The 105,519-nt window shown below is 40.5% G+C and overlaps 3 protein-coding genes across 3 annotated transcripts; 2 read left to right on the top strand and 1 right to left on the bottom strand.

The window, feature by feature from the left end:
- The first annotated feature begins 20,497 nt into the window (after positions 1–20,497).
- LOC137279255 (uncharacterized) lies at positions 20,498–62,766 on the top strand. Its single transcript, XM_067811762.1, has 7 exons — positions 20,498–20,925; positions 54,850–54,945; positions 55,302–55,638; positions 56,208–56,399; positions 57,059–57,348; positions 58,035–58,789; positions 59,541–62,766. The coding sequence occupies exons 1-7, from the start codon at positions 20,912–20,914 to the stop codon at positions 59,879–59,881; spliced, it is 2,025 nt and encodes a 674-aa protein (XP_067667863.1). The 5' UTR covers positions 20,498–20,911; the 3' UTR covers positions 59,882–62,766.
- Positions 62,767–63,812: 1,046 nt separating this feature from the next.
- On the bottom strand, positions 63,813–88,863 carry LOC137291905 (beta-secretase 1-like). Its single transcript, XM_067823468.1, has 11 exons — positions 88,762–88,863; positions 84,787–85,105; positions 82,733–82,821; positions 77,303–77,519; positions 75,917–76,063; positions 74,068–74,202; positions 73,142–73,243; positions 72,377–72,529; positions 72,032–72,116; positions 70,848–71,000; positions 63,813–69,488 (listed from the first exon to the last, which is right to left on the bottom strand). The coding sequence occupies exons 2-11, from the start codon at positions 85,033–85,035 to the stop codon at positions 69,286–69,288; spliced, it is 1,533 nt and encodes a 510-aa protein (XP_067679569.1). The 5' UTR covers positions 85,036–85,105; positions 88,762–88,863; the 3' UTR covers positions 63,813–69,285.
- Positions 88,864–91,437: 2,574 nt separating this feature from the next.
- LOC137272902 (serine/threonine-protein phosphatase 6 regulatory ankyrin repeat subunit B-like) lies at positions 91,438–104,086 on the top strand. The gene is made up of 6 exons (XM_067805325.1): positions 91,438–91,491; positions 94,047–94,884; positions 97,760–97,783; positions 97,974–99,326; positions 100,662–100,804; positions 101,231–104,086. The coding sequence occupies exons 2-6, from the start codon at positions 94,056–94,058 to the stop codon at positions 104,084–104,086; spliced, it is 5,205 nt and encodes a 1,734-aa protein (XP_067661426.1). The 5' UTR covers positions 91,438–91,491; positions 94,047–94,055.
- The last annotated feature ends 1,433 nt before the right edge of the window (positions 104,087–105,519 follow it).

Here is a 105,519-nt window from a genome sequence, read left to right as displayed (position 1 = left end):
CCAACAACCGGTGTAATAGGAGATTTATTCACCCAAATATAACAAGATCAAATTTTCGAGATCGTGATTTAGCATTAATCTTAGAGTTTCTGGTGAATGTTATGATGACATGATCCCCATTACGTGCGTGCGTGCATGCGTGCGTGCGTTTCATCACACTTACACAATTTGTCCATTCCGTTGACAAAAGCCACGGGGTAACTAGCAGCTGTGAGTTTGTACACCGCTGCGCCTTTAACGGCGTCCTCTTCAGTATAGTGAACTATAGAATGGGACCAATAATGTCAGGTCGTTACAGATGTAAGTCGTACATTCCATCTCAGTTTATATAGCACGACCAAAGACTTCGTTTAACCCGTCAGTTCTTTATAAGCATTTTTGTAAGAAATTTAGCTTACTGAACGAACAAATTGACCACGTGCATTCGGTACAGAATAGGAACATTCGACAGAATATGAACATGCTGTACCTTGTCAACATGTATGAGAATAATTATTGGTACGTAAATATTATAAATCAAAATTAGATAACCTAATTTGAAATGACCTTTGTGTTCATTAAAATATGGTGTTTAATTCAAAGTTTTAGTTCAGCTCTGTGTGTGAAGGAGATATGTTAGTTTTGCTTTGCACCACACAGAAGGTACACGGACGATTTTGTCAGGCCAAGCACTTTGTCTGCCACGGTGAAACGAGTGTCTACGGCATCAGGTGTCGGAGATGAAAGACCAAGTACTCACAAAGAAAGAGGCTCTATCAAATTCAAACTAATGAACAAAATATGATGATTCCTGAAGAAGCACATATCACACGTTGCACAAATGGAATTATGGTATATGCTTAGAATACCTGTTGGCAAAATACATCATGTCAACAAATTACAGTTTACATAATGGCAGTACAACTTTAAACAACACCCATACAACCAGCATGTTATCTACTGTTAGCTACTGCTGTTTCATCCTGCTGGACAAGTACGAGGTTGTACAAACACATACACACACACACACACAGAGAGAGAGAGAGAGAGAGAGAGAGAGAGAGAGAGAGAGAGAGAGAGAGAGAGAGAGAGAGAGGGAGAGAGAGATATGACACAAACACACAAGATTATACAGATACACGCACACACAGTGGCACTAAAACATGTACACAGACATACTGACACACACACAGAGGCGGTCGTTCACAGACATGCAGCGACTCAAACATATACAGACACACGAAATGCACACGTTAAACAGACACACAATGACATACAACACAATCATAACGATACAAGACACAAACATATACATAGACACACACGCACGCGCACACACGCACAACACATACACAGATATAGACAGACACGTACTCACGTATACATAAAAACACTGCACTACACTACACTACACTACACTACACTACACTACACTACACTACACTACACTACACTACACTACACTACACTACACTACACTACACTACACTACACTACTACACTACTACACTACACTACACTTCTACACTACTACACTACACTACACTACACTGCACTACACTACACTACACTACACTACACTACACTACACAGCACTACACTACAGCACTACACTACACTACACTACACTACACTACACTGCACTGCACTACACTACACTACACTACACTACACTACACTACACTACACACGCACACACACACTCAACCCCCCACCCCACCCCCCAACCCCACCCAACCCCCTACCCCCACACATTGGACAGCATGTCTCGTGCGCTTCTGACACATGCACCTCCTGAATATTGAATACATTTATGCATACATGCATTGAGTACACGGGAAAGTATTACATGAAACCAAATGGACAATACAATAACAATAAACCCACGCCAGAGTTGAAACGAGGTAGTGACAAAAATGTTGTCACAAATCGATAAACGTCAGTAACAAAGCGCGTTATATATGCCAACAACGAGCCTGTTTACTTTTGAAGTATTATGTTTACTCAAGGCTTCTGTTCATCCAAACACGAGCATTTCAGGTTCAAATGATTGTAAGGAAAATTCCATTCATCCCATATGATCCCATACGTGCAGTTATTACAACAGAATGGCTACCGTAGTGACACTATGAATCAACCGAATATATTACAGTCTGATAACTCGCCAAAGTTTAATGTGTACATCGAAAAGGGGGGTTTGGGGTTTTACATTTACATCCGCTGTATACATACATTCTGCTTTCAGTTTTACACGTGCTTTACACATACAGCTGCTTTACACCTACACCCGTTTTATACCTACATCCTGTCTACAGTTTTACGCCTGTCTTGTATCCACAACTGTTATTACCTACGCCCGTTTGCAACCATACCCAGTTTTAGACCTACACCTGCTTTAGACCGATATCCACATGTGTTTTAAATCAACAGTTCTCTCTGTACAACTAGTACTGCACCCCGCTTTACACTAGACCTGTTGTATCCCAACACCATTGTACAAATAGATCATGTCCCATAATAACATCTTGTTTATCACCCACACACTGATTTACACCTAGCCCTGTTGTATCCCAGCACCATTGTACAAATAGATCATGTCCCATAATAACATCTTGTTCAACACCCACACACTGATTTACACCTCCACACTTTGATACACCTACAACTGTTGTCACTTGCGTTGATATGAAAGAGAATTTTTAATCTATCTCAACGCACTAACTCTACAGGGAATCAGCCCCGTAGCCTATGGTTTCTTTGTTTTTTTTATAGTTTTAGGGCGAGGTGTGCCTATTTGCGTCCAATGTGACTTGATTTAATAAGCAATTATATGTAATTTCATTACAATTTCGAAAGGAATCGTTTAGTTAAGATAAAAGAGGCGACAACAGTATTAATATCGATTTGGATAGCCTATTCAGACCACATGGGTTTACCTCCCCTACTGAATACCTTCAGACAGAGGGAAGCACTTGGCAGATAAGTTCGTCCTTCCTTAACCGCGACTAAATGTGCATACGATTTTATTACTTTATGGGGTGTTGTTGAAAATATAGTCGACAGACTAACATAATGGTCATGTGTAAAACGAAAACAAATTGCTGGTCACGCAGAGTTTGCCTCTGTTACATCGTGACAATACATCCTATCATAGTGAGTGAGTGAGTGAGTTTGGTTTTAAGCCGCTCTTAGCAATAATCCAACAATTTCACGGCGGAGTAAAGAAATGGGCTTCACAAATGTGACATGATGTGGGGAATCGAACCCGGTCTTCTGGCGTGACGAGGGAACGCTTTTGCCGCTAGGTTACCCCACCGCCCCCACTGCCATTACAAATTACCAATGTTCCAAAAAGATGTCATCCATCAAGAACCACGAATAGGTATTCGTTGCCGGGTGTGGGTTCGAATCCCGGGAGAGCTGTGAAGGTCCCGGGGTAGAATAGACCTTCAGCAACACATGCTTGCCATAATAGGCGACTATGCTTGTCGTAAGAGGCGACTAACGGGATCGGGTGGTCAGACTGCCTGACTTGGATGACACAGTGTCATGTCAAGGGTTCCCTATTGCGCAGATCGATGCTCATGCTGTTGATTACTGGATTGTCTGGTCCAGACTGGAATATTTACAGACCGTCGCCATATAGCTGGAATATTGCTGAGTGCGGCACAAAACTAAACTCATTCACTCGAATCCCGGGATCGGGAGCTGGACACTGTGTCGAGGTAGAAGGGACCTAAGCACACATCACGAGGTATCCTAAAATTCGATACAAACAGAATCGACGACAGAATAAGGAATACACAGAGACCAAGCTTTAAGTTTACATTCGAGACTACTGTTAGCTCGACAATCAAATGTCGACAGAATTTCGTTAGTGGGACAGAAGTGGATAAAAAGCGCTCGCTCATCACGCAGAAGACCCGCGTTCGAATCGCCACATGGGTACAATGTGTGAAGGCACGTCAACCCAGATATGAAACGGACGTAAAATATACGTTTGCTGGCATCCATTTCATTTGTGATCTGATTTGAATCACGACAGAAGTCTTGGAACGGAACCCACCGTGGTGTTGTTGGAATAATGATAAAGGCGGGGTAACACTAAACTCACTCACTCATCGTACGGGTGAAACAAATGCGATGTAGTGTTTAATTATCATTCACAAGACTGATAGATACTGAATGTTCAAACCCTTTGAAATATACATAGGAAGGGTCGTTTTTAGGCGCGTTTCTTTGGTTGCACAGAGTGATGACTGTGTGTTTTATTCAATATGTTCAAATAAAATGAACAGGTCACTGAACACGTCCGTCTAGCTGAACATACAACATGTCCGTCTAGCTGAACGTCACTGCGAAATAGTGAGTGAGTTTAGTTTTACACCAGAATGGCAAAAAGTGCAGCTATATGGCGTCGGTCTGTAAATTCTCGAGTCTGGACCAAACAACCCAAAAGACCAACAGCATATGCATGAGCATCGATCTACGCAAATGGAACATGATGACACGCGTCAAACAAGCCACCAAGTCTGACATTCTTTCAGTTTTTTTCCAAACAGAACAGACCCGTGAAGATCAGGGTTAGAATTGATCTTTAGCAACCCATGCTTATCGTAAGAGGCGACTAACGGGATCGGGTGGTCAGGCTCCCTGACTTGATTGACACATGTCATCGGTTCCCAATTGCGCAGATCGATACTCATGTTGTTGATCACTGGATTGTCTGGTCCAAACACGAGTATTTACAGACCGCCACCATATAGCAAGAATGTTGCAGAGTTCGGAGTAAAACTAAAAGTCGCTACTACTAGTACTACTGTTGTTGTTGTTGTTACTTCTGCTGCTGCTGCTGCTGATGATGATCATGATGTCGATACTGTTATTACATATAAAAAGCGTTACATTGTAATTTAGATTTCTTGTCAGGAATGAGAGAGTTACATGCCCCGAAATCGCTCTCTGAGCGTACCCCAATTCGAACTGGCTGGCTGACGAGACACCTCGATCTTAATTTATCCATACTGAAGTTTCACTATCAGTTCATAATATAGTGCAACCACAAAGTATGGGAACACAGTAAAACTTGATAGTCATGCATACTTAAAGGTGGTGGGGTCATTTATACTCTAAAGTAAATGCAACATTTTAGAGAGTGTACTTAATGAACACTTTAAACGATATGTTAGAACATACGGTGAACTCCTTTGTGTCGTTAATAGAAACATTCAACAATTATGTCAATAGTATATTTTAATTACACTCCAATAAGGATAATTAAGTGTAAGAGCGTCATACAAGAATACCCACTCCACTTGCCACGACCACAATTAATCCCAACTTTATGTCGATGATGTATACAGGCAACATTAATTACTTGAAACCTATGCTTGAGATATGTGACCGAAATCTAGGGATTCAGTTCCTTACAACCGACACCCACATTCGTAGGTTTATTGTAGGTTACTTCCCTTTTCAGTTTGTCACAGATAAAAAGGGCGGTGTGGTAGGGTAGTGGCGGAAGCGTTCGCTCGTCCGATTTTCCGTAAAGGTACAGTGTCTGAGGTCCATTCGTGGTTTTCAGTGATTTTATGTTGAAGGCAATATTGATGGAAAACCATAAACTCACTCACTCACTCAGAATCGAAATACTAACGGGATCGAATGGTCAGGCTCTCTGATTGGTTGACCATGTCTGCGTAGATAGATGCTCATTATGTTGATCACTGGATTGTATGGTCCAAACTTGTTCTCAAATACTCGATAATTCACAAACCGCCGCCATATAGCTGGAATATTGCTGATTATGGCGCTAAACAACAAGCAACCAAAACTAAAGAAAGAAAATATTGTTGGAAGCGGAGTTAAAATAATACATCGCTCACGCTGTTCTGAAACTATCATGGAGAGGGTGAACAGTTCTTTATACCAAGCTCAACAAGACTCTCATCATATTGTGTCTACATAGTGAAGGGTGCACGTAATTTGTGTTTCGTATTTGACTCACACATGGCATCGTGTAATCATAATTTCACAACTCACGAAATTATGTTTTGTGTTTTATTTGTTTCAGGCAGCACCGAACACCTTTCTGGACCACAGAATCATGCATGAGCATCGATCTGCAAAATTGGGATCAGCGAAATTCAGCGAACCAGACAACGAGATCTGTTCAGTTGCCCCTCACGACAAGAATGGGTTGCTGAAGACATTCGTTCTCCTCTAACACACACACACGCACACCACCACCACCACCACCTCTTTCTTAAGACTGCTGCTGCTGCTGCTGCTGCTGATGATGATGGTGATGATGATGATGATTCAACCACACTACCTTGCGGGGTGTGGAGGCTTGGTTTTACACCACGTTTCTAATCATTCCGTATGTGTATATGTGTATATTTGTATACGTGTGTATCTGTATATGTGTATATTTGTATATGTGTATATTTGGTCTCGTCGCTATTTGGCTGAAATATTGCCAATGCTACGTAAAATGTTAACTCACTCACTCAACGCTGAAGACCAGTTGAAACTCGGTTACGGATACCGAAGTATAGTGTTCATTCAATTCTGAGATTAATTAAACCTAGTTTGAGAAAACTACCATCGAGGATGGCGTCTATTTCTAAACAACATGATAGTGTCAAATAAGATCTTTCACCTGCATGCCGTTGAAAAACAATGTTGCTCAATATGACATAAACTCAAAACTATTGTACAAAGCGACCTATCATAACCAAAATTTATGCTTTAAGATTTTCTATTTTGAATACAGTAAGCATTTGACAATTATTTCCTGATATAGATTCCCAAATAGATACAATGCATGAAGACTATTCCTTGTGGCCCCCACCGGGATATTACTGTAACATTGCTAAAAGCGGCTTAAAACTAAACTCACTCACTCTGATAAATACACTGGAAGTCAAGTCATCCAGCCGCATCATTCGTCAATCCGGTTTCCATAAACCCGATTCAGTTCGCGTCACCATTCACACGTCGCTATGGGTACTGTCAAGCATATCAACCGCCATGTGGCGCGCAATAACGGTGTTTCTGCTATACCGTGAATATGGTATATCTTGAGCACTGTTTGGGGATTTCTTCGAGGGATATACCCCAAGTGTGAAGAGTCAAGGGTTAAATTGGTTTGAGAGTGACGGAGTCATCACGGAATCTAACTTGTTGAGGGTTGCCGTCTAGGTTTTAAGCAACTTCGACCGTCAGAGAGTACACGCGAACTAAAGACTGTGAAGGTAAGATTAAAATCTTCATTTCTTTTAAGTCTTGTGAACAATAATTTCGTTCATGGTATGTATGGTTTGTGTGTTTCATTGACAAGTGTATACGGTATGTTTATAACGCAAAACCTAGCAAGATGGGTAATGGGAGGGGAGCTCGGGTCCAGGTATCTGTCAGCGTCTTAATCGCACAGGGGAAGACTGATTATAGTATACACCTCCATACAATTTTCTGAATTTCGAGAGGTGGCTATTATGTACAATATACACGTTTATTATAGTGTTTCTTTCAAACATTCGTGAAATATTCTTAAACTTTGTTTTCGCCCACGCGATACAGATTATATGGGGTCCTGCAAGGCTGCATGCTTATCCACCTTTCGTTAATGATAATAAACTTTTACGCATTTGGTGAATTATTAGGGGCTCGAGTGAAATATTGCCTGTGCCTTGATTCGAATTTTTTTCAGAATATAACTAGTACGGATACCGTACATAAATTATGTAATAGAGGTTAACATTCACATGGCGTCCGTGGACAGCCCTTCTTCAAGAACAATATAAAAAAAGCCCTTGATTCTTCAATTTTGTCATGAGGTATTTATCGAGACACCTGGAGGCGAGATGCACACCGTGTTCAGGAATCCGAAATTACGCTGATTAAGCGAGCAAATATCGAAAATAATCGTCACGTAAAACTGAACTCTCGTGACGATTTATAAATACTATCTTGCTGTACAGGCACTGCACAGTTATACAGATTATTGATTTCTTATTATGCGGGGAATGATTCAGCCAAAGTGCATAATGCCTCGCAATCTGTCCTGGTTTGTTTTGGGATCTTTCTTAATGTTGTTGTTGTTCTTCTTCTTGTTGTATAGAGTTAGGTTATGTTTTTACGCCACATTTACAAATATTCCTGCAATATCGCGGAGGGATTCGCACGTTCTACCCATATGAGGAACTGGACCCAGATATTCGGTGTGATTACCAAACGCTTTAAACTCTAGGCAACTCCGCCGTCATGTGTTTATTTTTTCTTAATTTGTTAACAGTTTGTCATCAAATAGCGACACATACAATTTATTTAGGAACCCAATAGTATGAAAAAATAAAACCTATTGCCATACATTATCATAATATTGTTGGCAAAGAAAGCAAGTATCCAATATTCAAGACATATCATTTAATGAAGGACTTTATCTGAAAAATGTAAACATAAAATCCGTCATATATTAATTTGCCAGATTAGTTTTACAAGAATAATACCCCAGGTCCTGGTCGAAACTGGTGAAAGGTATTCAGTACCTGCTTTAATTGCAGAATATTTCTGAGTAATAATTCTGATGCAGTGCATAGAAAGTTAAACGCTGAAGCATTAAATGATAAGCCGCTCAACGCGCATGGCACCAGAGCGACAATGAAATGTTCCGTCGAAAGACTATATTTATTTTGATCTCTGTCGCCCTTGCGACATGTCAGTTTGGGCTCGGATAAATAATCTTGATCTGTCAACACTTGAAATAAAGTCAGTCTATGATAAATAGACTCGCTTTCCTTATCCAACAATGCAGTGTCGTAAACTCGACCTCACTTTCAATACTAATGTATTTCACGTGGTCGAGCGGTTTCACTCGGAGATTTACCATAGGCCGTCAATCAATGGAACACGATAAAATCGCAGGCATTGCCAGTCGCACCTGGCTTGAACACGTGTGCACGCGATGTGTTGTAGATGTCAGACAGCGTTGTTGGTTCTAACACGGGTTTCACGTGCATATATGTAGTGCATTGACCCGGGTGGTCCGATACACGGGATTGACGATAGATATTTTGTGCTAACAGGAAAGAAGAGCAAAGACCCTAGTTGATAAGAGGCATGTTAACTTAAATTTGAATATTTAAACCACACCTATAAATTGTGACCAGTTGTGTGTATCAAGGTATTTTTAGATTAAAACTTTTTCGCTCCTCTCGGCCGTTGCCTGTGTTGATCCGGGGTGAAACTGATTTTCAGAAGCCCAAGAGGCGACTAACGGGATCGTGCGTTCAGGCTCGCTGATTTGATTGACGTATGTCACCATATCTGTTAATCGTGTTGATCACTGGATTGTCTGGTCACGACGCGATTATTTACTTACCGCCGACATTTAAATGGAATTAAACGACAAACCAAATCATTAAGCCATTTGCCGTTTTATTTAGATCGGAATGTAAGTTAGTGACAGTATACAACCAGGCCTAATGGGTCATTGGATCCCGACTTCACTGGCCGGTGCTCTTACTATCAACCCTCAGTTTTCGTGTTTCGTATTTCTGCCACTACAATAAAGAATCTTGCTTCACTTAGGTTTTCGCTCAACACCGAAATGACATTCGTTGCTGTTGTATAACACCATTATTAAACCGAGGATGTTCTTTGAGGAAAAACTGAATAAATATTATTCGTCAAGACACAAGTAGATACATATGAAACTGTGATGCCATACGGAATACATGTACATTGTTGTTGCGAATATTTATGCTGTTGACTCATGATGACCCGGCTGATTTGATCTTTAGCAACGCAATGCTTGATGTAAGATGTGACAAATGGAATCAGACGAGCTGACTTGGTTGACATTAGGGTTGTAACGATCCATCGAACTATCGATAGAGTGCAATTGTTGAGTCTCCGATAACGAATTATCATTGGCAGAAACGAAAAAGAATCGATGCATGGATAGTATGTGTGACTATCGATAATTTAGTAACTGACTTCCGTTGATAAATGTGTAGCACAAAATTCAGGAACTACCAGATTTGTTCACTTTAGGATATTTATGTTGTTTCGTATTTGTTTAGTGTTTTGGTGCAGTCTTCACTGAGTTTATGTTTTAAGCGTTTATTGGATCTGGGTGTCAAGTTTCTTGTACGTTATCAAAAGGGATTGAAACTATGTTAACTTATTTTTATTTTATATAAACTATACTCAATGAACTATTTTCATTTGGAAAATGGCTCCAAGTGAGACGATTCAAGGGGAGAAAAATATATTGCAATTGTATTGCAATAATTGGTCGCAACTGTGTGTCGCTATTGCTACAGTATGTTGCATTAGATTATCGCTATCGCATTAGTTGTTTTCTCAATATTCACCCCTAGTCGATACACGTCATCGTATCCCAGGATGAAACGGTATTAGTAGAACTACGACATTCTGCCTACTGTTCGATATATCGTCATGCACTAAAAACAATTTGAAATTTTAGGTTTTAGTGCCTTCATTTTATTAAAAAGTTCATACCTTTCCTAAATGTCCAGAGACCGAATCGTTTTGTCAAAATCTTTGCAAGACGGTCGTTTTTTTCTAAGAACTAAATTCTCATATGACAAACCGAAAGGAGCTGAACTGAATGCTTCCTAACGCAATATGTACCGTACCGTGGTGAGATCGTCCCGTTTCACCTCTAATCCTATCCCAAATGTGTAGATCGATGCTCATGACGTCAATCACTGGATTGTGTGACCCAGACTCGATTAATTACAAACTGACGTTAGACATCTAGAATATTACGGAGTGAGGCGTTAAATAGCAAACAAAAAATATTTTCTGTTTGTTGGCAGGTGCAATAACGTTGGACGTGTAACTCGAGCGCTAGCTGAAAGCGGTACAACTTTACGAGCTCATGGAACTCGATTTCCGATTTCCCCACACAAAACATCCATTGAACATACTGTAATATACACGCTTTCATGGCAGACGCCTCACCTTTCATTCATACATATTCGCCCAGTTTTGTCTAATTTCCAGTCATTCAATTTCCACGCTGTCTTGCGTATACAGTGACGTAGTTAACCGCGATCAATAACGGGTTTACTAAAGTACCGTTATGTGGCAAAGGGGTGCTTGTAAACGCTTTGGGTCTGTGCTAAGATGGGTGGTTTGTTGAACACGCTCACTTCAATTGCGGATTCCGCTGTAGAGTAGAGACAGGTGTGTGCCTGACGATAGGAGATAGGTTTCTTTACTTTGTGAATCACTGTAAATACTAATTGATCTGGTATCGATTAGAGGAGTTTTTGAGCCTCTGCTGGTGATGATTTGTAATGGGGTATTATAAGCTAGCCAAGTAACGGGTAAACATTGTGACTTCGCTGACTTTGAATGTTATGAATGTTTGTAGCAGTGACATTATTTGGAATACCTAAAGCGTTGAAAGTTTGATCTTGAAAGATGTTTCACAATCTCTATGGTGCTTAAATTGTGAATTCGTCTGCTTTGTCTTCTCTCAAACTTATCAATCCGAACTTTCTGTCTGTCAGTAAGTAGTGCATTGTCTCAATATGAAGGTTATTTCCATGTCCACACCTCATTTCGTCCACCCAACAACCATTTGTCAGTTACTCTAACTGCTCCTTATCATGTCTCTATATCTACCAGCCCTCCGTTATTTCACTCGTTTTCTCTCCGCACATCGGACATTTGATTCATCGGTTGTGTTCATCTGTCCCTCTTTTCACTCATTTGCCCATCCTCAAATCGCCATGCCATTCTACAGTGACTATAATTCTCAAACCGTTATGCTAATCGTCCGTCCCTCCACAAATGGTCATTTCGTTCCTTGTTCCATCCCCAAACCGTTATTTTATTCACATGTCCGTATTTTATTCACGTCACATATCGTTCCTCTGTCCTGTGTCCATCCTAAAAACGTTATTCTATTCATCTGCCCATCCACAAATCGTCATTTCGTTCTTCTGTCCATCCTGAAGCCGGCATGTTATCCATCTGTCCATCCGTCATCAGCCAGTTCACTTATCTGTCCACCCAAGCCGTTACTTTACTTACCTGTAAATACCCAATCCGTCCACCCAACAATCATGTATCTGAAGTGCGGCGTTTAACAACACACCTACAAACCAACTAGCTTACACCGACATTGAATAGTTTCTTTTGTATCTCAGTATAGATACTAGATCAACCATGAGAGGCCCTCAGAGGCATTTGATGGAACCGAGCTCTCAGCTCGGTCGTTAGGTTGGTTGTATGTAATCAGTCATAGTATCAACCACTAGTTCACGATCCATCCTCAATCCGTCCTCAAACGTAGCTCTATGTACGATGGTAAACAAATGGCTCACTCGACCCTACATATCTCGCTCCGGGATGCCGCGGTGGCCCAAGGGTTAAAGCGTTCGCTCACAACGCCTAAGACCCGGGTTCGATTCCCCTCATGGGTACAATGTGTCAAGTCCATTTTTGTGTCCCCCTCGTGATAGTGCTGGAATATTACTACAAACGTGGCATAAAACCAAACTACCTCACTAGTTTTTTTATATAATTATGTGTCCTTAAAGCGGTTGTTATTATATAGCGAGGCACCATATGATTCAGGCGTAGAATATCAAAGAAACTTTCCTTGTGAAAAAATAGCTGATGGTGGTATTTATTAACACTGGAATCGCTCAAGGGTTTTTGTCGATGTCATTAACAGGACTAGGAATCGATTTCTTTCAATTTGTGTTTGCAGGTTTTGCCTATTTCCGAGTGCAAGCGTATTAAATCAATCGAATTTCGATTTCAGTCAGGCTAGGAAAGTTAGCCGTTGAGGCATGTCAGTCAGTCAGAGATGATTTATAGATGTGGAGAAACATAATACTTGGTTCTTTGCCCAATGTGCTTTTGTACTAAGCGATCATAGCGCTAAGACGCTATAGTCTGTTAACTGATGGTAGTTGCAATAACGTCAGCGCTAAGGTCGCTTAGTCAAACGGCAGGCAAAGCAAGAAACTCCTTAGGTACGGACCCATTAAATGCTCGTCCCAATCTGTTTGAAATGAGTAAATATTTTACATAATACCAGTGTTTGATATTTGGACCCTTTCTTTAACTGGTTCGAATTGCCCCTTACTCGCTTTGGGCAATGTTGCTCATATAGTTTACGTGTTATGTCGTTGCCAATATGGTTTTTCTTGTAATACGTAATTGATACAAGCTCGTGGTTAGAGAAATGAGTGAAACATACCAGCAATTTCAAGGTAGCCTGTAAGTATATTGATGCTGTTATCGGGTCTTTACCCAGAAACCTATAGGGCCCCGAAATCTTCCGGTACTTACTGCTTGACAAGTATTAGATAAGTCATGACCTGACAAATTACCCAATTTTGAATATATGGGAACGCCCTCCAGAACATTCCATTTGAAACAAGAGGGGAACTGGCTGTCGTCTAAGTATTGAAAAGTTCAATTTCCTCGTGGGAATCGTGTCGTGATGATGTTTTGCTGAACTAAATCGCTGTACGAGACACGTCTTAAACACTTGCGGTGTTGATTTCACGCCACGCTCGGCATGTCTTGCACGTGCTTAATCGCCAATCTACCTTTAGCAACCAAGTGTATTCGTCCAGATTACTTGTCCCGCCTGCTTGTCACAAACGCCTTCACTGCTCTGGCTCATATAATAATTGTGAACCAGTAGATAAAACCAAGTAAGTGTGCAGTCACTGCTGACAGTCGTAATAGTTGTATGACTTGGGGAAGGTTAGATCAGAAATTTGATATTCCTGCAAGGAGTATCGGTTACTTACTGTCAGCCATGAGACCATCTGAAAAGGTATGAAACTTTGATTGTCACGGAAGTACTAAGGTCTCGCGCAGTGCCATAACGGCCCCATATACTTCATGTTAAGAAAAGGTGGATCCAGAGAAGGGTGTGCAGGGTTGCACATCCCCACCCCCACTACCACCCCACCACTCCAAAATGTGTCCTGACAGTTTATCATATGATCAGTGGAAACGGGTGAAAACGACTTGTGCATGCCCCCTTTCTCAAGAGTGTGCAACCCCACCCCTAACACCCTTTTCTCGGAAAGTTGTATCCAACTATTGTTAAGCGTGTGATCCTATTGCTTTTCTGGAGCTATATGGCTTAGTTCATTGTTCAACTCTCAGCTTTATTCCACAAATGAAGGACCGGGTTAGAATGTTGGCTATCGGTAACCCATGCTTGTCGTAAGACTCGACTAACGGGATTGGTTGGTCAGGCCCGATGACTTGGTCGACACATGTCATCGGTTCCCAACTGAGCAGGTCGATGCTCATTATGATGATCATAACTTTAGCGATCGGGAACACCCGGTAGTTTACGTGTTGCCGTGATATTGCTCGAAAATTGTTTTCTGCAGCATGAAAGACTAACGCAACAAACACAATCGACAACAAACTTACTAAACGAATTAATAAAACGTTTAAAGCTAGCACTGCCCCAAAAGGTGCAGCCATCTAATTTCGCAGATCCCGAGGCTCTGTTTTTCACCAAACATGACACCATTGATTAACGCTGAAGTCAATTAGCTTAACAACTGTGAGAGTCAGTCGGCATTTGTCAGCATTTCCTACAATCAGTGTGTACTCGTCTCACCTCACTGCGCAAATACTCGCGCGTAGGCGCCCCTGGCTTAAGGGAGGTAATTACCCAGAGGCCGCGGCAGGATACGTCGCGATTAGGAAGATCACACGGGGCGTTGTGTGAACGAAACGTTTGCAAATCGATGAGAGTTTTGTTTATGGTGGTAATTACTGGGGATCACGCGAGATTTTAGTTACGTGTCAGAGTAACCGTTTAGCTTAAAGGAGAATACTAACGTAAAACTATTATATATATATGGAAGAGATCACTTTCCGTATCAAAATGTCTAAAATTTGTTTGTAAAATCGCAATAAAAAAGTGAAAAACGACATCGGATTTCCGCTTGTTACAGAAACACCCGACAGTTAATGAGCAGAGGCGCTGTCACGTGACATGACATGAAATGTGACCATAGCCGGTGGCATCCTCTTTAGTTGTATACGACATCACCCGACATTGCCAAGTGGACAATTGACTTGTTCTACAGTTTATAATAACAACAGACGGAGTTAGTGAGTTTAGTTTTACGCGGCTCTTATCAATAGGTCAGCAATATCACGTCGACGGAACCACCAGAAATGGGATTCACACATTGTGCCCATGCTGGGAATCGAACCAGAGGTCTTCGGCGTAATGGGAGAACGCTTTAACGTTACACTAGGCTACCACACCTTACATAAACACGTTCACCGTAGCCGTTGAGGGACAAGCCGAGCGTGTGAGTCGTGTGTGTAGACGACGGCGTTCCACTAATATCAGGATGTCTGACGTCAGACTATACTCCACACCTTGTAACCATGTGAAGATCTGAACACGTTTCTTCAGTAGTGAGCAAATGCTCAACCACTCTGCCCGCTGGGGTGCGCCTTCACCACACAGGTAATTATCACTATGTTTTTGATATGATTATGGTGAGTACGAGTATGGTGCTGTTGGTGATAATGATGATGAGGGGGACGATTGTTATGACGACGACTATGACGACGACGACGATGACGGCGGTGATGATGATGATGATGATGACGACGACGGCGATGGTGATGCCCGACGACCTCAAAACACAAATATGTCGTTGTGGACGCGCGGTTGATTATGCCCAGTTGCTGTACATGTCCGATCCATTACTTATGGTGAAATATGCTTAACATGTAGGGTGACGTATTGCTACAAAAGTCAAATCTCATTTGAAAACCTGAAGTCCTAAAGTAATTTAATAAAGGGTTAATATAAATTTATTTATTGACAACGTGCCAGTTAACTCCTAGTTTAAAACCAGTCCACATCACGATTGCAGAATATTTCATTTTATCAATCAATTTATATTTTTCAGTGTCCATGTGTTTCTGAATGTAGCTAGCTACAACTATAGGGACACCCGAATGCAGGTGGAGAGGTTTCTTTGGTCCCAATGAGCTATAAACGTGATCGCTTGTGAGCACTTTCACATGTCCTTGTAGTACTGGCACGGTCGACAACGAAGGAGTCAGCTAAAGTTGTTTATGGGTTTTATAGCACGCTTAATTAAAATGTGAAAATTTATAAACTGAATTAGTGGTTGAGTTATGTAAACTTGGCTGACACTGGCGACGACAGTAACGCTTTCTGTGTGTCGAAGGCTTTGAATGAGACGGACATGACGTTCATTTGACGTTTAATTTGTGATTTATAATTCTAATCGTTATGAGGTTACGCTGAATTTCTCAATTAAAAACTGTGGCTTTGATGTTATTGAAACTGGTTGTGTGTGCGTGGTTAAATGACATTATAGCTTGATGGTTTGTCAGACATCTTCAAGAGCCCGAGTCAAAAGGTCGGGGACGCTGTTATCTTTTAAGGCGCCCACGTCGCTGTGAGCGGTTACGTCTGATAGCGCCGGAAGTCCCATGATCATGAGTTCAAATGTTTCTGACTTGTTAGCGCCATAAAAATGATGAACCACTTGCCCCATTCACATCCGGGTTACAAATGGTCTTCAGAAACCCATGCTTGTCGTATGAGGCAACTAAAGGGATCATGCTGTTGGTCATTAGATTGTTTTGGTCAGACTTGATCATTTCAGACAGTTGACATATAGCTGGACATTTGGCATGAATGTAAAAATACATACCATGAAATACATGATCCAAAGGGCTATGTTTAAATTACCGACACAGACGTCGAAATGCTTTAGTCTTTCATTCTTCAACCCACCCACCATCATTAGATTGACATAGTGTCGCAAATACGTAGATCGATGCTAATGCTGATGATCAGTGGATTGTCCAGACTCGACTATTTATAGACGTGGTGAACAAAGATATGTCTACACACTTATGTTCAGGAATTCGGGAACCAGTGAAGATCCAGAGTGGAATTGATCTTCAGTAACCCATGCTTGTCGTAGGAAGCGACTAATGAGTGTGATGGTCAGGCTCACTGACATGGTTAAAATGTATCCCAAATGTGTAGATCGATGCTCATGCTGTTAATCACTTGAGTTTCGTGTCCAGACTCGATTATCTACAGAGCACCGCCCTATAAGTCTAGTACTGCTGCGTTCAGCGACACTTAGTCACAAACCCGATTGTGTGCTATCTTCAGATGGATGATGGGACTTTAGGGACTCAAAATCTTCTACCTCCAGGGTCTTCAAATGGACGGACCCTTATCAGCATCGGACTAAATGCACCCATGGGCCATCTCCTTGCAGCTGTGATTAATAAATACTTCTCTAATATCTTTCACACTGGTTTTACCCACTTAACCCATCATAAATCTTATCATTAATTTCAGTAATGAACCTGTCTCGTTCCTTAAAAATGTAAAACCTAATTCATTGCAGCCATTAATCATGAATCCATTTCTGAATGTAATATTGAGACTTTATATCTTTAAGCGGTATCGTCGTCACGAGAGTCCGACTGATAAAGCAGACAGTTGATATTACGAGATGACCTTTAGACACCAGCTTCAAGGCATTTGAAACCACGTCCAAAAAATGTGCTCGACATTTAAAGATACACATGTTCCTTATTGAATTTGATTTGGTGCAACTAATCTTGAATGCCCTTACAGTTTTGACATAAAATTCGATACGAGTTGGCCAAACTGGGAATCTGTCAGCAGAAACGAACGTTAGGTATTGCAGCTGTTCCGGTTTTTGTAAGGGTGTAAATCCATTTAGATCGCTTGTTAATCTAATAAAACTGCGGTTTTGACAGTTGACTCAACAATGGGTATTGGTTGGATTACAGGCGTGATTGAATGATTGGGTTTCAGACAGGTTGGGATTTTGTGGTTTTGAAGAAAAATCCGATATGTGACAACCAGCAATAAATAATGGATCACTTGTTTGTGGCACCAGCTGTTACATAAACCGGCATGACGCAGTCAAGTTAAGACATTGATTATAGAACAGCCTCTCTTCCCGCTTACTGGTGTGCGTCCTATTGCACAAGTCATTTCGATAACCAGTCCAGAATTATTAGCCTAACTCATTTAACTGGACACATAAATATTAGTCAATATGATCTGATAAATCTAAGCATTTGTATATCACAACACGCTCCGTCTGCCCCTCGCACACACGTGGTACAGCGTGCTCTGTCGTACAGCGAGCTCTGACAGACGGAAAACCTGGAAATCGTGGAAATCTCAAAACGAGACTATGCAGCTAGAAATGTTTGATGGTCTATTACGGAACTGATATTATATCAATCTCATTGTGCGTTACAGGATTACTCCGAATAAGCGTGAAAACACAAAACAGGTAAAACCAGTGACCTCATCAAGGTCATCATTTACGACCTCATCAAGCAGGGGCAGTCTGTGGTTTCTTAGTTAAGGTGTGCTGCTTAAACCTCGACATAACATTTAGAAATACGGTGTTACTCAAGTTTAAAATTAAAATTCATTTGTAAATACCATTTTCGTATGAAAAACGGAATTGGAATTCAGTGTTGTTGGTGGTGTTTATGTTCACTTCCACAAGAGAAATTTCGGATCGGCTGAAAAGTAGGTCATTGTCTGAAAAAGGTTAATAAGATTCATGTTTCGGTATGCAAAGCATGTCCAGTCCGAGCATGGACAACTCGCGGTAGCCGCATCGTTAAACCATTCGCCTCGCACGAAGAAGACCAAGATCGATTCCAATGCAGGTACAATATGTCAAACTCATTTCTCGTGCATCCTGCTGTGATATAGCCGGGATTGGGAGGTCAGGCTCGCTGACTTTGTTGACACATCTCATCGTATCCCAACTGCATCATACTATGGTCGTGTTGTCAATCACCGGATCGTCTGGTCCAGCCTTGATTATTTACAAACCACCGCTTTATTGTTGGAATATTGCCGCGTGCAGCGTTAAACAACAGTCAATCAAATGAACTGTTGACATCATCAGCTGAGGCAATGATTAGCTCAGGTAACATATTTAATCACTCACATAATTTGTTTATCATCACCCTCAGCATCGCAGGCCCTAAGGACCCAGAACCATATAAAGTTGCGGATCCTGATCATAAAGTGCAAGCTCCATATGTTGATATGGAAATAACACTCTTAGTTATTGGGGATAATAAGGCCATAACGACCCACAAAAAACAAAAGCTGTGGGTCCGAATGGTTTTTCAGTCGCCTTCGAGCCCAAGGACCGACATTACTCTCGAACTCTGTTCATAGTTACCTCTTTTGAGATAGCTGGTTCCGATTTCTCGAAACAAACTCAGTTTTGACTTACGCTAAAGTTTTTACTCAAATCTGAGAAAAAGCAGGAAAATGCATTTCACAGAATACACTGACCTCCACCATAGAAAACACTTTGATTTTGGTGGAAAGATTACTTAAGTTGTTTGATCTTTTGTTGTTTAAAAATGCAGTTGAGTAAGAAAAATAAGGTGTTTTTGCAACTGTCAAACTCAGTTTGAAATTTGAGGAAAAATGTTTCGAGAAATCGGAGTCAAAGGGATGTACATGAATATTTCGAATTATCCGTGGTTCGACACACCCACAAAATGATATGAAGACATAAGAAAGTATCCAGCTCATGTTTCAAGATAAATAAATACCGTAAAAATCGATACAACAGGGTTTAACCGTGGGCAGGTAGGGCTCATCTTAAGAGTTGACACCGATGGGGATCGATTGGTTAGCCTCAGTGTCGTGGATTTCCACCACCAGCATGGGTAACGGCTCTGACATTGACCCTCTGGTTTGTCTGCGGCATTGCAAAACATTCACTCTTCATGAATATGTGGAGAAACGTATTGTGATCGAGATGTAAGCGTTTACGGTTCTATTTCAACTAACGCCAATACTGCACATAATCAAAAGTAGTTGTGTTGTCAGTATCAAACAATCAACAGAGCATTCAGCCAAACATTGCTGAGAACATATCATTGTTGCCAGTCAGCCCACCATTGGCGTCGAGACATCTTTACCTCGTGCTCCGTCGCCTGGTTACGTGACAACTTAACCTCTCAGCTGCCATAGCCATGTCATCGATTATAGCAAGTTATCGATCGATTATGGCCAATCAAAAATACCATAAATCACTAAGCGTGGCCATTACTTCAAAAGAGCGAAACATTCGCTTTCAAAGAAGATGCCACTTGATGGGGTTTGATTTTTAAAATGCCAGCGCTTTCATTTCGATACACTCTGTTAATGAGCTTCCATGTCAGATAAAGCGAGAAAATCCTGCCTCTTTAGATTAGAGAGTATCGGAAACATTTGACATTAGTCGATGTGCAGTTGGGTTTCATCAGTGAAACTAGCCTGACCTGCCTTAAGTGCGTTCAGCTCAAGAAACTATTAATTTCCGCGTGTCATTCTGGGTAGTTGCTATCTGACGGCGCGCTGTGTTGCGCTGCGCCTTTAAAGGACGTCTCACGGGGCTAATGTCCCACATGACATTGCGACGAGGAAGCGTTAAACTGACACATGGACTACCCCTACAGCGGTCTTGCTCTCAACCAGAGATGCAGTCATCGGTAAATGACTTTACGTTATGATGTAGGAGTGTGTCATGAAGAAACGGCGATTAGATAACAGCCCCGATCCCGGACACCGTGTGCACATGAAAAACTGTTCTTAATGTCCAGAAATGAGGGGAGTACTTCGTTCTGCAAGCTGCTTTATCGGAGCTTCTAATGTATGAGAGACAATCGGGGATTGTGCTTTTGAGTTTCAAAGTGGTACCACCTCGAAGGTATTTACATAAACGTTGGCGATGACATTCTGTGAGCTATAGTCAAGATCTTTCAACACGAAGTTATAAAGGCTGATATTTAAACAACAGGGAGATCTGAGACAGGCGAGATGGCAACAGAAGGGTAAGACGTGTTAGCATCATAATGTACTACTCCGGCGTTTGGGGGCTTATACAAGAACGGTTCGGGAAGGGACCTGAGAATTACCAACATCAACAAGGATACACCTACGAATCTCACCATGTCTCACCATTTTTAACATTAAGAACCTCACCATGTCTTACCGTTTATAACATTATCAATTTCATGATGTCTTACCGTATATACCATTTAGAATCTCACGATGTCTTACCTGTCGGAACGTTATGGATCTCACCCTGTCTCACCTTTGGAATCGTTTTTAATATCACCATGTCCTACAGTGTGTAACATTACGAATCTCACCATGTCCTACCTTTTGGTTTTTACTTTTGGCACAAACCAAATCTCACAATGTCTTATGTTTTGGAGTGTTAAGAATTTCACCTGCCTAACCCGTTGGTACGTTGATGATCTCAGCATGTCTAACCTTCTTTTAGTAGACATAAATCGGTCCGTGTCAAATTCTCACATCCAAAACTGGAAGTTCTGCGCATACATTCCTTTTGTTCTCATTTATTCAGTTTAATGTCTTATCACTCCTTCTTGATTTATTAGTCCCGCACGTTTACCGTTGTTCGATAACCTTTTACTATTATCAATATCTGTATTACGATGATAGTGCAAGCTGGGTTGATGACGCTTTCAAATTTACGTTTCAAAATATTACAGAGGAGTAAACTCCGGATACAACGAACCCAAAGAGTCTCGTAACTTTACTTAGTTTTAATCGTAGTTGGTTGTTGCCTTAGTTCGTTCAACATTTACTTTGTGCAACAACATTCCAGCCGAAAAGCCGAAATGATGCAGGTCGCAGGCAGTCTTGGAGCGGCGGGGTAGTCCAGTGGGTAAAGCGTTCGCTCGTCACGCCAGAGACCGGGGTTCAATCCTCCACATTGGGTTCTCTTACCAAAGAACCTAAAGCAAATATGATCGAATGGAGCACAGGGTCATTTCAGTTTTATAGCACCGTTAATCCTCGCAAAGACACGAGGGTCTGACGTTCGCCTCCACACATGGGCCCATTTCTGGTGTCTCCCGTTGTCATATTTCTGGAATATTGCGCGCCTCCCCCAGCCCCTCCCCCCTCCCCCCGCACACATACACACACACACACACACACACACACACACAGCCACACCCCTCTCCCCACCCCCTCCCCCCGCACACACACACACAGCCACACCCCTCTCCCCACCCCCTCCCCCCGCGCGCGCACGCACGCACGCACGCACACACACACACACACACACACACACACAGCCACACCCCTCTCCCCACCCCCTCCGCCTTTAGTCCTGAAATGTTGTTAACTCGTTGAAACACGGGTTAAAATGAAGTGTGCACCCCTATTTCCCAACAGTCTGCATCTCCCACCACCCCACGCACCACCCACGCACCACCCCACGCACCACCCCACGCACCACCCACAACCTTCTCAATTTCTCAGAAAGGGTCTTCAATTCAGCTGAATACAAAGCTATTATCAAAGCTTGCCGCTTAACGGTGACATTTCCCTTCTGTGGGTAGCTTTAAGAGATAATCACTCAAGTAATGTTATTCAATGCAAAAATGTGGTTGGTCGAGTCTCTATGTACACTGATTGATAGACACGAGTCTGATGCATTGCGCTTATCTTTGTAGAGTGACTTTATGTAGTGTGTACTTTAATATTCACTTCGGGTATTAACCGACATACAGCTAACGTCTAAAATAGTAATCTCGTCACGATATGCCGTGGTTGAGGGTTGTTTTAGTGTTTTGCTGTTTTTCGGTTTGTGTGTGTTCTGTGTCTGTGTGCGTGTGTTTTCATAAAGTCACATGTTTATTCGTTGTTTGAAGGTTCCCTGTGACTGATAATGTTTTTGTTTTTTGTTTTTTGACATGTTTCCAGGTCGCATGCCTTAGAGTGAGTGAGTTTAATTCAAGTCACGTAGACAATATCGTGTTTTAGAGTGGACTTTAATTCCTTTCCAAAGGGAGGGATAAAAACCTGCCGTTAACTTTCTCGCTCTCTTTAAAGGATTCCTGTGCGTTTGACCCGAAACGTACAACCGTTATTCAGAATGATTCTTGGCTTAAGGCCGTCGCCGAAGCACAGCAAATTGTGTACGCGCGCTCTCGCTCATGCCAAAACGTTTTATTTCTGCAAGTACAAAATCCAGCGCCTTCCTCCCCTACTAAACATCTCAACTGCCACCCCAACCCAGTGCTTACACTTATTATTGCCCCAAAGTTACAATAAGCTCCGTGCGCCTAGAAGCAGTAAGAGTTGTATACTCCTCGGGGAGTTGAGATTAATAATACGGTGTGCCGTTGAGATTGACATCCAGTGGTTGACATCCAATAATACAGAGATAAAAATACCAACGCCTTGAGCAAGCACAAGTTGTGTGGATATGTGCGCTATATAAATAACCAATAAAAATAAAAACAAAAAAATAACAACCACCCCCAGCCCAGTTGTTCACAATACGCACCCTCCTATGTCCTCTGCGTTTGGGGGGCATTATTGTGACACGGTGATTCGTGAAGGGTTGAAAGAAAGTCCTAACGACGTGTAGTCGCGTCAAAGTTAGTCACTCTGTGCACGATTTGTTCTACAACCAGCGACTAGACTCGTGACGACAACAATGCCCGAGTCTGGTTCACGACGGTAGACATTTGTGGGAACAGGCAGCTACAAATGTATATGTTCTCCAGTCGTGTTTGTAAACAACGTCTCAATAGGATTTCCACTCGCTGCTTCAAGGTCAAACTGTTGGGTTCTTGCACAAAACACATCTTCTTGATTGCATGTACGTTTTAGGAGGCTTGCGGTTTCGACACCTGCAGGTAAGGATTTTGTTTCACTACATGAACACGAAGTCCTGATATTCGAATAACGGCAACAAAAACGAACGTGGTCCGGGGTTCGTAGGCGTAGTGTGATACGTTCGCAAAATGAGAAACGTCACAATTTAATGATATTGCGCATAATACACATTGTTCGTTAACAATACTCTTGTGCAAGAAAAAGACATTAAGCGGGTAGTATACGTCCAACCAAGCATATTACTCAGGGAGCGATCATTGCAAGGAAATACCAAACAGCATGCATGATAAATATTGTGCTCGAGGAGAGACAAAATCCGCGTGTATTTCTTTCTTACGTTAGGTTGGAAAACGAATAATGCAAAAAGAATCTACCCAAGTGCTGATTCGAAAAATATTCATGCCATATGTGTCCGTTCTAACATTAACATGCACCAAACAAGGACAAGATTTCATCACGCCAGAGACCATATAATAGATGGTCTCTGATCACGCCAATGTTCCAATGACGTTATATTCTGTGCCCTTCGTCGACCTTTGTTGAAGGAGCGTATACCGGAGACAGAGCGATAATGTACCATAGTGGTAAAGGCATCCTTTCGTCACGCCGAAGGCCATGGTTCGATTCTCCACTTGCGTACAATGCTTGACGCCTGCTTCTTGGTACCCCGTAGTGATAGTACTTTACTCACTCCGCAGTGTGTAGGGGCTGAGGCCCGAATCACACCACAAGTCATTAAAGAAAAGTTGACCTGCATGGCACTAGGCCGTTCGGAAATAAAACTACAATTCGGTTTTGGCATGTTATCTGAAGTAGGTTTTCACGTTAAATGTATAATAATTTCAGTGGACAAGAACGGCACCAAAAGGAATATGTCATGCACAATCGCAAAAGTCCCCTGCAGATTGATTTAATTGATTTAATTATAATTACTTAATTCATAATTATTAGGCCCTTATTAATCTCTAATTTGGGGTAAATGCACACCATCATCATGCCCATAGCGAGAATAGTTCACTATTGCCTCGGATAATCCAAGCTGTTTATGGGGTACTAGAAAGTTAGTCATGACCTATTCCACCGGGTAGCCGTTCATTGTAAGGTGACCGGAGGCAAGTTGATACAAATTCACTTGTCTAAAGTAAGACCACTTGTATCACGTGTGCTAGTTTGTGGGACATGACTGGTCCTTGAAACCGCTAGGAGTCAAGCTGCCACCAGTCTAAAACTCTCCGTGCTCAACGTTGCTTAACTTAGCTGATTTTTTACCTGAGCTCTATGCGAGTGAGTGAGTCTAGTTTTACGCTGTTTTAGCAATATTCAATATCAAGGCGGGGGAGACCAGAAAACATATTGTACCCATGTGGGGAACCGAACCCGGTTATTCGGCGTGACGAGTGAACGATTTAACCATTTGACTACCCCACCGCCCCGAGCTCTATGCATAGAACAACAAACCAGCACTGGTCTCCAGTAACCCATGCTTGTCCCAAGACTCGACTAACGGGATTGGATGGTCAGGCTCGCTGTACGTTTCCATATTTATGTCATCCTATCCTCAACGCGCAAATCTATGGCCGTAATGTTAACCACTGCAATGCTGACCCGTACTTGATTATCTGCTGACCGTTGTCAGATACCTATCATAACGTTTAGTGCGGCGTCAAACAACAAACAAACAGACATACTGAATGTACAACGTTCTTGTTAGGTTTAATCCTAATTTTCGATCCGTATTCTGCAAGATGTAGAGTCATTACTGAACAAGGTTGAAACATCCCTCACTTCCATCCCCGCTCCAATGATATCCGCATGAAAGCATCATACAGCGAATTCAGACAACAAATCAGTTCTTTCCTTTCACCAACATGAATACTCAAACCAATCCAACTTGTCAAAGATTATTCTATCCACCAATAATCAGGCCTTTACGAAAGGAAACACTTTGGACGTGTATAGTTAAGCTACCCTTAGTTAACCGGACTAAATATTCCAAGGATTGAACACGAAATCCATTTCTCAAAAAACCTACTTTACTAATCCACAGCTCCGAAACACTGTTGCCCATGGAACGTAAAGGTGTTATTCACGGGACCACGGACAATACGTTTACAACAACTCATTAATTGTTGCAATTCAAAAACAAAATATTATTTTGATACTTGAAACTACAATGCAGTTGGAACATGGAAATTAAGACCACCAAATATATTTACGTTAAAAGCTCTGCGCACAAAGCATTAAAATATTCTTTCAACCTGACACGTCTTCAAGTGTAAGAAACCAATGGAAAACGGATTGTTTTCATCATTGTTTTAACCAAGTAAAGCTGATAAAATAATCATGCATTGAGAATCATTTCCGTATCAAAGTATCCATGGAGAGCCAAAAGAGAATACACTGTGATGATCAAGGATTGTGTTCCATATGAGTCCACTATAGAGCCAAAGATAGACTGGCTCCCAAGAGACAGGATGATACAGACGCCCGTTCACGTGTGTCGCCCACAGCATCAATAACGGTACTTGCTGATTCAAACGCAGTCATTGTGTTAGAACACTACGTTCATCAGACTCCTGGAGCTATTACTGAGTTCAAAGACAGCTTTATGAATAATTCTACCGTTGCTGTAGTCGTATATATATCAAAACTTGTTTACGATCTGTTGTCTGTTTCTTGTTGTCAAAACGTCGTGATGATTTTCGATTCGATGACGTCACGCTCTGTGCACGTGCAGGATATTGATATTGACATGCTGCATGTCCCGTGAAACTTTAAATTTTGTCTCTGGAACTCTTTCTGGCTACGATTCTTTGTTACCTTGGTGAATCTTCTAAATGAAAACATAAACTTTCAAGATTCATTAACTTGAACTTAAGAAGTACTCAAGCAGCTTAAAATTTCAACATATGTTTTAATGTTGTGGTTCTAATAGACTCACATCACTATGTGTCCAAAAAGTATATCATATAACATCCGTTAAGCTGTATATACCCTTTAAACGTACCCTAACACTGCCGAGACGCTCACCTTAACGCTAACACTACCGAAAGTCTATGTTAAGGTATGGGAGTTAAGCTCAACTAATATCGCTTTGTACAAGAGCACCCTGATCTGTTTAGCAAATGTGTATCTCCCGTGTGGAGCTTGGTATGGGGAGCGTCTCAAAATGACATATAGAGTAAGTCTAGACTAACAACTAATTTCAAATGAGGAAAGACTGAATAAGATTGCTTGTCATTTAGTGCAAAGCAGTACACAAGCAGAATTATGTCATACCATATGTTATATAGCATTGTTTTCTCTACGGCAATCACAGGCCTGGGTTCCGTTTCACAAAGTCATCGCAGCGAGTGTCGTAACTCTATGTTACAGTACAGGAGGTACGATAGTCGTAGTGCTGCGGTGGCTTAGGAAACCAGGGCCGTGATGTCTCATGTCCTGACAAGTGCACACATTCACACTCACATACACACATGTCGATGTATAAGTACAATGGTCTTGAAACCGACATTAAACCTGTTTTCACCTCAGCTCGCCCCGCATTAGGAGCAGATCAAGCGAAAGGCTGTTGATTCACCACTCTTGACAATCATAAAATCAGAGTGGTATTTGGTGTGGGTAAACAGAGGTACGTCCTAAAGGGTCAACTGGTTAGATTGACCATCACAGAGCTACACGGTGCACACACCATGAGATCCTGTTAGAGTTTTGTTGGTGAGATGGTGGATAATGTGTTTCGTTCAAACCTGAAAAACGTTTGATGAAACTCTCTGGCACTGTCATCGAGATTTTGACGAGAGTCAAGGTAAGACGCTGCGATAAATATAATCTTTTGCAAGTTTACTTAGATAACTGGTCTAAAGTCGGGTGCATAAATAAAAGGCAGGACAATACTGAATAAACGAACAAGAGAACACATGGAAGTACAAAGCGCTTCGTGTTGCTTCATTTGTTTCAAGAATTTCACTCCCCATGCAATGCATACCTTGTAAAGAAACCTGAAAAGAATAAAGGAAACCTTGTACCTCCGTTTGTTCCCATATTCGTTTCCATGAGCACATTATTCTTAACACAAGCAGGTAGTCAGTCGATATATAGTATTTCCAAAACACTTCAATTTTCCAATGCATTTATAACATCAACATTTGCTTTTATTTCGAGCGCAGACCATCGTGGTCAGGTTTCAGTGTTCTCTGAACCGAGTTGTGCATTTCAAGGATCACCTTCTGCACGTGCAAATCACTCCTTATCGGAGAAAGGACCACGCGTGGAAATCTTTGACCAGTTTATATTGTATGTCGGATCAGACCAGGTCACAGCTGCGAACACGAAAGGCAAATAGTTAGTGAGTTTGGTTTTATGCATAACAATATGCATTCAAGTCGCTTAATACACTTGGTTGAAATTCTGTTCCTAATCATCGTTTCTCGATTAGGATTTTCGGTCGTACTGACCTCCACTGCGGCATATAAATAACAATCAGGTTGTTGCAGTTTGTGACCTTGCTGATATCGCACCCAGTCAGTGCTGGTCGTTGGAGTTGTAGTATGACTCGGGACTTTTCGGTCCAGACGCCATAACTTTCACACCGACGCGGAGCGTACATGTTAATGTACCAACAGTCACTCACTCATTCACTGCCCGGACCCCTGAAGATCCGGGCTGGAATTGGTCTTCAGCAGCCATGCTTATCGAAAGATGCGACTAACGGGAACAGCTGTCAGGCTCGCCGACACGATTGACACTCGTCATCGTATCCCAGCTGCGCACATCGATGCTCACGCTGTTGGCCACTGGATTGTCTGGACAAGACTCGATTATTTTATAGACCACCGCTATATAGCTTTCATATTTCGGAGTGGAGAGATAAACAACAAAGACTACAGACAAACATTTACTGCCGGATATATATTACTCAGCTAGGTATTGTTTATAACTAGGTTATGTAAGAGCATTATATAGATATTCCTTGCCTAAACAAGGGAAATGACAATGAACCTGTCAAATCACACCCCATTGTTAGGGGCACAATGATTTATGATCTGAACCACCATAATTGTAAACATCCGGTTACGCTTTGGAACTACACTACATTCTTCCAACGACACTTACCTTAAAGCATACTTACGTAAAGTATTTACGACCCCGACGTAATTTACGATGTCGAGTATTCCGCCCTCAATCAAGGCCGTAATGCCACTTGAGCCGTTCTCTAAGCTCTTACACCCGTCAGCGTTAATATATAACGCGCACTTGACAGATAAAGCCAGTATAAACAATTACGCCTCGTCTTATGACTGGGTATGAAAACAGATTGTTTTGGGTGTTCGAAATAATCAGCTAAGATTTATGACCATACGGAACATCCAACAGAAATTCCATTCCGGTTGGACCCACCCTGTATTATAAATTTGAAAGAGTTGACGTATGCGGTTAAGATGTTCTTGAGCAGGTCGAAAACTATTTACGTCAATGGTACTTATTCGCAAGTACAGAAAGTGCTGTACCTTCCTACAGGTGCTGATATGTTCGCTTTGAAGCACTTTCTGTAGGTCAGATTCACCCTTATCGTGAGATCCGTGAAGATCCGGGTTAGAAAATTGGCCTTCAGTAACCCATGCCTTGTCTTACAAGTAAGTAAGTAAGTAAGTAAGTAAGTAAGTAAGTAAGTAAGTAAGTAAGTAAGTAAGTAAGTAAGTAAGTAAGTAAGTAAGTAAGTAAGTAAGTAAGTAAGTAAGTAAGTAAGTAAGTAAGTAAGTAAGTAAGTAAGTAAGTAAGATACTGTGAAATGTGTTATACGTCACATCATGGGAAACCACCTTATCTTTGTCCCAGTCGCAGAGGGTCGGTGGGGTAGTCTAGTGGTTAAAGTGTTCGCTCGTCACGCCGAAGACCCAGGTTCGTTACCCAACATGGATGCAATGTGAGAAGCCCATTTCTGGTGTCCCACGCCGTGGTAGAACTAAAATGTAGTCAAAAGCGGCTCACTTACTCACTCAATCACACACCCACTCAGCCACCTACTCCCAGAAGATGGCTTTTTCAAAGCATACATACGACGACTGTTAACTAGACATTGACAACCAAACAGCACAGTTTCTCCAATGACAGGGATCAGCCTGCTTGTGGTTGTCCCGTCCTGCATTCCTTGATCGGAAGACATTTAAGAGGCACGGTCCTTCTTGTTCAAACAGTGTCCCTTTCACTTGTAAATGTCCCAGTTGTAGAGTGAATATATTATACAGTTTCGGTAGGTAGGGATAGAACAGGCCTTCAGCAACCCATGCTTGCTATAAAAGATTGCTGTCCTTGTCGTAAGAGGCGACTAACGGCATCGGATGGTCAAGCTCGCTGACTTGGTTGACACATGTCATCGTGTTGTTGATCACTGGATTTTGTGGTCCAGACTCCATCATTTAGAGACCGCCTCCATATACCTGGAATATTGCAGAGTCCGGCGTAAAGCTAAACTCACTCACTCACTCACTCATTCTGCAGTCATGTTATCCAACGGGTACCCGTTTGTCACAGGTAACGATACGAGGGGCAATGGTTTCAATCGTTGATGGTCATTAGCTTAGTGCAGTGGTTAAAGCGTCAGCTATTCACGCCGAAGTCCAGGGTTCGGTTTAAAAATGATGCAAATATTTGTAGCCTGACGCCGTTTCAGTTCCTTTGTTTTACGCCGTAAGGAAGGAAATATTACTAAATGCGGCGTAAAGGAAATGACCCCATCACAGTCGAACTCAAAACCTCCACAGTGATACCTCATTTCAGACAGGGAGGCCATACAGCACGCACTGTAGCTTTTCTCTTAAAAACAGCCGTAGTAATCTACACCAGATCTATAATTCGTTATGATCGACCCGTCATTATCGACCCCTGTTAATACCCGCCCCAGAGCTCCACTGAAGTCACTAATAACTCGTCTCTGTGTCAGGGAGGTCGATATCACGTGTTGAACACTATAGTTTGTCAGAACCCTTTCATTCAACATTGATTTCTTACAAAGGTTCATTGATACTATAATCCTAACACACGACGTTAATCCCCTCCTACATGGGGATTTCATCGTCTACAACGAGAATCTGATGCCATTGATGTGCTCGGTCTAGAAGTAGATGCACAGTAATACTGGAATTATAGCGAAAACTTTACTGTTAATAAAAATAATTTGACTTAGAATTCGTTTAATTTGTCACTCTTCATTTAGTATCCAAGATTCACCTAGACGAATCACGTGGATTAATTTGTTTAAGAGGTAGTAGTTGAGTTTCCATCCTAAGGAATCCAAAATGGTTTTCCATAATGCTCGTCACATGCAGAGCTGGTTTCAATTCCCGTCATGGTACAAAGCGTGATGCCCATTCCTCCATCATGATGGAGCTTGACTGTTGCTAAAAGCGGCGTAAAACCTTACTCGCTCACTCTCATTCCAACACCGGCACTAAAGGTGGCTACCTGAACAAATAGCACACGTAACTGGTAGGTTACAAATCTAGGGTTGCGAATGGCTCCATTTAGCATGATAGCAGAATTCCCTAGATACACAACATAACAATTGGCACATTAACTGCTAAATGAACTCATTAAACTACTGATTTCAACATCATCAAATTTCCCCAGTCTCGACAACGTCCGTTGTCAACACCTGCCCTGTAGCAAGTTTACGTGATTAATTATTCTCTTTTGTACTTCAGCCTCTGATTTAAAAAATCCCGTCTATATATACCACTACCTGGATATTTAAGTCCGTGTGATAAGTTATCTTTTCTTTTCAGCGTTATGCATTACTATCTGGACAAGCTGACCTACATGACCTGACGTCACGTCATGACCCGACCTTCACATTTCATTAAGTTTGAATAATGAGTTGTTTATGTCGGAAACAAAGTGCCTGAGTGAGTGATTGTGTCTAGTTCAACGTCTCATTTAGCAACATTCCAGCAATATCACGCCGGAGGAAACCAGAAATGAGCTTTACACATTGCGCCTACTGAGGGCAGTCGAACCCGGGTCTTCGACGAGACGAGCAAACGTTTTAGCCACTCAGGTATCCCACCACCTCTCGAAAACAAAGACGTTTTACAGATATTTCAAGTGTCACGGTATTTCATCGTCTTATTAGCACCGTGACATAATCGACATAATTCTTAAACACACGAGGCGGTGTTATGGCGTGTTTTAAATGACTCTGAAAGTTCGATTGGGTAAATGAAATGAATGAATGGCATTTGGGTCGAGGAACTAAAATCTATTTTCCGTGACTTTGTGGACAGATTTCTTAGCATTTGTGAAATGTTAGCCAGTTGAAACGTTACTGCCAAATATCGCGATAATTGATTATAATGAACATTGATGAATCTGATCGAATCTTTACGGAGTGAAAACAAACCATGATTGACAAAAAAAAATAACGTAATGTGCGGTTTTCAGGAAGTATCAATTTCGCTGAATAATGCCACGGGGTTTAGAAAGGAACGGCGATCTGTTTACCACGAGCGGCTATATTTGAAGTTAAAGTGATCACAATCGTTTTAAATTCTACATCTGCACTAATTTTGTTCAAGTTTGTCTTGGCGATGTCAACTTCTCTTCTATGTAACATAACATAGTGATTGCCATCGCACACACAAACTGGTCGGTGTAATATAATAGTAACTGCTATCAAGGATCATGCTCGTGTGCAAGGTGCTATCACATTATGACCCGGATAATCCAAGCTGAGTCACTAGAATATTAACAGTTATATGACCTATCCGACCGGGTACCCGTCCACTGCTGGGTGGCCAGGGGCAATTTATGAACAAACTCACTTGCTTACGGAGAGACTACATGTATATGTGTCATGCGTACTTCGTTGTGGGGCAGCACAAGAGTCCTGAAAACCATCAGAACTCAAGCCACCAAACACCCTCACCCATCCAATAACTCTCCACGCCCAGCGCTGCTTAGCCTCGCGTGACTGGTGACCCGAGTTCTCCACCGGACTACACACCATGTTGTTTTCCAAGTATTACCATCAAAGGCTCAGCCCACTTAAATGTTTGCAAAGTATATATATAGCTCCATATACCCCATGAAAGTGGTCAACATCCACGAATGTGACCTCACCAGTACTCGTAGTTTTCATTGACGTTGAGAACAACTGTGAAAGGATACGTGTTCTTTGATCGGATACGTGTTCCGTGATCGAATACAGCTTCTGTGATTGGATACGGCTTCTGTGATTGGATACGTGTTCCGTGATCAGATGCGGCCTCTGTGATCGGATACATGTTCTGTGAGCAGATACGACTTCTGTGATCTGAAAAGCCGATTAAAATAGACATCGTAAACTTATTCTGTGTGCGAACCAGCCTTGGGTGAGAACGTACGTTGGTGGCCAGCTCGAGAACATAACGAATGTCATGGTATCTGTATCCACCTTGGACAATGGTCAGCGTCCAGCTGGTGGTGTTTATAATTATCACATGAATTGTTAAGTGATAAATAATTAGATTTTCGTCCGAGGTGAAACACACCGAATAAGATCTGCATCTGTGATTTCCTCTCTTAAAATATGACCCAGCCTTTTGCTTTAGCTCGGTGGTGTAGTATAATATGACAAAACATTCAATTGTGACGCCCATTTCTGATATCCCCCGCTGTGATACTCCTGGAATAATTCTGTAAGCGGCGAATACCATTCATACTGAGCTCAACTCACCCGATAGTACAGATGATAGTTTCATGCTGTATCACGTCCAAAGGATATTCAAATACTTCACAAGATCACCCACCTTTTGCTTGTAATTTGGTGGCCAGATCTAACTTTAGGTTCTGAGAATATGCTCGTTTGATCAGATGTGCATGGTGTCCTTTCAAATCCTTCCTTAATGTGTCAGCATCTTGGGAATGTAGAAAGTTTGTAGTGAGTTTATTGCAAGTTCTGAAGCGGTAGTCATCGTTCAACGTCCGCGCGACACTGTCCGTTTTCTTTTTTGTTGTTGTTTTATGCCGCAGCGTCAAATAAAACGCTGTCAGTGCTCATCAGATTATTTTTACAGTTATCCACCCTGTCTAGGTTTTGAACAGACTGTGATTAGCCTGGCTAGCACGGCACACAAACTTTTGTCCGCGTTTAACTGGTCAGTTGAATTCCTTCGTCTGGCCAGTTACTGGTCAGAAGGTGGTGTCTCAACTGCCTTAGTGTGAGACGTGAAAATATCTGATTATGGGGAAAATGTCATTGTTGGCTGTCGGTGAATTACTGCCTGGTCTTTTGTACTCATCGATCTGCCCTGCTAGTATTAGCTGAGGCTGATCCATGATGACCGGAGACTTGGATTAGTCTGATGTTTAAATCGTTCGTTTGTCACGACGATGACTCTGATTCGATTCCAAACATGGGAACAGTGCGTGAAGCTCATTTTCGTGATTTTGCTTGAATATTGTTAAGAGCGTAAGAGCGGTGTAAAACCATACTCACTCTCAAACACACTCTGAGACGTAATGTTTGAACTGTTTGAGGAGAATTGTAGACGTTGTAAGTAATAGGAATGAAAGTAGTTTAAAACCATAGAAGATCAACTTCAGTATTGGACAATGGCGACCTTTCTCCACAAGAAATATACCGAAAAGTATATATACCGAAACGTTACTATTGCTTAAAGTTGATTATTCCTAAACACTTGTCATTCCTATGACGTAATGTTTGTCAGTGGTGACGGATTTACGTCAGTTTCTCGTTTCGTCATAAAAACGTGATAATGGTCGAATCAGCCTCTTTCTAGAGGTCTGTTTAGCTATTCGACACTGTGGAACTGACAAAGCGTTGCCGCAGCTGACCCAGGGAACCAGGCTGGTCTAAAATTTAACGTCATATATCACGTCCACTGAAACGCCGTCACGTGACCGAAAATTTCATAAAGAATTCGTCACCACTCAACCCTTTCCGTATCTATTCGGCTTATTCCGGAATGTACACGAGTTGTTTGTTTGTTTGTTTGTTTTTGTTTTTTTTTAGACCAGCGCAACGCATGACACTGACATACTCAGTCTCCAACAGCTCCACATAAGTAAAGATGTATTTAAATACACCCCTAGTGTGACTTAGGCGACTTACTATCTACAGGTTATAAGTGGCTACCAAGTGCAGAAGCTGTGTTGCTCCATGTCGTGATTGAGAGCAACACTCTGATTGTTGTTTGTGATATCAATCACTGGATTGTCTGGTCCTTTAAAGAACGATGCGGTATACGTGCTCATTGTGGCGAAATACACTCCAATACTATGCCACAACAGTGTAATATATCAATGTAAGTGTACATGATCTTTAATCCCCCAGATCATTTACCTTTTCTTTCTTCTTCCATAAAGCGAAATAGTAATAAGTCTGTTAACATGAAAACAAGATTAAGTCGGTTTGTTTACAATTTCATGAGACAAAACACACATGTTTATTGACTTGTTGCTACTAAACGACATTTTCCTTTTAAGATATCGTGTATCCAATGACCACATGCTGATCAAAGCAAATGGCTCCACACAACATTAACGTTATTTACCTACCGACGCCGAAACATACCGTAACGTTATTGTCCGGCATGGTGAACCAAGCATTTAGTGGAGAAAGCGTCTGGTCAAGCGAAACGCTATCAGTTTACAGTCACGCTGTGAGCTTAGATTCAATCCACCGAATTGTTTTGGCTCACCAGGAGCCTTGGCCAGTGTCCATGGTCGTATTAGCCTACTCGTTAACGCCCAGAGATCAATGCGCCTTGTCACTGCCAGTTTCCGTCCGTTGGTCATGTTTGTTGATTGAGTAGTTCTCGGTCCTGATTGCGACATGTGTGACGGGTCAACAAAATCTTTATATACAGTGCCAAATTTGTCGGTTTGGGCGGAGTAGCCAACACGTTTTGTTGACCAAGTCTTCTGCGTTGGGTGTTCCTGTTTAACCCGTTAGAAACAGGTCCGCACCCTGTAACCCTGAATATTATATATTCGGTCGTTCCGTCAGTGGACTCATGCATTACTTGGTCATTTGGTCTCCAGATTGTTTCATAATACACATCCGGGTGCCTTGTTGGGGAGGGGTATTTTTTAGACATAATTAATTACTATATTTACCACAAATTCGTGATGTCTTAGTGGAAGAGTTTTCTACCACTTGAGGAGCTACTGTGATGTTTGGGGAGATTTTTTATGTTCTTCATTCAACGTGTGCAATAAACCAAATGAGAAAGATCACTTACAGTCTGTTTGCAGTGAAAACGTACCGATGAACTTCACTTTCAACACAAAAGTAAACCGAATAAATGAGAATTAAGATTGCGAATCCTGATAAATTTACCTTGAGAAAAATTAACTTTAGTTTAGGATAAAGGTTGTTAAGAAATGATCATAGATTCACGTCGCTATTACTGGTTTATATTACAAGGGGGTATGCACATTAAATAAAACACTGAAGACAAGTCGGGTTTGTCTAACTTAACGTTAATCACGTACTGTCCGGTGCGTTTGTTTGACTGTTCTATCTGCTGCCCCTATCCCCATGTAATACGAACCAACAATAGCGATTTGAATCTATGATCGTTTGTTAAACAACTTCTATCCTAAGTTGAATAAAATTCTAAGATTTAAATGTTAAATCTTTCGCTTTAGCGATCTGAATTCCACTTAATTTGATTTACTTCCTTGTTTCAAGTGAAACTCATCATATGTTGTCACAGCAAACAGACTATATGAATGCGTGAATGCAAAAAGAGCAGTGGTCCGCACGTATGGGAGATGAACCATAGTTCAACGTCAATGAGATGGACCGATCCCCACGACAGGAAACAGATGGAAACGCTTTTTCAATTAAGCGAATCTTTGGTAGTCTCGAGCAATATCCTTCACGTTGATGTTGTCATGCTGCATGCATCAACGCGGATGGTTGTCACGGTGTTATAGCACCGTCAGTTGTTACTCCACCCCTTTGTGTGGGGTTGTTCCGTTGGTTACTGTTAACATATTTTTGTTATGGTAAAACATAGATGTTATGTTCTTACACGTAACGTCTTGTAACGTCAGAGCCAGTTTATACAAAGCAGGTTTATGGGTTTTTCTTCTCATGGTATATTTTCACAACTAAACTGAACACAATGAAAATGCTTGCGATGTCAGTCATTGGATTGTCTGGTCCAAACTCGATTATTTACCCGTTATGCTGAGTGGGGCGTTAACCAAGCAACCAACACAACGGATAATTTTAGCACAATAGCAGCTGTAAATGAAATACTACCACGTGCTAAACGTCTGTAGATTGACTGAAACTGCGTACTGGTGTTGCACGTCCACTGGACAGCTCGAGAAAACGATGGCACAACACACCGTTCTGCTGTCAAATATGCGTAAATATGCCCCAAACAATGCTGTTAGTGGTGATATGGGTTGCCCCGCTCCCCACTTTGTTAATCAGTGACGAGGGGTGTCCAGATTATTTAGACGGTTGTGTAATTTAGATCCAGTCTGCATAACGAGTAATGTTTCTGTTGGTTTAAGGAAACGAAATTGGAATTTTAGAGTACACAGTCAATTTTCTGATCTTGGTCTTCAACATTTTAGTAACATACATGCAAATTATCATATTAATTTGTCGTTTCTGAAGTAACACGTAAATTATTTGATCGCTTTAACTCCTCTTGGAAAACTTCTGTTTCAAATGTAAACGATACAACCAGCAATAGATGTAATAAGTTAAAAACTTATGCAACCTTTAAAGATGAATATTATCCTGAATTTTATTTACTTAGCCACGTGCCTCGCTCGTATAGATGTGCTTTAGCACACTTAGATGCGGTGCTGCCCCACTAAGAGTTGAAACTGGACGTTATAATTGTACTCCTCTCAAGGAAAGAGCGAGTGTCATGTTTTACTGCACTGTGCATTGTATTCTTTTCTTTTTTTAGTAAATGTGAGCAGCTTATTGATAGTTTTATGTCTTTTAGTGATTTTGACAGGATCAGATTCTTGCTGGCCAATCCACAAGTGTCTTTTTATACAGCTACAAGCCGCTTTCTTATATAACGGTGACGACATGACATTTTATACTCTTAACTCGGTACTGTCTATATAATTGTATACCCTACCTTCTTTTGGTATTTTGTTATGTTATATAGACTCGCATGAGCCTGTAAAGACTGGCTCAACGTTTAACTATTCCCTTCTATGTACATATATAAGATGTTGAGGTGAAACTCAAAAAATTATCTGTCTGTCTGTCCGCGAACTGGTTAATTGTTAAGAAGAAGAGTTGTAATAGAGAGATTGTCATTGACTCGAATTTCTAATTAAGACAAATTAAGTATCGAGTAAAATGAACCGCGGAGGTAAAAAAACGTATCTTGAACCTTTGTAACTGTCATTAAGTCAAAGGAAGTAATTAATTGCTGACTGGTTTGTGTTGCCCTCATAACATTTGATGCAACAACATATACCGTCTTATACGAGACATCGAGGTAACTCGATTTGGTGACATTGTGTTATGGCTCCTTGCTGTTGTGAGGGTTGTGTATTCAGTATTCAGAGAGACTATCAGATATCACACATAAAATAGACTGGGCTACATATTGTTTGCACTGAGTGTAACTCGCTTTGCCACTTTCGGCATGACGATTGTTCACGACGATTTGTCAGCAAGGAGTAAACATGTCCGTTCAAGCTGTCGGAAGAAAATAGACGCGAGTATACAGACATCAATTAATCACTGTCATTACATGCAATATTCAAATGAAGTGACGTTTGTTAGTTCGGCCGAAATGTGCCCGTTATAGAAACAGTAGTTCCCGTCATAACGCACTTATGTGTGCATTTATATATTATACTAACGGTTGGGCTAATAGTTTTGTTTTTGAAACTATCGATTATAAATATTTCGTTTGTGTTACTTCTGTCTGTGCATGCTTAACCGCGGCATGAGAGGCCCGCAATTCGCCAATGTGTGCACTCCAGAAAATAATATGAATCTCGGTTTGCCTAGGTACATCAGCACCATGCCCGTACTCGTACCTTGGTAATCCTCTGAGACTTGTGTGGCGGTGGTGTAGCCTAATGGTTAAAGCGTTCACTCGTCACGCCACAGACGCCGGTTCGATTCCTCACATGGACACAATGTGTGAAGCTCACTGTGGTATCCCTCTCCTCATATTGTTGGAAAATTGCTAAACGCGGCGTAAAATTAAACTCAGTCGCTCTATGCCAGACAGAAATCGCATCGCCACGAAATTGAAAGTTAACACTAAACAGAAAACTAAAAAACATTACTACACCTTACGAAAATACAGTCTAGATTAAATAATCATGCTACCCGATGCTTTAAGCTTTGACGACTGACATGTCCACGACAGATAAAAAACCAAATGGCTTCCTAGTGATTATCGCTGGAGCTTATGATTCAATCAAAAGTGGGCCAGAGGTTATACAGGCGGCACAGACACGTGTGTGATCTTGTACAGATTAACGTGGAGATCGCTGTACAGTCACGCAGACTGTACGGTGGGTGAGTATACCTGGGTTTGCCGGCTTCCAGGCGGGTAGTGCAATCTACCCGTGATAACATCAGCCGGTCAGTTAAGTGTGAAATGAATGTTTACAAATCCTCTTGTAAAGATGAGGGTGTGTCGCATGGGATAGATTGTGCTGTTGATGTTACCTATCATCAGATTCGTCGTGTTGTTATAGCTCCTTATATTTTATTGGACTTCACTATTCTAAGTTGTCTAGTCTGATTCGATATTTGTTTTCATCATCATTATTATTATTATCCTACGTATTCGTGTTGCTTTATCCGACATACTTGGCGCTGTGTGTAGCCTAGTGGTTAAACCGTTCGCTCACTTCGCCGAAAACCCGTGTTCTATTCCCTACGTGGGTACAGTGAGTGATGCCCATTTCTGGTGTCCCCTGCCGTGATACTGCTGCAGTATTGCTAAAATCGCGGACTCACACAATCACTTTCTCATTGTCAGACATATCATCGGTTATTGAGTCATAAATCAACCTCTGGTGGAATATTTTAGATAGTATATTATTATCGTTGTTCGAATTGTTTATCATTGTTTCAAGACAATGGGAAAATGTAATGATCGCCACTGTGACATTATCTTGGTACTACCTGAGCTAGGAGGTGTTTCATGACCAATTGTAAAGGTCTTTTAGCGCTTAAATTTCAACACCGGTGGAAGTAATTTGTCAATTCTTCGTCACTGCATAGCGTCGTCAAAGAACGGTACGTTGAGATGATATTGTAGCACGTTGAGATGATGTTGTTTTGTCCAGCATGATGTGGGGTGGATTAAAGGTCAATGGGTTCTCTCGTCACGCCGAAATCCCGGGTTCGATTCCGTATGTGGGAACAATACGTGAAGTCCGTTTCATCCCGTCGTGATATTACTGGAATATTGCCAAAAACGGCGTAAAACCATACTCACTCACTATATGCTGAAGCACTCAATTACCATTTTCAGAGGCCGGTTCTTCGTTGTAAATTGCAAGGAATATATTATTCGCTCCAAATAATCTGCGAGTTAAATAATTTAGAGCGGATGTTGTCTGTATAGTGTGATCACTCGATCGCGAAATTACAATCAGAGAAGGCATTTTCACGAAACGTTATCCAAATCTCAAATTCCTTCTTTAAAAGCAGAACTATTATGTCAACATATAGTTGATTCTAGATGTCTATCAATCGATAATGCGATTTGTATTTATTAACCTTGTGTGTAATTAACCTTAGCATGAAATAACACCGAGATCTGACAAAGCGCCCACTCCTTCTGAACCTACTCTATTGTCTATGACGAACTGACCTCACATGACGTCTGCTCAATGAAGCGAGTCCATCTTGTCGTCTGCTCGTGTCACGTGTTGTCATGGAGGCCCACGGTGAGCTTGTACGCAGATTTCAGTAGTGATTACCAGAAGCGGATTGCGAGGAATAAATCTGGTGAAAAATAGCTGATTACTCCGACAAATCAAGGATCGTGGCAAACATTTATGATGGCGTCCCGATGGACTAGCAGAAAGAAACGACACAGGTCAGTTTGAATGTTCTTGTTAAACAGCGACAACGAGAAAAACGTGCTTTCGTGATTTTAACACGTTACTAAATGTGATCTGAACATATAGTTTAAGTTCTGCCAGGTTGGAACATGTTCGCCTTGGATTGGATTCTAGGTCGGAACGGGACTGATTCGTCAGTTTGCTATGCGAGATTTGTGATGCGTGGTTTAAGAAGTGACAGCCATATTTCTTCAATTCTTGGTTAGTTTATCTTTGAGATATGAATTTTGCTGTTTTGATGTGTCAGTCATGAAGACTTCAGTTCAAGTTCAAGCTGATGGAGCGAGAGAGCCGGAACAAACGCGGAGTATTTTTGCTATCAGTTTGGGCGTAGGATCGAATTGCCAACGATGTTCGAATTTTTCCATTGTGTAGTTTTCCTTTCGTTGAGTTTCGACTCGGTTGAGGCATTGCAACCCTAACTGTTCGTCGATCTCTGAACCTTGTAAGGTTGCCGTTAAACGCCGCTTTTAACAACATTCCAGATATTTTGCAACATTATGCAAATATGTAAGGAATCGGGAATGTGGCAATACACTGGCTGACATTGATCTAAAACATTGTGGTACGATTGCATGCGTCAGCTAAGTAAGGGATTACTCGATGCCGTTTGTCACCTCTTGCTACAGCCATGGCTTATTGTACGGTTCAGTAGTACAAATGTAAAAGAACCTTGCAAGCTCATCTGTATAATACATAAGTGCCTTCGAGTCCCTTCATTGTATATTTCGCCCAATTTCTAAAGCGGATTTTATATTTGTCTGTCTAGATTTAAATATTCATAATTGTTTGAAGTCACAATGTCGTAATATCGCCAATTATCTGTACAATATGACTGTCATCGTGTAAAGTACAAATTATTCCTATGCGTGGAAAACCGTTCTCCTGTTCCACCGTGGGTGTTTTTTTAGAGAATAAATGAATTAAAAAATTATGCCAATGCTTGCATTGTCTCGGAATTGTCTCGAGAAAACTTCCACTAAGAAAAGCTGAACATATCTGAATGGTATTTATTTCAACTGTTGATTTCCAGATGTATCCCAATATAGTCCTTCAAGCGGGTTTTACAAGTTACCGTTGATGATTTGTATGAAAGTATTACATCTAAACTTACACAAACAGGAAAAGACTACTTCTTGAGCAACAAGTATACTTGGTAACTATTTGACGATCATCACCAATATGTTGTCTTGAAGAACATTTACTCGACAAATTAACAAAACATGTCATACTTTCCACAGCTTGATAACAAATGTCGGGTGGTAGAGTAACACGTCGTCTCTGAATATATACAATTTTGATAGTAACATTCAGATTGAAAAGAAGCTCCAGGGAGACTGCAAATTCTGAGGAAATATAGACTTGCTTCATATAGGCTTAAGCATTGTAACGAGGGCTAGACAGAAGGGAAAATATATGGACCGTGAGACAGACTAGTCGAGTGGGTTTATAGTTATGGTATATTTAGTTATGGTATATTTACAATATATACTAGTATTAGGGCTGTGAAAAAACACTGTTTAATTTTTTTCGGTGCTCTAAATTCAGTGTACTCAGGTTATAACGAGCAATGGAATGCAATAATCATTAATCAATAGATTTCAATATTCTGATGTTAAAAAAAGAGTTCAAACTAACATGACAAGATTAGCCAAAATATTATCCGGTACCGGGTGAAATGTGCCGTGTCGAGAACATAAGCAAAAAAACTAATATAATAGTCACAGAAAAACGCAGTAAAAAACCAATTTCACTGTTATGACAGTCCGGAAGAAACGTTACAAAATCATATATTTGCGCCAAAAATTATTATGTGTTTTTCGCATCTTGAGAAGTACACGGGGTTATCATTTACATTAAATAACATTTGGAAAACAAATTGCGTTAAACTACACATAAATATTTACTCGTGAGAATCAAATATCTTTGAGCAAATTCAACGAGGCGAAATATGTTTTGATACAGACGGGCTGGCAAGCATAACCACAGCATACGTAAACAGTGATTGATTTGCTCTAACTTCCTCGATACAATATTGTAGAAACAGTAGCATAATACCCAATCAATCACCCAGATGGAATGTACAAAGAAAGGTAGATTTGCCGTCAAAGTAATGAACAGGTTTACCTTGAGTCTGACAATGGTCATTGTCAATGAAAAGAAGATTACCAGTCCACGGCTAACTTGCAGACTGAGTCTCTTTTGTGTTCCCAGACACCGCTTATGACACACTGGTATTTTTGTGACGTTCAAGGTAATAACGGGAGATTGGACCTGAGAGGCTTACAGAACAATGCAAGGAGTCCCAGCTGATTTTCTTTCTAAAGATTATATTTGACAATTTAGGATTATATAGGATTGTCAGGCTATCAAGACAGGTGGTATTTCTGGGTAAGTGGTGTTGTAGGTTTCTAGGGCGGAGGTAGGGAGAACGTCCATATTTTAGAGAACATACATACTGTCTTGTAAGTGTGGAGTGAGTTTGGTTTTACGCCGTATTTAGCAATATTCCAGCAAACCCTCATGACGGGAACATCCAGAAATGGGCTTCACAATTACATCCATGTAGGAGTCAAACCCAGATGTTCGGGCTGACGAGGGAACGCTTTATCCATTAGACTACCACGTCGCCCCGACTCACTTTAAACTCGTTATTGCGTTAGTCATGTGTTTATCTTGCTTCAGTGTTATACCATTTGCATCTTGAAATCACCTAACCCTACAAACCAGTGATTGATATTATAAGCTTCGATCCTCGCAGTGTGGCCCCGATGTCGCACTATCGACCAAGGTCTCCGTTCACGAAGCACTAAGGTGATCGTAAGTCAATAAAGTAACCGTAGTGCAATGTTAAAGGATCTGACATAAGGTTAACTTTAATAAAGGTTACTTCGTGAAATTAGGCCCATGTCCACCCCGTCCACTAAGTTAAATCTTACGTACACGTTTCCTGGTCTTCTAGCTGATCTGCTAAAGTTGAATCCAGGCAGTGAACTGTCATGTCAAGTCTGCACATTTTGGGTACGGTCCCAGAGCTGTCGGACACGCGGAACACTGTCTCACTGAAAATAGTTACATACGCCTCACACTGTAAGACAACAACGTTCCCTATTCTTGGAGGCAAGCGTCCGAGATATACAAGCTGTTATTTTATTTAATTAAAAGAAGTTTATTCAAATAATAAAAGGAGCGCTGTAACATTTGAAAACTGGTGGCCTCTAAACCAAACCCCGAAAGTCTCAGCATTTGTCATAAGTGTACAAGCACGGTAGGGGCGATGGAGTAGCCGAGAGGTTAAAGCGTTCGCTCGTCAGATCCGGGTTCGATTCCCCCATGGGTACAACGTGTGAATCCCATTCTCGGTGCCCCCCACTCCCTGTGATATTGCTGGAATGGTACTAAAAGCGGCGTAAAACCACACTCACCCACTCACTCAAACACGGTAGAAAGACTTGCTTGAGGATCTTGAAACCTGTTGACCAGAATTGTTTTTTCACTCAAGTCCCAGTTTCCCAGTTTAAACTACAAAGGTGATGTTATATTGAAGAGCACAATGAGCACGTGAGTTTGGTTTTATGCCGCTTTTAGCAATATTTACGTTATTTCCCTATGTGCTGAGGAGGACACGAGAACACACATTGTACCCGGGCCTTCGGCGTGACGAGCGAACGGTTTAACCACTAGACTAGCCCATCGCCCTGTATCATCGTAACTTGCATGTTCTTGCTGTCAGTAATCGGCAAATACCATCCCGTTGTATATCGTGGTCCTACCAGACAATACCAAATCGAGTACATCATACATACATCATAAGCCACGCTACCTTGATGGTATCGCCCACCCCACGTCGAGTATCGTGTTACCCACACATACTAAAACTACATAATACAGACATTGGCATTACTTGAATGAGCAACTAAACAATGTAACTATGTTTTAAGGCCCTAGATCTCGTGTCACGTTTCCGCCGAGGTGTGTGTCTCTTCTCTGGCAGGCTTCGGCTGGCTTGGCTTGATAATCGTTTAACGCCACCCTCAGCAATAATCCAGATATATGGCGGTGGTCCGTAAATACTCGAGTCAGGACCAGACAATCCAGTGATCAACAACATGAGCATCGATCTGCACAAATGGGAACCAATGACATGTGTCAACCAAGTCAGGGAGCCTGACCACCCGACCCCGTTAGTCACCTCTTACGACAAGCATAGTCGCCCTTTTATGGCAAGCATGGGTTGCTGAAGGCCTATTCTACCCCGAGACCTTCACGGGTCATCGACTTCTTTACTGCAATTGGGGTGTAGATACTAACGCCGTTATCAAGCATGTGATGATAACGCCGTTAGTACCCACACCCAAACATCGAACCCACTGTGAAAAAAGAAGTTGACTATCCATAGACCCTGGTCTTCCTTCAGCATGAGCATGGATCTACGCAACAGAAAGCCGATGACATAAGTCAACCAAGTCAGCGAGCCTGATCACCCGATCCCGTTAGTCACCTCTTATGGCAAGCGTTGTTTTCCGACAACTAATTCTAACCCGGAGAGTCGCTCACATAATGGTTTGTGCTGGTATGTCAGCGTTGCCTAGTCTTAAGATTTTAAACGAATTCGACACAACCGCATACACAAATCGAAGAATGTTTAAATGAGGAATAAGGACTGATGCTTTTCCTTGAAACAAGCGTATGATCGACTCATAAAACTTCGACTCTACTGTGCCCTGGGCTCCTACTGGAGATGTGCCTAGTTGGAGTGCTGCCATTGTTTGAAGTGGTATTCTTGAACTAAACGTACCTCACCTTACCTCGCAGGTCAGGGTTCAGGTTTGATCTCCCACCAGGGTTCAATGTGTGACGCATATTTCTTGTGATTCCTGCTGTGATACTGGTGGAATATTGCTACAAATAGAGTGAAGCCAAACTCACTCACTCACTCACTCAAAGTATGAAGAGGAAGACCGTCATCCATCTTTCCGACAAAGAGGGAGACAAGAGACGGTAAACTTCAGTTTTCCCCCTTGCCTCGGGAAAAGTGCCACACGACGTGGGTCACCTGTGTTACTCTTCCAACTTGACTCTTTGAATAGAAAGTTTTTAGCAGAAATTCACAATTTTAATTTTTGCGTTACGAAAGCAGTTTCTATCATTCCCTTCAAATGTTAGAAATGTTAGGACGGGCGGATCACGGGTTGTACAAATGTATTTTGACCAGCTTTATCACAGGAAGGGATCTGGAGCTGAAAGCACAATACAAAACGTTTCTCCGTGAGGATTTGTACGTACGTGACTGGTCAAGATGAGGCGTGACAAAACATATCAACGTCCAGCGGGTCTCGTGTCTTTCTTTGGCATTGTATTCACATGGTCAGGCATCAAATATGTTCACCGATATCGAGAATTATACACAAGAAATTCTTGAAACCAGTAGCATTCGAAATCGTTGCATACCATCTCCAGTCAGGGAAGATGGACATGTGGACAGAAATCTCGGCATGAACACATAAGGTGAATCACGCGCCATTGTAAGATTTTTCATGTTTCCTGCGAATGGGATAGAAAGGACTTATATGAGTGATTAGTTACGTTTAGGACACCGCTGATAAGACACACGGACAGTCCGCGATCAGATTCCATTTTCCCGTATTCTTTATTCCTTGAATATATCAATAAATGAAATAATACAAAGAAAAGTGTGCTAAATGCTTTTTACACTTGCACAGTTATACGAGGGAGACGTCAGCTTGATCTTTCTTTATCAGACTCAACATTAAATAGAAAAATGTTTCCGAAACAAACTGACTCGAAGTGTATCAAAATATATTTTAAAGACCATTAATTTACCAAATGATGTACATTTAAAAGTCCTTGAAATGATGTACGTGATAGTGAATGAATTTGTGTTTGTCCTACTCTTACATATGTGTTTCAACCGCTCCCTGCCTGGCTGGCTGAGGGCCACAAACAAAACTGCGGACGACTAGCCCTTCTCTAGCGGTTTTGGTTTCAGCATTCCGAGTGAGTGAGTTTGGTTTTACGCCGCTTTCAGCAATATTGACTAGACTACTTCACCGCTCCTTTGCATTCTGAAGAACCATCGACCCATCACTTCTCCTGTGAACTGAAATCATAAACGTCAGTGTTACTATTCATCAAAGCTAATAAAAGGTTGATTTAAAATTATGTTGGCAAAAGATATTTTCTTTGGAAATAATTAATGTTCATGGTCTTTTCTCTGTAATTTAAGATGTGGAAAGTCGATGCAAAAATACCGTTGATTATCATTTGTCATTATCCAACAAATACTTGCTTGGTGGGGCCATTTCAAGAGTAAGGTGGTCCGACGCAGTGATATCGTTTTCCCTGGATCATCAGGGCCCACTTGCACTAATGGATTTTAACGACACAACGACAATCTTAGGTATGTTTAGAGCACGCGAGTTACGCGTTTCAGCGCTAGAACATTTGCGCATGTGGGATCTTAATTCGTAGTTAATGTATGGACGTTAAGATCATCGTAGCGTAAAGAGTGCTTGTGCAAGAAGGACAATAAGTTACGATCGTCGTAGATCTAAGAACTTTTGTGCCAGTGGGACTTGTGGGACTTCAAATCTTGGTTAACGTATGGAACGTATGATCATCGTAGAGCTAATAACGCTTTTAAAACGTGGTCCATGTACCCGTTCGACAAAGTGGTCGTAACGCTTCTGTAATCTGAAATTCATTACGTAAACACAGCCTTCCGACGGTCGTAGTGCTACATCGCGATCATACGTGGCGTTAACGTAAGTAGGTGTCACCAAATACGATGTATTGGCCCAGATGTTCCCAGTCGTGGAACTTGATCTTTTACAATAGTACCCGTATGTGTTTTAATCACGCACTAATTAAGAGTTTAATATTAGATATGTACGACATATACACTGCGTTGAACACAACCCAGAGTGTGTGGGTCGGTATTAACAAAGAGTGTTCTCGAAATAAAAGACCATCAGTAACTAATCCCTTAAAGTACGTCATACGTGGACGCAAGACTTTGTACGGTACAACATAATCGCCAGGATTACTATGTTCGTGGAATTCATTTGGGTATGGCATTTGTAATATGAGCGCTGATCGTATTACACTAGGCTGCCGTTCAGGTCTGTTGTAGGTGTGAAATGGCAATCAGTTTACCAGTCATCCTGTGTGGTGGCTTGTATTGTACTCAATTGTATTGCATTGTAACATTGTATGGCGAAACCCACCAGGGATGGGGGAATATGCTATCACGCCTTTTAACGTTATAATGCAGAGATATAGTCCACGTCACGATTATTTTTTAAATTGTCTGCAGCCGAAACGATGGGAGACAATTTATGTTTAATTTATCAGTCTGAATAACGCATTTCTGTATGTGATGATAAATAATATGATGGCCTCTAAGAGTAGCATGACTATTCACAGTTGAATCTGTGTATCAAAATATACTTTCATTCCCGCTCTGCGTATAGCATTGGTGAGACCCGAATACATGAAATACTTTTATCAAGAAAACGCTTATAAAGAACTAACGGATATAAGGAACTGTGTTTTGGTCCCGGTAGCTTGCTTATGTCATTTAAAATGCATAGAAGAAAACCTTGACTACAGTAAGGGCGACAGGGTTTCGTGCTTGTTGAAACACAGATTGGTCATGCCGACGACCTGCATTAAATTCCACAAATAGGTACAGTCTATTTGCGGTGTCCTTCGCTGTGATGGTACGGTGTAAAAAACATACTCACTCACTGTTGCTGAAATACAGCCAAACGCAGCGTAAAAATAAACTCAATTACGAACTCAGTTAAGTGGTTCTTTGAGGTATTTATACCAGTATAACTGTATCCTGTAAATGGAACTCAGCTTTCCGAAATTGCAGGATTGCTTAAATGTATATTGAGCGAAACAAATACAGAAACAAGGGAAAATTCAAGCGTTCCTTTAATATATTTCAGTGTTCACCACCAGCTTTGTACAGCTCTGTGGGGGGAAATGTGAGAATACATACAGGAACACTGTTGTGAAGTGGTGTTCCCTTATTTGTTTTCCTCAGTATATTTCAGAAAGTCACTGACCGGGTTCCTCGACAAAGAATTGGCAGAGGATTGTAGCCGTAATAGTAATCACATTTGCAATCGCCTCTATAGTCTTATAGGGCTAAAAGTCATGTAACATATGTTAAACTGTTAAAGCTAATTTGACCTGCATTGATGTGTAATTAGGCCACTTGATATCAACAACCGTAATGACAATAAAAAAGTCGATCCATAAGAGATTAGAAATGGGCAACATTATATCAGAATATGGTTGCATAACCTAGTCTGTATTATAACGCAATGTCCTTTGTGACAGTTATGCAAAACAAAGTGTCGTGCATGCGCATGTAATGCCTGATATGCAAAGGAAAATCGGTTTTGATTGGTTAGTTCTCATACTAACACCTTGTCACATAGGTGCGAATGGTTTATTGCCGACTTGGACATTTTTACGGTCGCATGGATGGTTGTATAGATACGGAATAACAGAGGGGTCAAAGGTGAAACGTTAATGGTAAGTGGTGCAAATGTTTGACAAGACTTGTCTATCACAGATATATATCAGATTTAAATTCTCGACGTCTTCAGATACGTGAGTCTCTTTAATGGAAATGATGGCCCTGCTGGTGGGAACATGCCCAGTCTAAGAAACTGACCTTCAGTACACAGTGTCATTTGGAAAGTGGTCAAATGTATTCATACGTTATGTTTGGGATTACTCTTTCTCAATAAAGTACAGATTCTACTGCATTTGTTGGGTCCGGTCCCATCCGGGATTCAAACTCACAGACTCAGGCACCTAATCATCAGCGCACAAAGTCAGCCGCCCAACCTGCTCAGCCATCGCGACTTCCACATAAATGGATGTCTGACTCTCAGGTTCGAATTCCAACTCATACCCAACAAAAATACTAGAATCTGTACTTTACTGAGCAAGTGTAATCCCAAATGTAACATATGTTAAATCGATCTTATTGTAATGGCTTCGCAGGATGGCATGAACAATCGCAATTACATTTGCAGTAGGATTCGAGTCTCTAGTATCTAAGTTAAGGAGTAAAATACGAAACATGGGGATCGAGTGATCAAAATGGGTCACTTGGCTGATTGCGTGTCATCGTGCCCCGGTGCTCATGCTGTTAATCACTGACATTTTGCTGATTTCCAAAACAAGGGTTATCAAGTATATAACTATACTGTATATTCGGTGGGTGAGTTATCAGTTTTATGTGTAATTATGTGATTTTGATTCTAATGACGATGCTACCCCATGGGTCTCAATTTATTTAGATTTTTACGATTTAAAGGAATGCCAGTTTTGCTCGCACCTAGCCTTCCTTGAATGTTGGAAGAAAACGTAAAACAAAGTTCATTAATAATTTTAGGGTTCTTGTCAAACAAAACATACAGTTGAATAGTCAGTGATTTATGACACTGGCCGTGTATGTCTATTACGTATTATAAGTTTTGGTAGTCACACTGAGTATACACTGTTTGATGTCGTGGTTGTCTGCTATAGTAAACAATGGCATCATGATGTCAGGGCTAAAGCGGGCTGAAAGGGGCGGGGCTTCTTAACATTCCATTTGAGGGGTAAACCGACGCGTTTGAGCGCTATGCCACTGTGGTCACGTCGAAAGAGTGAGTGAGTGAGTGAGTGAGTGAGTGAGTGAGTGAGTGAGTGAGTGAGTGAGTGAGTGAGTGAGTGAGTGAGTGAGTGAGTGAGTGAGTGAGTAGGGATTCACCCCGCTTTTAGGAACATTCCAGCAACCTCAAGGCAGGCGACACCAGAAATGAGCTTCACAAATTGTACTAATGTTAACTGGGAATCGAACACGGGTCTTCGGCGTGAGGAACTAACGCTATAACCACTAGGCTAGCGGTTACTTTCACTTTGGCATATCACGCCGAAGGTCCCGGTTCGATTCCCCACATGGGTTCAATGTGTGTAGCCCATTTCTGGTGTCCTCCGTGTTGTTACTGGGATGATGCCTGATGCATTACACACTCCCTCATTAGTTATCGACCGATTCTAGCTTATTATTACTTTTAAAACATATCGTTTTTGCAATAATAACCGAGTACCCCAGCGCCTTAAACGACTTCTCCACTCGCACCCAAATGTTAGATTATCTCGTTTTCACAATATAGTTACTTCGTTGAATAATAATTCGAATGGTTCATTCGAAAGAAAGTCATGTGGTAATTGTACTACTACTTTTTTCATTTAAATATCTTTAGTTTACAGAGACGCGGTCCTTACCTGTCAGAATCTTGTGAATGCTGAAACCTTGGATCTATTCTTACCCTACCCAGAGTATTTCACTGTTCCTTTGCGAGTGGTTTCCGCCGACACGTGACCGAAAGACTCGCATAATGCGTTACCACAGTCCCTGTGTGTTTTGTGTAAACAAACAAACCATTAGATATAATTACATATACCGCAATACGCATTCAGCATTTACTCAAACAAACCCTCCAGCCACGAATCACGATTGCGCTTAAACATCGCTGTGAATTACATTTTGGTAAACGGCCTCACCAAGCTAAGATTTCAAAGACGCCTCTCAACACTTTATGCACACGTTTGAAGTGTGTGGTGAATGTGAAATTTTAAAACGTCCATAGTCAAATATGTGAGATGTGTTGAACAGGACATTGCACTTAATATTGAATGAATAATTGCCCGGATGAAGGTCTATCAGAGATGTGTAAAACAATATTTTATTCCTTAAATAAATTACTGCTTTTGGGCTTAATGTGCAAACAAAAACTGCATTTTCCGTAAATAGTAGAGCAAAGGTGTTCGTGAAGGCGTAATTAATGTTATTTTTGTTCATTATGACATTAATAGAATGAAAGAAGTGTTTTATGTTTTTAATATCATTTTTGCAATAAGCACAAGAGCTCATTGGAGGTGAATTCGTAGACCTGCCTGTTGCACGTGGAACAGGCCCTTTGCAAGGGCATATTACTCTTGAAACTCTTTTATGAAATACATATTGTGGGGCAATTTTGTATGTAGACAGTCCATACAACATACCCAAATGAACAACGTAAAAGACACCGATATCAAATCTGAAATTGTTAACAAATATTAATTTTGCAATTTTATATACCAAATGGAAGCTCTAACAAAACTATTATATAATGTAATATTTCACGTATAGGGAGAAGTCCGAGTAACACTCCATTCCTTGAAATAATGGAGTTGAGGCGGCGGGGAGCCGAGTCACATTATTTGTAAGGAATGGAGAGTTAGCCGGATATTACTTTACCTACATTATATTACAAGTATTTGGAATATTTCTGTTCTCAAAAGTAAATGTCAAAATGACAAAATGTCGCCATTGATTTGAAACTGGTACACATCGCTCCATCCCTGAAATGTGTAAGGAGAGAGCAAACAATGGACTGACGTGACAAATGTAACCTTATTCTCGGGTGTCAGTTCTTGAAAGCAATGCATACTGAATAAGCATTTACAATAAATCTAACATATGTTTAGGAATACCTTCGTGAGATTTCTTCCTTTGTCAGATGAATCAAGTTGGAAAATGATAGAATCTGGTTGTGCTTGTGCTGTTTCTAATATTATGTGTCTACAGACTCTCAATTAACGTTAGTACCCCTGTGTGCATTTAAAAAGGGACTGTATTGGTTATGGTCTGGCTTATGTCAAATAAATCCAAAACAGTTGCTCGTAAAACAAGACCCTTTTGTTGCCCTTGGCAAAAGTTTCGATGTTTTTGTTGAAAAGGTATACAATGTATTTGTAAAGTAATCTAAATATTAAATGCATATTTACATTATCCTATAAAAAAATCAGAAAATAATATCTCACATAAATCAAATATGGGCAGATAGTTGTTTGTATCAAAATTGCTCGAGGATATATTTTGGAAAATTTTGTATGGATGACAAAAATATATGAGATGTGTCCTATATATGGTTCATAAATGTGTAAAATATATGTTAATAATTTGATTTATTAATAGAGTATATATAACAGGAGAGCCTTGGTTAACTAGCTGTCGCTGACAAAATATATATCAAATATGGTTTTCAACAGAATAGAGGCCATGCGTGCTCTTGGCGAGTATACACCTTTCGCAGTAGGTTTTTCTTTCTCTGTTCTGAGGGGCTGTTTGGGTAGCCTAATAGTTAAAACGTTTGCTCGTCACGGGGAAGACCCGGGTTCTATTCCCCAACATGGGTACATTGTTTGAAGCCCATTTTTGGTGTCCCTTGCCTTGATATTGCTGAAATATTGCGAAAAGCGGCGTAAAACTCACTCACTCTTTGTGTTGAACATTTCTTGAATCTATGTACCTTTCTTCAATTCCCTCAATGTATTAGACAAAAATACATTAACTACTTATGAACAGTAAATAACTGCAGTTCAAAGCCCCCGTGTAATCCAGAGTGAGTGAGTGAGTGAGTGAGTTGGGATTTATGCCGCTTTTAGCAATATTCCAGTAATACCACGGGGTGTTCGATTCCCCACATGGGTACAATGTGTAAAGCCCATTTCTGCTATCTGCCGTCTTGGTATTGCTGGAATATTACTAAAGGCGACCTAAACCCATACTCTCTCTTAGTCAACTTAGTAGACAGTATGTATGTTCTCGAAAATGTGGACGTTGTCTGACAAAGGTTTGCGGTATGCTCGGGCACCTATACCTGATGGTATCTGGAGGCTCACAGGCATAGAAGGAATTACCAAGTCAACTTACTCATCAAGAAAACAGACCCGTGGAACAGGGAGTGTACCGTATGTAATTCGATTATGAGAACTTTTCGGTCTCTCAACAAAGGTTTTAAGACCCTCTGACATTTACACGTGATTTATAAGCCCGCTACGTCAGAGAGTGGACACACTGCACAGAGGCCACGAGGGTCTTCTCAGATAGACACAAAGGAGTGAATGAAGCGTATCTTCAAACACGACTGAATATCTCAACTTGACATGTTTACGTAGAATTGATTGGCTTCGATCTTGAAATAGTTGGTGCATTGGTCAGAGGAGACTGTTAGCTGTATATAAATCGCTTTTTGTTGAGTGTTGTAGGTTAGTCACCCAACACGCAGGATCGGCGGTAGGTTAGCGAAAGAACATATGTATGTGTGTCTATAGTCGGTATGTCCCGTGTACAGAAGATAGTGGCAACATGCTGTGTTAAACCACCCGGATCTGTTACCTCTATTTGTCTTTCCGCTTCAGGTATTCCACTTTCTGTTTAGATTGCTGTTATCAGAGCTTCTTTTATCTACAGGGAATATATTTTGAAGTTCTGATTGATCAAATATGCATGAAGGCGTTAAATTACAATGGAGCAGGCATTTGAGTCTTGGTGCGGATATGAAAAATATTTTATTTTCGTTCTCAATACAACATCCCTGAATAGCAAGCGCCGTGTTCGAAGTTGTGACAATCTTTTAGTTAAGTGACCACCATTTCATTACTAGAGTTAGCGATGTGCTAGTCTATTCCTTAAAATGTGTTTTGCTAACTACAGTAGTGAAATGGTCCGTGCAGTAAACAGCGCCTAGAAGGAACTTACATATATAACGAGCTGACTCTTTATAGCCCGGCCGCTTGCTGTATGTTTGTGTCGGTTTAATCATAAGAGATTATATTTTTGTACATGCAAGTATTGATATAACACTCTGTATAACATGGATATTGCCCGACCTTATTAAGAACACTTAACTATGGCCCTGCAGTGAGCGTCACCCGTTATGAAATACTGCGTAACAACCACGATTAATCCTTTGGAAAGAGACTATCATAAACTATTTGGACTTGACAATCCAGTGGTCGATATCATGATCGTTGATCCACTCTGTCGCGGTAAGATGACTCGCCATTGTACATGTTGTCGCACTCGACGACCCTATCCATTATCTAAGGCATCTAGTGCTAATTATTGACATATATTTCAGGTCAAGGTCACCGACTTCTGACGTCATCATGAGGAAGGAAAACACGTGGAATGTTTCCGTGGCAACAGAACACCCGGACATGACGGAAGAGGCAAAGTGAGTTTTGAACTTCTTTCCAGCTTGTCAGTGTGTCTCGATCACGCCCTTCCGTGTATTCACCATGGTATTGTCAGTTTTTGATGATTGGATATTACTGATTTTTTTTAAACAATACATCTGTATATTTATATTGTTAAAAAACTAAACTCTTTAAAGTTAGGGTCAGAAATAGGGTTAGGTGTCAGAGTTAAGATCATGGGTCAAAGAAAGGGTTAATGTAAGTTTTAGGGTTTAGATGGGATTTGCTTTGACCGTGAATTTACGTCGACGTGGAACCTCTTAAATTTATTGCAGCTACCCAAAACAAATGTTGTTCTGCTTGGGTATTAAAATATGTTTATTCTTATTCACAGTCTTAAAACGACCTACGGGCCAGGAAAGAAAGGTGGTAACTTTGCACTTCCGCTTGGCGCCAAGATTTCAATACCAGATGGAGTATTCAGTAAAAAAGACAGTATCACATGCCAGGTGGCGCCACCTTCTGGAAGATGGCGCCACTTACCAGAGCTGCCCCATAGTGAGCATATGGCGAGCGAGATATTCATCTTGTCATCCTCCGTACATCCTTTGAAGAAGTCCGTTATTGTTCAGCTGCCATACTACCACGTTGACCTTGAACATAACGAGCTCAATGTCAAGGGCAGGTGGAAGGACGAGGCAGAGTGGGTGGACATTGGTTTTCTCAAGAAGGTAAATATATCTGATGATATTACCACATCAGCAGTTTCAAAGGTGGTGAGACCCTAAGCATAACGTGGCCAAAATGAATACAGTCTGAATTTTCTTTTGAGCACACCACGTGTTACAGAGTAGCTACGCCGAGGTAGACAAGCATGATAGAAGTTTCAGTTTGAACGGGTGTCCGATTGCTGTCTAAAAATAGCAGTTGACCTCGTTTCATCCTTAAATAACTCCATACAATGTGGGTTTTCTTCCAATATGTATGTCTGATTTGCTGACATGCATGGACAAACTACAGATTTGGAATTGTTTACAATATTGGTGAAAGAGAAAACATTCAGGTCTCAGAGGCGTTACTTTGCTTCTTTTTGACGTCCACTATTAGCATATCTGTTATTTTAAAGATTTTTACATTTTCCCATAAACAGATGACCATTACAGTGGTCTATTTCTACTGCGATATTCTCTGAGTGAATTGTTAATATGAGCTTAAGACAATCACGAATTTTAAAAGACCATGGATAAACATATTCTACGATATCTTCAGTGTATATAAACAACATTGTGTCACCTTCAAGGAGGACAGCAGCATGCCGTCGGTCGAGCTGGAGATAGCCCGTCTGGGGGTATTTGTGGTCACCTTCACCCCCAAGAGAGAGATGTTCCCGGTGTCCCCCCAGGGCTGTCTGTACAACGCCAGGCTCAACAGGCACATCAGCGTCAGGTTCCCCAAGAAGTCCATTGACACCAACATGCACTGTTCCATACAAGTAAGACAATGGCTTTCAGAAGAGCATTATCCTTGCGCCTGGTTCCCATGCATATCCTTGTTAGAATTGATCTTCAGTAACCCATGATTGTCATAAGAGGCGACTAACGGAATAGGGTGGTCAGGCTCGCTGACTTGGTTTGCAAATGTCGTCGTATCCTATTTGAGCAGTGGGATGTTCATGCTGTTGATCACTGTATTGACGTATTTACAGACCTCCGCCATATAGCTCAAACATTGCTGAGTGCGGCGTCAAGGAACAAACCAACCAACCAGTCACCATTGCATCCAGTGCTTGGTGTGCTGTAAAGAGTTCCTGTAAAGCTTGGGTGCCGGATTATAATGTGTTGTATACCGCTGGTGTGTAGTTAACACTTTGACGTCCTTTGACATAAAAGGGTCGATGGCGCAGCCTAGTAGTTAAAACATTCGTTGGTCATGTCGAAGATATGGGTACAATTCCTCAAACATGCCACATAATGTATAGAAAAAAAACTACAGATGTAGGGCACACGTTCGGAACATAACTTGCTCAGCGAATTCTGTCGCCGGTGACGACTAAATTGTTGCACCTGTTGGACCATCAAAATATGTATGCAGTAGCAAAGGCAGTTGTCACTTATTGCAATACTTACCCCATGTTCCCTTTGCTCCCTCCAGATAACTCCGATACCAGCTGATAAATTAGCGTTCTCTAAAAGCAATTTCCCCGTGGACTGCGGAGAGCTTTTGAGAGCTACAGAGTTTGTAGACATCACGACCACAATTCCTTGCAACTTTCGGCGGCCAGTGACAGTTAAACTTCCGCTTCCGGCTGGTGTCGAAGTCGAGAATGACAACGGTTCCGACATCGCCGTGGTTGTCAAGACTGACGAGGGCTGGAGCGTTGTTGACAGCAACTATAAGTTCTCTCGAACAACCGTCACTTGTGATGTGAAGACACTGTCAAGGTAAGGGAATGTAGGGAGACAGTGAGTGAGTCCGTTGTGTTTTAATCCTCTTGAAGGATTCCAAAAAACAATGACCATAAATGTGAAAAATAATCATTAGAAAAATAATCCTTTAACGCTATCCAGAAATATTCAAACCGCCATCGTTGGAAAAGAAATGATTACTTATCGTATATATTTTCGCTTTGCAAAAACACAGACAATATGGCCCCACTCGCATGTCCCTGGTGTACATATGAAAACATAAAATGTTTGCTGTTCAGTGGGGTTTCTTTCAGGATAGACCCAGGCATGATAAAATGGCATGGTCTGGTGAACCAGACAAAAGTCTGTGACGTTATGAAAAAATAAAACCGCAATGATTCTCAGTTGCACATGTAAGTGTAGTGTAGCGGTTAAAATGGAAATATGTATAATATAAAATCATGGAAACGAATAAGGGAACACATGAAAGTACAAACGTTTCTTTAATTTTTTCCCAGGTTTCTTCACAAGCTTTATATTGTGTAATTCTGGACACGAATAAAGGAACACTTGTACTTTCATGTGTTCCCTTATTCGTTTCCATGAGTATGCTGTTTCGCACTTGTACATATTCATTGCCTGTATTACTTATGGTTATAGAGTGTCAAGATAAAACTCCACATTACACTTTTTCACAATATCCTTTAATATTTCACATTCAGGTTCTGTGTTTGCCAGTCTAAACCAGACCGGAAACAGAAAATGAAGGACGCGATTCCGATATTGGATGGGCGCAGTAACAAGGAAAAAGGGGAGGTAACAATGTTCTTGTCTCTAAAGGAGAAATCATGGATGGGTGTTATAGAATGTTTCCCAGAATTCAAAACCGATGTGAGAACAAACGCCCGATCGTCGGTCGGATTCCAGCATATAGTGAAACAAGATGCTCCCAAAGAAACAGAACAGCGGTTTACCTCCCGGAGGCGACCCCCGCCGCCGAAACAATACAAAGAAAAAGAGATAGACGGATTTGAGATCTACGACGGCTGTAAGTGGGAAATTGAAGTGAGCGGTGACATAAAAGTGAGCGGAGAAAGTGATTATTTCGATAATAACCAGTTGCAATTCTTTAGAAACTTACCCGAGAGTTATAGAAGGTTTGTTCTAGAACCTCGGACTAACGAGGAGCGAGCTTTACAGGGTGTTATAAACTTAGTGCCTGTTGGTGTAGAGGAACAGAAGACCAGGGAGCGTTTGTCCTTCACATTCAAATTTGAAGTTGATGAGGAAAAGGTCAAGGCCTACTTCAAACCAGATGAACCGGAACCGGAACCCGAGCCAGAGAAACCAACTGTTACCTTTGATCTTCCTTTGGAACCAATCAAAGAAGAGCGACCCCCTCCTCCAGTGAAAGTGCGTACGTTCTCGGCCAGTGCTCTCGAGAGGTTGACGCGACCAATCCGACCCAACAAGATCCGTAAGTGTTCCTTCTTTATTTATCAGCAGAGTTTTGAATATAATTGATTTTCCATCAATCAGATCGAATAATAGATGATGGAAGGAAAAATAAGAATTAGTGTGAATTCCATTGGGTATACTGTCAACCCTTCAAACGAGAGCTGGATCAAGATCTGCAAAGCCTTGGTAATTTACGACCTTTCGTAACCACGTACTTTAATGTGGGCTTACAAATGTCGTAGAACTACGAACGTTTTGCTGATTGGATTGTCTTGTTCTAGACGACTAGTGTGTTTTATTTCCCTATTGATGCCACGCTAAATAATATTCCAGCATGTGAGAATGGTCGTGAATAATCGTGTCCCAAAAAGACATTACAATGGTTGATGTCATGAGCTACGATTTAAACAATTTGAATACGATGAGATTACATGAACTAAGTGAGCGAGTCGTACACATCGTCCGGACGACATGCATGGGTTACTGAAGCCCGCTTCCATCCCAGACCTTGACTAGTATTCTGACCAACCTTTCATACCTTAGATGGGTATAGTGTCTCTTGGTCATCAGAGCGGTGGTGTAGCCTCGTAAAAGGGTTAGCTGGCCATGCCGAAGATAAGGAGTCGAGTCTCTATATGGATACAATGTTACAATGTGTAAAGCCAATTGCAGGTGCCCCCACTGTGATATTGCCGGAATATTGCCCAAAAGTGGCGTAAAACCAAACTCACTCACTGTTTGCCTTCATGTCTATGTTTATGTACTTTCAGCTGAGAAGGAGTCACGTGTCCTAACAGGAAGAAGCTTGATGAACATCGCACGTGTCGTCCCGGAAGGCCTAACCCTGGCCGTTCACCTTGACCTTCCGGATAGCACAATCACAGGCCTGGGCTTCGACGCCATCAGTAACGGCCTAGGCATGGCCGACGTCACGTACAAAATTTTACTTTACTGGAAACGCCGCCTAAAAGACAAACGTAATGGTGCAGTTGCGGAGTTGACAGAAGCTCTTCGCGACATGGGAAGATCCGAAGTTGCGGACACAGTTCAGGAGATGCACGACCTGAACAAGGAAATAGGCCCAGACTGCTTCCACCTCATCATGCAGTGACGTCGTTAAGGGGAGATAATCTAGTAGCAGCCATACAGGGTTTTTAGTTATTTATGTCATGGGTTCAACAAAAAGGGGACCGAATTTGAGATTGTGGGTCACTTGCGAATGTTCCAGACTGGACTGGGAAGATAATCAGCTGTTCGTCGCGTCGTATACATATCAATGGCTGTAGCGTTGGTGTCCTATAAAATTTTAATTACGATCATTCTCCCACAAGACAGTTGGAGTTTGCAACTATATTCAGTATCAGCCCCACTCTGCTTACTTAATTTAAGGACATTTTAGCCTAAATGATTATCGAATTGTCGAGACTTTGAAAGTATGCACAAACGCTACCACCGAATCCGTGTTAACACTGCTGTGGTGCGAGATGTAGAATCAGAATACACAGAGTATTTCACAGTACACTTCCATCGTAACGTCATATGCATATATCTATTCGTTTTTCCATCTACTATGAATCATAAAAAATGGTCTCGATTGTGTGGATCAGGAGAAGTGTTTTCGTGAATTGATTTGCAGGGTGTTTCATATTGTCAAATGTATAAATGCTGATCGAATTTTAATGTGGCGTGGAAATTACAGATATGTCTTGTCAAACTGTTATTGTGCAGAGCATCACCAAAGAATATATTTCCAGGTGATGTAACGATCACTGTTTGTGTCTGCTGTTCACGGCCATGTAACATATACATGACAGGAACATCAGTTATGGATACACTTATTTATTCATATGTTATGGGGGGGGGGTCCTTTCGACTCGCCAGAAACTTATGCTTGTGGGTTAATCACCCCGATCATGTTTGTAGGTTTGTGAACACCATTCGCTTGTTTGTGAGTTTCACTAAAGTGGCAGAGGGCGCTTTACGTCAGCATAAAGCTGACTGGCCATTACATAACTAAGATATTGTTGCTACAGTTGGGGTGATTTTACTGGAATATTGCTAAAGGCGACGTTAAGCCGTATTCCCTCATTCACTAATCACTGTACCAACTCATTGTTTTCATAACGAATATCTGAGCGAAAGGTCAAGGGAACTCTGTTGCATATGGTTATGCCTTGGTCTATGATATATGACACGTTGACATACGATGTTATAAAGTGTGCTTGAGGGAGACCTTGAGCGTGATTTGATACATAGCTTCGTATGTATTCCCTGTGTGTTCAACCGCAAGTCATTATAGTCACTAAACGTACGATATCAGCACAGTCATATGACATTTGATGTCAGATGATACGTCATTTCATCACATGATCGTGTGGATGGGTAGCCACGTTGGTCACACGTTCGCTCACTTCAGGGAATGTACATGTACGAGTCCTCACTTGAATATAATTTTTGGAGTCCATCTAATTACTGGTGTCCGCAGTGAAACCGGCGTAAAACCATTATCACGTGACGTGACTTAGTGAGTGAGTTGGGTTTTACGTCGCTTTTAGCATTATTCCAGCAGTATCACGGTGGGGGCACCAGAAATGGGCTTCGCATATTGTACCCAAGAGGGGAATCGAACTCGGGTGTTCGGTGTGACGACGAGCGAACGTTTTAACCACTAGGCTACTACACTTCCACTATGTGACTTAGCGGTCATCACCTATATATGTGTACGATCATGTACGTCGGTCAGTCTTTGTGATCACTGACACGTTTTATTGATATGCTTGTGATATATGTATCTCTCTGTGATAATACTTTGAAAAGATTATTTCTCGTTTCGAATTTTATGCTGGCTTCGGCCAATCATAGCTTCTTGCAGCAAGCAGGCTGTGTTCCGAGAGATGGTCTGCTAACTGATCAAGGTTCGATCCTACAATCCTACGGTATTCTGAGTTCGAATCGGTGCAGTCGTATTCAATATGATCCATGGTTTGCACCTCATTAACTCTGCTAGTGGTGACGCTCGGGTGGTAAATGTTAAGGACATTGCGGCTTTCGTCCTCGGCCCTGATCGAGCTGAAACACTCTTGGATAGCGACCAGTTATCGCCATATTTTAGCGGCATTTAAGTACTCTGTCGTTCGTTGAATTAATGAAACAGAATTAATGGTGATACTTAATTAGCTATTCATATATGTGCCCACTCACTATATGTCATATCTGTCCGCTCACTTCCGCCAGTCATGTTTTTATATAATGATGGAACCGGGAATCATGGCCGTATAAATAGACGTCTTCTCACAGCTGACTGCAACTGTTATCGCCATTTCGAATTTCTCATGCCATTCGTGAAATAATATATATTTATATCATACAGTAACCTCGAATAATTGATTGTGTGACCATTTGAGTGTTAGTAGATTGATATGGAATGAAACAGTTGTGACTTGTGTTCATGAACTTGCTATTATGTGGGTCGTGGGACATCCCGACTTAGCTTAAAAAGATTTATAGGGTTCATAAGTTTATCTGTAATTGTTCTCTTGTGTTACTTGCGGAGAGGCATTTTGTTTTCCTGTCCGTTATTGTTGTCAAATACCGTGGTTGGAAATATCGGCATTGCAACTGACCGTCACTGCGGTCATACAACACTGATGTATTGGCGATAACTGGTACACGGCGATAACCGCTCGCTAGCCAGTACTAAAAATGGAGTTAAACTAGTGTCTAAGCTGACATATTGCCGCTTGGTCATTAAAACTCTTGACATGGTACACATGTACCATCGCAAATAATATTTTATGGCGGAGTTCATGTCGAGCTGTGCAGCCTATACAGTTTATTAGGTAGTTCGTTGTCCCTAACATTGACGGAAAAACATTGGAGTCGAGGAGACATGTTCATATTAACGGGTTAAATTAATATTTTCATGAAAAAGTACTGTATTTTCTTGTACTTACTTCAAGACTATGATAGACTGCAAATAAAATATATTTTTACAAACCAATACAGCCTGATGTTCTAAATAAGCATAAACGACTTCGGTTTTTTTTTTAAATCTTGAAGGCGTAACTTGTCACAATAGAAAATTAGGAAAGCTGGGCAGTTTTGGGTCTACTATTAGAGGAATGAGTGTTTAGTTTTACGCCGCATCCAGTAATACTTTAGCAATATGGTGACTATCAGGTCTGTAAATAATCAGGTCTGGACCAGACAATCGAGTGATGACGTGAACATCGAACTATGCATTTGGGATTCGATGACGTGTCAACCAAGTCAACGATCCTTAGGAATATTGGTGGCAGTACACTATCCTGTGCACTTAAAAGACCCCACTCATCCGATGGTAAGTGGCGTGCACACACCTAGTCGCGCTATAGTAACATGCAGTATGATTGGCCAAAATACTATCACTATTTGCTTCCAGTTCACCCAGATGCAAATGGGTACATTGTGAAAACGAGGTTGTGAGATAACCCGTTGCGCCCAACAGGATGCATGAGTTCAATACTCCCCGTGGAGCTGAGTTGGTTAATAAGAATGCCACGAAAGAGACATCCGTTGATTACTCGAACACCTTGCACATGTGCTAGTTGCATGGATATATCCGCTGTGCAAATATCCTATAAGAATAACAAAACTGTGGTTCGGTCGCCCTGATTTTGACTCCAGGTATAGCGGCACCATACCCGTGGGATTTAGCAAAATGGTTATCCGGCATTATTTTCTTCACACAAGGTGACACTCCCTGATATAACAGGAATATCACTCACTTCATGCATGTGGCAATCATGTTCATGTGACCTACCTGTGAAGATCTATGTGAGAATGATCTTCAGTAATCCGAGAGATGGGTGGTCAGACTTGCTGACTTGGTCGACACATGTCATCGTAACCCAACTGCGTAGGGCGATACGCTATTGGTCACTAGATTGTCTGGCAAGTTTTGGGGTAATTACAGACCGTTGCCATATAGCTGGAATATTGCTGAGTGCAGTGTTAAACAACCCAAAGAAAACACTATCAGAAAACATGTCCACAACACTACATGAAGTCATCAATTGTTTATTCGTTGATATATTTTCAGTGTGTGTGTATTTGTGTAACACGAAGAAAAAGTAGTTAAAGACTGTGATCAATGTGTACATAGATTCATAATATTTATCCAAATATATATGCATAAAATCCATGAATATAACAAATTATATAGTTCATACAAATATAGATGTCATTCATAATAAAGGATCAATCATTGCAAGAAATATTACAGTATTATGGGACTAGCTGAACACATATTTACAAACAAATGGACAACTTTTAAAGAGCAGTCTGATCACTCTTAAAGTAGAACCTGACTGTTCAGGGTCCTGTTAAACTGCACACTCACCTACCCTACTCTAACAATTATTTACAGAGTGTAAGACACATATATTGGATTTGATCTTCAGAGACGAGTACAGATTCTAGAAGTTCTGTTGGGTTAGTCCCAGCAATCTAACCCACTCAGCCACCAAGGTTTCCACAGAAATGGAAGTCAGACAAATGGCAGTCTAGACCGCAAGCTCTGTGTACTGACTCTGAGGGTGTGAGTTCAAAACTGGATGGGACTCAACTCAACAAAAGTACTAGAATCTGTACTTTGCTAAGAAAGTGTAATCATATTATCACATATGTAACGTTTAACCACTTTCTAAATGGTATTGTGTATTTATTTACAAAATGTCTTGAGGAGGTTCCGTTCCATGGAAACTGTTAAAGACGACAGGAAGGTCTGAATGATTGGTTGTTGTTAGCACAAAATCCACAAACACAACACAGTGCTGAAACCAAACCAAACAACCAAAATAACTCTACACAGCAATTTGTGCTATTGATAACTGCACCTCTCCTGCCTAATGGAAACTGAATTTTCTTTGCTATGGTAAAGATACATTACTATCTAAGTGTTGGACTCAGTAGAGGAATGGAAGACATGCACTGACCTTTAAGGAATCATGTGAGTTCGAGTTTGTTAAATCTGTCCAATACTTACATAGTCAAGATTCATACAGGTTGATAGCACCATCAACAGGTAAACAAGTGGCACATCATAGAGGACAGATGTAGGACTGACACTGGAAATGACACATTGGACAGGACAAGTAAGGGAGCGCAGACAAAAGGACAGACACACCAGAGAGGACAGACACATAGGACAAAACACGTAAGTGGACAGACATAGGACAGGACACACTTCTGAGGCCTGACATAAGACAGACATCGGACAAAACACAAAACATAAGACAGACGTGGAACTGGACCCATCACTGAGGGCACACCACTGAGGACAGACACACTAGAGAGGACAGACACATCACAGGGAACAGACACATTAGTGAGGACATATATAAGGACAGACTCGCCACAGAAGAGAAATATAGGTCAAATATACTGGGGAGGACATACATTAAGCCACGCAAATTTCCTTCACTACACGAGTCTCATCTATTTTCCTCTTTCTGTTGAGCTTACAAAACATCCTGAAACTGAACTCTTCAATGAAGAGTTCTCTTTTCAATAACACATCTTTGAGACATCTTTTAACAGTTGTCTTTTAACAGCACCTATTCTAACATTGTTAAAATGTATTTTGCTTTTTCCTGAATTTCTGGCTTTTTAAACCAAAAAAGGTAAATAAAACTGTACACTGGTCCAGTCTAATCCATGAAAGCCATTTGGGGGCCACTCTTTACCATTTGAAAATTCAAGATTCGAATTTTAAGAAATCAAGGTTGTAACTAAATACATATATTGCCCAAGAGACAAAGATCCACAGTCTCACATGATCATGTACTGTAGATGATAAAGACTTATGATTTTGTCAACAACAAAATGTCATTTAAACATTTAATATACATTATTTACAATGCACACCTTTGTTGTTCATGTTGGAAGCACAAGATGGACATTTGGTATTATGCCCACTTTTCATTCATAATATATTGAGACAATAAACATGAAATGTTTGTTGAAATACAGCTTGTTCAGCTTGATCTGATCACGTGAAGGCTGATGCATCGCGTGACCATGTCACAACTGGTTGAGTCTATTATTGTGAAGAGGTGCACCTTTGTCAGTTGATCGTCAGCATGTCTGAACAGCCGAGACATGGTCGCTGTTCAAATTCTCTGCTGCCATACTTAACACAGTTAACTCCACCTGCCATTGTGCCATTTGACCTCCCGGGTCATGCCTGTGTGGAGTAGCTCAGGTCAAGCTACACAGGTATATATTAAAGACATTTATAAGCATCAAGAAAACATCAGAAAGTAGGTCATGAAAAAAACTTACAATTATTCAAATGAGTTTACTCTTAACTCACTGATGGGGTAAAAAGGGTGATGGAGAAAGAAAACAATTTTCTTGAAATGAAATTGTCATCGAAAACACAGTTCTTAGAAAATTCACCAGAATACTTAAACCAATGTAAATGGTAAAGTTTCACACAGACATTCATAGTGTTGCATATTGGAAAAGCTGATTTGAGCATTATTTCGCTACACGAACTGCCATTTATTGTAAGGAAAGAGTGAATGCGTGAGTTCAGTTTTATGCCACTCTCCACAATATTCCAGTGATCTTCAGCATGACCATCGGTCTACGCAAATGGGACAAGATGACACGTGTAAAGCAAGTCAGGTAAACTGACCACCTGATCCTGTTAGTTGCCTCTTATGACAAGCACGGTCTACTGAAGACCTATTCTAACCTGGATCTTCATGGGTTTTTAAGACAGAGAGAAACAAGGAGTTTATGTACGCGATAAAAAAAAATAACAACCGGTCTCAAATGTTTGTTATTTTATGGGAATATATATTATAAAGAACAGTATTTCCTTGTAATAAAATATCTTTTGTCCTAACCCTCCCCAAATACGAGTTTCAGTTTCTATGTCCCTCCAGAAAAGACATTTCTGACAAACACCTAATTTTAATAATATAATAGATAATAATAATTATTGGTATTTTATATCATCGTGCATAAGCTTGAAAGGAAAACCTAAACCTATAGTGATGCAAATCTTCAAACCCACAAGGATAAAGGGAGGCAACTCTTCACATAAAACATTTCACTTAATCCACTGGGGCACGTAAACTGACTAGAGAAGGCTACAACCATGACTATAGGGATGTTGCAGTTGTTTTGTTCATGTTGTCATGTTTACACCTGCTTACAACAAAACATTCACCTGTCTTTTTCTCAATTCCCATAATACAACAATAGATCTGAGATATTTTAACAACCTGCTGCAATAACCCAGTGTGATACCCAGTATCAATGGTATTTCTTTTACCACCTATAGTAAACTGTCACTATTGCTTGTGGCAACATGTGTAAATTAACCAACTATTCTTATGAAACACAAAGCGTGACCCAAGGACCTTGATGATAAAGGTTGGTTCTAAAATCAATGTAACACAAAAACTGGCCATGCATCACAATACATTAGTATACAGGAAGACATATTGTCACACATCCATTGATGATACGTTCTGTACACAACAGGATACTGAAATGATGACCTTGACCTACATCCAAGGTCATCCTTGGCAATTCCAACAGGTATGTATCTTATTGTCATCAATAACAATGTGACCAGTTGCAAAGATCCTAAGCACCAGATACAGACTTGACAAACGGAAATCATGTCAGGATTCAAACCATGGTATTAGTGTGAGGGGCCAATGCTACACCATCCACTGACCTCAGATGCACAAAAAATAACATGTTTTTTTCTCCATAGAAAACAAAATGATAACTTCCAAGTACTCACTGGAAAAATTAAGCACCATGTGTAAAAAAACCCCCACTAAAATCAATATGCAAATGACATTACACATATTACAGATAATTTACAGAAAAATGCATGTCTACAATATTTCCTTGTGAATACCATCAAGAGATATTTACATTCTTTCACTGATCCAGTGTCGAAACCGCTTGAACTCTTGACAGCATGTATAAATAAAACAAATAAAAATAAGTGTAAACAGAGTTGAGAGTAATGAGCCCTAGATAGGACTCTACAAGGTTCATGTCCAAAAGAATGTTTGTCAGATTCAGGCAGGAAGACGTCTCTGTTTTCTCTCCACTTTCGACAAAGTTTGTCTCACTTATGATTTGAATAAACAAACAAATTCATTGATCAATAATTGTATAATCTGTGAAAGAATTGCTATTGTTGTCATATTTATCATGAAGCTTTGACAAAGCTGTGGACAAGGGAGACAATTTGTGCAAAAAGCACAGTAAACAACAAACAACGATAACAACGTCCAGTCTCGCTGGAACAAAGGTCAGTAGAACATGGATAGAAGAAACAGAGAGACACTAAACAATACAATTGGGAAATATATGATCTGAATTTAACATTAAAAAATTCTTTGAAATTGAGACGTTTTTCTTGAGTTTGTCTGATATATATCAAAATGAGATATAGTACAGCACATATTTTAGTTCTTTCTTGCCAACTGGGCAAGGTCAATATCCAAATCATAAATACTGTGTAGTCTTACCTGTAATTAAACTAATCTTGTCTGTAAAATAAACATGAATTTCCTGAGAGCGTCAACATATTAAATCACTTGTTAAGCAAAGCCTGATTTAAGGGATGTTAACCTACTTGCACCAGGTGCAACCTAAGATAAAAATCTAGCTGCCCCAGTCAGATTCCAGCTGCACTGCTTTTAATGCAATATGTAGATGAAATATTTAGTTGTCTTGTTTAGAAGTATACCCACTCAAAAATTGACTTGCACCAGGTGCACGTTAGGTTGCACTTTGTAATATTAGGTTGCACCGGTTCAAGTTACAAAGCACTAAATCAAGGCCTGTTAAGTATACCAAACAACGTATATAACAACCTACAATCCATGTTCCATGGTAATTATAACATATATCAATTATCCTTCAATATGTATTATACACAAGTTTAAAACTACTGTGAAAAATCACAGTTATTGCTTATTTTGAAATAACCCAAACTTTTCACAACAGAGATGGTGAAAGTTATGGAAGCACAATGTAAAGACCAAATACCAAAATGTTTATGAAGCCAGAGAAAGGTAACCCATGAGAAATGAAAGTGCTGCCCAAACCAAGCACTGCTAACTGATAACAGTGAAAAAGTATTTGAAAACAAATCATGTATACAATATTTTGGAATTCATTATTTAACACAAAAGAACAGGTTGATTTCATACAAAAGAACATGGGTAAATATCTTTTAATTACGTCAGTTTTAAACTGTTATATCTGTTCAAGAAGAAATTACCTTGATTACCTTAGTAACAGGCATTTAAATAGCTTCGTCAAACCTCAGTGCACCTTCTTTAAAAACATTTAGCAGATATTTAGAAAATCTGCCTTACATTTCTCTGTGAATTCATGAAATAAAATAATCCCTTAAATTTTAAAGAAAATAATTCAGTATCTGCCCACATGTGTGAAGACTTGACATCATTCAATAGTTCTTAGTGGTTGTCATCTGTTTATAAGATTCCCTGTATCGGAGTTGTCTCCCCTTGGTCGACCTCGACATTTGCGAACCTGGTACTGTATGACCATGACGAGGAGTGGTGTGATACAGAGGAAACACACTCCTGCCATTACATAGGCCACCACCATGAGGCTGCCGTTCTTCTGATCGGGCTTCTTGTATGCACACTGGCTCATCAGATGCTTGTCTGAAATATACACGAGGTGAAAGTTAATCAAGGAAGGCCTCAGTCTGTCTCCAAACATCAGAGAGTAGTTTTAGGTTCATGCAGCTTTTAGTAAAATTCCAGCAATATCACATCAGGGGACATCAGAAATTGGTTTTACACGTGGGAAATCAAACTCAGGGTCTTTGACATGATGAGCAAATGCTTGAGCCAGTAGGCTACTCCACCACCCCTGTCTCCAAAACATAAGGCAGAGTGTGAAATAAGGCAAAAGAAGGTTCCTTTCGCTACTCTGTCTGGAGCAAACGCTCTCACCTCTGACTCACCAAATAATTTCATAAACAATTAATTAATTAATTATACGAGCCACACTATATACACATTAACAGAAAATCCTCTGTTGAGGTTCTCTATGAAGATATTTATTTTTTCTACATCTCAGCATCTACCATGCAATAATGCCGAATGTGTCACGTCATTGCTCTCCATTTGACCTCAACTCTCCTCGATCACACATCCTGAACTACATTATTTTCCCTACTGCCTAGCCCTTTTCGCAATGAAGCAAATCTATATTTCCTCAGGTCAAAATCATGTACAGCAGAAGCTCTCTGAGCTAGCAGCCCTCCAGTCTGGCAGGCTCTCAATATCGGCACCAGTAATTGGTCCTTATAGGAGCTAATTAATGTACATGCCATCTAACCTACCATCAGCATATTCTTTACTTCGGCACAACAAAGACTGACCAACTGACTGTTTGTACAGAAATTACATTCCCTAAACTGGCATGTGGTATGTCAGTTCTCCTGTTGATATGCTGAACGTGTATTAAGAACACACAGGACTACCAGCAGCATTAAGCTCATTGTTGTTTAGTTCATTGGTGAGTGACATGTGTCACTTGTATTATAAATTAACTGTCGCATGAATGAAAACAGTAAATTTGACAAAGTTACCACATTGACGCATGATTGTTTGTTGATTGTCTGCAGTAAATATGCCCATGCCTAATGGAAATGTCCTTAACTGTGAAGAGACTGGTTTGTTTTTCCATGCTTTCCCAGATGTTATTAATAAAAAAAGAATATGATGACAATCAACACTTTGTTCAGTGGTAGTTTTCCGTCACTTTCAGGTCGAAAAAGGAAAAGTTTTCTAACCCGTCATGCCCCCTGTACAGCTTTTTTTTACCGTCCCAATGAATGCCGGATTAGAGGGATTCCACTCTATGTTCAGAGACTTAGTACTAGTCTGTCACAACTCAACTAGGTTCAAATATTAATCAGCTGCATGACTTACAAGATCACCTTACTGCTTTGTCAAAGGAGACCCTGCACAGTTTGTTTGACTTTGAATATTAGCCATAATGTACCACAGTACCTGCTTGTGTGAAAGGGCCGGAGATTTTAGAATCAGGTCCAGTGGAGCTGGAACCTCTTGGGGGACATGTTGTCTCCGCAAAGCCGATCTGTTTGTGTTCACGGTCAAATATCACGTAGAAACCTTCCATCAACACAGCCCCCAGTACAGTACCTGAAACAGACAGGGATGATAAGTTGACACCATAGAGACTGGGAAGAGTGAGCGAATTTAGTTTTACGCCTCACTCAGCAATATTCCGGACATATGGTGGCAGTCTCTAAATTGAGTCTGGACCAGAAAATCCCTTATTATTCACCTGATGAGGGGGCAAGCAATAGCCCAGAAACTTTGTGTTGTAAATATTAAAGAAGTTCTAAATTCATACCCTAAGTTGTTATGTTCTTAAGAAGTTTCTAAAATCTTTTATGAATTTTGACTTAATGCATAGCTTTGACAACAATACAAAAATACATGATTGAATAAAATACAAAAGTTAGAGACTGGTCATGACGTAAGCCCACATACATTACACTATTATAAGGGTAACGCTATTTTTCAGGGCATTATCATTTGCAGAAGCCTGAGGTATTTCATTAACTGCCCAACGAAGGAGGTTTAGAAGCATTTACTGCCAACAACAAACGATGGAGGTCACTGACACACATTTTACAAATATAGACAACACAGATAACGTCACTATTGCGAGTGACGACATTCAACCTTGACCTTTGTCCATACTACCAGCCGCCATTGTTTTCAGTGATGAACAACGTTAGACTTCAAGTCGATATTTTCATTGCTGTATGTTGTCATTTATGGTACAGTTATGGTTGGCACAGGCAGGAAAGTGCATAATGGCACAGGTACACGTGACGAATGTGAGCCAAATATATGGTAAAAAATGAACCCTTGTTCAAACGAGCCGTAGGTGATTGAACTTCAACAGCTGAGCTACTTATGACGTCACCTAACAACAGGCTTGATAATGGCCCATCGTCAAGCATTTTGCGGGCATTATCAAGTTACAGTGGCCCGCTCATTCTGATATGTGCAGGCGTTTTAGTGATAATTCTATCCATTTTAGCTATAAAAACTTATAACGTCCTTTGAAATTGAACCATGCTGTCTCTAACAGCTGCTGACAGGATTTATGAGCAGCAAAGTCTTGTCTGCTCTGGATTAAGTAGAAGCAAGCAACTCACCTGCTGTTGATGAGGCGATGCCAAACTTGAAGCAGAAGCCGCTCATTGTTGGATCACTGGGGTCTTGCACAGGACGCAGATATTGCTGAATGGAAGAGCAGATAATGTATTGTACACCAAACCTTGACAATGATGATGATGATGATGATGATGATGACGGTGGTGATGATGGTGGTGATGATGGTGGTGATGACGGTGGTGATGATGGTGGTGATGATGGTGGTGATGATGGTGGTGATGATGGTGGTGATGATGGTGGTGATGACGGTGGTGATGATGGTGATGGCAATGATAACAATGATGATGATGACAATGATGACGACAACGATGATAATGAAAACTTACCTGAGGTAGCAGAGTGAGACGGAAGAAGGTGTTATTGGTCATGATCAGAGCCACAGACACAGTGGGGAAGCCCGTGTAGACAGTGACAAGGTCAGGCCAACACACCACCTCCGTGCCGCTCCAGAAGTCCTGAGATGAATACCAGTCGGGGATCTGAAACATAGTGAATGTGGGTTGACCAAGTTGCATGCTGACTGGCTGAATTAAAGGTTGAACAATTGATTGAGATGTTGATTCAATGGTTACATTGTAGAAAGGCACTACATCTCAGTAATTTTACAATTCCATGTCTCTATAAGTCTCCTTCACACAAAGTACAGGCAAATATGTACCAGTTACCTCCCTTACTCTTCATGCCGTTAAACCTGTGGCTTAAGAGGGATCACTTGATCTTGGAGAAGTCTAAGAAAATGGAAGCAAATTATTTTTTTTTTGCCAGAGCAAAGCACACCCACAGAAGTATTACATATTTTGAATCTGACCTGAAGTGAAACTCATTAAACATGACCTGTGACTTCTCTACTTACTTTGTGTCTGACCTGAAGGCTCTTCACCAGGACCTGACACTTCCATTACATTGTGTCTGACCTTAAGGCCCTTCACCAGGACCTGACAATTCCATACATTGTGTCTGACCTTAAGGCCCTTCACCAGGACCTGACACTTCCATTACATTGTGTCTGACCTGAAGGCCCTTCGCCAGGACCTGACACTTCCATTACATTGTGTCTGACCTGGCTGACTTGGAAGGTCACAGTCACTTACATTGACTTTGTCCTGAACGCTCTTCACAAGGGCCTGGAAGACTTTGTCAGGGAGACGCAAGTTGGTAGTTCCACTGTCCACGATGGTTTTGTCATAATTGTACTGAAAACAGTCACATTCAGCAATATACCAGTCATTTATAATTGCACTGTGTGGTACACCAGAAATTGCCATCAAATATAGAGCACTCTCATAGAGAATAACAAACCCATAAACTCCTAACTCCCCGCCCTGTACAAGGGATAGTGAGTAAGATGGGTTTAACGCCAATCAGATTTCGGATTCACAGCTCAATGTGGTTGTGAGTGAGAGTTTTTTGCCTTTGGTAATATCCCCATGTAAGGGCAAGGGACACCAGAACGTGCCTCACACAATATTTCCATGTCAGGAATCAAACTCATGTCTTTTGCGTAACAAGCAATGGTTCAACCACTAGGCGACCAGACCATCCACTGAATACAGGAAGAAAGTCTTAAGTGGTCCTGAGCAGAACACTGGTATGATGGTGACAGACCTCAAAACAAACTTTGGGAACAAAGATTTGAATAAACCATCATAGCTTCCTAGCATGCAAAAGGGAAGCAACTCCATACAGAGAATTCTGACACCTTAACTGTTATCCTGAATTACAAAATTATTTTCAGACTCCTTTCATCTCCCTTAGTTGTAGACATAGACGGTCCCCGCAATGAAGTAATTTTTGACATGTGCCAAATATCCTGTTAGATTCACTTTGTGATTAGGAATGACCTATGACAATGAGTGAATTTCCCAATACGTTAATTTCATAATCACAAAGTTTCTGTGACAAGACAATTTTGTCCAAAACCTTCGGGTGTATTCTTCCCTCTAATGCAACACAAATGACTTTGAAAATAAGTTTGTCGGTTTGGTTTAGACAGTGACTGTTATCAAATAATGTTTACCTCTTTACAATCCAGCTTGAGACTTTCGTTGTTGACGTGGATGTCTGTGATGACAACCTCGTAGTACCACTCCCTGTGTATGGGTGTGTAGAAGATGTTGCCTTTATACAGAGTTTCTGACACTCCCCCCAACAGCTGTAACAGATGGAGACCTGATTGAATATGTACCCAACCCATAAAGATCCAGGTTAGAACTGATTTTCAGTAACCCATGCTAGTCTCCCATGAAGATCCGCATTATAATTGGTCTTCAGTAATCCATGCTAGTCTCCCATGAAGATCCGCATTATAATTGGTCTTCAGTAATCCATGCTAGTCTCCCATGAAGATCCGCATTATAATTGGTCTTCAGTAATCCATGCTAGTCTCCCATGAAGATCCGCATTATAATTGGTCTTCAGTAATCCATGCTAGTCTCCCATGAAGATCCGCATTATAATTGGTCTTCAGTAATCCATGCTAGTCTCCCATGAAGATCCGCATTATAATTGGTCTTCAGCAATCCACGCTAGTCTCCCATGAAGATCCGCATTATAATTGGTCTTCAGTAACCCATGCTGGTGCTCAGGATTGATGACCTGGTTGACACATATCATCATATTGTCATCCAGTCCCGGATCTTCATCGGTAATTACCAAACAAGCGACTTTCAGTCCCACATAGCATGGTAGACAAGACCAGTCTAAGTAAACTTAGCCTCAGTATTATTCGATACACTCTTCTACTGAGTCAAACAAAGCCTAGTAGGAGGTTGCGTCAGGTAAACTTTGAGACTGACCAATCAGAACACAGCTTGTAAAATCACGAAAGAGGACTTTTGCTCATACCTTTTGAACTTTTTCCTTGAAAAGATTTGTAACTGAATAATTCCAAATGCTATTTTCCATACGACTGCTTCTGGGTGATGCACATGGAGCACATAACAAACAGTGTAAACAGTGCATAAACAGTCGCTGAAAACAGCAATTTGTTAATTTTTAAGGATGTCAGCTTGCAAAAATATTGGCTAATGGTAACCATGTGATCAGCAAGCCCTCAGTGTATATACTGCAGGTCAAATATCTATGTTTTATGAGGATTTTCATTTGCTGAGGCGTGAGTGAGCGTGAGTTTAGTGACATGTGAACTGATGACCTGCATCAACCAAGCCAGCAAGCCTGACCACACATCCTGTTAATATCCACTTAGACAAGCATGGGTTATTGAAGATCAGTTATAACCCAGATCTTCATGGATTGTAAAGTTGAGATCAGGATTTCCTCACTGCAAGATTAATTCAGCTCCATATGTGTCTGGGATAGATAAACAAACCTTGAAATTATGTTTTCATACAAAACAGGACTTGGCACTGGCATTCAAAATGGCTGCACACAAGTTAAGCTTCAAGATTGAGAGTGTAACTAATAAAAAGTTTCACCTTAAGTGAGTGAGTGACAATCCAGTGATCAACAGCATGAGCATTGACCTGTGCAACTGGGAACCCATGACGTGTCAACAAGGTCAGCGAGCCTGACCACCTGATCCTGTTAGTCACCTCTTACGACAAGTATAGTTGCCTTTCATGGCAAGCATGGGTTGCAGAAGGCATATTCTACCCCGGACCTTTACGGGTCTGTTTGTCCAGTGTCAGTGACTGGGGAATTTTGTAGTCCCACCAAACCCTAACAGTAGTCATTGTCTGATTGGTTAAATCAGTTCCACCATATCGCGTTTGATTGGACGGTCAGTCATAGGTCACTCAAAGGACACCAGATGCGACCTCCTACTTGGGTTTGTTAGACTCAGTAGAGGAGTGTAACGAATAATATATACTGTGGCTAAGTTTACCTACACTGTAGACAAGACTTACCATTGTGCCGTCCATCGAGTTAGTGCTCAAGTTGAGAGAAGGTGAATTGGCAAGTGCTTTAGCCCCACACAATTGGATAGAGAAGAGATTTCGGACATGACCCTCCTTCACCAGACTGTCAAAGAATGGTTCCACATCCCCAGCAGGCTGCAACAATTCAGTAACCATGGTAGTGAGTGAGTGAGTTTAGTTTTACGCCGCACTCAGCAATATTCCAGCTATATGGCGGCAGTCTGTAAATAATCGAGTCTGGACCAGACAATCCATTGACCAACAACATAAGCATCGCTCTGTACAATTGGGAACCGATGACATGTGTCATCTCCAAGTCAGCGAACCTGACCTACATGATCCCATTAGTCGCCTCTTATGACAAGCATAGTCGCCTCTTACAACAAGCATAGTCACCTTTTATGGCAAGCATGGGTTGCTGAAGGCCTATTCTAACTCGGGACCTTCACGGGACAGTAACCATCGTAACAAGAAAGGACAATGTGACAAGAGGTAAAGATCATCTTATGTTCAAATTGACTTTCTAACCACATGAGAAAATCTGAAGAGGGACAAAAATTTGAAATTCCACATTCTGTTTCACAATACTAACTGTCTAAAAACACCCCAATATACATACATTTTCAACGCTTTTTAAAACTAGTTGAGAAATATCTGGCTTGTTACTGAATAATTAGCCTATAATGGAGGATTCCCATTTTAGATTTTGGGAAATATGATGATACGACTAACACTGCCCTTAGCAATATTTCAGTTAATTCCTCTGTTCTACTAGCAGAAAAATGGGTACCAAGTGGGAAAAGTCACATGACAATAACCTTCTCGCGACTAACAGGCAGCTTGGGTTACCCGGGGTAATAATAATGTGATTTTTGTGCACACTTTGTGCACGCCTGTTTGTGGCATGGAGTTTGGTGCAGTGTAAGTACCCTCATTATTATTGATATTATGAGCAACTGTCCCAAAAATTTCAGTTTGATGACAATGTCTCAGATCGTGACTACTGATCCTTATGTCTCTTACAACCATCACATTTGGTATTTTTTGTTGAAGCCACACACAACAATATTTCAGTTATATGGTGGTGTTTAGAAAGTAATTAAGTCTGGTCCAGATACTCCAGTCATTAACAGCATGAGTATCGATATACTGTGACACAATGACATGTGTCAACCAAGTCAGCAAGCCTGACAACTAGATTCCATTAGTTGCTTCTTATGATCAGCATGGGTTGCTGAAGATCAATCTAATCTATTAACTGATACAGTGAAGCACAACAATACCTACAAATGTGTTTGCTGAAATTGAATTTTATAAAATTTTAACGACGCCACCTCACCGAACATCTGAAAGAAACACCAGCATGAGTCCTACCCGTGAAATTTCCTGATATGCGAATCCAACGATGCCCTGCCAGTCTGACGTGTTGATGAAGAAGTTGGAAGACCTTGTGATGAAGGCTATGCTGGACCTGACAGTGATGTTGGGTAGCGATGGGAGGCTGACCATGTCAGTAGCCAGCTCACCTGTCCAGTCCCCTTGGGTGTAAGGGACGTACACTGATGTCCCGCTGTCCTCGTACGTGGATGACCTGACAACAGAGAAGACCATTGGTCAGATGATGATGATGATGATGATGATGATGATGTTGATGAAGCACAGAAAGACGTTTAAGTCATGAAAGGGAGTTAGTTCAGTTTTATGCCACTTTATGTATATTCCAGAAATATCACAGCAGGGGACACCAGAAATAGGCTTCACGCCTTGTTGCACCCAGGTGTTAAAGGTGGCTAAAGGTGATGCAGCACATATATCCCTTTTTCAGTTGAGCTGGGATCAGTTTCTGAGTTAATGAAATATAAGAAGAAAACAAACTGATTCACTGACACAGATAGGTCAGACCGAAGAGGAAGGTCAGCCATGTATTTGAAGAACAGACAATGATGGTTAATACTAAAAGCTGAACTACAGAGTGGAATGAAATAATTTTTTTGGGACAAAAAACTTGACTGGGATACAATCTGGTATATGGGCATATAATCGTACATAAAGGTTAAAAATTGCAGAAAATATACCAAAATAAGCCAGGTAGGCAGATCTGAATTTTCCAAATATGGGACTTAATAACACAAGATACGTACATAAAAACCAAAACCAAAAATAAAACAGGTTGAGGACAATATTAGAAAAAACTATCAACACATGGATAAAGATCTTCTCAATGAATTATCAAAGCATAAAAAAGAAAAGGAAGAAATCAAAATTGAGGAAATGAAAGGAATACAGAATTCTTTGTTATGAAGGAGGAAAAACCTTCAAGATATTTCTACCATCTCGAAAATCGAAATCTCTCCAAAAAATCAATCAATGAATTGATAACTAACAATTACAAAGAAATTATGCAACAGTAAGTCAATACTTAATGAAGTAAAGTTATTTTATAAAAATCTCTATGCTGCTCAGGAACAGAATAAGGAGGAAGACTTGAGTCACTCGTTAAAGGTTATATAAACTCCAACTCTTCACAAAACACTATGACAGAATCTTGAAAAAGAAATCAGTATGGAGGAAATTAGCAATAATTCATGCAGTTGTCAAGATGAAGAATAATAAAATTCCAGGGATTGATGGATTTCCTATTGATTACTTTAGGCCTTTTTGGAAGGGATTAAAAGCATGCATTTATAGATTTGTTATAAATGTATCAACTAAGAATGAAATGTCTTCAAACATTAAACAGGGTGTTATCACCTGTATCCCAAAATCATTAACGACAGATCATTACTCAAAAACTGGAGGCCTACTACTTTACTCAGCGCCATTTATAACATCAGATTCTGTATTGCACATTGACTAAAAACTGTCCATATTAGCAGAATTTCTTCACCTAAACAGTCAGGAGGCCGGATGTCCATCATATGCCATTATTTAAATATATCCATGGTATATCAATTTGATCCTTATTCATTGTAATCAAACTGGTTTTATACCAGGTAGGACTATTAGTGGAAATACAAGACTTAGTAACTACTGTAAAGTGTCTTAATTCCGCACCTATAAATTTTCGCGAGTGATGGTCACTTAACCCTTACGCGCCTTCTTATTTTCGCGAGATGATCTTGTTACAGGGGCGTCTCTGGATATTTTTACACGACACGCAGATGCGTGACCTTTGAGCTGTTATAAACAGATTTGCGAAGTGATCTAACAACAAATTAATGTAATTGATTTCAGAATTAATCCTTTTTAATTAGGTGCTACAGCAATGAAAATAGAATGTGATTGAGCCGTGTTAATCCAGTTTAGCCTAGCGGTGAAACGTGATTGAGCAATGACACCTGTATTGTTTTTGTGTTGCTGACTTACCTGAATAGAGTGTATGATATATCTATATTATAGCATGTTTTTATTCTCGCGTCATGAAGTCTGAAGCAAAGTTCGCGAAAATTTGGCTGTTTACAGTATATGACGTAATGTTAAAAACAAAGAAACAAAACATCCCTTGATTGCTAATTCTAATTAATTTAAATTAATTTCTAATGAATTAATTTAATCTGTTTCTGAATGTTTCATCTACCTAGTATTACATACATTTGAATTTGGCTCAACGTTCTAATTACGAAACAAAACAGCAAATTGGTCAGCGCCCACTCCCTCGACCGTGACAAAAGGACAAAGGGACTGGGCTCCTGTCCATATTAGCAGAATTTCTTCACCTAAACAATCAGGAGGCCGGATGCCCATCATATGCCATTATTTAAAAATATCCACGGTATTCCTTGTCTGATCGTAACCAAATATCCCAGCAGTGTGGTTTTTACTGATGCTTGGATGGTATAGTGACTGATTCAATTTGATCCTATTTCTGTGTTTTTAACATCTATATTTAATCATGTTATGTGAAAATATGATGTCTACAGGCAAGTAGCAAGCCATTTGTTTCAGTCTGAAAGATTGCAAAGCTTTATATTTAGATAGTTTTGAGTGTTGGTTCAGCTGTGATAGCAAATATCATACGTACATTTTGGTAGCTATGGTAGCTACCCTGGTTTATTATTTATGATAATAAAAAGACACAGTTGATTTATTTGAATTTGTAAACTAAAAATGATGACTTTGCCTGTGGTAGAGAAATCTGAAAATCTTCTTACGTAAAAAAACCCAACTTATTACACCTATTTACCCAAGTACACAGCAAATGCTAGTATGTATTCCTTATGTAACGAAGTTCCGTTGGTATCCTCAAAACAGTGTTTTCAGGCTGCATGCGACACAGAGATTACATCTTCCTTGCTGTAACTCGCGTTTGATGGTGTAAACCTACACGTTATTTGTCATCATTCTCTGGATGGTCAGTTAATGAATTTATAACAGGTATAATTAGTAGTAACACCACTTCGGTTACTCAACAAAGGTTCCCATTTGGCATATCTCCTGTCTGGAGTAAATACTCAACATTATAAATTAAGGTCTGTATTGGCAAATGTATTGTATGTTATGTAATATGTGCATGTAAGTGATGCAGGAGGGCTTATCAGCTGAACTACAAAAACAAACATCGATCAAAGTATTAACCGATAACACCCTGATTGATTAATTACTTTTATCTTCCAGCAGATTTGTCAAAAGGAACTGTGCGTAGATGTACTGATCTATACTGACTACACCCTGTCGTAAAGTGCGAGTGTAAAAACAACATCATCCCTTCAAAGAATTAACCACCCTTGCGTTGATTGATTGACTGCTCATTATTGGTTAACTAAATTACTTAGAATGGCGGACATCATATAATTAGTTGCCAGGTGTGCTATCTTGGGTGACCAATGAGAGGTTTATCAGGTTTTCACCAATGTGAAAGACGTGAAACAATGTGTAACTTTTTCGCAAATTAGACTGTTGTAAGACACACAACACAGAGCAGGATTATTTACCAGCTGCAGATGAATGGAATATCGTACTTTTATGTGGATATTGATGGATACATTCCTGAACAAGGTAGTAGCCTGACAATGTTGCTTTAAAATTAGTCTCTTTTACATTCATTATTTGCATTTTGTTTTAATTTATTTCTTGTAGCATTCAGCAAAATCTATATGGCAGAAGATCTACTAGATCGTGAATGTGTATGAAATAAGATCCACATTGGCAATCTATACAATGTATAAATGTTGATGTTATGTTAAAAATTTACTATAAGTACAAGCAGACCGTGTGTTCTTTTATTAATTTTAAAAATCATACAAATATGACAATAAACTAATTAGAGTTATGAGACAAAATATAGAGACGTACATTGGCTTTGTTGTTTTTCCGTCCTGTTTCCGTTGTTTTTTTACCATTTCTACCACTGGCAGATGATTAACCTTCAAAGTGTTTCATGTGTTTTCATAATACATTTGTAATGAAGTAAAAATGACTTCACCTTAGTTGATCTGTCTATAATTAAACTCTCAACTGCGCCTACGGACTACCTCCCAAAGATATACTAGTATTTAACTTTGGAGGAAATTCTGAAACTTACACTGAGATTGAAAATCCTTTTTGGCATGATGTACTGAAACCATGGAACCTATTTCACAAACAACATTATGTTGACCCAAACACCATTAATGAAATTCTATCTCAACCACTGTGGTTCAATCACAACTTCCAAAACTCTGCATATTTCATAAAAAAACAGTGCAGAGACAGAGATTATGAATATTAGGGACATATGTGATGAGAATGGATTACAATCAATAGAATCTTTGTTAAAACAGAAGTATCATATCAAACGTACTTGTTTAGATTTCAGATACTTACTAAACATATCACCTGAATCCTGTAAATATACTTTAAAGCACTGTCACTCTATTCCAGTCAGTAATATGAGTATTACCCAATGCCAGAAATATTTAGTAAAAGCATCAAAAGGCTGCAGAATTTTTTATGATAAACTTACTTGTATTAAATGAACAATATCCAAAAATTTGTAATAAATGGCAACTTAAAATTTCCTGAAACTGACTTTGATTGGGAAAATATATTTACAGTATATAGAAAGGGATTTCAGTATATATTTCTACGAGGGATTATTTACACAAACAGGGAATTAGTCACAATGAAAAATGTTGAATGTCAGGTGACTTAAACGTTTGGATGAACTTAAAAATCTTGCATACCAATTTTTATTGACATCCATTGGAATTATCAAAAAATATGATTTGGTTTGGTACTTAAGGTGAAAATAGACTTCTAAATCACATCATCATTGCTGCAAAGTGACATATTCACATATGCAACATTACAAATATGCTTCCAAATTTAACTTTACACATAAGAACTCTAAAAGAAATATTTCTTGTGGATAATCACATGCATGTATCAACAAAAAATAACAAATCAAACAACTTCCGTCATAAATGGAGCTCTTTCGCCAGTACTTCAGTGACTCATACTGTATTGGTTTGTACTTGACATTATCTATACATCATCTATCTAATGCATCATGCATGTACATAAAAATATCATTACAATGATATCTCATCTTGTACATTATGTAACTGTATTACTTTATGCCATATGTATCACAGCCTCGCACTTGCATATCTGTATTATTTTGTTTCTGGTAATGAAGAACCCCACCCCCCCAAGCCCCCCCCACCCCCGACCCTAAAATTTCATAAAATGATACAAACACAAATGGATGACCAATGGAACTAAAATGAATTCTTCAAAGTGGCCGCTACAACAGACATGTACAATATGATTTTCTTAAAGTAAAAATTGTACAGTAAACCAACATATATTTCATGGTGTACTCACTCATTGGTGTGAAAAAACTTGCTGATCTGATCATCCGGCGATGCTGCAATGGCAAAGTTGCTGCTTCCAGTGTCAACAAGAACATTTAACTGCAAAAATAGAAGTAGCTATGGTAACAGAGAGACAATGTGTGACACATGATCATCAGATGCAGACATAAATCTATTCCCAGTAGGCTGTAACTGAACCAGATTCAACTGATTCAATATCAACAGATATAGAATATGCTGTAGACTGCAGCAAATGAGGAATATCTGTGTTATTTCCTGTGTATTTTCATGCATGCACTTTCTAATGTCAAAACCAGGGAGTACCAAAGAAAACTATAAAATGATTGACACAAGAAATCAGCAGACAATGTGCTACATCTGATGTCCTTAAATGGACACTGCTCTTATTCCCTATTTTTATGCCTTCTTGTTTTTCTAAAATAACATGTTAACTATAGAAAACCAGTAGGGATACAAATGCATTTTTTTAAAGTGGTGCCATTGTGCACCAGACAGATAATTGTAATGCTTGTGCCCATACCTTATGATCACAGGACTAGATATTCGAAGTTCTTTTAATGAATAGCTAAGGCAGTCATAAGTTAATGTTAAGCTCTAAGAGCGGAAACATTAAACATCACAACAATTATATTTCAATTTAAATAAACAAACATATAACGTACATGTAAACCTGTAAACTTGAGTGAGTGAGTTTAGCTTCATGCCACACTCAGTGAAAACCCAGCTGTATGGCAGCACTCTGTAAATAATCCGGTCTGGACATGACTATCCAGGGATCAACAGCATGAGCATCATGAGCATCATCTGTGCAACTGGGATACGATGACAAGTGTCAACCAAGCCAACAAGCCTGACCATGCAATCCTGTTAGTCAACACCTTGGCAATCATGGGTTATTGAAGATCAATAATGCCCACGATCTTCATGGATTGTAAAGTTGAGACCAGGATTTCCTTACTGCAAGTTTAATTCAACTCAAAATGTGTTCAGGATAGAGAAACAAACCTTAAAAAACTATGTTGTCATACAGTGAGTGAGTGAGTTAATATTTAACTTCACATCGGCAATATTGCAGCCATATCGTGACGAGAACGAGTAATTATGAAAATACAAATGAATTAATAGCACATACGTTGTAAAACCCTGTCGACAAAGGACAGTAAAACTAACTAGGATAGCAAAGAGTAGAATGTAAAACTAGTGAATAGACCTAAAACAGTGTATCTATACAGGACAGTACAATATAAAAATGAGCTATAGGTTGCCAATAACTGAAGGTAGATCACCATACTAAGGGCCATGGGGACTTCTGTGTTGTCATACAAAACAAGACTTAATGTTATGGGTTCTGGCATTCAAAATGGTTGCACCCATGATAAGCTACAAGACTGAGAGTGTAACCAATAAAAGGTTCGATCAGTTTATATAGTTCGATCAAATATTAGTTCGCAATCATTTGAGTTGGCAAAAGTTATTTCCATTAAATGAGTTATGATCAGTAACATTTTCATAGTTTAAGTCATGCAGCTAAGGCACACGGGAAATATTTAACCCAGGCCACTTCAATACTTACCATGTCATGACATGCACAAAAAACACTATTTCAATCCCTGAACAGACACTATTTTATGCAATAACATGCTAAAACATATATTAAACCTAAAAAATCATTAAAATATTGTATAAAATGATTTCTTTCCGAATTAGCTTCATAATGACACAGAGTTTAGGATCTTTTATATGTCCATCTCACATATATTCATAGCCTAACATTGTCTCTGAAATGAACATATTTCACAAAAAAAATGGATTTTCTCGGATTTGTTTCAGGGTCTATATGACAGCCTCCCTGGTTAGGCTCCCTGACATGGTTGACACATGATCTTATCACACTTGTGCATATTGATGCTCATGCTGTTGATCACTGGATTGTTTGGTACAGACTAGATTATTTATTGGCTGCCGCCAAATAGCATGTAACTGGAATATTGCTGAGTGTGATGCAAAACTAAACTCACTCACTAACACCTTCTATACACTGACCTTCTGTGGAGGCGTGCCGAGGTCCATCTGAATATAGTAGCCCTCACCAGACTGGCCGTGAAGGTTCTGAGCTGCACGTTTGCTGCGTTGACCAGTAGTGAAATCTGTGTGTCGGCGGCCATGATGCAACTTGAGTTTGATGACCTTCCCCTGACATGGGGTCAAGGCAATATTCATCAGTACATTGACAATAATGGCTAGTGACAACCCTTTCCTCCAGAGAACTAAAGGCTGTGAAGTAAGCTTCATAATGTCTTGGAAGGAACAACACACAATTCCCAAACATGTGTATTTATTTCATTCTTCGTGTTTAGAAGTCCTGCAAAAGAAAATCAAACAAAATACTGTAAATGTTATATGACCAGTGATGGGGCTGAGAATTTATTCATTCATAATTTATTTATTTACACAATAATATTGGGGCACATATATCTGATACGTAAATGAAGCATATTGTAATAGAACATGGTATTCATCCTGGACAATATTGAGCAAATTTGCACACGTGGGAAAACTGAAATGATCACTTTTAGACCTTCTATAGGTTTGTACATTCAGTTTACTATATTGCCACAGGTATATATCATAAGAGATCTAAAGAACTCACAGAAGATAATACTTTCAAATATGTTTCATAGACAATGTCATGTTTAAGCAATGAATATGCACACAAATACTTGGAGCTTGCAATATCGGATGAATGCTCTTGGTAATATATATCTATACAATGCAGGGGTTCAAAAGTCTTTTAAAAAGCCAGTTGCCACAGGGTAAGTGATTTGAAGAGAGTAAGATTCTGACTAATTTTCCACTTAGCCTGATTTCATTACATGCTAGTAATCAAGAGTGCTAAATACTAAAGTAGCAAAGTGAGATAACTCTACTTTATAACATTTGCGAAATTTAATAGCTACATCATGAGCAGACATGAAATGAAATCCATGTTTATTTGCAGTTTGAAACCGTAAGTAGAAACTATCTAGCAGCCCCAAGACAAGTAAGATATCATTACTTGATTGCCCGAAATGAAAACTGGGCCTTGGGCGTTGTGGATCCATACATATGCAAAACCATACTGAAATAGCACTGGCCTAGCTGAAGAGGTTCAACTTGTATCTCCATTATCATCCTTCATTTTCATTATACCGTAGTAACGTTTAGAAAGTCTTATCGCTGTAGTCATAACCAGTATGAAATAACTCGTTTTATAACTGACATGAAGTGGCTATCTTCCACATTTTGCCAAAAGAGCTTTAATGGAAGAGCTGCAACCAGTTCCTTGGACAGAGTTGCAAAACTGAGCATGGACTTTTTCTGTGTTATGACAATACATTGTTCCCCAAATTTCTGAGTCATAGAGCAAACATTTTATACATTTTGTTATCAATGCAGTTTAAATTATGACTTCAGTATTTTATTCTTTGTACATAATGATCTCAACATAAAACTATTTTGCAACGATAATGAATGTTTCTTGGTAGAATCTGATAGATAAGCAACGCTGTGAAGTGATGCAAAGAATATTTTAAGTATTATTTAAAATAAAATGTGACGGTGCAAAGTTACATCAACATGTGGACAAAACTAGACAATGTACAACATACAAACCCAGAATATAATTTCAGAATTATTTTCTAGATGGGAATTGACTGCAAATGATCAAATATTATTAAAATGATGTTACTGAACAACAGGTAACTGTTATTTGGTTTCAACACGGTACTGGCAACGTCACTGCATAATTAAATGAACATCCTCATTTGCATTTGTGTTTCTGAATGGTTTTTTTCTTTTGAGAATAAAGTGTTGATTATAAACATTTTTCCACATAATTAATCAGTATGTATTTGTAATGGACCATTACTGAGGGGCATTTTCCATTTGTGTTTTAGCTACAAATTCCGGATGAATTTTGTCTGAAAGTGGAGGGTCACTACAAAATGTCATGACTACTAAATAAGGTCTTACTAAATAAAACATCTTACCTATGAGTGAGCAAGTGTGAATTTAGTTTTATTTCTAACTCATTATTCCAGCTCTATGTCAGTGGTCTGTAAATAATTGAGAATTAAAAATACAATCCAGTGATCAATCGCATGAGTGTCAATCCATGCAACTGGATACAGATGTGAGCCAATTTTTTGGGGTGTTTTTGCTTAAACACTGCTGCTATTCCTGCGACTCAGGGCATTTAACCCTGCATGCTTACTTAAATATTCTCAGACAGTCTGGCAGAACTGGATTGGCTCATGGTGTTATAATACACCTAAACAAATCTCATGCACATGCCAAACTCAAACAAGTGATACGAAAGTTCTGTCAATAGATGTTTATTCTGATGCATCAAGTCGGGCACATAAATACCAAGTGACAACAGATGTATTTGTCACGGGTTACAGGTTTGTTACACACAACGTTCAACCATATATAAGAATACAAAATTTTCCCTGCACAATTGTACACAGGAAATAGTATAAACAGATACGTCACATGATGACGGGTTCATGTTGATTTCACACATAGCCATAACGGCCCTCCATAGCAAAACACATTTCTCATACAAGCAGATGTTCAAACAGTGACAAATCTCAGGTTCCGACTCACACTCTAGTGTTCCCCCTAGGCATATTTAGGAGGGCGCAGCGCCCTACCCTTTGACTTATCATATGCGTCCTGACCTTTTTATTTTGCGCCCTGCCCTTTTTTGCCTCAATTACAGTCCTTTACTATGACTAGTGTGTATTTTCCAGATTTGAAATGCTTTTTTCAAATTCTGATCTTAAAATACAAACTGAGAAGAGTAAAAACAAACTTTAGAATTGAAATTAGAAGACAATTTGACTTCTTATACATTTTGTTGTTTTTTCAATTATCTTCACCAACATGCCCTTTGAGGTTATTAACCCTGCCCTTTCTGAAGCCTAGGGGTAGCACTACACTCACATGTCTAACAAATGAACAAAGCGACCCTCACTAGTCAGTACCAAGTACACTGGTTCAACAAAAACCACTGCAAGTCACTTACACTCACACTAGGTGAGAACTTTCACATGGAACAAGTTTATAACAAGATGGTCCTGACGACCCTAAGACAGTAATGTCTTGAGAATTCACATGTACAAAAACTTCTGTCGCGTAAGACATGATCTTTTTCAAGTGTGGTCATGAGTCTATGAGAAAATTCTTTGCTCATATTCATAACATGCCAACTGACACACCCGTATCCTGACCTGTATATAATGAAAACCTAGTCGAATACAAACTATTTCATATATTCACAAAAACATCCTAATCAAAATACATTGCAGAAACTGACATGAACAAATAAAGTATTTTTATCTGGGGCTGCGTGCGCCAAAATATCCATTGTACCCAGAACTAGCTGATGTATTGAGTCGAAACTGCACAAAGTTTCCAGGAACGTTTACCATTGGAACAGTTGTGTTCGGGTTAATGTTCATGCCAATATTTTCATTACACAGACATGTGTCTGACAACAAGCATGGATTACTGAAGACTAATTCTAATCTGGAACTTCTTGGGTTCTTAGTTAGGACCTCACTTCAAATCTCAGCTGGGCTAACATTGGCTCCTGTGTAAATGTATTCATATCCCTGCGATCAGGCTGCTTAAAGTGTCTTTTAAGAATACTTCGTTTGGACTGACACATAATACTTATTTGTGTTTAGTTTAAGTCTTCCCTCAGCAACTTCAAGCTGCATGTGCAAAATTAGTCTGGAACAGACGATCCAGTGACAATATTAGTATTGTTCCAGGAGTTAGGTGTTATGATTCAACTGACGTTTGTGCCGGAGTTCAGAGAGGTTGTGCAACGTCATGAACGTGGTATTGATGTGTGCGCGAAAAGCGAGGGTCATCATCGAACACATATATTTTCTTATATTTTTCTTTCACCTTGATAATAAATTGGATTACAGAACAGTATAACCATTAAGTATTGTTACTGATACTTACACGAGCTATCCTTTGAAATAAACGCAGGTTTCCGATAAATGTAAAAGAAATCTACACTTCCTAGTTTCTTTTCCCACGTAGTCAACCGTTTGAGAGTTACTTCCCTTTGGCGACACAATCCGATTCCCTCGGCATTTTCCGGAAATGCCTATGCTGCTCATTCATATATATCGCAGTTAGTGTCCGTTTGCGCAAGAAAAGGCTCAGCGAGGTAATGAGTGAGTGAGGGTGGATGCATTGCAAGAAACAAAGGTTAATACAGAGAATAGCAAAGATATCAATTAACGTAATTATTTTTTCGAACCTGGCTTGCTTACGTGAAAGCCAGGCTGGCAAACCTAGTCATCGTTATGCGTGATTATAGTTTTGTATTATCAGAGAGTTGCCGTGCTCCTCCGCATATACATGTTACATCTTTATTCAAATGACGATATGATACAGAATATAACGAGTGACCATATATATAATATGTATTTATTATATGGTCTCTGAAATAATCAAAGTGACTTTGCAAGTGAAATGATGTCAATATTGCAGCTGGAAACAGTGTTTACCATTCAATTGTTTCTTGAATGTGGTACCGCGCTGTATAAGTTTCAACAAAAGAGTATGCAATAGATCGACCAACATTCCAATGCAATGAAAATCCGGGCTTCATATCAACTGCAAACAAATTGTCGGCTCTGGACCACAGGGGCTTGTATCGCTTTGAAACGGCGTTCGAAAGACATATTTCCTTTTATATAGTACTAGGGTAGGGTCTATACATCTATATGTCTTTCGAACGCCGTTTCAAAGCGATACAAGCCCCTGTGCTCTGGACTCCGTCTCAGATAGGTATCGCAGCGCTCTAACTTGCCTTTCGACCCATGAATGTCCCGGGTTAGACTAGGCCTTGCTGTGCTTGTCGTAAGAGGCGACTAACGGGATCGGCTGGTCAGACTCGCTGACTTGGTTGACACATGTCATCGGTTCCCAATTGATGCTCATGTTGTTGATCACTGGATTTTCTGGTCCAGACTCGATTATTTACAGACCGCCGCCATATAGCTGGAATATTGCTGAGTGCGGCGTAAAACTAAACTTACTCACTCACTAACTAGGAAGTCACCCAAACATTGAAGCAAATGTATAAAAAAATACAACTTCCACGGAAGTCTACTAAATGTGACAAGTCTAGATTTCCACAGCTTTATATAGGGTCTGTACCAATTTTTTGTGCAAGCATTCATAAGAGAGCACCGGGCATGTAAATATAAGTCGATCTTAGGTTGTCACAAGTGTTTAATAACTAACTCACAGCCACGGAGCCTACCCCACCAGTCGATCCCAACATCCCACATCTCCGTGACCTCCTGCTTCTGCTTGTCCACTCACTCCAGCCAAACAACAATTACACTAAAAAGCAAGAAAGTCTCAAGGATCCTTTTCATTATATTTGTTTTTTCAACGAAATGTCGTTCCGTTTCGGTGTGTTCCGTTTTACGACGCTTTACGGGTCTTCGGCGTTAACCGCTCCACCGCCCTGTCGCCATTTTAAGATTTTACAATTTGCATTATATATTTACAGAATTTACTGAGATTTTTCACAACAGATATACAGATATCTGTTTACCAGTAAAGAGGTATTTACATTGTAACATTGTAACATATTTGGTCCCTTGTTATAAAAAGGTATATCGCTATTTCTTTCTACAATTTGTACATTTAACAAAAACGCATCACCTACGTCATTCATACAACATAGTTTATATTTGAGCGAGTGAGTGAGTGAGTTTTAGTTTCACACATTGTATCCATGTTGTACAACATGGTGATTTGGGTCAAAGATCATTTTGACAGAATGATTCACGATTTGCCGCTTTTGAGCTAAACATTCAAATTTGACTCTAACAATTTATTTGCAGCGTCAACGATTTTGTCTATTTTAGATTTGAGATGAACGCAGAGATATGGCGGGAACATTGTTAAAGCGGCGTAAAAACCCACTCACTCACCACATATTGCCTACATGTAACATATGTCAACACTATCGTAATCGATATTCTATGAATGTGATAATTTCTTATTTTTGTTCGGGTTGTTATTTATCGAAACTCTCAGCAATTTTCCGGTTACACGGCGATAATCATGATCGAGTCTGAAGTAGGAAAACCTCTGACTGACATCATTAGCATCGATCATCGTAACTTGGATCCATGACATGTGTCAGCCAAGTCAGCCTGACCACCCGAGCAAACAATCCTGTGATCAACATCATGAGCATCGATCTATGCTATTTGGATAATATGACGTGTCAACCTAGTCTGACCCGATCCCGTCTGTCGCTGACGAATACTGGCCCAGGACCCCGTTTCACAGGCTATCTCAGCGCTACAACTTTCAGAACTCCTACAGTGTTGAGCAGACGTAGTGCTACCGTAGCTTCTTGAACGGGACACCGGGCCTTTTCAGGTCTGTTTGCTTACTAGTGTTCTGGTCGGTTATTGCTTGTTTACAGCCCTAACCACCATTGAATGCAGAAGTCATTTGGAATGCAGTCGTTGTTACAATCAGGCTCAATAATTCAATTCACCTGCAAGGAAGTCCAATGAGGTTTCACGTTACGTTGCATAGTGTCACGTGACACAGTATTTAAGTATTATTGGTTGATCTGTGTTGCGTTATCAGAGACGAGACCTGGTTTTGAACCATGCAGCTGCGCAATATCCAGATGAGTTGACTTTTAAGGTAATGCCTTTTGAAATGTATTTCTTTTACATATTAATATTCTCAATGTTAACATTCATGCGCTGGTTACATATACTGACGGGAACAAATAAGGGAAAAAATAAAACTAGACGTTTTCCTATATTTATTCCCAGATTTTCACCCAAAGTACAATACAAGGCTTGCAAAGAAACCTGGAAATGAAAATAGGAAAAACTACGTTTTCATGCGTTCCCGTATTTGTTTCCATCAGTATATATCCACACCAGATGACATGTGTTGTTGATTAAATACTTCCATATAAGGTCTTAAGGTTGTATATTTACCTAAACCACTGCCATGTATACGCAAATCCAGAGGTGCAAGACAGCAATACGACAGCAACCAGTATGTATTTCGATATATATTAGATTGGACAATTTACCACAGATGCGAGAAAAATATTATCTACTTTTGCCTACCACAACGACATTATAAGCAGACTTCGTTCTGTTGAACAAATTTATCGTACGGATTTCGAGTACATTAAACAGACAGCCACTTTCGTAGAAAACTATTCTTAATCTTGTAAAGAATTGGGATTGGTGTAGGTTGTCACCGGGCATGTAAACAGTGTGTGTTGCTAACAATAGAGACCATACCTATAACAAAGTAACAAAGGGAGGACCGTCGACTCAGCGCTACGGTCTGGTTAGGCTTGTTCCAAGGCTGTACTAAAAGTCAATGGGTGTATAGTAATTCGGTCCTATAAAGAGGCGAGTCTAGATAGGCCGACATTAAGGAAGACTTTTGGTGGTATATTGTCTATTTCTAGACATTATCAGTTACGTAAACTTATAATTGTTACGGTCTGGCATGTACTGGTAACTGAGACACATCGACACACATTTGAAATGGATCGGCCTGTATGAATGGCCACAAACCATTTTAACAACAGCCCATGTACAAAGCACATGCTCAAAAGGGTAGCATACAGTTTATTACCACGGATAACCCAAGTTACCTGTGAGGCGCTAGAAGATTCACACATGACTCATCCCACGGGGTACCCCTTTTCTGCTGGGTGAATACGGGCAATTACATGTATGAACAAACGCAGTTGCCTAATATGAGACTACATTAATCACACGTGCTTCTTTGTGGGGGACGACCGAAGCCCTAGAAACTCTCAGGAGTCAAGCTGCCAAACTACTCAACTACTCTCCGCATCCAACGTTGTTTCACCTCATCTGATTTGTGACCTGTGGCTACTTTCACGAAGCAACCTCTACTACGTTTAACCATAACTCCCATTCTTTAACATTCCACTAAGGTAACCTTAGAGTATTATGATCATCTTAATGCTTTGTGAAAGGCATGAACTTTGTGAAAGGCATGAACTCTGTTTACGCTCCCACTTTAGGCTAAAGCTACTTTCAATGTTTCGGCAAATACTGTGAATAGCTTTGCTGCTCTTTGGGCTGAAAATGCTTACCCACTTTACGAACAACCGGTGTCAATACTGATCAGATGTTTTCCCCAATATGACACCAAACAGTGGGTTTCTGAGAACGGTCAAGACTGGGCATTCTTGTGCTATCGACTTACGGTCTATTTGGGAGTTCGTGAATCTGATTTCGGTGATCTACTGGCCAGTGTGATAAGCTAATTTAAAACAATCCATATCATTATGCAGTAGCTCCATTTTGTAACGGCTATCAGGATCGTATCAGACATTAGCTTTAAAACTAAGATCAAATATCAACTATATTGAAGTAAAATTGCTCACCCACGGAACGGAACTTAACATAAAGTTTTGTTAAACGACCTGGAACCTATATATTTTCTTTGGCGGACATGTTCAACTACTCGTTATAACAGAAGGACCCGTGTCCTGACAGAGATGATGTCCATGTAGGGATGAGTCTACGGGGCTTATATCCACAAACATCAAATCTCCTCGCTGCATGATGTGCCATCGCAAACACAGTGCTCAGAAAACTCAGTTCAAGTCAGATGGATTCAGATGTGGGTCCTTATGTATTGAATACTTCATGCCCTAAGAACTGACTGACTAATAGGATACGGCATTGTTATGCACGAAATAAACTACACATGTGAAATTATGTTTCTTGAAATACCACTGCAAATGACGTAAACTGTTATATATCAGGTCATCAGATCGCGCAGAAGCAAGTTAATGTATTTCAGCGTATGCAAACACACAAAGATCATACCTTGGGCGAGGAGTGAGTGAGTGAGTGAGTTTAGTTTGACGTCACACTCAGCAATGTTCCAGCTATATGGCGGCGGTCTGTAAATATCGAGTCTGGACCAGACAATCCAGTGATCAATAACATGAGCATCGATCTGCGCAATTGGGAACCGATGACATGTGTCAACCAAGTCAGCGAGCCTGACCGGCCGATCCCGTTAGTCGCCTCTTACGACAAGTAAAGTCGCCTTTTATGGTAAGCATGGGTTGCTGAAGGCCTATTCTACCCCTTACCTTCACGGTTCTCATACCTTGGGGAAATATGACAGAATGAAGTAGATTAGGGTTGAGCTATTGCCATTGTATCTGATGCTTTTTTCAGATATTGAAAATGTCTCAAGCACAAAAAAGAAAAGTCCATGTGGACTCAACGGAAGATCCAGATCATGTGGATGTGAAGAAACCCTGTATATCAATTCAAGATGGAAGACCAGTGGACACTGATACTCTTGTACAGGGCGAACCCCCAGGCGTGAGTCCCCAGGTCATCCAATCGACAGGGCACCTGAAACATACAAGCAGTTCACACCATCATGACACATTCCCCATGACAACGAGTCCATCTGAAGCATGTTCACAATTAGCAGCTGCGTCGCTTGGATGTGGAAGCACAGATGACGACGACGCCACCGATAAAAGTGTACATATATTGAGGCTGTCAAAGCAAGACAAGATGTCAAGGCAAGATGGTTACCAGAGTGGAATAACCCGGTCTTCAGTCTTGACACCACCTGGCAGACCAAGTATTGAACACGTACCATATGATTTGACAGTGAGAGATTCTAGTGCATTTGCCGTCACAGTCACTCATACAGATGGGCGTGTCCAGCCGCCAGGAACGATGTGTCAAACTGTATCATCTGAAACGATGGAGGAACAGCTTGGACCATATGAAGTGATGCATCAGCCACCCGGGTCATCAGGAGGGATGCATCAAACACCCGGGTCATCAGGAGGGATGCATCAACCACCCGGGTCATCAGGAGGGATGCATCAGCCACCCGGGTCATCAGGAGTGACGCATCAGCATCTCGGGTCATCAGGAGTGATGCATCAGCCACCCGGGTCATCAGGAGTGACGCATCAGCATCTCGGGTCATCAGGAGTGATACATCAGTACCCAGGATCATCAGAATTGACGCCACAACACTCCTACACAGGTGATTTATAGACCTTGCCTTGACATAAACATTATATGTAGGTAAAAAGAACTACATTAAGAAGTAATATTCTGAAGGTGTTTTTTCATAATCTTGTAGAAACGACAGGGTGACATGACATATTCAAATGAAAAAGCTTCTAACACGGAAAAAAATCTTTAGAAAAGAAACTCACAGGCCATGAGTCGATTAGGCTTTAACATAGATGAAAAAATACGACATGTGAATGAATAGGACAAATTGTTATGGATAACAACTTCTTTATTGCGTGATTTCGACGTTTCGATACAGATTCTTGTACCGTTGTCAAGCAGGAATGATGCATAAAATCCAGAACTTGATGCACTGCTATACCAAGCCCAATCAATTGTATAAACATTCTAATCCTCCATTGTAATTCCTTCATTGTAACCCACCTTTATTTGTACATGTCTGGCTTATATATATATATGTGTGTATATATATATATATATATATATATATATATATATATATATATATATATATATATATATATATATATATATATATATATATATATATATATATACAAGTTCTGGATTTTATGCATCATTCCTGCTTGACAACGGTACAAGAATCTGTATCGAAACTTCGCAATCACTGATTCACTTCACTCACTGCAAATGTGACGCCTGCCAACTACCGAACGCAGGTCGGCGTAATATGTTTGTGTCCACGTCGACGTCCCATCCCGTTGTTGCAGGAGGAAATGCAATCCAAACGCGTCGACAGTTCCCAAGGTTACACGCCTGTACCGTTTTGCACCACTGGACACATCGTTGTCGGTGGGTAAGAGTTCCGGCCGTAAATCCCGCTATAAATATACTGAACATCATTGAAAACGCACCACCTGTAAATTTTGAAATAAGGCAATAGAATCTTTTTGAAATGGAAAATTAATGGTGGGAATTTTGATAATAACACACTAGATCGTAAATAACGCTCTACAGTAAAAAACGGATCGTTCGAACACATCATCGAACACATCACATGAGAACAACAAAGTGCATGCACATCACACACGAAGGGCACAAATTGCATGCAGAAAGCATGCTGTTCAGGGGTATAAATGACCTTCGGCACAAAACCGTTCTCATTTTCGCAGTACTTTCGTAAGTAAAGTTTTTTCGCCATGCCAAGATTGTCACCTGAGGAACGAGAACAGGCCTTGGGTATGTTGCAGGTCGGCGCTTCAAGCAGAAACATTGCACGACGATTTGGGTGTCATCATTCGACCATTCTGAGGCTTGCTAACAGACACCAACAAACAGGAACCAGCAGGGACCGGCAACGCCCAGGTCAGGCACGTGTTACCACCCCTCGTCAAGATCGAGACATTGTACGGCGCCATATTCGGGATCGAACCTTGCCCGCTGCCAGAACCGCCAACGCTGTCCAGGGTCGACGTGGTTTGATCAGCGCTTCCACCGTCCGACGCCGTCTCCGTGCGGCAGGGTTACGTTGTCGACGCCCTTACGTTGGACCCATCCTGACTGACAGGCATCGCCGTGAACGCCGACAATGGGCTGAACAGCATCGTGTGTGGTTGTTACGACGTTGGCATGGTGTGGTGTTCTCCGACGAGTCGCGTTTTCACTTGCGAAATGCTGACGGGCGTCTACGGGTATGGCGTCGACGGGGTGAACGTTATCATCAGGATTGTGTTGTGCAAACCGATCGGTGGGGTGGAGACAGCATTATGGTGTGGGGAGGGATAAGTTATCACCACAGAACCGCTCTGATTGTTTGTCGTGGCAGAGTGAATGCCGTTTACTACCGTGACAACATTCTTCAGAGCAACGTCGTTCCCTTCTTTCACCAGCATCAAGATCTGCACACATTTCAACATGACAATGCACGAGCCCACACTGCACGTGTTTCGATACAGTATCTGGCTAACAACAACATTCCTCTACTTCATTGGCCTGCACCAGATTTGTCACCCATCGAACACTTGTGGGATTACATCGGCCAACGCCTCGCACGTCGTCCGCAGATCAACAACCTTGGGGAACTCGACAATGCCTTGCAGCAAGAGTGGAATGCAGTGCCTCAGGACTTTATTCAGAGACTTATCCGTTCAATGAGGAGACGTTGCACAGCTTGCTGCTAACGGGGGTCATACACGCTACTGACTTTCCATTTTGACCCCATCTTTATTTCATTGTCAGCTGCATTAAATCTTCACTGTTTTGCTTGATTGTTTTTTGCTTCTTTTCTTTATCAAACACTGGTCTACACAAATATGTAAAATGTACATAGATTGCTCACTTCTGCTCTTAGAAATCCACAATTTTAGGGGTGGTGCGTTTTGAATGATGTTCAGTATATATTCTTTTTGTACTGTTTTTTTCTTACTTCATTGGGTTAGGGTATATGATTGGGGTTATATTTAGCATTATGTTGAGAGTTAAGGTACTTTTTCTATAAATGAACCCCAACACCTATATTCTTACTGTAAGTCTAAGACATAGAATGATAAAAAAATGGGGTTACGGGCAATAATCATTCCCAATGGTGTGTCACCTGTACTACATTAAAACCTTCCTCCACATGCACTTTTCGTGCATAATTCTCATTTTGAGAAACCTTTACACGCACCTTTGAGATGCTTTTGCCCGCAATACACAACAGCCACGACCTGATTAACGAGATTCAAACACAGGAATTGTCTCAATGACGATTGCTGTCCAAAACTATTGAAATGAACTGCAGAAAACGATGGGAACTTCTTCTTTGTTGAAGAATGTAGTTCATGTAAATCTTTATTCCTTTTACATTTAGAAATACATTGACAGTAATGTAGATAATTATTTACATACCACCTATATTCTGAATTGTGTTTTTATTACAGGTGACCGTTTTAAAAATATCCGCGGTAAGTATGATTCATACTTGTCATGTTTATCAGCATTTAGTGACTGTTTAAGGGACCTAATCGGGACATGAATCTGCCCAAATGTGATTCCATCTCAGATATATGTTGGATGCTAATTTCTTAAAATATTTTTCTGAGCTACATGTTACAACACGTTACGGTTATATTTATTTTATTATATTTATATCAGGTGCCACAAAGGAAATGCTTAAACACGACAGAACCGAATACGTGTCTACTTATGCTCAGAGGTCTGCCCTGAGACTGATGAAAGATTATGGGTACATCTTCCTAGAGGGGAGCTCAGGATCTGGGAAATCAAGTCTGGGTCGGCAACTGCTAAAAGAGATGTCAACGATGTATGGGAGGACTCCTCTTCTGTTGACATCAGCCGATGAATGGTCACTAATTCCGACGGAACATACGACGAATGAGCAAACTAGCAAGTCCACAAGTAAAAGTGAACATTATATTGCGATGATTGATGATATCTTTGGCTCGACAAACTTTTCACAGTCACACTTTGACGATTGGACAAGGAAGTTTGATATAATGTGGCCATCCATTGAATCCGGTCACATCTTCCTGATCCTAACATCCAGATCTGAAATCACCGCACAGTGTCAGAGTCGCCTGGAGAAACACAACCTCATGAAAAAGATCCGCCATTTTCTCATCGATGACGGGGAGTATACTCTTCAGAAAAGGGAAAAAGAAAAGATGTTGAAAGTTATTTGTCATGGCAAATTAACCTTTTCGCAAAATGAAATAGACGAAATTATATGCATGAAAACAGCCCTTGGTTTCCCACAGATGTGCACTTTCTTTGCGCGCAGTAAGGAAGCTCAAAGTAAAGGGTTAAACTTTTTTAAAAAACCCAATGAGTACATCATTGAGGAAGTTAATGCTCTCAAGGAAAGTGATGGGTTGAGTTACCTGGTTCTTTTGCTGGTATTGATGAATGGTGGGCATCTTGACGCCACTCTTCTCAATCCAAGAAATTATTCTTCTGCATTTAAAGAAAGGGTTGAGATGGTGAAAGAATATTGTCCAAATCTACCCACACGCCCGAGCTTATTTGACATTGAAACAAAAGCAGGTGTACTCTGTGGTGTTTATTTGAAGCAAGACCAGAAAGGATATGCTTTTCAGCATCAGTCTATATATGAATCTGTTCTCATTAGCATGTCAAAGCAGGATCCCATCTCTTGCATCAGAACGTGTCCACCTGATGTCCTTGGAGAAGTGGTGAGAACCAAAAAGCTGGATGGAGACAAAAATATAGTCTTGATAACCGAGGAAAATTATGATGTGTTTGCTGACCGCACCACAGAGTTGCTTTTGTCAGCTGAACCTGAGAACAGTGGAATGATAATGAGACATCCGTCTCTCAAACACCAGAAATTTATATCATTCTTGGTACAAAGATGGGCAGACACTGGGCAACTGACAAGCATCATGCAATGCAAATATTCGGAAGAATATGTTTTATTTTTCAGTGGAGATGTCAAGATAAGGATTTTCAAATCTGACTATTTACTGAGTAAATTTGTAATGGCTAGCAATGATCACCTGGTGCAGGTTGTTTTAGATTCGATTCCATCACCTGAAAAATTCAAAGACGCAATACAGGAATGTTTGCCCTGTGCAATTTTTGGTGGATACAACAATTTTGTCAAATGGCTTCTTGATCATGGTGCTGAGCCAAACAAGAACTGTTTTAAAGCTTTGTTTGTGAATTCTAACCAGGGTCTAGAGAACGACATCATTGATAGAATTGTTAACTGTTTTATCACTGCTTACGTGAGGGAAAAAAGAATCTGCTACAATCCAGAATTGGGAAAAGGATATGTAATTGCTCGAAACATGAATTTATTGTTGTTTCATGCTGTAAAGTTGGGAAACACACACCTAGTCATTTTGACAGTGGGCATGTTAAAACACAAGGGCGACAACCTCAATGTAATGTCAGAGTTATTATCATCGCTCTGTGAAGTGATGCAAACACACCATCCCGAATTCATTATGTATAGGAACAGGGATCAGTTGAAAGAAATCATTCAGATTATCCTTTCAACTGGATGCAAACTTCATTGTCAGCATCTCCTTTTGTCAGCCTCAGCGCACCCAGATGCCACTGTTCTGAATGTTTTACTGAATCTTGAGACAGACATTTTGCAGACAAGGAATTACGTTGATGCCAACATATACTCCACCAAATACGCAACACCTCAAGAACAGGCAGCCGCTTATGGTAGCACTGAGTCCTTGGATGTATTGCTGAAATGTCCCCAAGACATCAGTCAGCGTTTTGGTGTTGCTGCCACACACACCATCTTACTACACAGGGCAGTACAACATGGTAACAGTGAATGCGCAGAATTCTTATTAGGGAAGGATTTTCAAATAAATTTGAAAGACAGCGATGCCAATACCCCATTACATTTGGCTGTTCAGAACAACCACTTTGAATGTGTTAAAATACTTCTGGAACATAAGGCATCTGTTAACCAGGAAAATCGCGAAGGACTCGTACCTTTGTCGGTCATTAAAACCATGAATTGTGAAATAGTGAAAGCTCTTGTTGTGGCAGGAAGTCTCTTTAATCAAATGGATGGAAATGGTAGAACCATTCTTCACAAGGCGGTTCTATGTAATGATGTGGAGACTGTCAAATTCCTTTGCAACAGAGGAGCTGATGTGAATATTGATTCACAGTGCAGTTCACAAACTAGAAGTCTTGCTCATCTAGCATGTGAGTATGCTGACATACAAATATTAAAGCTCTTGTGCCACTCAGGAGCACGGGTTGAAGCAGTAGACGCTAACAAGAGACCAGTTGTTCATATGGCAGTATGTTCCCGTGTTGATGTTTTAGAGAAGCTCACATTTCTCATTGATGACCAAAAGCACCTTCCTGATGCAGAAGACACATGTGGAAGAACTGCTTTATTTTCAGCAGTCGAGACTCATGTGGACACTTATGGAGTTGAAATACTGGAATTCCTACTTAACAAAGGGGTGAGTGTGAATCACAACATTAGGTCAGACAACATTTTGATGTACTTACTCAAAACCCGTTTTACACATGACAGGATCATAAAAATGGTTGATTTATTGGTAAAGAGGGGTGTTGATCTGAATAAAAGTGATTGTAGGGGTACAACAGCCCTTCATGTCGCCATTAGGGATATGAATTATGATGCAGCACAGCTAATTCTCAAGCATCGACGTACAGACAGAGATTTTGATCCAGATAAAAGAGATGAGTTAGGAAAAACATGTTTTCACTATGTCACCGAACAGAGGGAATCTGAACTTTGGGAAAGTTTTCAGAATACACAAGATGATGGGTTTTATTCATTTTCTGATTATTGCTATCTCCAAAGGCCTTACAGTTTTTACTGTGCAAGAGCAAATTACGAAATGACTGAAATACTTGTGAAGGAAGGTGTGAACCCACACATTCAAGATATAACGGGAAGAAGCCCTCTTCACTATGCTGCAGGCTGTGGTAAACCTAAGACTGTGAAACTTCTTCTGGAAAAAGGTGTTGACCCAAATGCAAGGGATGGATTGGGAATGACACCCTTTCATTTGGCTGTTATACAAAGAAGATACAGGACTGTTAGTGCCATGCTTGACAGTGGAATTGTTGCAAATGCACAAGACAATCAGGGAATGACAACCCTTCATTTACTTGTGACGGAAAGAGGCTTCACTTTACAGAGTTTTCTAGCAAACTATGATTATGAAGGGATATTTCGTTTAGATCCTTGTAAATATCTCCAGTTCCTTTTAGCGAAGGGTGTTGATCCAAATATACGAGATAAGCTAGGTAGGACACCTCTTCACTATGCTTCAGATCACTTGGAAAACTCCAGTGTCAAGCTTCTCCTAGATTACAATACTGATCCAGATGTTCAAGATCTGTGGGGCTTGACATCCCTCCATTGCGCTTCTTCCAAAGAGGGCTTCATAGAAAAGGATACACTTCCACTGCTACTTGAGAAGTCCTTAAAACCAAATGCTCAAGATAGACGTGGAAAGACAGCACTTCACTATGCTTCTAAGAAATGTTATATTCAAATGCTTTTAGAAGCAGGTGTTAACGCCAATATTATTGATCATGAAAGGAGGACGGCTCTTCACTATGCGTCAGAACATTCGGTCAAAGAGGGTGTCAAATTTCTTCTAGATTACCATGTTGATCCTTCTGTACAGGATCTAGAGGGCATGACACCTCTCCACTGTGCAGCTAAGGTACGTGGCAACAGGTGTGATATTTTGGAAGCATTGCTAGAGAAGAGTGTGGACCCAAATGTTCAGGATAAGGGAGGAAGGACAGCTCTTCACTATGCGTCAGAACATTCGGACAAGGGGAGTGTCAAACTTCTTCTAGATCACGGAGGTGATCCAAGTGTACAGGATCTACAGGGCATGACACCTCTCCACTTTGCAGCAAAGGCACAAAACAACAAGCATGGTATTTTGGAGACACTGTTGAAGAAGAGTGTGAACCCAAATGTTCTTGACAATAAAGGAAGGACAGTTCTTCACTATGCGTCAGAATATTCGGACAAAGAGAGCATCAAGCTTCTTCTGGATCACGATGTTGATCCAAGTGTACAGGATCTACAGGGCATGACGTCTCTCCACTTTGCAGCAAAGGCACAAAACAACAAGCATGGTATTTTGGAGATACTGCTGAAGAAGAGTGTGAACCCAAATGTTCTTGACATGAAAGGAAGGACAGCTCTTCACTATGCGTCAGAACATACGGACAAAGAGAGCATCAAACTTCTTCTGGATCACGAAGTTGATCCAAGTGTACAGGATCTACAGGGCATGACGTCTCTCCACTGTGCAGCAAAGGCCAAAGACAACAGGCATGGTATTTTGGAGATACTGCTGAAGAAGAGTGTGAACCCAAATGTTCTTGACAATAAAGGAAGGACAGCTCTTCATTATGCGTCAGAACATACGGACAAAGAGAGCATCAAACTTCTTCTGGATTACGAAGTTGATCCAAGTGTACAGGATCTACAGGGCATGACGTCTCTCCACTGTGCAGCAAAGGCCAAAAACGACAGCTGTGATATTTTTGCGATACTGCTGAAGAAGAGTTTGAACCCAAATGTTCTTGACAATAAAGGAAGGACAGCTCTTCATTATGCGTCAGAACATACGGACAAAGAGAGCATCAAACTTCTTCTGGATCACGAAGTTGATCCAAGTGTACAGGATCTACAGGGCATGACGTCTCTCCACTGTGCAGCAAAGGCCAAAAACGACAGCTGTGATATTTTTGAGATACTGCTGAAGAAGAGTGTGAACCCAAATGTTCTTGACAATAAAGGAAGGACAGCTCTTCATTATGCGTCAGAACATACGGACAAAGAGAGCATCAAACTTCTTCTGGATCATGAAGTTGATCCAAGTGTACAGGATCTACAGGGCATGACGTCTCTCCACTGTGCAGCAAAGGCCGAAAACAACAGGCATGGTATTTTGGAGATACTGCTGAAGAAGAATGTGAACCCAAATGTTCTTGACATGAAAGGAAGGACAGCTCTTCACTATGCGTCAGAACATACGGACAAAGAGAGCATCAAACTTCTTCTGGATCATGGTGCTGATCCAAGTGTACAGGATCTAGAGGGCATGACGTCTCTCCACTGTGCAACAAAGGTCAAAGACAACAGCTGTGATATTTTGGAGATACTGCTGGAAAAGAGTGTGAACCCAAATGTTCGTGACAATAACGGGAGGACAGTTCTTCACTATGCGTTAGAACAATCGCCAGTCAAAAACGTAAAGCCGGTTCAACACGGTGCTTACTTAGAAGTAAAGAATTGGTTAGAAAAGATACCTCTTCATCCGAAACCTCTTTATCCCAGCCCTTTGATTCTTTCTCCTTTAACTCCTTTAACTATTACCCGTGGTCAATTCGAAAGAACATATGGAACACTACTGTGTGAGTATAGAAGGATACAAATGCTGGAGATGCTTCTCACGAAAGTCAATCCCAAAATAAAAGATCATGAAGGAAGGACAGCTTTACACTATGCTGCACGTGCCTCACGAAGTGAAACTTTAGAACTTCTTTCAGAACTTGGGGTCACTGTAAATAAGGAAAATGAAGAGGACAGGGTGTTTTTCCAGGCTGCTGCTGAACGTAGCTACAGCAGGTGCGAACGAGTGAAGCTGCTTCTCAAACAAGGCTCTGACAAAACTGTACTCGACATAAAGGAAAGAACAGCTGAACAGTATGCTACAGAGCTCTTGGATATCAACCCGTGATAGAACGTAATACCTTTATACTGAAAACAAGAACCAGTCAGCTGACAGAACCCTGACCTTGTGGAAATACCTTGTGGTTACTGTTGCTTCACATAAGGCTTTGGCGTTCTAGAAAGGCCAGGAGAGAAGACAAAATAGCTTGGTTAAGGGACGGTGAGACAGTCTGTCAATCTGCTGTTCACTAATCTTGAAATGTTCCCCGTATATACGTACAAGCCTGACAAAGTTTTCTCGAACTTTCCGTGTCAGTTTACACTGGATAGGCATAGTTCGACATGCATACCACTGTCTTTTACGCAGTGTCTTGAAACACTGATTCACAGTCAATACCACTTCCACACACCAGTGTTTAGGGTTTGCAGACTTCACTTTGCTATCTCAAAGTCAAGAGTTAGTTGAATCACAACGATGAGGAAGACATGCATGTTTTGATGTGCTCACAGGTTGGGTTTTGCGTCTTCATCTTCACAATGTATGCATTGGTATTGTATTTTTACACATGATTGTAATCCAGCATATTGCCAACGTTTTTTTGTGCGTCTTTGTTGTATGAGTGTTTATTAAAAACAGCATCATGTCTTTTTTGGGTGATATTTCACTGTGAGGGGTGGTGAGGTAGCCTAGTAGTTCAAGCGTTCGCTCGTCACGCCGAAGACCCGGGTTCGATTCCCCACAATATGTGAATCACATTTTTTGTGTCCAGTGCCCTGATATATTGCTGGAATGTTCCTAAGAGCGGTGTAACACTAAACTCACTTACTCTATGGATGTGTGGTACATTCTGCTGGTTGTATGGGATGAGGAACACGTGAATGTTGGGATATATTGTAACTTGGAACTTATGTGTATTCCTCTTGGTCTGGATTTGTACAGGCAGGATATTATTAATTTACCAATTGATCAGCGTTTCAATAAAAACTTCGATTGTATCACTACATGTATATTGCAGTTATGATGGCTTATGCGTCTCTGTTCGAATACAGTTCTTTGATGCTATTATTTGTTCTTGTTTTGTTTGATATTTCACTTATTTTCTCAGTGGGATTAAATCACGTATGTATAACAGTAAGTGCCGATGTAAAGGTGTGAAGTATCGGTTTCTTTGGAAACACGTGATGAAAGCGTTAACGTCTGTGTGAAGCTCTGACGTATGTCTTGAGGTCTGTGTGAGTGTGGAGCTGTAACGTGTGTCTTGATGTCTGTGTGAGTGTGGACCTCTAACGTGTGTCTTGAGGTCTGTGTGTTTGTGAAGCTATGACGTGTGTGTTGACTTTTGTGTGGGCGTGGAGGTCTGACGTTTGTCTTGACGTCTGTGTGTTTGTGAAGCTCTGACGTGTGTGTGTTGACGTCAGTGTGAATGTGGAGCTCTGGCGTGTGTTTTGACGTCAGTGTGGAACCGTGACCAGAGTGTTGCAGCTTCAGTGAGGGTTTTT

Source organism: Haliotis asinina, chromosome 1 (genome assembly GCF_037392515.1).
Source record: "Haliotis asinina isolate JCU_RB_2024 chromosome 1, JCU_Hal_asi_v2, whole genome shotgun sequence".
Lineage (NCBI taxonomy): Eukaryota > Metazoa > Mollusca > Gastropoda > Lepetellida > Haliotidae > Haliotis > Haliotis asinina.
The sequence above is the reverse complement of the archived record's forward strand: the minus strand, read 5'-3'. Positions and strand labels throughout refer to the sequence as shown.

Bases quoted from the DNA above. Each gene is read 5' to 3' on its own strand.
- LOC137291905 (XM_067823468.1), bottom strand. From the start codon at position 85,035: ATGAAGCTTACTTCACAGCCTTTAGTTCTCTGGAGGAAAGGGTTGTCA. The intron at 74,203-75,916 runs GTAAGTCTTGTC...CATCTGTTACAG, and splicing joins ACTCGATGGACGGCACAATG to CTGTTGGGGGGAGTGTCAGA. The intron at 72,530-73,141 runs GTAAGTGACTGT...ACTATGTTTCAG, and splicing joins GCGTTCAGGACAAAGTCAAT to ATCCCCGACTGGTATTCATC.
- LOC137279255 (XM_067811762.1), top strand. The intron at 56,400-57,058 runs GTAAGACAATGG...TGCTCCCTCCAG, and splicing joins ACATGCACTGTTCCATACAA to ATAACTCCGATACCAGCTGA. The intron at 57,349-58,034 runs GTAAGGGAATGT...TTTCACATTCAG, and splicing joins GATGTGAAGACACTGTCAAG to GTTCTGTGTTTGCCAGTCTA.
- LOC137272902 (XM_067805325.1), top strand. From the start codon at position 94,056: ATGTCTCAAGCACAAAAAAGAAAAGTCCATGTGGACTCAACGGAAGAT. The intron at 97,784-97,973 runs GTAAGTATGATT...TATTTATATCAG, and splicing joins CCGTTTTAAAAATATCCGCG to GTGCCACAAAGGAAATGCTT. The intron at 100,805-101,230 runs GTGAGTGTGAAT...ATACTTGTGAAG, and splicing joins AATTCCTACTTAACAAAGGG to GAAGGTGTGAACCCACACAT.